This window comes from Triticum aestivum, chromosome 6A (assembly GCF_018294505.1).
Source record: "Triticum aestivum cultivar Chinese Spring chromosome 6A, IWGSC CS RefSeq v2.1, whole genome shotgun sequence".
NCBI classification, from domain to species: Eukaryota; Viridiplantae; Streptophyta; class Magnoliopsida; order Poales; family Poaceae; genus Triticum; species Triticum aestivum.
Window position 1 is genome coordinate 608,081,688 of NC_057809.1, and position 142,822 is coordinate 608,224,509.

Sequence of the window (142,822 nt, forward strand, 5' to 3'; positions counted from 1 at the left end):
CAAAGCTGCAAGAACATGTAAATCAAACTGAGCAAGGAAAATGTGAGAAGGGCAATATTACTACACTTCAAAGAAAAATTGCATAAGCCATTCCCATCCTCTGCCTTTGATAGAGCGGGAGCAGTCTGAAACTTCGGATTCGGCTATCACAATAGCACAACAAAGTTGAGTGATGAAAGCCTACCCACTCACTTGTTGGTCACCAGGTCAAGAGAGCTGGCTGGTTGGCAGGCGGAGCAATGAGTGAAAGCAGAGCACATGAGGAGGAGGCCGCTCGTCATAGCATGCTGCGCAAATCACTTCGGCACATGCCATCACAGGTGACCAGCATGACATGACACGGTCTACAACAGTTGCAGCTGCAATTCCATCCGAATGCGCAATGCAGTCTTGCACCTGTCGTAATAATTGCCTAAAATGATGTTTCAGGTAACACTAATCGCTGGCTGATTGCACATGATTGGGTCATCCTAGGCAATACATATCAAACTGATTGCATCTAGAGAGAGAGAGAGAGAGAGAGAGAGAGGATACAATGCACAGCAATGGCATTAATAATCTGTGTCCTTTCCTTCCCTTCCAGTAGAACTTCGGGATCCTGATTGGCATGGTATTCTACTACTACAGACTAAGCGAATTTTACTCAGATTTTTTTTATGGAAACGGTGCTCAAAATGATATTATCTTAGAGGTAACATGCGTTCGGGCAGGTTCACTCCCGCTTGAACATACCATGGTCATCAATTTGAAACAAAATACAATAGTATAAACCATAGCACTATTGCCTAGCCTGAAACTGATTTGTAATTAAGTAACAAAGAGATCAACCAGTTAGAAGATATAGAGCAGAAAAGATAGTTATGTACACACCATGTTGGCAGCATGAATGTTAATATATACCGCTGGTGAGCACTTGTTAAAAGGTATACATGCACGCACGGAGCTCTTGCTCCTGCCGCCTCCCTCCCTCCCAGCGTTGGCCCGTTATCAGCACTGGCGATGGCACTGTACGTGACGCAGTGTGTCCATCAGAGACGCCCTTACTCAACATCATATACATCGTTTTTGAGTTCCCCTGTTCCCGAACCATAACCGTTCTTCGCTGTAGGGCGACTCTTGGTGGAACTCCAATTGAGGTCTCTATAGTTCTCATCTCAACGGAAAGTAGCTCCTCTGTCAAATCTCCCGCTTCTATATATAACCTTCCTATGACATGAAGAGACGTGCACAAGATCAATTTGACAAATTTTTACTGTGCTAATCGAACCATATGACCTCTTAATGCCATATCCTGCGGCACTACGCAGTGACTGGCATGTCAAAATAGTGGTCATCCCCTGTGCCGCTCGACCCCTACCCCGACACCGCGCCATCCGCCTCCCCTAGCTTGCCCCTACCCCCTCTGTGCTCCCTGGTATTATACCCTGGACCTCCCCTGTGCTCCAGTCGCGCGCCCGAACATCAGCAGAGAACCGCGTGCCCGAGGCTGGGCATTTGTGCCACTGCTCGGTAGCCCGCCTGCTGCCATCGTCGCGTCGCCGCTGTGGCTGCACAGCACTGGTGAGCCACCGATGAGCTCTTCCTCCCCTCTGTAGCCTCTATGGTGCCGTTGTCGCCTCACACCGACACCTCCAAAGGTTGTCCTTATCTCCGCTCGTTGGCCTCAGCTATTAAAGCACTCCCGAGCACGCCTGCAAGCTCCATCGTCCTCCCCTACCCCCCTCTCCAAAATCACACTAGCTCGAGGAATCCAGCTCTAGCGCCGTTCCTCTCCCTCCCCGGCGAAATTGTTGTTGCCGAATTCCACGTCCATGGCGAACTCCCAACACCTCCCTCTTGTTAGCGACCTCCCCACTACAAGCCCAGGGACAGCCCGTCGAGACCAAGTCCCAGCCCACGACTCAACCCTCAGCCACACGCGGCATACATATGTGACAGAGAAGGTCGTTCATGGGGGCCTTGGCTATTCAGAGGTATGGCTTTGCTTGTGGAGGATTATGATGGAAAAAAGGACCTACTTCAGTGGTTTTTGATGGTCTATACATCTGATCTCATATGTATACGCACAAAAGATAAGTTTGTTTCAAAAAACATCTAAGGTAACATACCAAAACCAAAACAAAGGGTTTGTCCCAACTAAAATTGTAGTGATCAGCACATTCAAACAAAAAAACCCAACATTCACACCAAAAAGAAAAGTAAATGGCTATTCTGTTTGCTGAGAAAGTTCAAAATACCAAATTTTGAAATTCAAAAGTTCAAAATACCAAAAGTTGAAATTCTAAAGTTCAAAGCAAAAAGAGAAGAAAAATTGATCCTTCTACTTGTGAACTTCATCAGCCATCAGTCACGCCGTGGGGAGACAGACCAGCGACAACGCCACAAGATACAGCCCTGGGATAGCAAAGCGACAGCCACCCCAGCCGCTTCGAAGAGGCGACCCGCGGCTGACCAGCGGATACCCTAGTCGCTCTAGGAGTCGCCTCGTAATTACAGGAGAAAGAAAATGCTTCAATGGTTGCTCTGTTCCCTTCCTCTGCCTACCTGCCTAGTGCTAGTGGAATCGATCTCTGCAATACGTTGTCCATTGCCTTATGCAACGAGCCAAATAGTACTGACATGGCCGTTTGACTGCCCATCGCGGGACGTAGCCCGGCTCTGGGTGACGATGCTGGGCCTATTACTTGTGAAAGGGAGGGATTCCTGACTTTCTTCTCCAAAAAAGGGAAACCAAGTGTTATAAACATTGTGAGGGTATCTTCAACGAGGAACCCAAAACGGACAAGGTATTTGCCCGCAGACGCGCCTATGGACAGTGATACGGGAGCTGGCTATCCAACCGTCAACATGACCGCATGCATTTCAAAGGGAATTTGAACGAACCAAACGATTTTCATGCAAACACATGGCACTGCTTCATGACTACATCAACAAGAAACTGAGAGCCAATCTCTCAACAACTAACAATTAAGTACATTGAAATCAAATCATAGTGTGAATGTGCACTCAAAACAGGCTTTCGCCCCACTTTTATATATAAAGCACTAACCAAAACCATATCCAAACAAGTTCACAAAGTGCGAAAGATAAAATAACAGATCTACTGGGGCAAAACACAAGACATTCCCAAAAATGAAAACAAAATGCGATACACAACTCCTCAAAGCTGAAAGTGTTTGTACAAATGGCAGACCTACGGATGGTAGCCACAAAATGATCCACGAACCCCCCCCCCCCCCCAACCAACTCGCACTAATCCCTCCTGAACTTCACGCGGTCTATTGAGGAAGGATATGGGATATTGGTTGGGAGATAATGTGGGAGAGGGGTCGCCCATATGGACAAACGAACATCCACCCAAAAAAGGGCATTACATTATTGATTACCAGCTTTCAGTTGTGACTGTGGTAAAGAAACGAGGGTTTCAAAACAAGTGTTTGTTATGACTAACTGTACAAATGGCAGGACTACGGATGGTAGCCACAAAATGATCTACAGACCCCCCCCCCCCCAGCACCACCACCAATTCCCACTAATCCCTCCTGAACTTCATGTAGTCTATCGGGAAAGGATATGGGTGGTTGGTTGGGAGATAATGTGGGAGAGGGGTCACCCATGTGTAAAAACCGGACATCCACCAAGAAAAGGGCATTACATTATTGATTAGCAGCTTTTAGTTGTGACTGTGGTAAAGAAATGAGGCTTTCAAAACAAGTGTTTGTTATGACTAACTGTACAAATGGCGTACCTACGGATGGTAGCCACAAAATGATCTACGGACACCCCCTCCCCCACCAATTCCCACTAATCCCTTCTGAAAATTCATGCAGTCTATCGGGGAAGGATATGGGTTGTAGGTTGGGAGATAACGTGGGAGAGGGGTTCACCCATGTGGGGTGGGAGCACACTCTCGGAAATAGTTGGACGCACACACGGGAGAGATCCTGGTGGGACCCACGTGTGTGTTTCTCTTTTGCAATTTATTCCTATGTCAAGTTTTTCACAATTTTAAAAATTCAATTCTTTTGAGTGTTCATTTTTGGAAGCTCCAAATTCTGAAAGTTGAAGTTTTGATAGTTCAAAATAGCAAAAGTTGAAATTCAAAAGTTCAAATATCAAAAGTTGAAATTCAAAATACGAAAATTTGAAATTCAAAAGTTCAAAATACCAAAAGTTGAAATTCAAAAGTTCAAAATACCAAAAGTTGAAATTTCTAAAGCTTTATTTTTTGAAAGCCGGTACTGCAACTTCTGAAGGTGCCAAAAACCTTTCACTTCTCGACTGTTAGTAATCAATCATACCCTTGTTGGCTGGCACAGGCAAAACTTTCCAAACCCATAACTATGTCCAGGCTGTGGGCTCCATCCAAGAAGCCTTGGTTCGGTTGTACCAGGATCCACTAGTCGATGGAATTGTTGGCAAAGAATTTGTTTCTCCTCATGCTAATCACATGCTCTAGCCGGACGTTGCCTGTGAGGGCACACCATGACCTCGCTAGGGGCGGGGAAGACATGTCGTTGTCACCGGAGGCGAGGAAGAGGGTTCGTGAGGGGTGCGCCGGTGTGTGTGTGTGTGTGTGGGGGGGGGGGGGGGGGGTGGAGGGGGTGGAGTTCGTTTTGACCCCTAGGATTAGACAACATTCGAGCTCTAGTCGCCGCTTGCGGGGAGAAGAATCCTGACTGCCGATCGTGGTGGGTGTGGGGGTAGCTTGCTGGAGAAGAGACGAGCTGGAGGAGGAAGATGAAGCAGAGCCGTTTGATTTCACTACAGTGGCTTAAAATATCGACCGGAAGAAAAGAAGAAATCAGGTAACTAATGAATAGGTGGCTCATTCTTGCCTTTTGTATGTTCATTTGGATCCGTATTGTACAATTTGTTAACAGAACCTCCCTACCTTGATCCCTGAATACTCGGAAATCGTGCGTCCATTCCTCCTTTATCTCAACCGTGGGATGCATGCATGCCGATGGTGCGAAATTCCAGGCTCATCTCGACGACACCAGCACTATATATACGATACGACCGGCACAAGCAAGGGACCCCAAACCCTAGTCAATCCTATCGCGCCGTCTTGTCGAGAAAGGAAGCTGAAGTCCTCAACCTGATCTAATGGCGGAAACATACAACACCGACGTCGTTATGGACGACGGCACCGTGATCCGCACCACCGTGACGTCCTCGTCCCTCGACGTCCAGCGCTTCATCGAGAAGGTGCAGGGGTCCCCGATCCGCGTCGCCGGCCTCGACGCCGAGTGGCGCCCCACCCGCACTAGACGCGCCGAGCAGTACCCAATCGCCGTCCTCCAGCTCTGCGTCGACCGCCGCTGCCTCGTGTACCAGATCATCCACGGCACCGGCATCCCCATCTCGCTGTGCAGCTTCCTCTACCTCTCCGGCTTCACCTTCGTCGGCGTCGGGATCGCCGACGACGCGAAACGCCTGCGTGCTGAGTACAGCCTCGAGGTGTCCAACGCGGTCGACCTGAGGGAGATGGCGGCTTACTCACCGCACCGGCCGCGACCGGAGCTGCGGCAGGCCGGGCTGAAAGACATAGCGCTTGCGGTGATGGGGGTGCGCATCGCGAAGTCACGGGAGGTGACGAGCAACTGGGACGCGCCATTGCTGTCGATGGAGCAGGTCGAGTATGCCAGCATCAACGCCTACGTCTCCTTCGAAATCGGTCGCCTGCTGCTCACTGGTAATTAGTACTCCATTATCTGCCGAGTATACCAGACCATAGTAGCCTGGTTCGCGGGTCGATGGTGCGATCCACGTCCCGGGGTCGATCGACCCCGATCGAGGGTCGGGGACGACGCCGGGTCGAGCTGGATCGATTGCCGGGTCACGACCCCGATCGATGGACGATAAACCAGATTGATATACAGGATTGCCAGAAACATGTACGTGTTTATGGGAAATTGATGCTTACCAGGCAATCGCACTACAACATACTGAACTCTGCCGGCCTACCGGGATCCGCTGCTCGCCTGCCGGAACTCGAGCTGTCCACTGCCGTATGAGGCATCTCCCGTCCCGCACTCCCGCTACCGACTTGGTGCGACCTTGCTTGACTGGTGGAAGAATGGTGGGAGGAGGAACAAGAGAGCGTGGGGCCGTGGAGGCTGGGAGGCTTGGAGCTGGATCCATGCCGGACTGGTGGTTTGAAGATGAACCGATAGAGAGGGGATTTAGGGATAGTTGTGCGACGCTTTGTGGGAAAGTAATAATGGTAGATGAGAAAATCACGCTATGAGGTCTGACGTGTGGCCTGATTTTGTACTTCCTCCGTCACGGTTTAAAAGGCACAGTTAAATTTGCGTGCGTTTCCACAATAGACAAGGTTTAGGGCGCATTGCATTTATTTCTAGTAGCTAATTAGTACTTCGATATACTATTTCTATATGTATGCGTAGTGTGAATGCTATTTTTTAGCCCATCTCATAACCAATAGATAATCATCTAGGTCCCAGAGAATTTCCAAACGCGCCTTCTAAACCGTGACGGAGGTAGTATTCATTTTGTGAAGTATCAGGCGGGATTTTTTTCCTCCTCGCAATACTGGGAAATACATCATTGCAGATCGTAATGATCTTTCTTTCCCTCCATCGTACCAGGGTCATCGACCCGCAACCCCTGGGATCGCGATCCACGTTCCCAATTTTCGTTCCGAAGATGTATACCCCTAGTCGATCCTCGTTCCGGAGGGGTGTCCACCCGCGACCCTTGACCCCGTTCCTCGACCCGGACGACCCGGATTTCTGGCAACTATGTACCAGACTACGTGGGCTATTCAACTGGCATACGAGATCAGACTTGTCAATATCTCAGTTAAGTAGCCGATCCATTATTTTCCAGGAAGATAGCTCAGCCTTAAGCCAACTATATATAAAGAGGAATTTTGTTACTATTATTATTTTTATCATCAGACCTCTATGTAAGCAAGAAGGTATTTTTGGATGATTTAATATAAGCTCTTTTGATCCATTGAGATGCAAACTATTGTTCATTCGTGCCATCTATGTAGGTCATACGTGCTTAGGGCATCACCAATGTTTATAACGTTTATTTCTTGAAAGTTGGCCTTAGGCCGAATTCTTTTCAGTTGCAGATTCAATAGAATATGAGGAACTGCTCAGAGAATGAAGAATCTTAAGGGTCTGATGTCCAACATTTTTGGTTGGTACGGTACGAGTTGTATATTGAAATGTCTTTAATACCCCCAAGTTTACTTGTGTGGTGGTTAGTTGAAATTAATTTCTTGTGGTTTTTGATAACTCTAATTTATGGTGGTTTATGCTATTTACCGCCCCCCCCCCCCCCCCCCCTAGCTATCGATAACCAATCCGATGCAATGAACAAACGTCAAAACACCGCATGAGAGCAATTGATGAATGCAGTGCGAGACTCCATGGAATTGCAGGCCCCTAACTCTAGCAGGACTGGCCCGAATCATCCAAGAAGCCCTTGGTTTTGCTGCACTAGGACCCAAACGAGGAAGCTCCTAGTTGATGCTCAATGCGCCAGTTTGTTGAGCAATCGCGCACAAACGGGCGCTCGTCCGGCTGGCCCATGTAGCACACGATGTGTGAGCGCTTCCTTTGTCTTGTTTTTTCCTCTTTTCCATTGGGTTTTTAATTTTCTTTTGATTTTGAATTCATTGATTTGTCAAAAAGTGAAAATTTTAGAATGAGCTCCAATCCACCAATTGTTTGACTGACTAACTGACAATATAGTAAATAAATTATCATACCAGATGCCTAGCTCGTGGTTACGTTGACAAATTTGGAGTTATGTCATGTCTTCTTAAACTTCTATGGGCACTTGTTGGCCGAATGACCATCGTCACCGCAAGTAAAGCAACCATATTTCTTATCTTTTTCTTGTTCTTCTTACCCTTCTTCTTAAAGTTGGTATTCTGTTGGACCCCATTATTTTCCTAAATTTGTGGGCATTCTTATTTACCATATTGGCGGTAGAAGTGCTCTCAGCTCTTTACCGTGTGAGTCCTTTGCTCTCAAATTCTCTTCAACACTCAGATGACCGACGCAATTATCCACTGAGAATTCACGTCTCTGATGTTTCAGAGAGTGGCAAAGCTCCTCCAAGAAGGAGACGGTTTCGCAATTATGCATCCTACGACAAACTTGTCCGGTAACTCACACTTAAGTTGTTTGAGCTTCTCAATGATGCACTGGACTTGTTCGAGCTTCTTAATGATGCTCTGGACTTCATGAGCATTTTGCAATACAAGATGGTTCTCAAACATCCAGTAATCATGCAATTTCTCCATGGCGAGTGCATCCCATAAGTCCTTGGAAACCCGCATATTTAGATATGTGTCAACTAGTTTGTCTTCGCCCACACTCATAACGGTTCCGACAAAAACGTTGGTGGCCTTTTAAACACCTTGTCCTTTTGGGTAGTAATCGTCCCTTCAGAAGTACCACCAACGACCCATAACACGTTAATCATTTGTGAGCTACAAGGCAGTTTTGGCTCACAACAATGAAGGTGTTTTGGGTCGCTGGTGTAACTCATGAAGGAACAATTACTCCTGTACATGAGAAGGTGTGTTTAAGAAGGCCACCATCATCTTTGTCATAGTCGTTCTGAGTGTAATAAAAGACAAACTAGTTGATACATATCTACATATGCGGTTGCCAAGGACTTGTGGAATGCGCTCAAAGCTATGTTAGGTGCAACTGGTGTTGGAAACGAGATATATGTTATGGAGCAGATCCATGATTACAGTATGGTTGCGAACTGCCCTATGTTGGACCAGGCTCATGAGATACAATGCATCGTTAAGGAACTCGAACTCCTTAAGTGTGAGTTACCGGACAAGTTTGTCGCGGAATACATAATTGTGAAATTGCCTCCCTGGAGGAACTCCGCTACTATAAACCATCAGAAACGTGAATTCTCAGTAGAGGATGTCATCTTTCATCTTGAGTGTTTAACAGAACTTGAGAGCAAACTTCTACCACTAATATGGACAAATGGTACATAAGAATTTCCACAAGTTTAAGAAAAAGATGAGGTCCGATAAAATACCAACTTCAAAAAGAAGGGTAATAAGTACAACAAGAATGATAAGAAATATGTGACGATGGTCACTGGGCCAAAAAGTTACCGCAGAAGTTTAACAAGCTAGTACAGAACTCCAAAGTCTGTCAACTTGATCATGAGCTAGAATGATAATGGGGCATTTTCAGTTGATCAGTCTACCTATTGAAATGTGAGCGTGCTGTTTTTGTGGATGAAATACTGAACCATGGCGATCCTGACCGTTAGATGTTGATCATGTGGCTGCAGAGAAACATCAGTTATCAAAAGGCCCCAGCAGTCCGCCGGGTTAGTTAAAAGACTGGCCTACAGCATGAGGGCATGTACAATGGTTCTATCTTAAGAGTGCCACGTAGGATAAATGATGAAGTGGAGGAGAGAGAAATCGTAAGATAAGGCTTGTCTTCTCTTATTTAAGAGAAGACAAGAGATGATCTCTTAACACAATTTGTCTCACCATGTTTTTAGGAACAACTAATTATTTAAGATAAGGCTAAGAAATGACTCATTGTAGACATGTTTTTTTGTCATCTCTAATTTACATGCAAGACTTAAGATAAGACTATCTTATCAACCATTGTACATGCCCTGAGGACGCTACGGCGCGAGGCATGCTGCAGCATCCACGTCCAGGGACGTCACTTCAAATATTCATCTACATGAGCAAATAGCAAAAAAAAAAAACTACAATTGCAGTCGAAAATTTGCTCCAAAGAATGGTTGAATTTGTAATTGTTAGAATTTTCAAGTTTCAATACAAAAATTTCTCTGACAATATAAAGTTCTATGTGACCGAGTAATACTCCTACACCGTCGAGAGAAAAAAAAATACTCCTACCAGAAGTTCAAAGGAGATCATGTGTTGGATGATAAAGGTGATTCATGTCATTATGCGCAAAAGGCCGTACTGAAAACAAATCACCCACGGCTCAGCAAAGCAAACTAAGCTTTCCCCGAGCATTCATGCCCACATCAAACATCAAGCTTGATAGGAATGATATGATCTGCCGATCAACACAGCAGCACCTCAGACCTTCAGCTACGTTGAGCAACATCTGTTTCAGCTTTCGCGATGGTCGTCGTCTCCACGGACCCTGGCGGTGTTGGCGAGGAACAATGCTACCTACACTCATATGCCTCAGCAAAACAAGGTCAGATAATCACTTGCAGATTGATGTCCCGATAGTATGAGCGTAAGAATATCCGCTGAAACAACTCCTGAAACTCGCAAATCTTAGCCACTTTATTGGACGAATTCAAGGGTTCTAGCGTGATACAAGAAGAACCTAAGGCTAACCAGGAACACTGGCGGCTAAGGGGAAAACCTAATACAAGAGAGATACCCAGGGAGTTCTAGGAATGTGGCTTTATAACCTTGTAACTTGGAGGAAATAGAAGGAAAAGAAAAATGGAGTAGTTGGCTCTCTGAAGGCTTGCCGGAAAGCCAACAGCGACACAGGATGCTCTCGCAGCCGTTAGGTGCTGATCAGACGCCATCTGGGTCTTCATAACTAGCGAAGGGGTACGGAGACAGGAGGAGCGTCAGAGTTGTCTCGTTCAAATTCAAACTTAACTGAATCGACGATGCAGTGTTGAATTCTTCAAAGAACACATACTTGGGTCCTGAGTCCTGACACAGCCTTGCCATCTTAGCGAGTATATGGTTGTGCTATCACCTCCTCCAGCGCAAAAATCATTTATGAGTTGTACCTTCATGATGAAAGATATGCACTGTGAGCATCTGCAATAACATAAATTCATAGGCAGCTAAAAAAAATCCTTTTCAGGTGATACACCCTTTTCAGATAAATGAGGAGACACTAAACAGGTGATACGCTCTATTCAGACAGCTAAAAAACTGTTTTCTTGCAAAGCTAGGGGTGCAGACGTGGGCACGACTGCGCACTGAAATGCGTAGCTGCCAAACTTCTATAATTGCAGAGAGTTTGACCTCACATTTTTAAGCAACAAGGTCCCTTTGTAAATCTAGTCAGAGCCTAATGATGTTCTTCTGAAACCCAAAAGAAAATAAGATGTGTGCTTCTTAATGAGCGGATCTGTCCATGTTTTTAGCTTCTCCAGTTACATGGTCAAACAATAGGTGATGCATGTCCAATGGAAGACCATGGAATTTTCTGCACTACTGATGCTCACGTTTACCTACAATCTCGTATGTATATGCACAAAAGGTTGGTTCATTTCAAAAAAAAAACATCCATGGTAACAATACAAAAACCGAAACAACTAAAATTATATGAGTTTGTTCTGTTCATAAACATACGAGTTTGTTCTGTTCATAAACATATGAGTTTGTTTTGTTCATAAACATATGGAATCCAACTAAAATTGTACTCCCTCCGTCCCATAATGTCAGATGTTTTTTTGACACTACACTAGTATCAAAAAATGTCTTACATTATGGGACGGAGGGAGTAGAAATCAGCACATTCAGACAAGAATACCCAGCAGTCACATCTAAAAGAATGGTTGGTTTATCATCGTCCAGACGATAACAACCACAACCCAGCATTTCAAGCTTCCTAGAAATATCTCTCCTTGACTGCTTCCAAGATTCCCAGAAACTTCCTGTGGGAAAAGGACCACAAATAAAATGCTTGACTGACTCTGCTTTTTCCCAGCGTTTTGTTGTACCTTGCCCAAGATAAACTCATCCGCTTCTTTGCTTCCATATCCCAGTTCCATAGTTCTCTGCAGCAATGAATCCCCTTCCCATACACACAATCATCTGCGTTGTTTGTTGGTCATATTGGTTATCCCCATTCTGTGCACTTTCATCATCCAGCAGCCGCCTTCTTCCCGACAAACCGCTTTCATCATCCAGCAGCCGCCTTCTTCCCGACAAAACGCTTTCTGCTGGAAGCACCATCACCTCCCACGACGGCACTTTTGCCCTGGGATTCTTCCCCCCGTCCAGCTCTGGCACAAAACATTACTACGTCGGCATATGGTACAAGAACATACCCCAAGATAACATTGTGTGGGTTGCCAACCGTGCTATGCCGATCGCTGATCCTTCTTCTGCAACACTCGCCTTCACAAACAGATCCAATCTCGCCTTGTCAGACACCAATGGCCAGCTTTTCTGGACGACAAACATCAGTGCTGCAGGAAATTCATTGTCAGAGGCAACTGGTGGAGAAGCCACGCTTGAGAACAATGGGAATTTTATCCTTTGGTCATCACAAGGCACCATCTTATGGCAAAGCTTCGATTACCCGACCGACACTCTCCTTCCAGGTATGAAGCTCAGGATCACCCACAGGACGCATGCACTACAACGGCTCATCTCTTGGAGAAACCCCCAAGACCCATCCCCGGGCAACTTCTCATATGGTGCAGACCCTGATGAGTTTCTGCAGCGTTTTATATGGAATGGCTCAACACCATACCGGCGAAGTCCGGTATGGAATAAATTTGTGGAAGTCGGGCAGTATATCGAGAGTATCAAGTCCACGATTTACTTTACACTACAACCTATTGATGATGAGGTATACATTTCCTTTGGACTACCAGCACCAAGCGTCTCCTCGTTAGTGCTAATGAAGATGGACTGCTCAGGAAAGATAAAGATACGAACCTGGAATAGCAACATGTCCAAATGGACTGACCTGCAGTCAGAACCTAACCAGGAATGCAACAAATTTGGTTACTGTGGTCCATTTGGTTACTGTGACAACACGCAATCTATTGTAACATGCAAGTGTCTTGATGGCTTTGAGCCAAATAATAAACAAGACTGGACGGCCCGCAGGTTTTCGCAGGGATGCCAACGAATGGAAGCACTAAGATGTGCTCAAGGGGATGGCTTCTTAAATGTGTCAACCATGAAGGTTCCTGATCAGTTCTTGTATGTCAAGAATAGAAGCTTAGATGAATGCATAACAGAATGCACAAGCAACTGCTCCTGCATGGCATATGCTTACGCCAATATGGGCACCAAGGTTATCAATGGGGATGAAACTAGGTGCCTATTATGGATTGGAGATTTGATTGACACAGAGAAGCTCATTGGAGAAGGGGAAAACCTCTACATCCGGGTTAATGGATTCAATGGTACAGTTTCCTGTTTCTGTTTCTGTTTCTCTGCTTGCGCTAGTAGATATAGCCTCTATTTTGCGGGTCCAGTGGAGCTCCAGTAATAACCCCCTTAGTACATGTGTGCATTTTATAGAGCTTCTCCAGCCTTGCCATCTCAACGAGTATATGGTCGAGCTTTCACCTACATTGAAAACAAATCATTTCTTAGTAATACATTTACGATGGAAGAAGTGTGCCGTGAAGTCGTGAACATCTGCAGTAACATAATGAGTAGCATGAGTAGACACTAAACAGGTGATACGCTCTTTACAGATATGTAGTTGCACACGACAGCTAAAAATTATATTTTCCTTGCAAAGCCAGGGGCGCAAATGCGGGCAGGACTGCACACTCAACCACGTAGCTGGCAAATTCTATAATTGCAGGGAACAGGGTTATATACGTTATTCCACCTATAGTGGTTGACCGCACATCCTAATGTAATTTTTAAGAAACAAGCACATGGTCCCTTTGTACATTCGGTCAGGGTCCAATGATGTTTTTCTGAAGCCCAAAAGAACAGAAAATGTGTGTTTCTTTATGAGGTGATATGTCCATGTTTTTAACTTATCCAGTTATAATTCACATGGTCAAACATTAGGTAAAGCAAGTCCAAAGGAAAGATCACGGAATTTCCTGCACCACTGATGTCTGACATAAAGACCCATGATCGCATATGTATACACACAAAAGATAAGTTTCTTTCAAAAAACATCTAAGGTAACATATCAAAACCGACAAGGGGTTTATTCCAAGTAAAATTGTAGTGATCAGCACATTCAAACAACAAAACCAGCAGTCACACCGAAAAGAAAAGTAAATGGCTATTCTGTTTGCTGAGAAAGGTAGTCCATGATAGTCCAGATGATAGCAACCAACCCAACATTTTCAAACTTCCTAGAAACATCTCTCTTTGACTACTTCCAAGATTCCCACTTTCCCAGTAGCTTCCTGTGGAAAAAGGAGCGCAAATAAAATGCTTGACTGGCTCTGCCTCAGTTCTGATGTGCATTGTCCAAGGCAACTCATCCACTTCTTTGCTTCCATACCCCAGTTCTACAGTTCACTACAGCAATGGATCCCCTTCCCCTACACACAATCATCTGGCTTGTTTGTTGGTCATTTTGGTTATTCCCGTTCTGTGCATCATCCGGCAGCCGCCTTCTTCCCGACAAGCCGCTTTCTGTTGGAAGCACCATCACCTCCGATGACGGCACTTTTGCCCTGGGATTCTTCTCCCTGTCCAGCTCCAGCACAAAACATTACTACGTCGGCATATGGTACAAGAACATACCCGAAGGCAACTTTGTGTGGGTTGCCAACCGTGCTATGCCCATAACTGATCCTTCTTCTGCAACACTCGCGTTCACAAGCGGATCCAATCTCGCCTTGTCAGACACCAAAGGTACGCTTCTCTGGACGACAAACATCAGCGCTGCAGGAAATTCATCATCAGAGGCAACTGGTGGAAAAGCCACGCTTGATAACAATGGGAATTTTATCCTTCAGTCATCACATGGCACCATCTTATGGCAAAGCTTCGATTACCCGACCGACACTCTCCTTCCACGTATGAACCTCAGGATCACCCACAAGACGCATGCACTACAACGGCTCATCTCTTGGAGAAGCCCCCAAGACCCGTCCCCAGGCAACTTCTCATATGGTGCAGACCCTGATGAGTTTCGACAGCGTTTTATATGGAATGGCTCAACCCCATACATGCGAGGTTCGATATGGAACAACAATTTGCTAGTTGGACAGTATGTCGAGAGTATCAAGTCCACAATTTACTATACACTGCAAACTATTGATGATGAGGTCTACGCTTCCTTTGGACTGCCGCCACCAAGTGTCTCATTAGTGCAAATGAAGATTGACTACTCAGGCAAGATAAAAACACGAGCTGGAATAGCAACAGGTCCACATGGACTGACCTGTGGTCAGGACCTAACCACGAATGCAACAAATTTGGTTATTGTGGTCCATTTGGTTACTGCTAACTGGAAGCAGTGAATGTTGTACTCGAGACATCATTGATGGCTCTGGCTCTGGCTCTGGCGACTCGCGCCCCCCCCCCCCCCCCCGACGGCGCGGGCTCCGCGGCCGCCCGGCCGTCCCCTCCGCCGCCCTCGCCCTCGCGCCCCGGCCCTCCGCCGGCGCCCGCCTCCCCCTCGCCAGCCTCCTCTGGTTCCCCGGCTCTGCGCTGGGCGGACGTGGCCGAGGCGGAGGATTTGGCGGCTGGCCGCCCCGTCGTTCGTCGGGCTCGGGTTCCCCCCAAGGCGCCGCCGCGGCCGACGCCTGACCTTGCCGGTGGCTCTTCCCCCAGGGGTGGGGGATCAGCCGCCCGTGGGTCGGGCCGCCGCCGCCCCCCCCCCTCGGCCACCCCTCCGGCTCGGCCTCCACACGGCGGTCCCTCGCGAGCTGGGCTCCCCCCCCCGGCGGCGCCGCGCTGGCAGCTGGGGCGTTGCCGGCCGCGCCGACCGGGGTGCCGCCCGTGCCTCCTGGAGGTCTTCGCCCACCGCCGGCCTCCTCCAGGCCCCGCCTCCAAATGCCCCGGCCGGTCCGCCCTCTGCGCCCTCGCCGGCGTGCGCTTCGGCTTCTTCCGGGCGCAATCCTTACCGCCCATTCCTCCCCTCCGGCCGGCCCGCCGGCCCCCTCCCCCTCGGTCGCCCCTCCGGCCCGCCTCCCCCTCGCCGCCCCCGAACGCCCCCGCCGGCGGCCGCCGCGGTGGTGCTAGGGGAAACCCTAGCGCCCCGGCTGGTAACCCCCGGGCGGTCGTTTCGGGCCGCGCTGGTGCTGGGCCGGCCCGCGGACCCGGCTCCTGGGCCCCTTCCTGGGCCGGTGGCGGCTGGAGCGGCCTGTGGGCTGGTGCCTGCGGTGACTCGGGCGGGCCGCCCCGGCAGGCCGGCTGGGCCCCGCCTGGCCCACCACGGCCCCCCACGCCAGTCACTTTGGCTCCCGCTAGGGTTGCCACGCCCTCCACTTCTCCCCACCCCCGCGCCGCCAGCTCTCGCTCCTGCCCCCTCGGTCGCCGCCCCGCTTCCTGACCGCCTCGCCGGCGTCACCGATCCCCCTCCGCCCCCGTTCCCCACCGCGCCTCCCATGCCGCGGGAATGGGGGGACGAGGCGGGTCGCCCCAAACGCCGGGCCGACGACCGCCGTGAACCTCCCCACCCCTCCCCCGATGGCCGCCGGCGCGAAGAGGACCTGCGGCAGCAGCTTTCCTCCCGGCCGGCGCGGCACTCGCCGGCGCGTGAGCCCCGCTCCCCCGCCCGCCCATCGCGCCGCTCCCCGGCTCGTGACGACCGCCGCTCCCGGTCCCCATCGCGCCGCTCCACTCCGCGGGGGGCCCCCCGTGACCGTGACCGCGGCCGGTCCCCGGCTCGGGAGACTCGGCCGCCCCCTCGGCGCCGGTCTCCCTCGCCGGCCCGGCGCCGCGACCGGTCTCCCTCGCCGCCCCGACCGCTCCCCTCCAACGCCGAAGCCGACGCCACCTCCAGCCGCTACCAGCCCCCCCCCCCCGCTCTCAGGCTGCGTTCCCGCCGTCCAATGGTGGTAACGGCAACCGGGGACGCCCCGGATCCAAGAAGAAGAAGAAGAAGGGGCCCCCGCGCCCTCAAGCCACCACCGCCTCCGCTCCTGTGGCTCCTCCCCCGGGTGCCGCCGCCGCGGCCGGGGCTCAGCCGTGCTTCAACTGCGGCCTCTCAGGCCACTTCCAGGTGGCATGCCCCAACCCACCCTCGTGCTACTTGTGCAAGGAGTCCGGGCACCCGCGATTCTCTGCCCGGATCGCCCGGTCTCGGAGGAGCTCATGATCTACGGGCACGACATCGAGGACTTGGCTTTCTTCCACATCGAGGTGCCCGAGCTCGCCCCACCGTCCCCCTCGCTGCTGGCTGTGGTGACGGTGATGGGCGACGCTGTCGCCACCCCGGAGCTGATTGAGGCTGAGCTCAACCACCTGTGCCGTTGCTCGTGGGACTGGCAGGTGACCCCCACGGCCCCCAGCTCCTTCTCTGTGGTGTTCCCAGACGCGATGAGCATGGGCTTCTGCACTCGCAGCAACAACATCACCCTAGCGCTCAACGACATCGTGGTGAACATCGCTGAGCCACAGTGGGATCCCAGAGCCGTCGCCACCCTGGACACGGCTTGGCTCCTCATCTCTGGCCTCCCCGATGTGGCCCGGTCCGAGCGGACCATCCGCAGTATGTCCAAGATCCTGGGCAGGGTGGTGGTGGTGGATGAGCTCTCCCTGCGCAAGGAGGAGGAGGTGCGGGTTAAGGTGAAATGCCTGGACTCCTCCAAACTCCACGTCACGATCCGGGTCTTCTTCAACGATGATGGCTACGACCTCAAGATCCGCCCCGAGCCCCCGTCCCACGTCGGCCGTCCTCGCCTCTCGGCGGGCAGTCTCCTGGGAGGGGGCCCTGCGGCTGATGACGACACCCACCACCGCCGCTCGCGCTCCTCCCGCTTCGATGATCCTGCCGAGGAGGATGAGTCGGAGCACTCTCGCTCCCCGTCTCGGGACTCCCCCAACCCTCCCGCGGGTAGGGGTGGGTCGGGGCCGGGGCGCTCTCGGGTGACGGCTACCGATCTCGCGGTGGCCCTCCGCCTGGCCACCCCTCTGGCTCCCTCCCCATCGGTGTCGGAGTCCTCCGGCGTCATCTCCAGCGTGAGCCTCCTCGTCGCCCCGCCCTCGTCCCCCCGCTCCCCCGACGCCACCTCGGCCCGCCGCCCTGCGACACCAGGGGCCGAGCCCACCCCCGCCGGCTCGGACCCCCTGCTGTCCCCCGCGGCTGGTGATGCTATGGTGCCCGTCGCCCCCCCCCCCCGCTGCTGCTCTGATCTCTCCACCATCAGGAGCAGCGGTGGGGGAGTCCCTGGGGTCACCCGCCCCCCTCCCCGCGTTGGGGCCGGCCTGCCTCACCCCCGCCTCGTCGGCTTCCCCGGCCGCCTTGCTGATGGTGGACGTCGCCTCCCCGGCCTCCGCGCACCCCCCTCCGACGGTGGCGTACACCAGGAGACCCCGGTCCTCCTCCACGCCGGCGACGTCCTCCCGCCGCAGCGCCCGCCTGGAGGCGTCACGGCCGGGCGACTCTCCTGCTCCTTCCGTCGCCGAGCGGGCGGAGCTCCGCGCCGCGGTGCGGAACCTTGAGTCAGGTGTGGATCCCGTCCCTCCCAGTTCTTCTCGTTGCTCCTTTTCTGCTCTCGAGGCCGCTCCCCTTGGCCACCTTGCTAAGGTGGCCAACGACTCGGCCATTGTCTTCAGGGGGGAGGTTGGGCCCCCTTTAGATCAGATTGAGGCCATCAGGGCCCGGGAGATCCTCGACGGCAGGCTGGCCGAGTCTCGTGCCCGCCTGCTTCGGCCTCCAGCTCCGACCCCTCTGGTGGCCGACGGGATCATCCGTGGTCGCACTCGGTCTCGCACGGCCGCCCTTCGCGCGCAAAGCGCCTCTCGTGTCTTGGGGTCAAGCAGCCCCCCGATGGGGGTTTAGATGAGGGCCCTTTTCTGGAACCTCCGCGGCTTCGGCCATGACGGCCGTCGCCGCCAGCTCATCGAGTACATCCGGGACGAACATATTGACATCATTGCCATCCAAGAAACCCTTAGAGTCGAGTTCACCCTACAGGAGCTGGAACATCTGAGCCCCCACCTCTTCGCGTGGCACTGGCTCCCTTCTAGCGGGACCTCAGGCCACTCGGGTGGCATCCTTCTTGGGGTTAAGGATGCCACTTTCGAGGTGGGCGGCATGGATAGAGGGGAGTTTTTCGTTAGCATGGAGATCTTCGAGCGGGCTTTGAACTTCAAATGGGAGGTCATTGCGGTCTACGGTCCGGCTGACCACCGCCGCTCCCCGGCCTTCCTTGCCGAGTTGCAGCTGAAGATCTCCAACTCCCCACATCCTGTTTTGGTGGGGGGCGACTTCAACCTCATCCGTTCGCCGGACGAGAAGAATAATTCCCGGGTTAATTTCCCCCGGATGCAGCTTTTCAACGATTGGATCGCGGAGCTGGGGCTCCGTGAGCTTGACCGGACTGGTGCCAGATTTACTTGGACCAACCGGCAAACTATTCCGACACAATCCGTGCTGGATCGTGTCCTAGTTTCCCCGGAGTGGGAATTGCGATGCCCCCTGGCATCGCTCCGGGCGGTCACCCGGATTGGTTCCGACCATGTCCCCCTTCTCCTCTCCACGGTTGACGAGCGCCCTCCCTCCCCGCCGCGGTTCCGGTTCGAGAGCTTCTGGCTCAACCAGGCGGGCTTCCGGGAGGCCGTCGTCGCCCGCTGGATCTTCGCCAGGTCGGCACCCCATCGCGCCATGTCCGCGGTCGATACTTGGCACTTTTGTGCCAAGTTAGCCCGCCAGTTCATGAAGGGTTGGGGGGCTAATCTTGGCCGGGACCTGAGAGAGCGCAAGAATTCCATCCTTGTGGCGATTCAAGCCTTGGATGCGCGCGCGGACTCGACCGGGCTCTCCTCGGATGAGTGGCTGCTGCGCTACGACCTAGAGGACCAGCTATCCCTCATCTACACGGACGAGGAGGCCTACTGGCGCCTACGGGGCACCCAGAGATGGGTGCTTCAGGGCGACGCAAACACCGCCTACTTCCAGGCGGTTGCGAACGGCCGGCGCCGTCGCAACTCCATCCACTGCCTGTGGGATGGAGATGCGCAGTTAGTGCAGCCCGCGGCCATCCGCCTCCATGTGGATGGCTTCTATAGGGCCTTATTTACCCCCACCCCGCGTGGTGGGGCTAGCCTTGCCCCCGACATTTGGTCGGGGGCGCTTGGAGTCTCGGCTGCAGCCAATGCGGCCTTGGTTGCTCCTTTCAGTGAGGACGAGGTCCTCGCTGCCATTAGGGGGATGAACCCCTCCTCGGCCCCGGGACCTGATGGTTTACCTGTAGCTTTCTTCAAGACGTTCTGGCCTGCCATCAAGCATGAGGTCATGGCTCTCTTTGAGGAATTCTACTCTGGTACCATGGATTTGGGGCGCCTTAACTATGGTGTGGTGACCCTCATCCCCAAGGTCCCGGGTGCCGCCGATATCCGCCAGTTCCGCCCCATCACAGTTATTAATGTGATCTTTAGGATTCTGGCGAAGGGGTACGCCAATAGGGTGACCCTCCTTGCGGACACTATTACCCACCCGAACCAATCCGCCTTCATTCAAGGCCGATTTATCCTGGATGGGGTGTTGGTGTTCCACGAAGTGCTCCACGAGGTTCGTCTGAAGCGCCACAGGGCGGTCTTCCTTAAGCTGGACTTCCACAAAGCCTATGACACGGTCCACTGGCCGTTCCTGAGGGAAGTCCTGCTTCGCAAGGGCTTTGACGATCGGTGGGTGACCCGCGTCATGCAGCTCGTCTCCTGCGGCCGGACTGCGGTGAACATCAACGGCGAGATTGGACCCTTCTTCCCTACCCTTTGTGGGGTTCGGCAGGGGGACCCCTTCTCGCCGTTCTTGTTCAACATGGTTGTCGATGCCCTGGCCGCCATCCTAGTTAAGGCCACGGCTGCGGGGCATATTCGAGGCTTGGTCCCGCACCTTGTTGGAGGGGGAGGGGTGACCCTTCTCCAATACGCGGATGACACCATTATTATGACGGAGGGATCCGCCCTCGAGATTTCCAACCTGAAGTTCCTCCTTCTGTGCTTCCAGCAAATGTCGGGCCTGACCATCAACTTTGACAAGAGCGAAGTGATGGTGCTCGGCTACCCCGATGAGGACGCTCAGTCCATTGCCGATCGGCTTAACTGCCGGCTGGGATCTTTTCCCACGACCTATCTGGGGATCCCCATTAGCGACTCGCGCCTCACCGTGGCGGACCTCCGCCCCACGGTGACCCGTATGCAGCACCGAGTTGAGCCCTGGAAAGGGCGTTGGCTGTCGAAGGCGGCACGTGTGATCCTTATCAACTCGTCGCTTGCCAGCCTTCTGTGGTTCCTCATGAGCTTTTACAGCCTTCATGAAACCCTTCATCAGGAGATCGCCAAGTACCAGGCCAGATTTTTCTGGGCTGGCGAGGCAGGCAGACAGAAATATCACATGGTCAGCTGGCCAGACATCTGCAAACCCAAAGACCAGGGTGGCCTTGGGATTTTGTCCTCTCGGCGCATGAACATCGCCCTCCTCACCCGCTGGCTATGGCGCATTGCCAATGGGGAGGGAGGCCTTTGGTTGACTATCATTCGGAACAAGTACCTGCGTGGCCAGCCTCTGGCGTTCTGCCAGCGCTCGGGCGGTTCCCAGTTTTGGCAGGCAGTCGTCCAGCTGCTTCCAGTCCTGAGGATAGGCACCTCCATCTCGGTGGGCTCTGGCGCCTCGACCTTGTTTTGGCTTGATAGGTGGCTAGGGGACTCCCCCCTGGCCGCCCGGTTCCCCATCCTCTTCGACATTGTAGTTGACCCTCGGGTCTCGGTCGAGGCGGCCCTTATTGACTTAGGGCGCCTCGCGTTTCGTCGTCCTTTTGGCCCTGCCGAGGTGGCTGCTTGGGATGTCCTCCTCCAGGACATCGCCCTGTTGCCTATGGACGTGGCTGACTCTCCGGATGCCATCTCCTGGCGTCTGGATTCCTCAGGCCGCTTCTCCACCAAGTCCCTTTACGCGGCTATTGCCCCATCAGTTGCCCCGGAGCCATTCGGCCTTATCTGGGACATCCGCCTCCCACTTAAGATCCGGATCTTCTTGTGGCAATGGATCCGCGGCCGCCTACCGTCCGGCGTGGAGGTCCTCAAGCGCCATGGGCCTGGGGATGGGATGTGCCCCCTATGTGACACGGCGGAGGATGCCAATCACATCTTCTTCTCCTGTTGCACGGCACAGTTCCTATGGGCGTGTTTTCGCGAAACGGTTGGGGGACAGTGGTGTAATAACAACTTCCCCGACTTGCTTGCGGAAATCCAGGCCTCCCCTTCACGCTACAGACATATTAGATGGTTGTGCGTTGGGGTGCTGGCTTGGACGTTGTGGACGGTTCGCAATAAGCTTGTCATTCAGAAGGTGCCTCTTCGACGTGCGACTGACTCCATCTTCAAAATGTGTGGTTACTTGCAGCTCTGGCGGCCGCTTAGCCGCCCTCCGGACCGGGATGCCATCGACAGACTCCTCTCCGACCTTCGTTCGTTGGCCTTCCGCCTGGCTCCGCCGCTCCCGCCGCCTCCCCCGGAGCCCGACTAGAGGCGTCTCTCTCCCGGCGTGTGTGCCGCTTTTTGTGTGTGTGTTGGGCTTGTTGAGCTGTGCCCTCAGCACTAACCCTTGATGCTTGTTTGTTCCTGGACTGTGTGTGTGTGTGAACCTTGGTGGTGTGAACCTTGTGGATGTTGGCTTTGGCATTGGCTTTATCTATAAAGCGGGGCGTGAGCCTTTTTCGGTAATTTGGTTACTGCGACAACACGCAGCCTATTGTGACATGCAAGTGTCTTGATGGCTTTGAGCCAAACAACAAACAAGACTGGACAGCCAGCAGGTTTTCACAGGGATGTCACCGAATGGAAGCACTTACATGTGGTCAAGGGGATGGCTTCTTAAATATGTCAACCATGAAGGTTCCCAGCCAGTTCTTGTATGTCACGAATAGAAGCTTAGATGAATGCATAGCAGAATGCACCAGCAACTGCTCCTGCACGGCCTTTACTTACACCAATATGAGCACTGATGCTATCAATGGGGTTGAAACTAGGTGCCTATTATGGACCAAAGATTTGATCGACATGGAGAAGCTCGTTGGACAAAGGGGAAACCCTCTATATCCGGGTTAATGCATTGAGTGGTACAGTTTACTGTTTCTGTTTCTCTGCTTGTGCTGTTAGATATACTCCTCTATTTGCGGGCCCAGTGGAGCTCCAGTAATATTCTCTAGAGTTCTATGTACAATGTGAGTACAAGATAGGTTTAAGTTAGTAGTGGCGGGCAAATATTAGAGGGTAAAGACTTAATAATGCCATTATGATAGAACAGTTTGGTGTAACATATATGCAGTGTGTGAATCACTACAATCTTTTTTATACGAAAAGACAATAGCTTATTCAGTTGGAGGGTCCAGATTAGGAGCCACTGGATGCAGCATGAAAATATGAGCATGCGGTGGTTCACAATATTCCAGATCATGTTTATAAAGTTAGTTAGCATGTAAAGCACTTCCATCTGAAACATTTATTAATGAACAGCTTCTAATACATGTTTCAAACATTGAGGTGTCCAGAAACATTTTGCCAGCCGCCAACACAGTTATTCCAGAGTGTATATATATCCAATCTCAGCCAATGTATAGGAAGTGAGCCTAGCTCATATTGGCGGGAGAGTCAGGGGCCGTTCGGAATCACTCCGCTCTGTAACTCTGCCGCGGAGCGGAGTGGCATGCAGTTCAATTTCAGCGAGCGGCGAAAGGGGTGCTCCGCCCGCTCCGCTCTCTGGCGGAGGAGCAGAGGATTCCCGAACACATCTTCAGTGTACAGTCCCACAACCCTGGTTCGAGTCCTATTTCATTGGACTTGAATTTGGTGTACAATCTAATACCACTGTTGATAAATATAAGACGTTGTGGCAGTTCAATTTAAACTGCCAAAACGTCTTATATTTAGGAACAGAGGGTATATTTCCTATTAATAGAAAATGTAGTTGCTCCTACAAGTTCACAGAATCCATGTCTATACATACCTATAGAAGGAAACCTTCGCGTCTGGCATAAGTTGTATATGCCATCTAATTATAGTGTATAAAAAAATAGGGCATGACAACCACTCAATCCAGTTCAACAAAACATGTTGTGCGCGTTTTAATGTTAAGTATCAAGCAGACATTTTGTATGTCCCAAATGTTACCATACTCGTGATGCAATTGTTCATGTGAGAAATAGATTGCTTGAGAATTGAAACAATGTGCATGTAGTTCATACTTGTAAGAAATATTTGGCTTGTGAAACTAACTATTTAGCAAATCTTTAAATTATGTTTTCTTACAGATTGAATTTTGGCAGATAAAAAGCAGAAGAGCGTTGTTTTAAAAATTACACTGCCAGTCGTGTCAAGTTTGCTCATAGTCATATGTGCGTGGCTTGTTTGGATCTGCAACTTGGGAGGTAGAACACAGTTCCATATTTTTCTCGTATATTTCCCCCAAGCATGTTTGCGCAGGGCAATGTTATTCCATATTTCTATGTGCTATGTCCCTTTATTATAATGTCTGCAATCAATGTTCCTGGTAGGCAAACAAAAAAACAAGAAAAATTGGAAGAAGGTGATGTCAGGAACTTCGAGCACTTCTGTTGAACTTCACGATGGAAACTTAAAGTATCCTTTTATAAGCTTCAAAGAAATTGTACTTGCAACAAACAATTTTTCTAACTCCAACATGCTTGGACATGGAGGTTTTGGCAATGTTTACAAGGTAACGTGAAATTTTCTCTTATAGAGCAACATAACAGTGTTTCCCTCTTGTTTGAACTAAAAGTATCAAGTGCTCAGGGGACATTAGAAGATGGTACAAAAATTGCTGTGAAAAGGCTTAGTAAGGGTTCTGGCCAGGGGGTAATGGAGTTCAGAAATGAAGTAATACTCATTGCGAAGTTGCAGCACCAAAACTTGGTTAGACTTCTAGGTTTCTGCATCCATGGAGATGAGAAACTATTGATATATGAATACTTACCTAACAAAAGTCTAGACGCCATGCTTTTTGGTATGTTCTGCTTACATCTTGACAAATTTCAGTACGTAATGAAATCAACCAGAATGGCTAATATTATCCCTCAATTGATGCTATTGGTAGCAGATGCCACAAGAAAATCAATGCTTGATTGGCCGATGAGATTCGAGATAATCAAAGGGGTAGCTAGAGGACTTCTTTATCTTCATCAGGATTCAAGGCTGAAGATAATTCACAGGGATCTCAAAGCAAGCAACATATTATTAGATGCCGAAATGAGCCCTAAGATATCTGATTTTGGTATGGCAAGGATATTTGGTGGCAATCAGCAGCAAGAAAATACCAACCGTGTCGTTGGCACATAGTAAGAGATATACTGCATGAATTATCTTTATGCATTATTCTTGTGCTTGACCAAAATTTTGTTCTGTGTTCAAACAGCGGTTACATGTCCCCTGAATATGTTTTGAAAGGAGTGTTTTCTGTCAAGTCTGATGTATATAGCTTTGGAGTTTTACTACTGGAGATTGTGAGTGGCTCAAAGATCAGTTATGTGCACCTAAAAGCAGACTTCAGCAGCATTATAGCCTATGTAAGTAAAATGACATGTTCGAATTTCTGCAAGTATAGAAAATATATGCATCTTGAAAGGGTAAAGAATGGACGCAGGCATGGAGCTTATGGAAGGATGGGAACACACAGGATTTTGTTGACTCGTCAATTGTGGGGAGCTGCTCACTTAATGAAACTTCACGGTGCATCCATATCGGACTCTTATGTGTTCAAGGCAGCCCAAATGCGCGGCCACTCGTGTCATCAATCGTGTCCTTCCTGGACAATGGAGATATATCACTTCCAACTCCAAAAGAGCCCATGTATTTTGCAGAAGATAACTATGGTACTGACGGAGCAGCAGAAAATACTGCCAAGTCTGCAAATAACATGAGCATTACAGTACTGGAGGGACGCTAGCACCTAGCAGTCTAATTTCTGCATATTTGTATGTACTTTTTACAATTGTATACCGGATAAGAAACTGCATTTGTATTGAAGAAGTAGAAGCTTTGTTTTAATATAGATAATGTATTTCAACTCCTCCTACGGCAAAATGGGAGAGGTCAAAATGTTCTTATTAAAGACCCTTCTCACCAAGAATTTTGGATGCATAAAAGAAGGCAAGTTAAGCAGTTTTTTTTTTGTATCCTTAAAGAAGGATAGTAAGACTCTATATTTCTTAATTTTGGATGCAATTTGTGTCTTGGTTACTATGGAACATTTTTTAAGTACAAGTATGGAAGTAAGAAATAGTCAAAGGTATCGGATATGTCACCTTATTGTATCAAAATATACACAATGCTTACCTGGAAGAAAAGACATCCTGTAGCACTGATCCAGAACGCTTAAAGTATACAATATAACCCTTAACTAAGCAAGTGCCACCGGTCCAGAAATGAGAAACTTATGTAGGAGAATGTGAACCCTTAACAATACCAAGGTTATGTGTCGCCTCTTTTTTGGGTTTCCGATAAATACCACACGCCGCTTGAACGAGACATTGATCAACTAACGTAGTGCCACTCTTTGAAATATGTTGAAATAAGCTTTCAGGGGAGCATTCAAACTTGAAAGGATAAGCTGATTTGTGAAAACTGAAAAATATGCCACTAGCATTTTCACAAACACCTTGTGCCCACTCTAGCTCACTGCTCATGGGCACCAACCGAGGACACCTCGGCTCGAGATCCCGTAACAAAGGCCAAAGGGCATAGGTTGTATGGCTCAATTGGCATGTAGAGCACGCACCTTTGAGAAGCTCTCGCTCCACCCGGACGGCCTCCGCGTCTTGGTCTGCTCCCAGTCCATATTTGCCGCCCGAGCCCGTACTGGCTCCAAATGTGAGGCCGGTAAGTGGGTGGGGGAGGAGGAAGAAGGTTGCGCCAAGCCGCCAATATTTTCTCCTCCTCCTCCTCCACCGGCCGGAGATGCGGCGCTCCGTCCCCCACCGTTCTGCTCCTTCCTTCCTCTCGCGCAGTTTTTTTTTTTTGAGAAGAAGTTATTTTTTTAGGCAATCCTCTGGCGCAGCGCAGCTGGACCAGGGCCCAAGGGCTTTCTTTGGTGATTCGGCTCAGCACGGCCCAACAAACTAGCCAGGGTTATGGGCCTGGCATTCCACGCAGTTCTCAGGATTTCCTCAAAAAAAACGCAGTTCTCAGGAAAACGCAGTTGTTTCTTATTTAAAAAAAAGGGAAAACGCAGTTTTGTACTGCATGCTCACTCGCTCTGTTTCATGCTGCTCAACTGTTTAAAAAGATCCACTAAAAAACTGTTTAAACCTTTATTTTGGAAAAAAAATAGAACAACTGTTTACGCCTTCATTTTTTCTTTTTTAAGATGTACACCCATAGGCATACAGTACTTGTATTCATAATAGTAATGATACAGAGATGAAATATATACATGCAACAGAAAACAAAGGAGGATACAAGCGGTTGTATTGCTACACACCGCCCTTGCCACAACTATCAAGCACCCACGCCCTTCGCCACTGGAGAAGGAGAGCACCAAAAGTTGGTCCACACCCTGTGCTGTTAACGAGCCACGATAGCCGCCAACCCCGGAAGGCTGGATCTAGTCCGATAAGGAACATTGGTCGGAGGAGCCCTCCGAGCCTCTTCGATGCCAGATCTGGGGCCAACTTCAACCCACCCTTCAACAGGAGGTTGGATCTTTCACGTCTTCTGCAAATCCATGACAGTCATTATCGCCGCACTCCAACATAAAAACGTATGTCTAGCATATCTACACATAAAAACGTACTGCCTCCGTCCCAAAATTCTTGTCTTAAATTCGTCTAGATATGAATGTATATAATGCTAAAACATGACTTGATACATCCGTATTTAGACAAATCTAAGACAAGAATTTTAGGACGGAGGGAGTATCACAATTGGCAATTTGGCTTTATTGGCGTACCATTATTCGGTGAATCAATACATTCATGGAGCTCTCGGAATATGTGGTACACAAGTTTACAAATGTGGAACATTACACCTCACGTACGTCAGTTCACTAGCCTCATAAAAACCTTGCGCTGAATGAAAGGACACTAGTGGTGAACACTAAAATCAGCATTCTACCAATCACATAACCACATACAGGAAAACAACGAAACATTATTAAAAACAATGAAACATTATAAAAAACAATGAAACATGGAAGCAACCGTGGAAGCCAATCGACATGCATATAAGAGCAAGGGCAAGGACAATAATAGAGCCAACTGATGGCTATATCTTGTTGCCACATTATCTATAGCCAACATTATATAGTCGAAAATTCCCGGCCAAACAATGTATCAATTACTCCCTATCGCACCGTTTTCAGCTGCCAAACCCCCTGCAAGAGCAACTGGTTCTGAACTGCACATGTCATTGGTAGTCATTTTGTTGTTGGTAACAAAGTTTCATGCGTTATTAGCTAAACATATATATTCATGACAACTTCCTCTTGGATGAGTTGGACTTGGACTTTGTTATGCTTCACCTGTTACTCTCTTAGATGGCTTTATTTGTTCCGGAAAGCAAAGGAAATTTTGCTTGACAGGTTATACAAGCTGGGCGCTTAGTTATGTTTCTTTAGTTGGCTCTGGACAGTCTAGACAAATCTGCCTCCCCTGTAATGTAATATAGGTAGTGTAAATCCTCTGATCATCCCAAAATCAATTAGCAGAGATTTCTTTTCCGCTGGCACAGGTTGGCATATTGATGTGGTACAAGTTCCTGCTGGAGCTGCAAATTTATTCGAGGCGTGAAAAAAGAAGAGTGCCAACCATCGATGAACTAATGGGTGATGAATGTATTCATCATTGGTGCATGCAACAATGAGCTAACTCATGCATATTGTTGGCGCTCCTTCAGTTGGGGGTACAGTCAATAGAATGATGGTGACTCCAACTATGCACGATGGAGGACGACCGAAGATTTTCAACAATGTAACAACGTAAGATGCTCGTGTTGGAGAATTTTCTGGTGTTCCTTTGAGAGAAGATATATCTCTGGCTAAATGTAACAATACGTTGAATCAAGCTGCAGTGATAGGCTTCCAGTCAGATATAAAAGGGCAGAACTCATTTAATTTGCACCATTTTCAGTCAGTCACATTCCAAGCAGAGAACTCGTCAAGAATTTGAATGACACCTGACCCTCCTGGCTGAACTGAGCATACGGCAGGAGTTTCTGAGCATATAAGATGGAAACAAAAAGGTACACAATTTTCTTATCCTACACGGTCATCGCAGTCCACCTTCGCTTCCATTGATTCAGTCATAGTGATAAATTCAGAAAGTAAAGTCTATTACTGGAATGTTTCCCAAAGACCACAATTTGGGTCCAGGCAAGGCGGCAAAGACGCATTCTGAAAAGAGAGAGCCTCAACGACTAGTCAGGAATTTTTCCAGTAAAAAAGAAACAAGTCAAATATTTGAATATCCCAGGGCAAACAAATCAGCATATGCTAGGTGGACAAATAGGCAATTAATTACTCCGTAAACTGAAAGAGAAAAGCATGCGGTCAGATGACAGTACACACATAATTTAGCTAGACTGGAAGGTCCACACCAACCAAGTATTTTTAAGCTATCAATAACTAGAAATCAAAATTACTACTGAATGTGCCTCACAGAGTCATTGCTCTAGCTCCTGCAAGCCTGTGAGCGTTATGATACTACCAGCATTCCTTGACATATCAGATAATTATCTCCAGAAATGAGGATGATCCATGCGCCAGTCGCTCCTTAATCCGGTGCCGGCTAGCTTTCTCCGCCTTGGATCTGTCAAGGTTGGTGGCGTTGCAGTGCCTGCATGGCAATTCACCCTGCAGCTTGATTATCAACAGCCCCACAGCTTGTTCCATGACAAGCCTTACATAGTTTGTCACCTTGTCTTCATCCTCGCACCCCCAGATCACCAGCAACTTCAAGTTCAGGTGCTTCAAATCCTTGGATGGCTCCCACACCACGTTGGTCTTCTCGGCAAAGTTCTCGGGAGTCTCGATACATGAATGTCGAGATAACTTCAAACAAGGACATAGAAAGAAAACAACCCATGTTAATTAAACTTGCCACCAACCCATGAAGGCCAACGTGACAACAATTGCAATTAAATATAAGTTTAGGGCCCTAGATTTTGGAGAAATTTGCATGAATTAAATCCTAGGTAAAGTACGACGGATGAATATGCTTCCGGGGTTCTTATGAAATTACAACTATATTACTCGTATTCTTTCGACCAAGATACTTTGAGTAATAAAGAATTTTCATCAAGAGGCCAGGGCTTTCCTCATTTTCGAAAAAAACATAGGAAGAACTTTTGGAGAACTCTTAACATGAGAAATCGAGCAGTTTTTTGTTGTTGCATGGACATCGTCTCACAGCAAAATTAGAATGTGGCTTGTGTTGTATGCACTACTTTTGGTATTTGTAATAAGTTGGTGAGTGGTTGATCAACTTGCTGGTACGTTTTTAATGCTGAATATCCTTGGAACATATCTAACATATAAACCATGCTAGAGTACCCGCCATTCCAGGGGCACTCCTCGCGCGAGACGTTTTTCACCGCAGGATGAATTCACCACAGTACTTTTTTGGCTGCTGGCAGCTGGTCAACCGTTGGCTTTTTCTCACATTAATGTAAGCTTATAGAGAGGATGACGGGTGGGGCTCGTTGGCTGTGGGGTCATGCGACCCATGTGAGTTTTCTCCAGTTTTTGGTACGCGAGGTGTGCAGCGCGTCCTCGCCAATCGTGGCCTGGGTAAAAGGAACCCTACCGCGGCCGCCTCCCTCTTCTCGCGCTTCCTCCCCAAGCCCCACCTCGCCCCACGCCGCCCATCTCCGCCTCCTCTCTCACGTCCTCCCTGCCGCCATGGCCTAGCCCACCCTCGTCATCAACCTCCCTAAGCCCCCTCTCTCTCTCTCTCGGGGGTGCTGCTGGTCGCAATCTGGACGAAGAAAAGGAGACCCCGGAAGAAGTTAGAGCGTCCTGGTGGTGGCTAGATCGATGCGGCCGACGGCGAGTGCCGGTGAGCGACGGGGAGGCCCCTACCTCTCCGCATCTTCTCCCAGGTTCCCGATCTGGAGCGGGTGGGACGGACGCCGGCGAGGCCAGCCCCCCCCCCCCCCTCACACGCAGGTACTCCCCCTCTCCCCCTTGTGCCCTCTCTCTCTTCTCCGACCCCTCTTTCTTGTTACACACAGGCAGCACACCATATGAATCAAAAGTTAATCACGTGCTTCTTGCCCCTCTCTCTCTCTCTCCCTCTCTTCACATGTACTCTCGTGGATTTAGTCAGATTTGATTTATTCTTGTTTCCTTTCCAGATTTAATTTCATCCTTGTTTCCAAGCTCTTCCTATTCATAATCTATTAAATAATGACTTGTACATACGTATTTTATCATGTCTACTAATAATCTCATCACATTGCAGTTCATACATCAGTTTATTTTATCCTGTTTCCTTCAAGTATGTATTTAGGCTGTTCATTTTCCCTTTTTCAGATGTATGCCATGTATGTGTAGCCATGGTTCTGAAACACCCCCATTCCTTCTCTTCCTATCAATTTTCATTGATTCAGTTATTTGACTAAATGATAATATATGCCCCAGGGTTAATTAGTACCTAAAATGCTACCTTTGGTTTGTGAAAAAGATCTAGAGTGGCTTCTGCAGCTCCTGTTATGTTTCATTGATTCAGTCATGTAGTAGGATAGTTCCACTGGATTTTACTAAATGGTTTTGTAGCTTTACTTAGTGAAAATGCCTCAATTGGTTTCCGCAACATTGCTTGTCTGTTGGCAGCTGGAGCATACTTGGTACATGAGCCTTGCCGTGACTGGTGGTGCAAAGGTGACCTTGACGAGCAGGGCAATGGCCAGACACGAGTAAGACACCAAAGATGACTGGAAGCACTCAAAAAAGTTTACCACGCTGGAGCTATGTCAGGTACCTACTGTTCTTTTGTGTTGTGTGTTTTCTATTTCCCGTCAGAAACTCATTCCATAATCAATTTGCAGGTTGTACGAGGGCAGTTAATGAATATACTTGCGACCCTTTTACTCTCAGGTAAATCACTAATTATTACATGATCTTTCATAGTTGAAGTACCTACCAAAGGTAGTTATTTTATCCTTCTAACACGAGCAATGAACATTTTTTGCCATTAATTATGGTCACATTATTGCTTCTTGGTTAAAAAAATTCAGTAGAGGGTTGTAGCTATTTGGAGTGCAGAATTATTAAGTACAGAGCAAGGATTCCAATTGGTCATACATGAAGTGATACTCTTGCAAGAGCTATGCAATTAAAGTTCATTTAATTATAGTTTCACCACACTATGAAAAGGGTACAACCTACCAATCTTGAGAGCATTAATGTAACAACTTTTTGTAGCTTAGAAATCCAATGGAAACTAATAAGGTAAATATGCTTCTTTCTTGCAGACTTGCAGTTCTGTTTTATTCATTACCCTGCTGCAAGCTCTTGGTCGTATACTGTATATAAGTAAATTGTCTTTGCTTCTTGGTCCAAGGGACAAAATTGCTGAATGATTTTGGCATCTCCTGATTTTCCTTCTCCATGGTTTGCCATGTTCTGTGGTCTGAATTTAGTTTCTTTTTCTTTGTCTATATTCTGTGCAAATTCATGGAACCCACACTGTTTGCAAGTTCAGTTTGCCTTTTTCCTTTAAAGATTTGTACTGCTCTATTTTTTTTAATTGTTGAGGCAACAAAATACCCCTTATGTCATGTATGCTTCTTTGATAGCAGTTTATTAAGTGCTTATACCATAATATCTCTGATATAAGTACTCTAATTATAATAGTAGCAATCTAAATTTATTATTGGCTTGAAAATAAAATATTTGTGAGGATAGAAAGGAAATATCAGCTTCACTCTGCATTTCTTATAGATGTACCTAGGAGAAATGCAGAATTAAGAAGAGCTATTTTCAGAACACCACTATCTATATCTCTATATATATGCGGAACTCAGAACTCTTTTTGAAGATGGATGGATGAACTTGATCCCTGTCCATCTCTGCTTTTTGTCGGTACATGATTGTGCACCTCCTATGCCTACTTAATTGTGTGTTCATTTTGTTAATCAAGAAGCATATGATTTTATAGCTGGGTACGTTGAAAATATATAAAACCTTTCTTCTTTTGGATAATTTGTTTCCCTTTCGCTAATCTTTGTTACTTGCCTACACATCTATGCATACTATTCACTACTGCTACCAATCACATGCTTGTTTGTTCAGATACTTGAATGGTGGAACATGGCCTTTGTTCGATGGCGATTTTCCATTCTTTGTATGTGTTGCATTCTTTTGTCCAAAAGTAGAGATGTACTTTCTTCAAGAAGAAAATGCTAAGTCTTTTACTAGCAAAGATGTCGATCTTGCACATTTAGCTCTCTACGCACAGTCTCACTATCATCTTGTGTAGTTTATTTATAGGGGTTGAATACAGAAATTTAGCCCTCCTATTTTAGAGTATGAATCGGAATCTAAATCAGCAATTGTAAAAATGATCAGTAATTGTGCTTACTTTTCAGACTCTCCTCCTTTTCTCGCTGCTGAACCCCTGCCATCATCATGTCCAGACTGGCTGTCTCCATGGTTGTGGCGCCAAGGTCACCGCATCTTACATCCTGATGCATGTAAGACAATATGATTAAGCTCCCTGTATTTTGTTAATTTTTGGTCTTACTAGCGTATATATTCATTTCTATTTTGTGCTCATGGGGCCTTGATGTATTATGTACAAGGTGTGTTAGGTTGAAGCATGAGGCTGGAAGGGGTCTTGTGCGAGGACTAGCGTTTGCTTTAGTCAAACCAAAATACTTCTAAAATTGCAGCTGCACTTGTTGGTCCGATGTACATGAGAAGCCCCAATTTTGTTGGCAATAGATGCATGGTTTCTCAGTAATTAAAATAACTTAATTTTTTATATGATGTATGGCAGTCATGTGTCTGATGTTCTTCGTGTATCGGATTCCAAGAGTTTTAGGATGGGCGGTACGGTTCCCATGTTTGATGTTTTTTACTTTCGCAAAATTGGTCGATGCTGATGAGAATGGCACCGGTGGTCTTCGACACTTATATTTTTTATGTATATAATGTTCCCAAGTTTATTCTTTTACTCTCTTTGGTTCAATAAGATTAAGATACATACTTTGCCTTGTGCTGAATCTGATGTCATTCAGATTCTAGGATTTTTAGGATGGGTTGCAAGTTTCTCTTGTTGGACGTTTTCTTTGTTTCTTAATTTTTTTGTGATAACATGGGTGATCCTGTTTCTACCTCAAACTTGCCTTTCTATGTTTCAGTTTCAAGAAGACATTATTTGATGTTAGATGGCCATTATGTTCGCTTCATATGGACAGAGGACTAATGGTACTCTTCCATGAAGAGAAGCAAGTGGATCAGTATGTAGTAGCAGGTATCAATGTTTTCTCATACTGATGATTCTGAAGTAATTAGATTGAGAAAATTGCTTTATTCCCCAATTTCTCTCTGAAACCTTTGCCTTGTCCATAGTCATACCTAAATGAGTTACTTTATTTCCTATAGCTCTATTACTTTTTTCCCTAGAACCTGTCTCTTTAGTCTCCTTTACAATACCATGATCAGGAGGCAAGAAATATGTGTGAATGGAATAAGAACTGTATATAGTTATTGATAAGCATCTTCCAGTATCTAACATATAAAGCCTCCTAGAGTACCCGCCATTCAGGAGGCCTTCCCGTGCGCATCATTCCTGTCCGTTCGATCTCCTTTGACTTTGGCTCCTGGTCGTTCGATCATTTGACTGGTGGTAATTTTTGGTCACTGTGTAATTAATTTCTTGGCCTATGACTGGTGGGCTCAGCACTCACATGGATTGGCTGGGTCAGTTGTTCCCTTGTCTGCGAGGGATTAGGCAGCCACTCCGCGCCCGCCCCGTGCTCGACGTGCACATCCTGAGCCCCGCGCCCCCTTGGCTCTCTCCTCTCCCTCCTTGTCTCCAACCCTAAACATTTTCCCTCTCCACCCCACAGCCGCCTCCCCTAGCTCCTCGTCCCCTTCACTCAGTCCATCCCTCATCATCTCGGATCCAGCGGATCTGAGGCGTGCGGGTGCGGAGGCGAGTTTCTCCGGCGGTGGCGGCGGCGGTCACCTGCAGGCAAAGGGCGGTGGCGGCACTCGATTTGATCTGCAGGAAAGATAGAACATGAGGAGAGAGAAGGAAGGAAAGGAGGAACGCCACCATGGGCGAGGAGGGGCAACATGGTCTTCGTGGTGGGAATGGAGGAGCAGAGGAGGATGGAGGTGGGTGGTGGGAGCAGAGTAGCAGGAGTTCCAGGTCCAGGCGATGCTCGTGGAGTGGAGAAGCTCGTCGTCCAGCATCACCATCCCCAATCTAGGTTGCTCCCCACCCCCCTCCTCCCCCCAGTTATTATATCCCAGTTCTCTGATTCTGTGATTTTGATTTCTCAATTTGTGTTTTTTCAGATCTGAGATAGAAAAGAAGAGAAATAATCTTGTGGAATTTCTTATCTGAGATAGAAAAGAAGAGAAAGATCTTGTGGAAGAGCTTGACGAAAAAGAAAGGGGTGAATCATCTCTTTCTCCCAATCATGTTTGTTTCTGCATTTTCATTTTTATGTTATATATGGTTTGCTCAATCCCTATTTGTTGCTCCCCTCCCCCCTCTTCCTCCCCCAGTTATTATATCCCAGTTCTCTGATTCTGTGATTTTGATTTCTCAATTTGTGTTTTTTCAGATCTGAGATAGAAAAGAAGAGAAATAATCTTGTGGAATTTCATATCTGAGAAAAGAAGAGAAAGATTCTTGTGGAAGAGCAGCTTGACAAAAAAGAAAGGGGTGAATCATCTCTTTCTCCCATTCATGTTTGTTTCTGCATTTTCATTTTTATGTTATATATGGTTTGCTCAAACCCTATTTATATTCAACTTCTTCGAACCATCTATTTTTCTTGCACTAGAATATTGCAAAGGGAAAATTTATTTACAAAGCTTGTCATTTTGATCTTGTGTAGGCGGCACAACTGTACACCACCATGAACAGGTTGTTTCATCGCTACAACTCATATAGCAAGCTATGCCAGTATGGCAATATCTGATAGTACGGCTGCTCACGTTTCCAGGGGCAACACTCACATTTCCCCTCCAAAATTCAACATTTTCATATTTTGAGGAGCTTCAGTACGTTTGCTCACCGATGAACTAGAAGTTGTTTTGTGTACTGCATGATTGAGGAAGTGCTATTGCAGATCAAAGGTGAGCCTATTCTATTTTCTTTCTTCAAGCTCAGGTGAAGGTTTATCTCCTCTTCACTAATGTTAAATCTTTATCACCGCATTGATTAGTTGGTAGAAGCATCTGCTGGGAATCAAGTGTTACATGGCTGTGGGTGACAAGGTATGCTAAGGCCATCTGCTTTATTGTGACTTAAGAGACTACAATACTCTAGGGTATCCTAAGGTTTTATTTCAATTATACGATGAGCATGGGTCCCATAACATACTCAAATAGTTAGAAATCTGAAGCACCTCGTAATTTGTTCGCTAGCAGTATGAATCAGAGCTGGGTACTTTTAGCTGTTGTGGGATGAGAATATACATATAATTGTTGGTGCTTTTGTGTTCATTTATACTAAGAAGACTAGGCCCGTCAGGGTATGATTTACCTGGGTTTTTTGGATTTTTTACTGCCTCTAATGATTTACGCGTGTTACCAGGGACGCACGAGAACTACTTACGTGTGAACGTAACGATCTTCTCTGTTCTCTCTAGAGCGTTCATGACCTCCACCTCTTTGACCGCCCACCGCTTTGACCGGGCTATCTCTGTCTCTCCCAAAAATTCTGGTTCAATCCCGTGTCGTGGCTCTACCGATCTATGTGCGTATAAAAAGCCCCCCGTGGCGTGGGTCTCTCCAGTCACGGCTGTGCCCAAACCGCTCCTCACCAATAGACCCATCTCTCCTGATACTGCCCTCCAGCCTCCACCCGAGATACCACGGCGCGCTACGTCGCCGCTCCGGCTGGCCGGCCGAGAGGTGCGTGCAGGCAACAACATGAATCAGGAGAGCTGCATACCATCGCCTCCTCATGGATCTTCCTCGGTTCCGGCTCCCTGGCCTGAAGGCACAGATAAACAGCGGTGGCCTTTGTGTGGTCCAAGGGGGCAAACCTGCAGCTGGTGGCGAATAGCTCGCTGCCCTGCTGCTCTCCATCCTAATCGGCTCCCCTCATCCTTCCCCAGGTTCGCTCCGGCTGCCGGTCCCCTTCATCTACCCCATGGCCGATGTTAAAGAAATAAACACATGATGTGCTGAATAGCTGACATACAGAGGAAATGCTACAGCTTGATGATTGTTGCAGAACTACATCATTTTTAGGTATTTAGTGTTCCTTTTGTGATAGTTTTCTCTCCTATAAAAGTAAAATGAATCATTTTTAATTCTTTGAACAAGGTTGCCAAAAGTAGGGCGCTCAGCCGTTGAGGCATTATCACATTTTTAAGAAGCTTCGCAAAATCTGCTCTTATACTAAAGAAATCTAATGTAGGTTTGTTGGCCTTATTGGGTACTGATATGCTGAACACATGATATTAAATATACAGTGAAGTGGGTATGTTTATACTATCTACACAGGATTGCCATTTTCTTGAACTGTTGTTGGGATTATCATGGATTGGGATGCATTATGATAATAAGATATTAGGTATTGATATATGATCTGTATGTCACACTTGACTTCATCATCCTTTGTTTTCAGATCTATTCTTTAGGCATACACTAATGTGGTAGCTTGGGTCATATTCTGTAGCTAATTTAGTCACCACAATACTCGGGTCCCCCCCCCCCCCCCCCGACTTTCAATATAAAGAACTTCCACTTGCCATTTCACATGATAAACACTACATTCTATTTATTTATGGCCCAAAACTTATTATTTGTGGATAGCCACAACTGAGGTCTTGAGTTTTTGAGTATCATAGAAGAACCACGTTCCTTTCGCAGCGATAGATCAACATTTGACCCTTTTTTAGCTATTATAGGAAGACTAAGATGCACAAAATCAACCATTGTTAGGCCAATGGTCCTTTCCAAATGTGAAATCTTGCATGCGTTATTTATCAATTCCAAAAGGTGATGGTTGTGTTATTACGTTGGAAAAGAGGTACTTGTACAGTTTTGCTACTGATTTTGACCAAGGTTTTTCGGCTCTCATCTCTATATGAATATGCTTTTTTCAGGTTAGTGGTTTAGGAGTTCCTGCCAACACTGGCTTTTGGAATTTATCCTCGCTTCATCAGTTGGGATTTCTGTACAAAACTAAGATAATTTATTTTGGTGCTTGCGATGAGTATTAGATAGAGGGGTGATGCACACATACTTCACCCAGTGTATCTGTTCATGTATGTTGTTAATTGACTAATTAGACAAAAAACCTCTATCTGTATGGTGTTTGTGATGATGCTATCAATTCACCAAACACTAAAATACCGGGTTGTGCTTTTCAAATCTAGCAAATTAATTCTCTATTGCTTCTTGTCCAAACAGAGGTATTAGATCTATTCTGTGCCATGAGTCTTACTGTCAAAAAATTATATAAGCCGCGCTAGATGATTATAGGTAGCTCATATCAAGAACTTTGTTTTAGCAGCACAATTCGGATAAATTTGCACTTTTTCACCAACGAACAAGGTGTTACATACCAGATCAAAGATCGAAGCCAGGCTGAACATTGCGATCCTACAGATCTGCCAAGTGGTTCCTCATGAAATAGATAGTAGTGCCGTGAAAGAACACTACCCAATGCCATCTTCTGAGAAAGCTGGACATGCAAAAATTGACAGTGTTGGACATTTCTCTTTGTAGCAACGAATAAATTCATTGTATTACTGTATAGCCATGGTGGAAATCTTTTTTGGATAACAAGAAACAATTTGCTTCTCATCAGAGATAATATTGCAGTCTATCAGAAAAAATGTTAGCTATTTAATTAAACAGAAAACTCTGTCACTCATAGCAACAGATGATAAACTATCAGACTACCTGATAGAAAAGCAAAATTGCCACATTATTTAGAACATTTCTCTAATTTTGAGATGGCCAACTACTAACATTTTTAGAAATTTGCCATGTGTTAGATAATATGGCGAACTTGTATAAGAAATCAGGGATACACATGGCAACCTTTAACCAATTTGTCCTATAAAAATTTGCCATGCATCGGTCAAGCTCCACATCGGGCATGTATAAATGGAAACAAACAAAGTTTACTAGGATTCGCGATTGGGGATGAGTAAACACTGGAGCACATACACAATAAAAGGATTGCTAAAAAAAATTGCAATCTGCGGGACACTGGATGGCAGATGAAAATAAAAGGAAACAACATAAGATGGGACGAGGAGGCAAACCTTGTAGTGTAGGGGCATCTGGCTGTTCCCAAGGCCCTTGCGCTTGGTGTGGTCGCCGTGATGGCGCCCGTGACGCTCCGGCCCAGCGCGCACACGAACGAGTCGCTACCGCCGCCTGAGGATATGGTGGTTGTTCCCAGCGAGGAGCAACAGCAGCTCCCGCCAAGGCGCCAGCTAACCAACCGGATGTGCTCGCTCGGCCCGAAATTTCCAATTACAGAGCCCAGGATAGCGACTTGGCTCGTCGTGCACCCCGGCCTCGCTCGCCCCGGAGCGTGGTCACCGATTCGTCACCTCGCCAGTACAAGGACCCAGAGGGCGACCACATGCTCCTCTGTGAGTTCAAGAACAAGGCGGCTCTGATATTCTTCGACGAGGACCTCCTTGCACAGGTGCGCGCTGTCGGCCGCTGATGCCGAGCAGCCTACACGCGCCTAGCCCTGCCGCGGCACGTCGAATCGAGACCAGCCATGGCTGCCACTGGTCCTCCGCGGCCGCCGTTGTCGCTTTGAGTGGAAGGTGGACGAGCTGCGCGTAGCTTGAGCAGGTCGGGCTTTGGGGGATGCGTGCTGCCGTCGGACGCCGGAAGCAGCTGTCCCACGCCGCAAGACCCGCCATGGCCGCCGCGAGCAGATCGGTGTCGCTGCCACATCTCCTCTGACTCTCAGTCACTGGAATGGATAAGAGACGGGTAGGGGTTGGGCGAGTGGGTGAGGGGAGCTGCATAGAAAACGGTTGTCCGTGTGGTTTGTTGTAACTTGTAAAGTCGCGAACGTTTTCACACTTTCACGGGCTAATGTGTCAACAAGCAAGCATCAAACTTTGTGAGTGATCAGACGACCGTAGACTACCTATGCATGTACGGAGTACCAACTTTTTTTAGTGCTCCAACTAGATATACATTTTTCTTGTATAAACTACTTCCTCCATTTTCAAATATTTGTCTTTCTAGACATTTTAACAAGTGACTACATACAAAGCAAAATGAGTGAATCTACACTCTAAAATATTTCTACGTATATTCGTATGTTGCCACCCATTTGAAATCGAACATATAAACCTGCCTACACTACCCGCCATTCCAGAGCAACCGTGTGCGCTGAGCTTGTTGGACCGAACGATTCTTTTCCTTTAGCGAGGTTTTTGGCTGCTGGCAGCCGGTAAACCATTGGTTGTTCTCCACGTTCATGGCTGTATGTAGACATATTGGCCGCTACATCCCTCAGCCCATGGCTTCCAGCGCATCCCCTCCCTGCCCCCACCTCTCCTCCTCTCCTCGCTTCCTCCCAGATTCATCTTTGATGGTGGCGGCGGCACTCGATTCGATCTGCAGGAAGGAAAAGGAGGTGCGACGGTGGATGAGAGAGGGTCACCGGCCGACGTTGATCTGCGTCGGCGGCGCGACCTAGAGGTTTGTGGCGGGTCGATCCGCTGGATCGGGGCTGTCATCCCCGTGGATGAGGATGCACATGGTGCTACGTGGCGGGTGTGTTCGATGACGTGGAGGCGCTGTGGTGTGGCGTACAACGTCAAGGGGGAGGTGTGCAGAGGAGTTCCGCGGCGGTGACACCATGGATACGGCGTCAATGGAGAGGTGTGCAGGGGGGTTCCGCGGCGCCGCCGCCATGGATCCGCATCCTGGTCGTGACCTTTGCCCCCACGCATGCTGGCCGGCCCACATCGCCCCTGGATGGCATGGAGGCCGTCCATGACACCGCCGATGTGCCGCTCTTGGATGCCGAGGCCGGCACTGCCCCAAAGACATCGACGACGCCACCGAGGCGCAGCAGATCATATCAAGGCTGATGTAATGTGCTTCCAAGATCAATATTTTGTCTTGCTTTCCTTGAATGTAATACCACTGTCTTCATACTGTTTTTAAGAATCTTTTACGTGGGGTTTTATACATTTTCCTATTGCTTTTTATGGAGATGTTGTTTGGAATTTAGGCTTTTATTGGGTTGTGAGTTGATATGAAGTCCTATGACATGTTTCAAAGAATTAGTTCTACATACAGTATAGTGAAAGTTCATGTGTAATGTAGAGTCTGAGCATGAACTGATGTTTGCAGTAGGGAAGTTTGTTGGCCGCATCTCATGGTTCTTTTCAAGGTGCCTTTCGTTTCAAGGTCACCACAAAGCAGCGCCTGGTTCTCATCGTGCATTGCCTTTAGATGAACCATCGACAGCAACTAAGGTCGTATCTAAATATCATCTAGCATTCTAAGGACTACTAATCAAGCTCTGTAATAGGATGAAACCTTCCTCTGTTTTTCGGCCATGCTATCTCTGCTGCTTTTGAACAGCTACCACCTATACTTTACTTATATAACCTTTGCTGTTGTTCCTCATGAAACTATTAATATGCATAATGCCACCCTTATCAATAATTATCTGTTTTTACTACTTTCTGTGTTCCAAACATCGAGTACTCACCAGCAACAACAAATATGCTAAGCAAGGAAGAGGCATGCCCTAACTGGCAGCGTCCACCTTCCAACCAAGCGATATAGCACTATCATTTAGCATAGACTATTCCAGGAGAAACAGTAATCATGAACAGAGACAGTAACCAGCAGTAAGTACTCATTATTTCGATCTATGACTGAGTTTTCCTATCACCACTCTTGCAATACTTGGCTTGTTGCCGGCCTTTGCGCCATTTGGCGCAACGGGTCATCTAGTTATTGTAAAAATGTAGAGTAAGTCATGTACTCCCTCCGTCCCATAATATAAGATGTTGCTGAGCACGCTCAGTTCCAGATAGAAAACTAGTTATGTGTTTGACATTGCCATTTTGTGGTGTATAACAACTAGTTAAAGTTAAAGAGCATGAATTTTGCAGTATGATGAGGGTTATGCATACTTGTGCTTCTATCAAGTTAATGATACGTACTAACATGGATGGGTGCAAACTTTCTAGCTGGACAGAAGCTTTGCTGTTACAGTGAAGACTATTTAATATATAAACATATTAGTAACATTGTAACATAATCTCTCAGCTCAACTAATGTTGCAGAAGCCAACTCACCAAGAACGGCCTCTGATAATTTATATGGCTCAATTAGTTAGGTGTGACTACAGTATATCATCAACTGGGTTCCAATTGTACACTCTGGTAGACATTCACTCTCATTCAATGGATTGATTTCTAAGCAGATTCGAAGGGTTGCTGTTGCAACTTTTAAGACACTGGACTGAACAGGCATGTGGAGCTAATATAACTGCTTCTATAGACTGAACTAGATAAATTAATAGGAGTTCTCTGTTTAGTTCTAGTTTCAGAGGTAAAGTAACATTTCATCTGAAAATACGCCACCAATCTAAACATGACAAAAGAAGCCAAGAGAAAAAGGCTAAGTACGGGCACTTAGGCCTTTTCCACTGATGTAATCAAGACAGCAACGGCACTCGGTATATGTAGAAGAGTTTTATCCAGAAGACATGGCAGGTTTACCTGAATCATACTGTGAGGAACTCCAGCAAAACGGCCATTGTACTGCTCAATTCGGTTCATGATAGGAGCGATTTCTGGTTCATCACGCAGCAGGGTACCAGCAGAGTTATAGGGCTATGATAAACAGCGCAACTGGATGGTCAAAGGACAGATCCATGTAGACAGACACCCACGATGCAGTGCTCTATCTGTATACAAACAATACCATGTGACAAATGTCAGCTGAGGGGACTTATGTTCATAAAGAGTCCAGCAGAAAAATGTTCACCGGCAGTCTAACTAAACATCAACCCAGACACAACGCGAAGTCTAGCATCCAATCGAAATTAACCAAAGCAAGCATATAAGCATGTGAGGTTGAGCATTCATTTTTTACATAAAAGCATTCAGAGTTGGGCAGATGAAACGAGGCAGATCCAGTACCGGCAATTGACATGGTCGTGGACTCAAACACTGCACGAATCAATGCACTAACTTATATGGACAAGCATGTGAAGTTCCACAAGCGCACATGGCCTGTACATATAACAGAATGTCCATGAGCGATTAAATAAGCCACATGAAAATTTATGAACAAATGCGATCCGAAAATAGAACCTTGATAATATTTCATTATTACAGATGCACGCCACGATGAAATGCATGTCCCCGAACAAACTGGCATCAAATCGTCCCCAAAACCAACGAAATAGAACAAGGCAGCTAAGCAACTATCGGAACTAAGCATCAATTCATGTCAAATCAGCTCATTACAAGCCATGGAGCGCTAGTAGAGCAGAGCCACCGCCTATCCGTAGTTCCGTACCTGCGTCCACCAAACTCTGTGAAACATTTCAACTAACCCCAACCCGAACGCAGGCCCCACATAGTGACGAAGCTAGCTGCAACGTCACGGAGCAATTACCGTGACTGCCAAAGCCTAACCGGAACGGCCCAGGAGGGGTGCCAAGCCCAATGTGCGCGTCATCAGCCGGGAGTGGAGGCAGTGAGTGGTACTTAACAGCTGCGAGTGCTATGTGGTGGGTATCGATAGATCACCGGACAGAACGGACCGTCTTTGGGTGTGTATCTTCTCTCCCACCTCCCGGCTCCTTCTCCCGATCCCCTTTTCTTGCTGAAACCCTAGCTTGTATCTGTACCCAATCGAGAGACCTAAGCACCATAGGTCGAGAGATCCACCGTAGACTCGTGTCATTTGGTACTCATTTGGAATATCCTACACAAAGGGTAGATAACCACTTGTCAGTCTGCAGTAAACCCATGCCCGTTGCCAGGAACAATCTCGGAAGCTAGAGAGTCAGCTATGCCATGGCTGCAGTGCTAGATGAACATAGTTATTAGTTTTACACTTCTCAAAATGAGCTTATCAGTACCCTGGACATTCGCTGAAGAAAGCAAGTGGTAGTTCTAGTGCCATATGCGTCAGCAAAACAAGGTCAGATGATAACTTGCAGATCGATGTCCCAGTCAGTTGAGCATAAGAATATCTGCTGTAACTACCTTTGAGTTGCTACAGTGTTACTCCCTCCGTCCGAAAATACTTGTCATCAAAATGGATAAAAAGAGATGTATTTAGAACTAAATATGATTGTGCTTTCATCTAGATACATCCCCTTTTATCCATTTTGATGACAAGTATTTTCGGACGGAGGGAGTACCCATGTGTGCAATTTATACAGAGTTGCTACAGCCTTGCCATCTTAGCAAGTATATGATTGTGCTTTCACCTCCTCCAGTGCAAAAAACATTTCTGTTATAAATTTATGATAGAAGAAATGCACTGTGAGCAAATCGGCAATAACATAAACGCATAGCGAGCTAAACATCCTTTTCAGGTGATATGCTCTTTTCAGACAGTTGTTCTTGCAAAGCTAGGGGCGCAAACGAGGGCATGACTGCACATTTAAATGCATAACTGGCAAGCTTCTATAATTGCAAAGACCAGAACGAATATGTGAGTCCACCCACAGAGTTTGACCTCACATTTTTAAGAAACAAACACAAGGTCCCTTTGTACATCCAGTCAGGGTCTAATGATGTTAACCCAAAAGAAAAGAAATTGTGTCCTGCTTAATGAGCTGATCTGTCCCTGTTTTTAACCTGTCCAGTTAGAGTTTACATGGTCAAACATGCAAGTCCAATGGGAAGACCATGGAATTTCCTGCACCACTGATGTTAACATTTAAGTGTAATCTCATATGTGTACGGTCAAAAGATAGGTTCGTTTCAAAAAAAACATCTAAGCATACATACCAAAACCAGAACAAGGGGTTTGTTCTAATCATAAACATATGTAATCCAACTAAAATAGTACCAGCAGCCAGCACATTCAAACAAGAAAACCCAGCAGTCACACCTAAAAGAAAAAGTAAATGTCTATTATAATTTGCTGAGAAAGGCTAGTCCGACATAGTCCAGATGATAACAACCACAACCCAACATTTTCAAACTTCCTAAATATCTCTTCTTGACTCCTTCCAAGGTTCCCACTTCCCCATTAGTTCCCTGTGGGAAAAGCACCGCAAATAAATGCTTCACTGGCTCTGCCTCTCCCAGGAGTTCTGATTTGCATTGTCCAAAGATAACTCATCCATTGCTTTGCTTCCATTATCTCAGTTCCATAGTTCGCTACAGCAATGGATCCCCTTCCCATACACACAATCATCTGCCTTGTTTGTTGGTCATTTGGTTTATTGCCATTTTATGTATCATCCAGTAGCCGCCTTCTTCCCAACAAGCCGCTTTCCGCTGGTAGCACCATCACCTCCGACGATGGCACTTTTGCCCTGGGATTTTTCTCCCTGTCCAGCTCCAGCACAAAATATTACTACGTCGGCATATGGTACAGGAACATACCCGAAGACAACATTGTGTGGGTTGCCAACCGTGCTATGCCGATAACTGATCCTTCTTCTGCAACACTCGCCTTCACAAGCGGATCCGATCTCGCCTTGTCAGACACCAGTGGCCAGCTTCTCTGGACGACAAACATCAGCGCTGCAAGGAATTCATCGTCAGAGGCAACTGGTGGAGAAGCCACGCTTGATAACAATGGGAATTTTATTCTTCGGTCATCACATGGCACCATCTTATGGCAAAGCTTCGATTACCCGACCGACACTCTCCTTCCAGGTATGAACCTCAGGATCACCCACAAGACGCATGCACTACAACAGCTCATCTCTTGGAGAAACCCCCAAGACCCATCCCCGGGCAACTTCTCATATGGTGCAGACCCTGATGAGTTTCGGCAGCGTATTACATGGAATGGCTCAGCACCATACCGGCGAAGTCTGGTATGGAATAACAATTTGGTAGTAGGGAAGTATGTTGAGAGTATCAAGTCCACAATTTACTATACACTGCAAACTATTGGTGATGAGATCTACGCTTCCTTTGGACTACCAGTACCTAGTGTCTCACTAGTGCTAATGAAGATTGACTACTCAGGCAAGATAAAGACACAAATCTGGAATAGCAACAGCTCCAAATGGACTGACCAGTATTCAGGACCTAACCAGGAATGCAACAAATTTGGTTACTGTGGTCCATTTGGTTACTGTGACAACACACAGCCTATTGTGACATGCAAGTGTCTTGATGGCTTTGAGCCAAACAACAAACAAGACTGGACGACCCGCAGGTTTTCACAGGGATGCCACCGGATGGAAGCACTAAGATGTGGTCAAGGGGATGGCTTCTTAAATATGTCAACCATGAAGATTCCCGACCAGTTCTTGTATGTCAAGAATAAAAGCTTAGATGAATGCATAGCAGAATGCACAAGCAACTGCTCGTGTACGGCATATACTTACACCACTATGAGAACTAATGCTATCGATGAGGATGATACTAGGTGCCTATTATGGATAGGAGATTTGATTGACACGGAGAAGTTCATTGGACAAGGGGAAAACCTCTATATCCGAGTTAGTGGATTGAGTGGTAAATTTTACTGTTTCTGTTTCTCTGCTTGCTTTATTAGATATACTCCTCTATTTGTGTGCCCAGTGGAGCTCCAACAATAACCTCCTTAGTTCTATGTTCAATGTGAGTACAAGAAAGGTTTAACTCAGTAGTGACGGAGAAATATTAGAGGGTGAACTTGATAATGCCATTATGATGGAACTGTTTGGTGGAACATATATGCAGTCTGTAAATCACTACAATCTTTTTTTATATGAAAAGATAATAGCTTATCCAATTAGAGGGTGCTGATTAGGAGCCACTGGATGCAGAATGAAAATACGAGCATGCAGGGGTTGGCAATATCCCAGATCATGTAAAGCATTTCTATCTGAATAATTATCAAGGAACAGACTCTAATACATGTTTCAGACACCTGAGGTGTCCGCAAAGATTTGGCCAGCCACCAACACAGTTGGTCCAAAGTCTATAATTCAATATATATCTGATCTCAGTCAATGCATAGGAAGTGAGCCTAACTCACATGGGCGGAAGAGTGAATGTCAATCATAGCACCCTGGTTCGAGCCATATTTCATTGAACTTGAATTTGAGTTACTGTCTATTTCCTATTGATAGAAAATGTAGTTGCTCCTACAAGTTCGTACAATCCATGTCAATATACAAGATATACCTATAGAAGGAAACCTTCAAGTTCAGGCATAAGTCATTTATGCCATCCGATTATGGCCCTGTTTGGTTCGGCTGTGGATTTCTAAAAGCAGCTGTGAAAAATCTGTTGTGGGAAAACAGCTGTGGAAAATCTGATGTGAAAAAGATGTAGCTCATTTGGCAAACCAGCTGATACAGCTTTTTCAGATTTTGGCCCGCAGCGGAATCAAATTTTGGAAAGCACGTCCTGAGCTGCTTCAGCTTTTGGTTCAGATTTTGGCAGCGGATTTCTAAAATCGGATTCTGTTGGGTTCGCCCTTTGGTTCAGATTCTGCTGCGCGGCAGCGGAATCTGTCGATAAAAACTGAACCAAACAGGGCCTATATTACATAAAAAACTTGGGCGTGACAACCATTCCATCCAGTTCAACAAAACATGTTTTGCCGGATTTTAGTTTGAAGTATCAAGGAAGGGGAGCCTTGGCGCAGTGGTAAAGCTGCTGCCTTGTGACCAAGAGGTCACGGGTTCAAGTCCTGGAAACAGCCTCTTACAGAAATGTAGGGAAAGGCTGCGTACTATAGACCCAAAGTGGTCGGACCCTTCCCCGGACCCTGCGCAAGCGGGAGCTACATGCACCGGGCTGCCCTAGTTTGAAGTATCAAGCCGAAGTTTTGTATTTCCCAAATGTTACCATACTCGTGATGCAATTGTTCATGTGAGAAATAGATTGCTTGAGAGTCGAGACTATGTGCATGTAGCTCATACTTGTAAGAAATATTTGGTTTGTGAAACTAACTATTTAGCAAATGTGTAATCGTGATTGCTTACAGACTGAGTTTTGGCAGATAAAAACCGGAAGAGCAATGTTTTAAAAATTACACTGCCAGTCGTTTCAAGTTTGCTCATAATCATATGCGTGTGCCTTGCTTGGATCTGCAGCTTTGGAGGTAAAACACAGTGCCATACATTCTCGGTGTATTTCCCTCAAGCATGTTTGCGAAGGCCAATGCTATTCCATATTTCTATGTGATATGTTCCTCTACTATAACGTTTGCATCAATGTTCCTGACAGGCAAACAAAGAAACAAGAAAATTTGGAAGAAGCTGATGTCAGTAACTTCAAGCACTTCTACTGAACTTCGTGATGGAAACTTAAAGTATCCTTTTATTAACTTCAAAGAAATTGTACTTGCAACAAACAATTTCTCTAACTCCAACATGCTTGGACATGGAGGTTTTGGCAATGTTTACAAGGTAACGTGGAATTTTCTCTTATAGAGCAACATAACTGTATTTCCGTCTTGTTTGACTTAAAAGTATGCAAGTGTCCAGGCGACATTAGAAGATGGTACAGAATTTGCTGTGAAAAGGCTTAGTAAGGGTTCTGGACAGGGGGAACTGGAGTTCAGAAATGAAGTAATACTCATTGCGAAGTTGCAGCACAAAAACTTGGTTAGACTTCTCGGTTTCTGCATCCACGGAGATGAGAAACTATTGATATATGAATACTTACCTAACAAAAGTCTGGACGCCATGCTTTTTGGTATGTTCTGCTTACGTCTTGCCAAATTTCAGTAAGTAATGAAATCAACCAAAATAACTGATTATCCCTCAATTGATGCTACTGGTAGCAGATGCCACAAGAAAATCAATGCTTGATTGGCCAATAAGATTCGAGATAACCAAAGGGGTAGCTAGAGGACTTCTTTATCTTCATCAAGATTCAAGATTGAAGATAATTCACAGGGATCTCAAAGCAAGCAACATATTATTAGATGCCGAAATGAGCCCTAAGATATCTGACTTTGGTATGGCAAGGATATTTGGCGGCAATCAGCAGCAAGAAAATACCAACCGCGTAGTTGGCACATAGTAAGTGGTATACTGCATCAATCATGTTTATGCATTGTTCCTGTGCTTGACTAAAATTATGTTCTGTGTTCAAACAGTGGTTACATGCCGCCTGAATATGTTTTGAAAGGAGTGTTTTCTGTCAAGTCTGACGTATATAGCTTTGGAGTTTTACTACTGGAGATTGTGAGTGGCTCAAAGATCAGCTCGGTGCACCTAAAAGCAGACTTCTCCAGCATTATAGCCTATGTAAGTAAAATGGCATGTTCAAATTTCTGCAAGTACAGTAAATATATGCATCTTGAAAGGGATAAGAATGGATGCAGGCATGGAGCTTATGGAAGAATGGGAACACAAAGGATTTTGTTGACTCGTCAATTGTGGACAGCTGTTCACTTAATGAAACTATACGGTGCGTCCATATCGGTCTCTTGTGTGTTCAAGGCAGCCCAAATGCGCGGCCTCTCGTGTCGTCAATCATGTCCTTTCTGGAGAATGGAGATATATCACTTCCACCTCCAAAAGAGCCTATGTATTTTGCAGAAGATAACCATGGTGCTGATGGAGCAGCAGAAAATACTGTGAATTCTAGAAATAACATGAGCATTACAGCACTAGAGGGACGCTAGTGCCTAGCAGTGCCGTGTGTACTTTGTACAACTGTATACTGGATAAGAAACTGGTATATGTCTTGAAGAGCAAGAAGCTTTGTTTTAATATAAATAATGTATCTCGACCCCAGGAGCCCACGGAAAATGGGAGAGGTCTCAGTGTTCTCATTAAAGACCCTTCTCAGCAAGAATTTTGGATGCATAAAAGAAAGCAAGTTAACCAACCAATTGAAATTTTGTACACTTGCAGAAAAGGATAGTTGAATTGTATATTTTGACATTTTGCATCCAGTATGTCTGTTAGTCAGAGCACCATAGAGGTTCCTTTCAAGGGATAAAAGACAACTGGTGATTTGTGGAAAACTGAAAAACATGCCAGTGGCTGGTTTCTTCTTCCAGGCATTACCGCAAACACCTTCTACCCACAACTCTAAGCTCACTGCTCACGGGCAACATTCATCTACGACAACCTCAACGCGAGATTTCTTCCATTAATTCGCATCAAATAGGGTGCAAGAAACAACTAGAGAGTCGTATGGCTTAGAGCACGCACCTTTGAGAAGCTCTCGCTCCACCCGGACGGACGGCCTCGCCCGCTAAGCCGTCGGCGTGGCGTGGCGGCGCGTCTTGGCCTGCTCCCGTCCATATCTGCCGCCTGAGCCCGTACTGGCTGCCAAATGTGAGGCCGGGAGGAGGAAGAAGGTTGCGCCACCATCATTTGCTCCCCCTCCTCCTCCCGCCGGAGATGCGGCGTCTCCGCCCCCGCCGCTCTGCTCCCGTCGACCAGAGATTTTTTTTTTTTTTGAGACAATCCCGTCGACCAGAGATGAGGGCGCAGCTGGACCTTTCGGCTTTCTTTGGTGATGATTCGGCACAGCCCAGCCCAGCCCAGCCAGGGTTATGGGCCTGGCACTCCACGCAGTTCTCTATCTGTTTAAACCATTTTTTCTCAAAAAAAAGTTAAACCATTTTTGTTTTCAGAAACAGCACAAATGTTTACACCTTTTTTTTTCTTAGATCAGCCTTGCAAAACAATACCTGTTTCTACAACAACAACAACAAAACCGTAAGACAGTTCGCATTTTTATTTTATTTTGGACAACGCTAACGCCCACACGTGTGGTGGGAGCCAAACCCGCCCACACGCCCTATAACACACAGACTGCGCCAGGTCACCGCATGCATGCGTGTGAGAATTTTTTTGGATTTTCAGTTTTTAAAATATTTTATCTCTTAAATGAAAAATCTGATTGAAGATCCGTTTTCGCCATTAAATCCCTCGTGACGAGATCTTCGAAACTATATCTCATATCAATATATTTTGACGATTTTTTTTATTAAAAGTTGCCATTTCTATTGCACATGAATTGCCATGATGTTTACTTGAAGTTGCCATGATATGTTTCAGTTATTTTCTTCTACATTTAAAAGTAAATTTAACATATTATAAAACGGGGAATTAAGAAATTAGACTTGTAATGAACCATAAACTAAAATTGTCATGATACATGCACTTAAAATTGCCATGGTTCATACAAAAAATAATTTTCATGGTCAAAGTACTGAAATTGCCATAATAAAAAAACTAAAATTGCCATGCTCTACAATCTAAAATTGCCACATGGCAACTTTAGTTTAAGCACTATGACAACTACAGTGTAAACATCATGGCAACTTTGGAGAATTTTTTTTTCGTCGAAACATATCAACATTGGGTCTAGTTTTGAAGATCACATCGAGGCGGATTTAATGGTGAAAACAGATTTTTAATTTGATTTTTTAATTAGGAGATAAAACATTTTTAAGCCGAAAACCAAAAAGATCTCTGCTGATGTCATATGTTCATACGTGACAAAATGAGTGGTGATGGAGGCGTGTGGGCGATGTGCATGATGCCACACGTATGGACGTTAGGTTTTTCGTTTATTTTTTGTGGGGAGGTTGGCATTTTTCTTTAACACACTGGGATGGTAATACAGACCAGATCCCCTGATGTTGGTAGTGCACGTAGCAGGTAATGCCAGAGTGTCGCGTCCATTTCTGTGTTGACTTCATTGTATGTAGTCTATAGTCATACAGTACATGAGTTAAAAAGTGCATATGCATACAGAGTTTTACATTTAATAATATTCCTATACCACATAAAGAGAAGCTTGCTCTCATGATCTTGAAGCAAGTAATGGCTTGAAGGACGAAGGAAGCTCGCACACCAACATGATCACTTTAGGCAGCTCGGCATTATTCTTACCGGTTAACTCCAAGGGCTCCCTTCTTCTCTGGAGCTGAGCGCTTCTTCTTCCTGCTCTTTGAGTTGTCATCATCGTCGTCATGGTCAGAGTCGTGGTCCGAGTGGGAATCATGGCCAGACTCTGAATCAGAATCGTGGTCGGTGTCGGATCGCCCCGACTAAGATGTACTCACCCGTTGCGCTTTCCATCTAGAGTGTAGGCAATTAACCGCTCCTGCCAGGGTTACCCGTGCACATACTACATAGCCATTCTTCCTCTTCTTGCTTCTTTGGCCAAATATGTTCTCTGCTCCAGTGATACCCAGGCGTGCAACTTGTACAGGGTTGCTCCAGCCTTGCCATCTCAACGAGTATATATGGTCGTGCCTTCCCCTCCTCCTATCCAGTGGAAAAATCATTTCTGAGTAATACATTTGCGATGGAAGAAGTGCACTGTGAACATCTGCAATAGCCTGATGACTAGCATAAGACACTGAATACTTTTCAGATACATAGTTGCACATGGCAGCTAAAATTTTCGTTTTTCTTGCAAAGCTTAGGGACGCAAACTCGGGCACGACTACACACTCGAACGCGTGGCTGGCCAACTTCCATACCTGCAGAGACCAGCTGGGATAAATGTGTGACTCCACCCAGAGTGTTGCACAAGACTGCTAAGAAATCCCTCTTTCTTGCGAAGCTAGGGGCGCAAATTCGGGCACGACTGCACACTTAAATGCATAGCTCGCAAACTTCTATAGTTGCAAAGACCAGAGTAAATATGTGAGTCCACCCACAGAGTTTGACCTCACATTTTTAAGAAACAAGCACAAGGTCCCTTTGTACATCCAGTCAGGGTCTAATGATGTTCTTCTGAAACCCAAAAGAAAAAAAAAATGTGTCCTTAATCTTAACAACCTATCCAGTTATAGTTTACATGGTCAAACATGCAAGTCCAATGGGAAGACCATGGAATTTCCTGCACCACTGATGTTAACATTTAACTGCAATCTCATATGCATTACGGTCAAAAGATAGGTTCGTTTCACACACAACAGACATCTAAGCTTACATACCAAAACCAGAACAAGGGGTTTGCTCTGTTCATAAACATATGTAATCCAACTAAAATAGTACCAGCAACCAGCACATTCAAACAAGAAAACCAAGCAGTCACGCTTCAAAGAAAAAGTAAATGTCTATTCTAATTTGCTGAGAAGGCTAGTCCGACATAGTCCAGATGATAACAACCACAACCCAACATTTTCAAACTTCCTAGTAAATATATATCCTTGACTACTTCCAAGGTTCCCACTTTCCCAGTAACTTCCTGTAAGAAAAGGGCCACAAATAATATGCTTGACTGACTCTGCCTCTCCCAGGAGTTCTGATTTGCATTGTCCAAGGGCAACTCATCCACTGCTTTGCTTTCATTATCCCAGTTCCATAGTTCGCTACAGCAATGGATCCCCCTCCCATACACACAATCATCTGCCTTGTTTGTTGGTCATTTTGGTTATTCCCATTCTGTGCATCATCCGGCAGCCGCCTTCTTCCCGACAAGCCGCTTTCTGCTGGAAGCACCATCACCTCCGACGACGGCACTTTCGCCCTGGGATTCTTCTCCCCGTCCAGCTCCGGCACAAAACATTACTACGTCGGAATATGGTACAAGAACATACCCAAAGACAATGTTGTGTGGGTTGCCAACCGTGCTATGCCGATCGCTGATCCTTCTTCTGCAACACTGGCCTTCACAAACGGATCCAATCTGGCCCTGTCAGACACCAACGGCCAGCTTCTCTGGATGACTAATATCAGCGCCGCAGGAAATTCATCGTCAGAGGCAACTGGTGGAGGAGCCACGCTTGATAACAATGGGAATTTTATCCTTCGGTCATCACAGGGCATCATCTTATGGCAAAGCTTCGATTACCCGACCGACACTCTCCTTCCAGGTATGAACCTCAGGATCACCCACAAGACGCATGCACTACAACGGCTCGTCTCTTGGAGAAACACCCAAGACCCATCCCCGGGCAACTTCTCATATGGTGCACACCCTGATGAGTTTCTGCGGCGTTTTTCATGGAATGGTTCGACACCATACTGGCGAAGTCCAGCGTGGAATAACTATTTGTTAGTAGGGCGGTACGTCGAGAGTGTCAAGTCCACAATTCACTTCACACTGAATACTATTGATGATGAGGTGTACATTTCCTTTGGACTACCAGAACCAAGTGTCTCCTTAGTGCTACTGAAGATGGACTACTCAGGCAAGATGAAGTTACGAACCTGGAATAGCAACATGTCCAAATGGACTGACCTGCGATCAGAACCTAAACAGGAATGCAACAAATTTGGTTACTGTGGTCCATTTGGTTACTGCGACAACACGCAGCCTATTGTGACATGCAAATGTATTGATGGCTTTGAGCCAAACAACAAGCAAGACTGGACGGCACACAGGTTTTCGCAGGGATGCCACCGGATGGAAGCACTAAGATGTGGTCAACAGGATGGCTTCTTAAATTTGCCAAGCATGAAGGTTCCCCATGAGTCCTTGCATGTCAAGAATATAAGCTTAGATGAATGCATAGCAGAATGCACCAGCAACTGCTCCTGCACAGCGTATGCTTTCGCCAATACGAGCACCAAGGATATCAATGGGGATGAAACTAGGTGCCTATTATGGAACGGAGATTTGATTGACACAGAGAAGCTCATTGGACAAGGGCAAAACCTCTATATCCGGGTTCATGGATTGAGTGGTACAGTTTACTGTCTCTGTTTCTCTGCTTGCGTTGGTAGATATACCCTCTATTTTATGGGAACAGTGGAGCTCCAGTAATATCTCCCTTAGTACCATTTACAATGTCAGTACAAGTAAGGTTTAAATTAGTAGTGGCGGGCAAATATTAGAGGGTAAAGAGTTGATAATGTCAATATGATGGAACAGTTTGGCGCAGCATATATGCTGTCTGTGAATCACTACAATATTTTTAATATGAAAACATAACAGTTTATCCAATTGGAGGGTGCAGATTAGCAGCAACTGGATTCGGAATGAAAATATGAGCATGCAGGAGTTAGCAAGAAGTATTTGGCTTGTGAAACTAACTATTTATAAAATCTTCAAATCATAATTGCTTACAGACTAAATTTTGGCAGATAAAAAGCGGAAGAGCACTGTCTTAAAAATTACACTGCCAATCGTGTCAACCTTGCTCATAATCATATGGGTGTGCCTTGTTTGGATCTGCTATTTGGGAGGTAGAACACAGTTCCATACTTTTCTCCGTGTATTTCCCTTGAGCATGATTGTGCAGGCCAAGGCTATTCCATATTTCTATGTGCTATGTTCCTTTATTATAATGTTTGCATCAATGTTCCTGATAGGCAAACAAAGAAACAAGAATATTTGGAAGAAGCTGATGTCAGGAACTTCGAGCACTTCATTTGAACTTTGCGACGGAAACTTAAAGTATCCTTCTATTAGCTTCAAAGAAATTGTACTTGCAACAAACAATTTCTCTAACTCCAACAAGCTTGGACATGGAGGTTTTGGCAGTGTTTACAAGGTAACGTGAATTTTTATCTTATCGACGAACATAACTGTATTTCCATCTTGTTTGACCTAAAAATGGATGTGTCCAGGGAATGTTAGAAGATGGTACAGAAATTGCTGTGAAAAGGCTTAGTAAGGGTTCTGGCCAGGGGGTACCGGAGTTCAGAAATGAAGTAATACTCATTGCGAAGTTGCAGCATAAAAACTTGGTTAGACTTCTCGGCTTCTGCATCCATGGAGATGAGAAACTATTAATATATGAATACTTACCTAACAGAAGTCTGGATGCCATGCTTTTCGGTATGTTCTGCTTACGTATTGCCAATTTCAGTAAGTCATGAAATCAACCAGAATAACTGATGCCATCCCTCAATTGATGCTATTGGTAGCAGATGCCACAAGAAAATCAATGCTTAATTGGCCAACAAGATTCGAGATAATCAAAGGTGTAGCTAGAGGACTTCTTTATCTTCATCAAGATTCAAGGTTGAAGATAATTCACAGGGATCTCAAAGCAAGCAACATATTATTAGATGCCGAAATAAGCCCTAAGATATCTGATTTTGGTATAGCAAGGATATTTGGTGGCGATCAGCAGCAAGAAAATACCAACCGCGTTGTTGGCACATAGTGAGTGATATACTGCATGAGTGATCTTTATACATCTCAAAAAAAAAAGAGTGATCTTTATACATTATTCTTGTGCTTGACCAAAATTATGTTATGTGCTCCTAACTGGGACATGCTTCAAACAGCGGTTACATGTCACCTGAATATGCTTTGAACGGAGTGTTCTCTGTCAAGTCTGATGTATACAGCTTTGGAGTTTTACTACTAGAGATTGTGAGTGGCTCAAAGACCAGCTCTGTGCACCTAAAAGCAGACTTCCCCAGCATTATAGCCTCTGTAAGTACAATGACATGTTCGAATTTCTGCAAGTATAGTAAATATGTGCATCTTTGAAGGGATGAGATATGATGAATGCAGGCATGGAGCTTATGGAAGGATGGGAACATAAAGGATTTTGTTGACTCATCAATTGTGGAGAGTTGTTCACCTGATGAAACTATACGGTGCATCCATATTGGACTTTTGTGTGTTCAGGACAGCCCAAATGTGCGGCCACTCGTGTCATCAATCATGTCCTTTCTGGAGAATGGAGATATATCACTTCCACCTCCAAAAGAGTCTGTGTATTTTTCTGAAAACAACAATGGAAATGATGGAGCAGCAGAAAATACTGTAAATTCTGCAAATAACATGAGCATTACAGTAGTAGAGGGACGCTAGTACTTAGCAGTCTAATCTCTGTATATGCCGTGGGTACTTTTTACAACTGTATACTGGATAAGAAACTGGTAGTTTTGCCTTGAAGAACAAGAAGCTTTGTTTTAATATAGATAATGTATTTCAAGTCCGGCAGCTCCAGCAAATGGAGAGATCTAAATGTTCGTATTAAAGACCATTCTCATCAAGAACTTCAGATGCATAAAAGAAGGCAAGTTAACCAGCTAAATTTTGTATGCTTAAAAAACAGGTAGTATAGCTGTATAAGTGTATAACCAAATTTCATTATACTTAAAGAACGGGTACCACGCACGGCCTCCCGGTCTACCATACGATTTGTTATATGAACTAACAATTATCTACTATCTAACTCCAAGCCGATTGTTTCTTAATCTAGGCCAATTGTCATTTCGACTGAGTAGAATGTATATTGTAGTAGTAAATCCTGTATTACTTATTTACAGCAGCAGTAGGCAGCTGGTGTGAACATGTGGCTGCAAGATTCAAGATAAGCTGCCTGGACAGGATGAGATAAGCTGCCAGGATAGAATATGTCAGGATAAAATTTAATGATAGGCTTGACTGTCAAGTTATGCAAGTTTTTGCACAGCTTAAGTCGGTAGTACACCCTATAAAAGGGCATGTATCCCATCGTTGTAAAATAAGACAGATCAAGCAATCCATTTGAGCTTCACAAAACTAGTACTCACCGTGTGCTCCTCTCTCTCAAGTGTGCGCGTCCGTGAGCCAGCTCCCCGAGAACTCATAGTCTAGCCCCAGAGCACTCCAGCTTCAAGTAGTACAGTATAATACAGGAGCACTTCAGCTCACACTGCTCGTGTATCCTCTGTTCGTGTGTGTACTAGTGCTTCACTGGTGTGTGTGCTACTCGGGCCAGATATTCTGTCCCCCTTAGACTAGAATTACTAGTCTGTCATTTGGGCTAACATATAGTATTATCTTAATTTTGCATGCAATGTGTCTCTTACTCCTAGTTACTATGGAGTTTTTTATAAGCACAAGCATGGAAGTAAAAAATAGTCAGAGTTATCAGGTAGGTCACTTCATTGTGTCAGGCTAAACAATGTTTGTGAAATCCGACAGAAATCATGTAGAAAAGCAACTTCAAATCACATTAGAAAATATACACAACGCTTAACTAGAAAGAAAAAAAGGCATCCTGTCGCATTGATTGAAAGTGCGTAAAGTATACTGTAATACTGTATAACCCTTAACTAAACTAGTGCCATCTGACCAGCAATAAGAAACTTATGTAGGAGAACGTGAACCCTGAACAACACCAAGATTATGCGTGGGTTAAGCACTCCGCCATCCCTCCTGTCCCCATGCTTCAGTGTGCAACACATTTGTTAACAGAAATATGAGAGAGACAGTGTGTCAGACTAAGGGATTGAAAATTGAAAAACAGGTCAGCAGCTGGCATATGGGTTCCACTAATCCACATCACAAACACCTTGTGTCCATTCACAATTAGAGCACGCACCTCTGAAGCTCTCGCTCGCTCCCGCGCCACGCCGTCCGTCGGCGTGGCGTCGCGCCTTAGCCTGCTGTGCTCGGCGTGGCGTGGCTCCTGTGCTGGCGGAAATGTGGCCCAGAAGGAAGGGGGAGGAGGAAGAAGGTGCGGCATTTTGTCCTCCTCCCGCCGGAGATGCGGCGTCTCCGCCCCCGCCGTTCTGCTCCTGTCGACCAGACCAGCTCGTTCCCCTCGCGCACCTGGACCTTTCGGCTTTCTTTGGTGATTCGGCCCAGCCCAGCCCGCGTTATGGGCCTGGCATTCATTCACGCGGTTCTCAAACAGGGGGAAGAAAACGCAGCTTTGTACTGCCTGCTTTCATCTAAACAAAAAGTATGGAGGTCAATACTGGATGGACGAGATACACTCTCTCAAGGACTTATAAGGAGAATTAGAGACGGAAATACTACACGAATCTGGGAGCACAACTGGTTACCCCGTCAACATAACATGTGTCCTATAGTGAGCAGAATACACAGTCCGCCGCAGTTCGTTGGGAAACTGCTCCTTCCCAGCGCAGAATGGAATCGTGACATGATATCAAGCGTCTTCGTGCAGACTGATGCAGTAGCTATTCTGTCTATTCCTGCTTGTACGAGACATATACAAGACTTTTGGTCCTGGGTACACGAGAAAAACGGAGTGTTCTCAGTGCGTTCTGCATACCGGATGTCGGTCACCACAAAACTGCGACGAGAAGCCTGGCTAGAAGGCAGAGCAGACCCATCCAATACCGAAGGCGAGCAGAAAGCTTGGTCAAAGTTGTGGAAGATAGATGTCCCTTCAAAGATAAAAATCTTCCTCTGGAGACTAGCCCAGCAGTCTATCCCAACTTCAGACCTTCTCCATCACCGTAATATGTCTACGGTGACGACATGCGGACTATGCGGCAGCGAGGACTCTTGGCAACATTCCCTTCTACACTGCCATGCTGCTCGGTGTGTGTGGGCACTGCAGAACCCCGACTTGGTCGAGGCAATTAACGGCATCAGGGAGCCTGATGCTAAACGCTGGGTCTTTGCGGCCATGGATACAATCCCTTCCAATGAATTCACTCAAGTTCTGGTCACTCTTTGGGCCATCTGGTATGCAAGAAGGCAAGCTTTGCACGAGAATATTTTTCAAAGTCCCCAAGCCACACATGTTTTCATCATGAAATACTTGCATGAGTTGGAGGCGTGCAAGCCAAAACAGAAAGCTGCTCCGCTACATGCAGCTCCAAACAGGTCACGCCCAGCTTGGATTCCTCCTCCGCACGGGGTGGCAAAGATTAGAGTGGACGGAGCTGTGTCAAGGGCAGCTGTTGAAGGCTCCATCAGCGCGGTCTGCAGGGACTCGCAGGGACACTACTTAGGCTCCTCAGCTATGAAGATCCCGGGGATGAATGACCCAGCGACGCTTGAAGCTTTGGCATGTCGGGAGGCGATGGCGCTGGCCCTGGATCTTGGACTCACGCATGTGGAAATAGCATGTGATAACAAGGGGGTGGTTGGAGACATCAATCAAAGAATAGGAGGAAATTATGTTGCGGTAGTAAAGGAGATAAACCCCACCTTGAATCAGTTTTATCAGTGTACTTTCATTTTCGAGGGTAGAGGGATAAATTTAGAGGCACATAGCCTTGCCAAACATGTTTTTGGGTTGGGTTTTGGACGCCATGTATGGCTACTGAACCCATCAAATTTGAGATGTATGCCTATGAACATTATTGAGCAATAAAAAAAGTATGTTTGGACGCAAAAAAAATCTAAACAAAAAGTACTGCATGCTCGATTCTCAAAAAAAAAATGCACTACATGCTCAGTCGAGACGTCTCTGGTGACTTCGTCAATCTTGAAATGATATGCCGGCTCAGTCTCTCGGAGATGCTCATAATAGGGTATGCGTGTGTGTTCATAGGGATGAGTGTATGCGAGTATATATGAGCATCTGCGTCTGTACCATGTTCTAAAAAATGTACTGTATGCTCACTCGCTTTGTTTCATGCTGCTCCATCTGTTTAAACCTACCCCTAAAAAAACTGTTTAAACTTTTTTTTTAAACAGCACATCTATTTAGAGCCTTTTTTGTTAGACCAGCCTTGACAAAACACTCCCTGTTTCTAATCTAAAATAAAAAAAAGTGTAACATGGTTGACATTTTTCTTTATTGGCGTTTTCCTTTAACACGGTTGCCACTACAGTACAACTCCCTGATGTTGGTCGTGCACATAGTAGGCATTGCCTTCATTTCTAAATGCAAGACCTTTGATCGAACTGCCAAAACATCTTATATTCAGAAACAGAGAGTTTAATACCGTGTGATGCGCTTATTTGTATGCGGACTTCATTGTCTGTAGGCTATAGCCAGATACATAACTTTAAAGTGCATGCGCGTACAGAGTTTTATGGCTAATACATGTTTAAAGATAAGCTCGCTCTCATGATCTTGAAGCAAGTAATGACTTGAAGGGCGATGGAAGCTCGCACGCCCATATATATTGTCACTTTAGGCAGCTTGTCGTTCTTCTTACCGGTTACCTCCCAGGACTCCCTTCTTCTCTGGAGCTGAGGGCTTCTTCTTCCTGCCCTTTGAGTTAGCGTCATCACCATCACAGTCAGAGCCCGAGTCACAGTCGTGGTCCGAGTGGGATCGGCCATTGTCGTCATCATCGTCGCCACCATCATCATTATCATCATCGCCACCATCATCATCGTCGTCGTCATCGTCGTCGCCATCATCATCATCATCACCACCACCACCACCACCACCACCATCATCGTCGTCGTCGTCGCCGCCATCATCATCATCATCACCACCACCACCACCACCATCATCATCGTCGTCGTCGTCGTCATGGTGGTGGTGGTGGATCTTCTTTTTGTTACTCCGGTGAGGGCTAGGCTTCTGGCCTTGCTCCTCCGCTGATGCCAAGTCCACTAGATCGCCAACAACAAGCTGAGGCTTGGCCACCGCTTTCTCCTCCTGTTTGCAGCAGTGCGCCGGCAGGGTGGACCCGCTCTTAGTCCCCGCCTGGTCCGTCTGCATGGCCGTAAGCGACTTCGTGGCGGCGGAGGCAAACAGAAAGGTGACGGCGAGCAACAAGGTGGCCAGGCAGGTGGTGGCGCGCCCCATTTGTGTGTTCGGTGAGTGTGAGCTCACGCGCGTTGGCAATATCTAACATACACCGTGATGTGCATGAATCCTTGTGGCATCGAGTGCAAGGTATATATATATGTTTGTTGGCTTGGGAATGTGTAGGACATTATGGAGTTGAAAGCTAAGCTCTATAGTGCGTTGGTTTGGTTTTCATTGGAAGGGTGAGTCACACCTCGGGTGGTACATTATCTCCCTTTTTTAACATCATGCGTACATTATCTCCTCATTGTTTTTATCCTCCACGAAATATCTCCTTGTTTGTGTTGAGCTAAGATTTAGTGCGCCGAGACTAGGAAGGAACTTGTGCACTCACCCGTTGCGATTTTCCACCATGATGCTCATATAGTATAAACTGTGATTTTTTTTATAAAGGGCCTTTTTTCATTCAAATGTTATATCGAATGACACAACTGCGACGGGTGAATATGTGGCCTTTACATAACCAAATGCACATAGCCAACAAGTCATAGAAAAAGCATAAGGGATGGGGGGAGGGTTGTGCCGTGAGACATGCGCAGAGCGCCGCCGGCCGCAGGTGGTGGTGCCAAGCAGAGGGGCAGAGCAGGCAGGCGGTTGTATGGGAGGAAGGGGGTGAGGTTGAAGATGAATAGTGCCCTGATGTGTTTTTGGCCGTTGGATCAAGATCAAGTGGTCCTGGGAAAAGTGACCGACGCAAAAGACATTTTCAGCTGCTTAATCAGTACACGCTCCCTTTTTTTAAACCAGACTTGAGAAAACACCACTTGTTTCTACAAAAAAAACCTAACACAGTTGACATTTCCTTTATTGACGTATTTTTCTTCGGCCAATCAATACATTCACGGAACTCTACGGATATGTGATACACAAGTTTACAAAAGTGAAACACAAGGAGAGAACATTACATTACACCACGCTGCAGCTCACTAGCCTCAGGAGAAAATCGCACTGATTAAAAGGACTAGCGAGCACTAAAATCAACCTTCTACCAACCACATAACCGCATAGGGGAAAAAACAGTCGCATAACTGCTTTACATCCTAGCAATCTTTGAGCGCGATCAGCTGGTCGACGACGCCGGGGTCAGCGAGAGTGCTTATGTCGCCGAGCTCGTCCAGCTGCTTCGCGGCAATTTTGCGCAGGATCCTGCGCATGATCTTGCCGCTGCGGGTCTTGGGGAGCCCCGGCGCCCAGTGGATCCTGTCTGGAGCTGCAAACGCCCCGATCTGACACGCAGGAAAAAAACCCGCATGAATGACAGGCAGCAAACAGCATTGAAGGAGCTCAGTTGCCCATGTTTTAATTCTTTGCTATGTCTTCCTAGCCAGCATAAGATTGACAGTAGCTAATCTGGAGCATGTTTCATCTGGCTAACAAAGAGTGTTAACTAATTTGCCTGAACTACAGGCCTCGTTATAGTAGCTGGTGAATTGGGAACATTCGCAATCTATCAGAACTCACTTTGTTCTACACAATTTTGGCATGCTGAATAGACAAATTTTAAGCATGGGATCGCATACTTCCATGTAAAGGCGGAGTTTTATTTTCTGATAGTGTAACTCGCTTTAGAACGGAAGATGTGAAACATCCAAAAGTATCACGAAAATACCTGAGTGCGGACTTTTGCTATGAGGCTCTTTCGTAGTTCTTCACTGTAAGGAACGCCATCCACCAAAGTTACAAAAGCATATATTCCCTGACCTTTGACCTGAAGTACTTCTTTTATTAGAAATTTGAAGCAGATAATATGACAATAAGAACTGTATATGATGGGATAGAAAATATAACAGAAGTGCAGGGAAGGTTAGATTATCGGTGGGCCATACCTCATGCTCAACACCAACAACAGCGGCCTCTGCACACTGTGGATGCGAAACCAAAGCAGACTCAACCTCTGCTGTGCCAATTCGATGCCCACTGCATATTCAAATGTGCAAGATAACTCAGTTCTAGCATAACAATTTTCAACAGCCACATACTGAACTTAAACTCTAGCAAATAGCAAACAAACCAAATAAGCAGCTTACCTAACGTTGATAACATCATCTACTCTTCCAGTAAGCCAGTGGTAACCATCTTTGTCCCTGACATGAAAATATTATTTGCTGCGCTGTTAGAGAGGTAATCTATATTGCGTAAAACTGAAATACGCTTGGATCTCATGCCCTGTTGATGGAAATAACTCAACAAGTTACCTGCTGCAACCATCACCAGTAAAATAGTAGCCAGCAAATGGCTTGAAGTATGTGGTCTCATATCTGTCATGATCTCCATAGAGGGTCCGGAAAGCCCCAGGCCATGATTTTTTAATGCAAAGATATCCGCTACATTCTCCTTCAATCTCCTGTCCTTTCTCATCAACAATGACCGGCTGTAAACCGTACAAATAGTAATGAGTATTAGATAAAATGCATGGCTGTATTCTGTATTTCACAGATAGATTGCGTTTACCTGCACACCAAAGAAAGGAAATGTTGCAGAACCCGGTTTCTGAGGCCAGGCACCAGGTAAAGGAGTCATCTGCAGAGAGCATTTACAACAGTTTAAATATTAATTTCAAGATCAGTCACTTTATCGCCCCATGAAAAAGAAATTGAGAAGAAGTGTCAGCTTTTAAGAGGCACTTACCATGAAGCCACCAGTTTCAGTCTGCCACCAAGTATCTGATATGGGGCACTTTGAATCCCCAACAACATTGTAGAACCATCTAAAATGAAGTAAAACACGCATGAGAACAACCTCTTATAAGTGTCCCTGGATAGTATTACTCTTTAACACTTGATAAATTATCCATGTACCTCCATGCACTAGGATTAATTGGCTCACCAACGCTTCCCAGGACTCGGAGAGATTTTCGAGAGTAGCGTGTAACATACTGCAAAAGCATATCAGGCAATAAGTAAAAAAAAGCAACATCCACACCAAACATACATATAAAAAAGGTTTACAGAGTGGCCACTATGAATGTTTTTTATGCTATCCAAATCATATTACAGCCAGTGTGTTTTATTTCCAGTGTGTCATATTTGTAGTCTCCTGGTTGGATTCTTTCCAACCATCATTGGCAATAAATAGCTCGCTGTAGTTGTTCCGTAAAAAAATTCATGGAATCCGATAGTTAAGAGCTCAATCTTGGAGAACAAGTGTTTATCGATTAATCACTAAATCTAATAGTTTTGCACAGTAGAAACGGCTCGAGAATCTTCTGATTGTTAAGTCATATGAGCTTCTTAGCAACTTAAGTAACTACATATGTAATAAGCAGTGAGTGAACTATTGGTATGTTATGTTAGGTTGACTGGGTTGTCAGATGCAGATATATCGAAATAAAAGCAGACAAGCTCCAAAGCACACGCTTCCAACAACCAACGGACAGTTCAATTCATGTTCACTAGAACCAGCTGTCCGGCAAATGTTGAGATTTAGTAAACAGTAAAAATCAAGAGAATATTGAACTTGATGGTTGATTTGCAATCATTTAAGATTTTAATTAGATGACTTAGAATAGTGAATAGTTCTTCCCTCCATTCAAGACAACCAGATTGACAGACTTGAGCATAGTAGGGGTCTTAAACACAATGCCATCCAGCATCAATGGCTTGTTCACATTACTGGGAGCTGGCTTAAAGAACATCATGCATACCTCATCACCATCGCGCATGAGTGAACGGACGAGTGTTGGTGCGGTATAAAATATTGACACCTTGTACTTGTCCACAATGTCCCAGCACCGACCAGCATTAGGGTAGTTCGGAGTCTACATGTACATGATTCAATGGCATATTTAGGCATAGTACAACTAAAATCAAGCCCCACAAAAATTATCGAAGCAAACAAATTGAGTTTTAAGAAATACATACAACAAGTACAATTTCTTAAACATAAAAGTCTAGTGGATTGTGTTATGAATTGTCAAACAAAAGGACACATCAAACATAATGACAACCCCGAAAAATAAAACCACTGAATTTTCTTTCATTCATCAAATTTGTATTGAGCTGACATAACTTCACAATATCCTAACTAGAAAAGCTTTTAGAAATATATACCCCTTCAAAAACAAGAACTGCAGCTCCATTCAGGAGTGGGCCATATGTCACATAGCTATGTCCAGTAATCCAACCACAGTCTGCAGTGCACCTGATGCCAACAAACAACGGAAGGTATAAGGGAAAACAGCAATTTCTATTAGTAGTTCCCCAAACAAAGGACATGCTTTATATTCATACAAGTCAAAAACAAAATCTTCTGTTTACCAGTATATGTCTGTTGGCTTGTAATCAAATGCATACTTAAATGTTGTTGCAGTATACACCATATAGCCCCCAGAAGTATGCATAACACCCTTCAAATTTATTAACAGAGATTAATACTCGGGTAACTTGACAACAGGATAATCTAGTGTAGCTTAATACCTTTGGTTTTCCAGTGCTGCCACTCGTGTACAAAAGAAACAATGGATCCTCCGCATCCACCCATTCCACATCACACTTGGTAGGAAAGTTGGTCACAACATCCTGAAAGTTATGTCCAAGGAACAATGGTTAATTGATATTTGCTGTTATCTGAGGATGCAGGCCTGCCCTGAAATACAGGATGCATATTGGAATGTTGACAAGTTGCTGTTGAAGGGGAAAAAATGCACCTGCCACCAAACATCCCTTCCTGCTTGCCATTTTGTGTCTTGCCTCTTCATTACTGACTGGTTTTCGTATGTCAAACAAATACCTGCTCAGCACAACAGTAGTGACTAGTCAAAATCAGCAAACCACATATTGACAGCATTCAGTTATATATGGATCTGCCAATGATCTGTAAGTCATCATAAATACTGATCCCATTGTCCACCACTGACAATATATGGATCTGAACCTAATTTTCACAACACAACATTAAACCCCGTGATGGCAAGCGTGAGTGCTGCCACGGAAGCCCAACAACAGCTCAAATTGTCTATGCAATATAAAAGTCGATCCTAGTACATACCTACAGAGAATCCATTCTTCTCACTTTCCACCAGAGCAGCATCCACTATGTCTTTGAGAAGAATGGGCTTGGGCCCCCTTTTCACGGCATTACAAGTGAGCACAAGCTTAGGCTTGCAATCAACGATCCTTTGGGCCAGCGAATCCGCAGAGAAGCCAGCAAACACAACCTGAAGGGAAATTTGGGGTGCATCGCATCATAAACGGGAACAGGACCAACCAGGATAACAAATGGAGCTTGCAGTGCAGTGCTTACCGAATGGACAGCACCGATACGCGCACATGCAAGCATGGCAATGGGAAGCTCCAGCAGCATCGGTAAGTAGATGATCACAGCATCCCCCTTGCCGACACCAACACTTTTCAAGTAATTTGCAAGCTAGCAGAAAGCATAAAACAAAACAAATTCAGATTCAGCACCTTCCCCAAACCTCTAATACTAAGAGCATTTACATCCCTTGGTACATTTACTGTCCATTCACAAAACAACCAGATATAGGCATATGCATAATTACCTGGCAAACCTTCTCCACGAGCTCAGAATAGGTGAGCTTCCCATCCTGGCCGGGCTCATTGCCCTCCCAGTACAGTGCAATCTTGTCCCCATTCCCAGCCTCGACGTTGCGGTCGACGGCATTGTAGCATATGTTGGTTTTGCCCCCTTTGAACCACTGGACAACACCAAAGAACCAACACATGATTCGCAATCACCAGAAATGCTAAATTCAGACAACAGCCATCACCAGAAGACACCTACACTGATGTGGACGGGGCCCTTGCTGACGTCGAGGTTTTCGGAGCAGACCTCGCTGGGGTTCCACTTCTCCTTCCAGTAGAAGGCGTCGGCGATCTCTGACCAGAACCCGGCCGGGTCCTTGATGGACCTCTCGTACATCTCCTTGTACTGAAACACACACCAAGTGAGATCACAACTTTAAGGCATCACAATCATCAGACCGAAACGCAGCAAGAAAGGAAATGAAGCACTAAAATCAAGACGAATGCATCCTAGCACTGTTGCTATCTCTGTGTACGATCTGTCGGTAGAACATAAAATCAGCAATGTCCCTGTCCGACTGACTTTTAGCGAGCACCGGGCTTGTCTTGATCATGATCAGGACAAGACATTTTTGTGCTGAACTAAAGCAAGCGCCGCGGTTGATTGACAGCAAGCGAGCCATATGGAGCGAGCGATCGAGGAGCAGAGTGGGTGCGTGCGTGCGTATATATGTATGTACCTGCTGGGGGGAGGAGACGAGTGCGGTGGCGGAGAACTCGGCGCTGGGGAAGACGAGTTCGTGCTCCTCGTCGGCGAGCGACTCGCCCAGGACGACGGCGCTGATCCCGGAGATGGACCCGGCGCCGGAGGGCCGCTCGGACATGGACTCGACGTGCCGGAGCTTGTCCGGGGTCCCTCCCGCCTGCTGGCCCGCGGTAGCGGCGCCCATGGCTGGCCCAGGCGGCGGCGACGGCGGCGGGGAGGCGGAGGAGGGGGCGGGGCGGGGGCGGGTGGGAGGTGCAGTGAGATCCAGATCCGGGCGGGGGACGGGGGGCGGCAGCAGCGATGGGTGTATAAATAAACGATCTTTGAGCGAGGGCGAGAGCGATCTCTCGGTGATCTCCGAGCGCGAGCGGCGACTGGCCGCCCACCACCCTCCCTTCTCCGACTCCTCCCCCGCCTCTGCTGGCTGCTGGCTACCGGCCAAGTCGTGTGTTGACTTCCCTACTCTCCACTGCCAGCCACGGAGGGGATAGCGACCGGCGCAACCGCGACTGGTAAAATATTGGCAGGTACGGGGTGGCGACGCGCGGCTGGACGGGCCGGCGGCTTAGCTAAGCCGCCGGTCAGCGGCAGCGGCGGCACCCGCTCCACGTGAACCCGGAGCCGCGGCGGGTGGCGCGGGGCGAGATCGTGCGGGTTGGTGAGATGGGCGGCTTGCGTTGGGCTGGGTTGCAACTGCGCGCGACCACGACATGACGGCTTCAGGCGTGTTTGGAATTGATTCAGCAACTCCACAAGAAAAATCCTTTTCAGGCCGTGATGTGACTTGCCACCGAATAATTGGTCATTTCTTCCTTGATATTGTGATATTGGTTCATGAATCAATCCCCTCGCCTCGCCGCCAGTGGCGGATCCAGGAATGGAAATTTACCGGGGCAACCAACGGCGGCGAAGCTTGGGGGCGCTACGCCGTTGGTCGTCGGGGTAAGGGGACCATCCTCCTTCATCGTCGAGACTCGAAATGGAAAGTTATCTGGATGACCAACAACGACGGAGCTTGATGATGTTGCATACTGGCCGGTAGGTAAGGGGTTTACCCTGCTCTGTCGTTGGAGATCCGGGGCGGCCGGGATCATCATTGCTCTCACTTATCATGCTCCGCCTAAACCGTTGGATATGAAATTCAAAATGTGCCATTGAAAAAAAAGTGTCGTTGGTCTGAAAAACGCACGCTTTCACTTATTTAAATTTGAAAAGTTGTGGAATGATTGCACATAATAACGGCAGAGAAATGTGACATGGCCCACTTGTGAGTTGTGCAACGACCACACGACGAGCGCTCGTTGTTCCTTTGTTTAGCTGGGGCTTATTTGATTAAAATGATTTTCGTGAAAATTATAGAGGACTTTGAAAATTCTAGCTATGTTGGTCTTTTGGTTTGTAGGATCAAATATATATTTTTCGCTTGTTCTGTAGGATTAAAAAATTCCCTACGGATTCCTTTTAAATACAATTCATAAGAAATGTAGCTTCCACTCAAACGCCTTGAAAATATCACTTGGTTTTTCCATCCCAATACTAAGTTTTTGATGGAAATTTTGTTTATAATTCAGCGTTACACCTTTTTTAATACGAAAAACATTAAAAAGCAAGGTAAGTAAACAAATAAGTATGATGTTTTTTTTATATAGAGGTTTGGTTTGTTCGATGTGACGGCAACGCACGCAACAACAATAACATGGGAGCAGAAGTACCAACAACAATGCCAAGGCTGTGACCCTCTTATTAAATCGGACTAACCATACAATGTTCGGTGAGATGTAGCTACCGCTCTGTTTGTAAGCGTCTCTTTCATGTACTCAACAGCCTAATGATAAGATAATAATGTCATCAGACCATTAACGTATACAAAAAGGTTGCGAGTGTAGTCCAAGCATTGATCGGATCTACCTAACGGTCCCACAGTTTTGTTTTTTTAAAGTAAGTTTATAAACCTACCATTACTTTTTTATAAACTGTAAAAGAAGCACACTAATTTCGTACAACAATATTTTCCTTAAGAAGGACACAACTATTTATGTAACGCTGTAAAAAGGCTCAAGACAAGTCTGTCTTTAAATTAAGAAAGGCGTCAATTGGCCATGAATTATAGTGACCAACAATTTACCAAAGAGAGAAAACAGCTGATACATAATGCTTACAAATAGCATGTTCTTTGACAAAACAAACACCAAAAACAGAAATAAATCGTAACTTGCAAAGTAGATGCAATCGCCCACCACGACAACAACAACTGAAATACTGTACTTTTAGTAGTATGGCTTCACATGAGTCATTTAGCAGTGCAATTTCCTCGCCGAGGAATGACCAACGGATTGAGGACGAGGATTGGAGTTGAGACGTGGAGATAAGAAAGAAGAACATGAGGAAGTGAGTGACATTTCTTCTCGTTAATTCATCAAAAAGTTTAACAGTTGTTTGTTTGAGCTTAAATTTCTTCTCGTTAATTCATCAAAAAGTTTAACAGTTGTTTGTTTGAGCTTACAAACGGACACGCACTATCTACTCCCAAACTTGAATGCTTCCTGATGTAAAAAAAATAGTAACAAAGAAATCTGATCTTTTATGGCAATGCTATTTTTGAAAGCATTTTTCATTATGAAATACTATTTTTTGCCATGACTTCCACGTATCTCATTTCATAATGAAAAATTCCAAGAACTCAGAACATTTGTCAAAGTTGACTAAAAAAGGTACTTTTTGAATTTATTTTCATTTTTTTGAATGTTCCTGTTCATCCCAAGCTCATTTGAGGTCGGGAGTTGAAGAGGACTTCGCTTACAATTGCGCTCCCACACTACTCGGAAGCTCAAATAGACTTGGCACATTATGGCCCACCGCCCAAGGCCAATGGAAGGCAACGGCATAGTTTTTTCAATGGAAATCACCCACCAGGGCTATGTCTCGCCCTTACCGATTCCTAATAGGAATCGTCTAAGGGCGGACGACTACGTGCTGGCCCATTAGCTGTTTAATTCGATGCCTTCACTTGTTCGTGTCGGGTCGCTGTTGTCGATCGGTTTAGTCCGGTTTTCCTTCTCATTTCCGATTGTTTTTTCTTTGGTTTATCTTTTTGTTCATTATGTTTCGATTTTATTTGTTGTTCCAACGGTTTTATTTGGTTTGTTTTCTTCTTTATACTTTGGTTTTCTTTCTTGGAATTTTCGGTATCTTTTATTTTTCTTTTTGTTTCTTTGTTTTTTTTTTCAACACATGCCTACTGTTTCATACATATCATACATTTTTCGTGTAATTGTAAAACATTTTTTATACACGTTTAATATTTGCAAATACATGTTAAACAGTTTTTTGAACGATAAAACCCATTTTTTGAACTATGCCAACATTTTTGTACATTGTACAAACATTTTTTGAGATTGTCACGAACACTTTTTTTGAAACTTTTTGAATATTTTTTAAATGTAACATAAATTTTTTAATGTTCAAAACATATTTGTTGAATTACACGATTTTTTGCATTTGTATTTAAAGAAATGTCACATAAATTTATTTTGAAATGTGCAATATTTTATAATTGTTGCAACATTTTATGTACATATGCCAACTGGTATACATAACTAACATTTTCTATGTTTTACATTCATAGTCATACATTTTTCATATACAACAGGAACATTTTTCTATACACATTTAACATTTTTCAGATGCAATACTGTCATTTTCAAAATTTTATGTGAAGTGTTGTATATTTATATTTAAAATATTTCGAAATATGAACGAAAGTAAAAAAATAGAAATGTGAAGAAAAAAAATGTGCATGACATCAGCGAGCCGTTCCTGTAAGGCTCGCAGAGGGAGGCACATCTATATCTATATCTATATCTATATCTATACCTACTATTAAAGGGAATAGATATTCTTGGTTTGGTTTAGTTCTTTACATTTGGTTTACACACGTTAAGCGATCTGGGCGAGTTACTTGTATGTTGATGGGCCTTTTATGGGCTTTCATAGAGAGACCATGAAAAATAATTAGGTCAAAAAAATCAACATTGTAGGAATTGAACACAAGACCTCCTGTCGATCTTTTAGATGTAACAACCAAAGACTTTTGCACCTTTCATATTTACTAATCCCAACTCACTCTAAATATATGAATGGCAGTCATCATTTTTATTTATTTTTTTGCGAGAAAATGAGTTAATATTAAAACGGCCAAATTACTGAAAGGTCCACACAGAAAAGAAAATTACAACCAAGCCCCTCTGCAACCTGACTACGCCGGCGCCGTAGACAAGCCGGTGACGCGCCGTTCGCCGCTGCTCGTTGACGCCTTGGATCGAAGCAGCCCCTGGGCGAAACGGGAAGTCTCCGATCAACGGTCCCTGAGGACCTACACCCATGGCCGTCGTTGTCGTCGCACCGCTAAACATCGCCTTCCTTCTCCAGATCTTCAATCGCCGGAATCGCCATCCCTCAATCTCCGGCATGGGGGAGCCGTGCACGGCCTCTCCACCGAGCAGCGAGCACGAAGAAAGGAGCTGGTCCACCGCGGAGCTCCACTGGAACTTCGCCGTCGAAGGGGAGACAAACACCTACAAAAAGCCGATCCAGTCACACCGTCGCCTCCACGACGCCACCGGTTGGCTCCCTAGGCACTCCTACACTATGTACACGCTGCAAATCGGGCCTCCCCCGTCCTCCCGCCGCCGGAGCGTCTGGCGGAGGCCGAGGGAGCCGCCGATTCGGCAACGGCGAGGTGGAGAGCCCGGGGTTCGCACAAATCGCCCTTCGTTCCTGTAGATGGAGAAGGGTGAGGTCCAAGGCTCATGTTTAGGGTGAGCTAATTAAGCGAATGAGCTAATAAAGGAAGGATTGTGGGCTTAAATATAATATTTAAACGAATGTGGCTAATTAAAGAAAGGATTATGGGTAAATCGGTGGAATAACTATTAGAAAGATTGTGGTATTAATAAATTCTACATGAAGGATTTGAGGTAAAATGGTAGGATAATTAAAAGGAATGATCTATAGGCCTTAATGTGTTAGGGCTACTAAATTAGAAAAGGAAGGATTTGATTCCCGACTAAAATGGATGAGGACTTCATGGTAATTAATGAAAGGATCATACTTAAATGCCATTAAAAAGGATTGTATTTAAATGAAATCAGTGAGACATTATGTCCCGCAAAGAAAATATGAACACGACTAAATTGTGATGTATTTTTTTATGTTCATTTTGTAGAAGGACAATATTGCATTACAATATATTCTTCATAATGAATCCGATGTTGTGAGACATTATGTTTGTGCAAAACATTAATTTTTCCGTTGCAACACACGGACATAGGTGCTAGTAGCCACCTACGCAACGATTTCTTCATGGCCAGCATGCACGCTCGCTCTGGATCGAGGAGGCTTCTCTTGTGTGCTGGGTCCGGCGATGACAGTGGCGACGTCTGCCTTTTATCCAGCCCGCTGTTCCATGGAAGGAGATCGCGAGGAAATCGGTAACACTTTATGCATCCAGTTTCTATTTCTCCAGTGACACTTTATGCATCCGCGGACGCGGGCAGCGACCGATCACCTCCTATTTCTCCGTGTTCGTGGCCGTGCTCCTCAAATGTCGGCCCTCCCAGACCCATGCAATTCGTGCAACTACCTAGATGACACAACAACGTAGACCAACATACTACATAATACTCCGTATAGCACAATCCGAACCCCAAAGAGCAAGTTATTGTACAATTGAACCCAAAAGAGCAAGTTCATCACCGGACAGATAAACTAGATACATTAAATAAACTAGATAAAGGTAGAGGGTCGTCGGACATCACCATTTCCTCGCCAGCCCCTTTCCCTTGTGGTCTCATCCGGGACTCCAAACAATATTCGGTCACCAAATCACATAACTCATATAATATAATATCATCATCGAACGTTAAGCGTGCGGACCCTACGGGTTTGAGAACTATGTAGACATGACCGAGACACCTCTCCGGTCAATAACCAATAGCGGAACCTGAATGCTCATATTGGTTCCTACATATTCTACGAAGATCTTTATCGGTCCTACCGCAATGACAACATATGTTATTCCCGTTGTCATCGGTATGTTACTTGCCCGAGATTCGATCGTCGGTATCTTCATACCTAGTTCAATCTCGTTACCGGCAAGTCTCTTTACTCGTTCCGTAATGCATCATCCCGCAACTAACTCATTAGTCACATTGCTTGCAAGGCTTATCCTGATGTGTATTACCGAGAGGGCACGTAGACACCTCTCCGATACGATAAATCTTAATCTCGATCTATGCGAACACAATAAACACCTTCAGATATACATGTAGAGCATCTTTACAATCACCCAGTTACGTTGTGACATTTGATATCACACAAGGTATTCCTCCGGTATCCGGGAGTTGCATAATCTCGTAGTCAAAGGAACATGTATAAGTCATGAAGAAAGCAATATCGATAAAACTTAACGATCATTATGCTAAGCTAACAGATGGGTCTTGTTCATCACATCATTCTCCTAATGATGTGATCTAGTTCATCAAATAACAGCACATGTCTATGGTTAGGAAACTTAACCATCTTTGATTAACGAGCTAGTCTAGTAGAGGCATACTAGGGACACTGTGTTTTGTCTATGTATCCACACATGTATCAAGTTTCTGGTTAATACAATTCTAGCATGAATAATAAACATTCATCATGATGTAGGGAAATATAAATAACAACTTTATTATTGCTGCAAAAAAACTAAACCAGTGCCGCAAACCTGTCCTACGTTCTCATGAAGCATCTGCAGCCACGATTGCCAAATGTGACACTCTATGCGTCCATAGACAACAACCGGTCATCGTGCTCCTCAAATATTTGCCCTACAAATCTATACAATCCATGCAACTACGTGTATCAACATTCATATGTAGCATAATAATGCGAGCACAATTGAACCGAACAGTGCAAGTTCATCACGCGACAAATAAAGTAGATACATTAAATAAACCAGACAGCTAGATAAAGGGAGAGGTACGCCGGACATCACCATTTCCTTGCCGGCCCTTCCCCTTGCGGTCACCAGAGCAACGGCAATAATAGTTCTCCACATAGGCGTTGTCGGTGGTAGTGCTAGTCGTGCCATTGTCGGACGTCAACGGAATGATGCCCGTAAAACAACGGGCGGCGCGGGCCTCATCCTTCGCTAGGCTGGCCGCTTCGCCTTCTCCTTTTGCGGCGCACTCGGACTCTTCGATGCCGAGCCGGAGCGCCTTCGTGTTCTTGTGACGGAGGCACCTCACGCCCGTCTCTGCGGTGATCAGCGACCGGCGAAGGACCTCGTGCAGAAGCTGCTCCTTCAGATCGACCAGTGTGGACATTGCATAGGTGCGATAAGACCTCACGCACCTGTCCGAGAGGAACTGACCTCTGCCGCCCTCTGTGCGGCCCGCTGCCTCTCACGGCGTGCGACTTTTGCTTTCGATTCCGGAGTCTCGACTGCTGGCTCGGCGCAACAACGAGAACCCAGTGCTGCCCGAGAGGAGCTAGGGCTAGAGGGGTAGGCGAGGGGCATGGCCAGCGACGGGTCTGCAACGGCGGGTTAGCGCAGTCAAACTTGTGTTGCGTCGCCGAGCTACCAGGGACGACGCAAAGCTCAAGCTCCTGCCCTTGTCCATCTGCGACCGCTAAAGGGCATTGCAGAGCGTGAGCTCTTTGTTGTTTGGTGCCTCGCTGTCAGAGTCCTCCTCCTTGAAGAGCCCGTCTTAGTCGATGGGATCAGACTCGTCGCCGGATGGCACTGCCGGATTGGATGTCCGATCTAGCCATGGTGGAGAGGAGGGGATGGGACGGGAAGGGGAGGGGATGAGACATGCAGTGGAAACGGAGCGAAGCGATTTTGCTGGGATTGCGGAACAAAGTGATTTTGGAGCGAAGCAACTTTGCTCACAAATCTCTGCAGTCCAGGCTGGTACGAACAATTTTGGTGCCGCCGTTGGATGACAAAAATATGTCTAGACACTGTTCAGTCCGGAAATTTGCGCGTGGTTTGATGATCCGTGTTGGAGTTACCCTTATTTTGCTAACTTTCAGCTACTTTATTCATTTCTCGTTGATTATGCGAGTGCACCTTGATCATTATTGATATCCTGTTGATCCATGTGTTATTTGAGAGAGAGAGGAAGAGAGAGAGAGAGAGAGAGAGAATTGGAGCAGAGTTATGAGCATATCATTTCAGATATAGTTCTAAGATTCGTCATTAATCTGCTTAGTCATCTCGCTTTATTACATTGGTATCACGACCGCAAACATATCGTACCAGTCACAGTTCAATTATTGTACTGTTTGAGTTCTTCAATAGGACGACACTTGTTTCGAACCGGTAGCGGTGATGGATCCTAGGAGCGACCAATACTAGCAAGTCAAGTTGGCGTACCTCAGGGTACCAAAAGACTCTACTCTTCTGGAACCCGTCCATGTCGTTTAGGCAGAGGTTGTCGACGATGTTGGGGTACCCCCTTCAGCTTAAGAGTGTAAAAGTGTGGAATTTCACCCCTAGCTATGACTCCTGGTTTGGGAAGCTTGATGGTCATGTGTGACGCCAATAATTTCCTTGCCCATTTCTATTGAATCTGTTTTTATTGTTCCTTTTGTTTTCATTTTTGTTGAATTCAACACTACCAATTATTATCTTCTTTATCCTTTAAATCCAGTTCATCTAATGATACACCATCATACCATCTTATTAAATAGTGAAGTATCCGCTTGCTAAGTATGATTTCTCATACTCACCCTTACTTCCTCTATTTTCTTATGTAGTCATCGACTTGCATAAGAATGCGCAAGACTTCCAATAATAGGCTTGACTAGTGGGTGGGAAGCGACTAGTGAATATAATGTGTTTATTCAGCTATTGTAGATGCAAAGAAATTCATAAAGTAAACATATAAGCTTTTATGATCCCTTGATTTATGTCTGCTTAATCTCACCTTGCATGACTATAGGCCACCTGATGTATAGGCACGCAGCAGCTCTCTTGCCTAGGCCTGGTATCCGGCGTGACAACCGCCGACGTGCTGAATTACATTAACACATTTCACTTATTTGTAACCTCGATTGAAAAAGAATCATGTTAAAACATAAATCAAGAGAAAAAAAAGTACGAAAAGTTGATAAAAAGAGATATGTAAAAGAAAAAAGAAACATACTAACGTCATTCGATTGTGACTTAACCAAGTCTCTAGCCGCATCCCCGTACCGTAACTATACTACTATAAATCCCAGTATTACCCACCACAAGAATTACATTATTATTGGTGTGCACGAGGGTGATACACCTCTACGGCACAAGATAAATTTCTCTTAGGAAAAAAAGATGAACACTTCAAAATCCACTCATCTCATCTCTGACATCCGCTGTCACATTACTCTGCTTGCTTGGCCATCATTCCTCATACAATCTTTCTGTATGGAATTGGCTCCCGATGGCAGAAAATGTACCCTAAACCGAGCGAGAAACCTCCTCAAGATGATCTCGCCGCCGGCGAAACCTTCAACCTCTAGTACATGATGAGAGACCTGCCAGGCAGGACAGCTGACAGATCGGCGGCAGATCCCACAGCGAGTCGCAGGGGTCGTTCCCGATGTCGAACCCGTCGTCCTGCTCCTGCTGGACGACCCCGCTCATGGCGGCGCCGGGCGACGCGGAGTCTTGATCTTGCTTCTCCGGCCTCGCCCCGTCCGCGATCACCCGGCACTCGGCCACGTTGCGTCGGGCGGCGAGCGTCGGGACGGCGGGGCTCAGCGTTGCAGGCCATGGCTGATGCTCGAGGTGTTGATGGAGCTGTTCGCTGCCGTGGCTGATCCACTGGTGGTAAGTCATGTGGTTAGAGAGGCTGGTGGGAGTCGGGGTGTGGTGGGCGGCGGCTCCACTGGCGCTCATGGCGAAGCTGATGGTCGAGCTGGTGCTGCTGGTGTTGTTACCGGCGCTGCCATTACTAGCTGCCGTGGCGAGTCTGATGGTAACAGCGGGCTGCTGGGACGGCGCCCGCGGCGGCGGTGGCGAGGCGCTCTTCTTGAGCTTCTTGTGGGTGAGCAGGGTGCGGATCCTGGACGCCAGCGGCGAGTCCGGCGGCGAGGAGGCGGCGGCGGGGGCGGCGGTGGCGAAGTTGGTCCGCGTGTTGGAGCCCCGGAGGAGGCATGCGGCCTCGTCGTAGGCGCGCGCGGCCTCCTCGGCGGTCTCGAAGGTGCCGAGCCACACCCGTATCTTGTGCGTGGTGTCCTTGATCTCCGCCACCCACCTCCCCGACGGCCGCTGTCTCACCCCGACGAACTTGCACTTGCTGCTACCCCTCCCCTTCGCCGCCGCCGCCGCCGCCTTGCCCACCGCCGCCTCGTACTGGCATTGCTGCTGCTGCTGCTGCTGCTGCTGGAACTGGAGCTCCATTGATTAATATAATTATCTCTCTCTCGAGCTGGTGTAGTCTGGTCTGAACTTTGGGTGGAGGAGGCTGTGCATGAATTTAAGGGAGGGGAGGCGCTGGGGCGAGGTCGTGGAGGGCTTGTCATGGCGCGCATGTCTGTAATGGCGAGATCTTTGTTAGTGGGGTAGCGGGAGGCTGAGTTTTCTAGGGGCGCTAGACGGCAAATCCCGTAGGTTATCTCGATGTTTGATGTGGTCGTACGTCGTGGCTGGCATGTTTGTCCTCTCCCCAGGTTGACGACAGCGCCCTTTGTTTTCAGGCCGGGCGACGCGCGCTACGTGTCCATCCGGGCTTCGATCGCGCGCCATGTCCTCGCCGAGGAAGGGGCGACCGACGGATTATTAAGGACGACGAGCGACGTGGGGCGGATGAAGAAGAAGATGTGACGAGGAGGAGGAGGGAGGGAGGGAGGGGGTCACGTTTTCCGTCGAATTGATTCATTATTTCTTGTGTGTTAGAGCCCGCGCACTACTTCTGAGTAGTGATGACCAACGAGTTTTGTTTATTGATGCTTCTTTTGGGGACGCCATTTGTCAGGTGTGTTGATGATTGGCAGTTGCAATCAGTTGCAGTCTTCGCCGTGCTCAAATATGAATTTGGCTGGTCATTGTCATGTATATACAAAATTCAACATGCATCTGCCCGCTTCGTTAGTGGTTCTTCGTCCGTGCATTTCAAATGGTAAACCACTCGGCCGGTAGACCTATGACCTAGCCGGCGTTCTCTTCGTCTGCAACATGGCACGCATAAGGGAAACAAAAACCATGTTTAAACTTTTCTTTTAGGAAGGTCAAACACCATATATTAAGTAGCATAGACCCTTAGAAATATCAGTCTTGGCATATCTCAGTTATGTCTCAGTACATGCTATATTTGTCAGATCTTACATTGAGATATGTGTAAAAAAATCAGTTTTTTCTTTTTTTCTTTTTTACATGTCATCTTATTATTATTTTTTGCGGGGACATGTCATGTTATTTGACTAAGGCTTGGTTAAATTTCAGTCGACTGAGACCTAGCCACACCCAATATCAGTCTTGTTAAATATCATTGTAGAAAATATATCATTGTTAGAAAATGAGAAATACACCCAATTTTTTGGGATGTCAAATTCTTCTTCCTTCTGCATCCACCGGCGTCGCGTCGTGAGCAAAGCTCGTATCCGCCTCTCAGCCTTTGATGCAACGGAGCAAACTTGTTTAAATCCGAAAACTTGTAGAAGCAGCGACAAAAAAGTTGTCAAGGTAGACCGGAAGATGGAGGCGGCTGCGGTATGCATAGTAAAGACTCCCAAGACCACGCGCACCAACCAAATCCGGACGAATCCACGAAAGACTAAAATCATGAAGATCCACTGGAGACACACCTCCACCGACGCTAAGCGCACCGACAAAATGAGAATAGGAGAGGACACTATTCCTACATTGGAATGACACCTCCACCTTCCCACCCCAATCAAGACACTAAGGGCATCTCCAGCCGTTCGGCCCCCCAGGGCGCCTAAATAGAGCGGCATGGGGGTGTGCCGGCGCTAGTTCGGCCCCTGGGGGCGACCTAGCTCCCAGTCACGCCCCCAAGCGCCGGCCCCAAGATGCGGGAAATTTGAACTAGGTCGTTCCCGCTCATAAAAGACGCCACAAATCCGGCGATCGGACGTAGTCTGGCGTTACAAAAACAGAGCGCCGCACGCCGCAAGTTCGCGTGCGCAACGAATCACTCGGCGGGGTCGGCTCCAGGCGTTGGCGGAGTCGGCGTGCGCGGGCTCGGCGGTGTCGGAGCTGCTTCGGTGCTGGGCTGTGTCGGCGTGGCTTCGGTACTGCTGGGCGGCGATGTAGAGGCGTCGTTCGGGCTTGGCGTCCGTGTGGCCGTGGGCGCGGGAGCTGGCATCGTCGCCGTTGCCGTCGGCATCTGGTTCAGGATGAGGCCGCGCTCCGCCATGTACCACGCCCTGAGCTGCTCGTCGTTGCTCTGGAGCATGTCCGCACCGCCCATCAGAAAAGCCATGGGCGACGACGATCCCCATGGAGATCCGACGCCTTGCTGTCCCCAGGGCGCGTACTGGGCGTGGCTGACGACGGGTGGGTTCATCATCCCCGCGTGGTCGACCGATGAGGAGGACGCCGCCGCGAGCGCCGCTTTGTCGCGGGCCTTCTTGGCGATGGCCCTGTTCCGCCGATTGGCGGTGACTGCGTCGCGTCGCTGAACTTCCACCCTCCACTCGGCGTTCGACATGCCCGGTGGCTTCAATGGCGGCGCCCCTCGGCTTCCTCTGCTTCGGCTGGGCCACGGTGCCAGTCGTGATTGCCGCCGCGTGCGGCATGGCGTACTTCTTCGGCGGCATGGCGGCGACTCGAAGGCGGGCGGGAGGAGGGTTTGGCGGGAGGAAGGGAGGAAATGGTGGGAGGAAGGCGAGCAAGCGGGAGGGATGCGAGGGAAAAGCGTCAAGAAACGACGGGAAAAGGCCCTCGGGTCGCCGCCAGGGCGGACCCACGCGCCTTTTTCGCTTGTGCCGGCTCCCCAAGCACCCCCCAGGGCGTCGGGTTCGGCCTGGGTCCGCCGGCACCAGTTTTGGCCCGAGCCGGCGAAAAACGGTCTTCTGGGGGCGCGACTGGGCCCTTTTTTTGGCGCCGGCACGGCAAAAACGCCTGGGGAAGGCCTGTTGGGGGCGCGGCTGGAGATGCTCTAAGACTACATGGCAAAGCTAGGCTGAGTCGCTGCTAAAGGTCGTTGGCATGCTAAGAGCATCTCCAACAGGGGCTCAAAAATTCCTCAGACAGTAAAAACAATCATTTTTGTGCTCCGGAGACAGAAAACAGCACTCCTGCAGACGCTGTAAAATAGAGCGTGCACAAAAAGTTTTGGCGCATGGGTGTGCGCGCAGCCTGCTGCGCTGCAATTTTGGGGGTGCCGGATTATGCGCGCGGACACGCTCATAAGCTGCTTTATCCACAAAGGTGTTCAAATAAACGAGTACAAAATATGTAACCATGAATTTGTGAAACTTGTGTTTTTCTCTCTCATGTGTTAACACACAATCTAAGCCAAACAACAACAACAACAACAAAAACAACAACAACAACAACAACAACAACAAAATATTGAGTGATTGACAAAAAAACTACCATTTTAGGGGTTTGCGTCCCACAGAACTACCACTTTAAAAAAAGTGACCGAAAACTACCAAAATTTTCTAATTTTATGACTAAAACTACCACTTTCAGATAATGACCAATTTAAACTATTTAAACGTGTTTATGACAGGCGGGGCCATCTGTCAGCGGACTCAGCGCGACGTGGCGTCAAAGTCAACTTCACAGGAGAGGCGGACGACGAGCGCCCGCGCGTGGAAGCTCGTCGGCGGGAACCTAGCGGGTGCGGTTACGTAGGGAAGGGCTCGAGGTCGGGCGCGAGCGTCCTTCAACACGACCTTCACTGTGGACGTGGACGGCGGCGACTCTGACGCCGCGTCGTTCGTGGTGCTCCTTGACAGCTTCCCGTCGGTCAACATCGGGAACGAGAAGTACGGTCCTCGCCGCAACACTAGCAACTCGGTCGTGCTCGCTGCATCCATGCCGAACGCCACCAACGGCCTCGCCAATGTTGAGGTCGGCTCGGTGAGCTCGTACGGGCCGCGGCCGCCGCCGGGCGTCGGCCTGAACATCACCATCACGCCCAACCGATCATCGCCCGCCGACACCAGCCAGCTCGCCGTGCGGATCGAGTACGACGCCCCCACGCACCGCCTCTCAGTCTACGCCCACGACACGGCCGCCGACTACCCGCCCGTCAACGACAGAACCACCCTCCTCCTCGACGCGCCACTCGACCTGGCCGACTGCCTGCCCGCCAAGGCCGCACCGGTGGGGTTCTACGACTCCACGGTCCCACGCCGGCATCCGGCAGGGGCGGCTACGTCGGGGCCGGTGCGAGGAAGCGGCTGCGTGGGGGCGCGACGCCGGGCCCTCCCTGCTGAGCCCGGTGGAGGGCGACAGGTTCAGCTGCTGCGCGTGGGCTCGACGCCGGGCCCTCCCTGTTGAGCCCGGTGGACGGCGGCGGAGGTGGCGCGCCGGTGCAGACAAGGTGTTTGGGAAAATGCCACAGAGAGGAGGAAGAAGGAGGAGGTTGACGCTGACACGTGGGCCTCGCCTGTCATAAACACGTTTACATCGTCTAAACTGGTCTTTATCTGAAAGTGGTAGTTTTTAGTCATAAAATTATAAAATTTTGGTACTACCTCCGTCCGGGATTTTAAGGCCGTAGAGCAACGAAGCGCTGTCCGGTTTTCTAAGGCCTGTTGCTGTTCCCTACGTATCTGTCGATAGTATTAATTGGAGAGGCTGCATCCTGATTGGGCATGGGACACGCATGCGGTGGGGAGCTGTGGCTGCATGCATGCAGGCTAGCGGATTGGCAAGGCGATTAATCATCCTAGCAAGTTAACTGGCCAGATTTAAAGCTAAAAACTGCTTACGAGGTGCCTTGGTCTGGGAGATTTGGTCTTTAGGCCCAATATACCCGGACGGAGGTAGTAGTTTTCGGTCACTTTTTTAAGTGATAGTTCTGTGGGACGCAAACCTCTAAAATGGTATTTTTTGTCAATCACTCAAAAATACTCTACTAAATACTGAAGCTGCCAAAAGCCCTTGGTTTTTCCAAAACTGCAAATTACTATAGTACTCCTTCTGTCTAGGTGTATAAGTCACCTTACAAAGACAAAATAATCCCAGAACACTTAGGCGTGATACATTAATTCTCACCTCGTTTTTTGTTTCTTGACATAAGTAAAGGAATCAACCAATAAGAGATGTGGGACGTGTATATGCTTTCAATGACTTGAGACTACCACACACGACATGCAGTGCTCAGTTCATTGCATGCAATGCAATTAATTAACAAATAAGCATTAAATTCTCTCGTTTTCCCCTTTGTCTTGGTCACGGTGCACAACCTACTCCCTCCTTCCATCTATATAGGGCCTAATGCGTTTCTCGAGGCTAACTTTGACAAAATATTAGAGCAATAATATATGTCATGCAACTTACACAAAGCATACCGTCAAATTCGTATGTGAAAGGAGCTTTCAATGATATAATTTTCATATTATGCATGTCATGTACTATTAATCTTATTAATAGTCAAAGACGGTCTTGAAAAATGCATTAGGCCTTATATAAATGGAAGGAGGGAGTAAGATGACTTATGCACCTAGACGAAGGGAGTACTCATGGTCAGTTTATATATTGTGGTATTTCATGGCTGCATGTTATGATATTGTGGTTTTCACATATTTTTGTTTTAAAAATATTCTGTCACCAAACATAAACTAGAAGTATCAAACAAAAGAAGTTCTTCAATATATAAGATATAAGTGTAAATGTTTCATTTAATTTTATTTATGTTTGGGCTCGAATAATGAGGGTTAACTGCAAACAAACAAATGACATACTCCCTGCGTCCTTGAAAAATTGTACTTTCAACTTTGTTGAAGGGTCAAACTATCTCAAATTTTGACCAAGTTTGTGCAAAAATATATCAATGTTTGTGAAACCAAATAGGTATATGACAAAAATATATTTTATCATGAATCTAGTGCTACTTATTTGATGCCATATGTTGGTCCATTATTGTACTATAAAATGCGGTCAAATATAAAAAAGTTTGACTTTTCAACAAAGTTGAAAGTACACTCTTTTAAGGATGAAGGGAGTACATACTAGATCAGCTTTATTATAATTAAAGAAGTTACTTAGAGAACACAAGCACTTGTTGCATTGTGAGGGGGTGTTTGGTTCAGAAGTCCTAAGACTTTTTCTAGTCCCAGGGACTAATCAAAAAAGACTCTCCAGTAGAGTCTTTTTCTAGTCCCTGTAGAAAAAGTCTCTCCCATTTGATTCCTAGAGACTTTTTAGAGACTTTTTCTTATCTCTAGGACTAAAAAGTCTCTGAACCAAACATCCCCTGAGTGAGTGCAGCAATCAGAGCCACTGGACTACCCTCACCCTCAAGAAAATGTGTGTATCAGCTGCCCCGGTTTCCCCAATTTCTCTAGTGTAACTGATGCTGAGAAATCATCGTTGGCCTCGAGATTCTTGAGCTGAAAAATGGTAAATGTAGCCAGCACAGACTTCAACTTGCTGTTGAGTTGGGTGCTGGCAGCCGAGTCTGAGTGCACGACGTTGATCCAACAGAAGCTTCGACCACTTGGTAGGGGGCACAGAAACTGCCTTGTTGAGATGTGGTCTATTGGCCCAACGAGGAACTCCCGGATGGGAAGCCACTTGGTACCGTTCATGGGGAGGGAGAAGAGCATGATTGCATCAACATTATCGTTGCTCTTGGTTTTTGTACAGGCGGCAAACATGCGATCGCAGAGGGGTGTTGGCTGCCCGATGAAAGGCAGGTTACTGCCGTCGACAAGTTCCCATGTTTTCTTGGCGACATGGAAGACGTAGGTGCCCTCCTCTTGTTGCAGGGAGAGGAAGATGCGTCCATCTACGGCGGCGTAGGACCCGACGCATACCTCCGGCGGGTTACGGAACTCGACCGGGGTGAGTCTGCAGGGGAAGAAAGGCAGTGGCGGTAGTTCCTCCCAGTAGGCAAAGCACTCCTCGGTGGCGTAGGGGTTAATGGAGGGGATGCCATCCTCGAAGCTTATGACCTCGAACCATGGCACGAAGTCCGTAGAGCATGCCCCCGTGCGAGATCAGGACGGGCTCGTGCTTGGGAGACAGGACTGGCGGGCCCTGGATCACCTCCGACGTGCTGGCGTCGTAGGTGATGGTTCTCTTGCCGCCGACGCCGACGATCCAGTCGCCGCGGTGCGTCGAAGAATTCACGGCGACGAAGGACATGCCCGGCGCGCCGAAGGGTACCCCGGCGTGGCTCGGCGGCTTGATTACCTCGCACTTGTTCTCGGTCTGGTGCTCCACCACCAGGTACAGACCATTAGGTGGTACTGGTGCGATCTTGTCAGCGGGACGGTGTGGCTCTCGCTCTTCTGATCTTTTTGGTCTCTTTCTCCGCCCCTGCTCTGCTGCTCCTCGTCACGATCTGGTCTCCATGTTCTCCTCCTCCGTCGCCATGGGAGGAAGTTAGTTAGCTAGGGTTTCGCTCACAAACAGGGGCGGTGGCGGTTTTCTCTGCGATCGATTGGATGCGGTCCTCCCACAGAAGGGGATATATATCAACTTGTGGTTGGATGATAAGAGAGACTGGTATTTTCAACCCATCAGAGTTTAAATCCTGGTGCTCGCATTTATTTCTGAATTTATTTCAGGATTTCTGGCGATGAGCATTCAGTGGGAGGAGACGTTCCCGTCGATGTCAAGGTGCCTACGTTGACTTCATAAATTTTAAGATGATATGCCGGCTCAGTCTTTCGAAGATGCTCATAGAGATAGTGTGTGCGTGTGTGCGTTCATAGAGATGAGTGTATAGACGTGTATATAAACGCATGTGTCTATACTGATGTTAAAAAAAAAACTTCTCCGTCGGGAAGTGGAGGGATGGGAGAAGAGACCGAGAGAGAGAGACGGACCAGAATCTAGCGTCAAGGGCGGTGCGACCGAAAATCACGTGATTCGCACTAAAGCAAACCGAAAGAAAACAGGCGGTAAACCATTGGACGTAGCCACCGTGTCAAACTACCGTACGTGTCAGTTTTATACTTTTTGAATCAGAACGTGTTGTCAATATATCTGGTTCATAACGTGCCGATATATAGGCGCCGGCCCGCCAGCCCAAATTCGGGCCCGGCGCACATGTACGTCTGATTAAAGCCCATTGACCGTCAGATTTAAGACCCTTTTCATTCCTACCACACCGTTTCTTTCTAGGCGACTGATAGGCGCCGGTACGCCGACTCAAATTCGGGTCGGTCGCACCCTATACGTCCAATTAAAGTCCCTTGACCGTTAGATTCGAGACCCTTTTTGTCCTTATCATGCCGTTTCTTTTTTTTCCCCTGCAAATCATGCATGCACGCACAGCGGGCACGAGCGCTATGGACAAGCGATGTGACCCGCCAGATCTCCATCGCTCGCCGGATTTCCACCGCTTGCCACCTCTCTTCGCAGCTCCAATTCACTGTCATCGCACGCCTTCCTCGTCTCGTCGTCGTTCCAGCACCACCACCTGCCGGATGCAGATCTGTCAAACGTCGGTTCCAGCAACTCATGTTGCCCACCATAGCACGGTTCGCCCCCTCTGGATCACCACCACCGTCGACCTGCACCACCGGATTCGAGCGAAAAAACACATCTCAACAAAAAAAAACTCCAATGAGTTGCAGCAAACCCAAAATCGGTTCCAGCAAAAAAAATTAGTAGTTTCCAGCAAAATGACCTAAACAACTAGCAAACTCAGTAATATGAGATATAACTTCAAAACAATATAAACGAGAATAGAAAAACATTATGCAAAATGGACGTATCAGGCCCGGGGCTATTATTCCCATCTACTCTCGTAGAATAAACTCCCAGTGGCACTTCATACACTCCATTGTAATCCCTCGCATCAGGTATACCGGCCATGAATAACAATACCAAGCAGTATGGAGGGTATTACTCCTCACCGGAGGACCAAACCTGGGTAAAACCCCTGTGTGACCCCTGACCTAAGACTACCAACCGCGCTAGCTAGTTATCCTACCGATGGTACTGACAGGATTGTGCACCATCAATTGGTAATCACGCTTTAACGTATTTTCTAAAAAGAAAATTGTTTATACTTGAATGTTTACAATTAAAAAGGTAAAAATAAAATGCAAAATGTATAAAAAAATGAAGAAAAAACAGAGAAAGGTGAAAAATTAAGAAATAATAAATGGAGAAAACAAAAGGAATTATTATAGTTTTCCACAAAAAATTTAGAACATAAAAATAAACAATAAAAATAAGAATAAAATATCAAGCACCACACAAAAGGCAGTACCACAAAAAATCTATATATGTTTTTTAAAACTCTTGCACTATTAAAATGTTTATATTTCTTTAAAAATGGAATGAATACAAACATAAAAGTGAAAAATAGTTAAACCAGAAAATATATAATAAAAAGGATAACTGAATAAGGAAAACTAAATATGGGAGAAAATAGGAAAGATAAAAAATAAGTTTAAAATGGGAAAGCAAAAAATGAACTGAAAAAAGAAAAAAATAAGTACCATCAAAAATTGGAAACCAGTACCTCAAAAAATGAACCGATAATTATATAGAAAACCCCTTTAAAAAAATACAAAGAAGCAGTTGGAGTGTGAACCACTAATTGGTCGACTCAAGAGGGTGCCCACGGGCGATTTGGTATATAGAAAGAAGTTTGGTGGATCACTTCCTTAAGAGAAAAACTCTGTCTTGCGGTAGTACTTCCATGAGAGGATTCCTTATTTAGCGTTTCCTTAAATGGAGTTTCCTATTTGTGAACAATATTTCATTTCTATTTGATACTCACTATAATTTTTGTTCTTAGTATGACACTCCAATCATTTTTCACCACTAACTGTGTTATGGTGCCTTGAAAAGACAATGTTTCACCTGGTACACCTATGTGAGACATCTTTGCTTCATATTTATCTCAGTAGGCGGGTCCCTTTTCCATCATTTGTATCTCAGTACGTGGGTCCCATTTCTCACCAAACAAATAATAGAACTGGAGGAAAAATATACATCGCCAAGGATAAATAAATCATGAATGTGGTAGTTTTTCTCTTGTTTTCCTTTCAGTTTCTTTGTTCTTTTTCTACTTATTTTCCTTTTGTTTCTTACTTAAAAATATAAAAACTTTGTTTACCAATATATGGAAAAAAATTATAGCATCTAATGCACTTTCCTTTTCAAAAATATTTATGATTGTTCTCAAGGTATACAAAATCTAGGATTTAATAAGAAAAAAAGGGAAATAGAGAAAATATTATGTGCCTGTTTAATGGGCCGTGCCCGCGGCCAGCATATTAGTGTTCCCTGTGGGCGAGGTGAGCTTCATGCTTGCTGAAGACGGTATATAGACGCTCCCACTAGGAGGAAAAACTGTTTCTTGCTGCCCCTACAGGCTTTGTGGTCGTGCTCTCCACAATTTGTTTTTTTTAGCACACTCTCCACAATTTGTGTGGGGCGCGCGCGCACTCAGGATCGAGGAGGATACGTACGTATGTGCCGTTGCTGAATCTAACGACATGGCGACGTCTGCCTTTCGGCCGCTTGGAATTATCTGCCGATGTGATGTGATGCAACAACTGATCAAAGACAACGGCCAATCATATGACGCGGGGCTCAACTGTAGCCTCTCCCAGTCCATAAAACAATTCCCGCTTCCTTCTCCTGTTGGTTACCACTCCTACATCCCAAGCAGGCAAGCACTAGTGCTGCATGCTAACTGTACACTAACTAACAACCTGTGCCGTTTCGCGGAAGCAGATCGAGGAAACTGATGAACAACATGAGCTTGGTTGGTTCGTTGGTTGGCAGGTTGTTTGTTTACACTTCTCGCCAGAATGCTGAGCACGATGGATTGACCCCAGCTAGCTATCAGCTACTAATATCTTCTCGGAGCTTTATTCTATTGGATGACAACTTTCGAATTAAGTACTTAGGTTTTCTGATTACGTATATGATCTACCTGCCTGCTTATACACTATACCTGCCTGCTTATACACACGGTAGCTAAGCATGTCACCGATGAGGAGGGTTTGACTCTCTCACGTTATTACGTACTCCTCCCTTCTCCCCATGCGTTTACTCAGCTGTGATGATAGTCCCTTGCTTGCTGCATGCTCGTACCATTTTTATTCTTTAATTTTTTTCCCTCCTGCGTGCGTGCATCCGATTCTCATGCTGACGCCTCCTCGTACCTTGCCACTTTCATAGTCTACTCAACTGCCTTTCTTTTCTTTTATTTTACTTTTTGCAGAAAGTTGTGACCTTAATCTGTGTTGCAAGTATAGGAATATACCTATGCGCTTGTATGTTCACTTTTCGTCCATCACATCAACTACTAACCCAAAGAAGAAAAAGCAACATCCATCCTTAACGCCACCCATGTTCAGTGATGGACCATTTCAGAATTTCTTGGGCAACCTGTCGATTTAAAAAGAAAAGGAGGGGTACCGCCGTGAATGGCGGCGTATCCACATTGTTAGGCATGAGATCATACTGGATTAAAAACTACCCCATCGTCTCTTAATATAGTGCGTTATTACATATAACATACTTACATATTGAATATAATAATGTCTTATATTATGAGACGTGTATATTGAATTAATAACATCTTATATTATATAAGACCGAGGGAGTACAATATTTACAAGCAAGCGGCCGGTGGCCTCATTTGATTCCACATGCTTGTAGCTTTCACTTCACTGGGGAGTTTTCCTTGGAAGGCTTGGAGAGGGAGGGATTGAGAAAGTATCCTTACGAGCTCGAGCTCAAATGAACAGTAAAATCAAAAAAAAAATAAGTGCTTCCAATTTTTTTGTGATAAAATTTGACAAATGTTTTAAGTGTTTTTTCATCATCAGATCACATTCGTGGAAGACGCGGCAAAAAAAAAAAACAGTGCTCGAAAATGCTTTCGAAAGTAGCATTTTCGGAGCATTGATTTTTTTGTCACGCTTTCCACGAATGTGATCTCATGATGAAAATTTGCAAGCACTTATTAGAACATTTATCAAAGTTTACCACAAAAGAATTTAGTTTTTTGTTTTACTATTCATCCAAGTTCATTTGAGCTCGAGCTCAGCACGTCCGAGGGATTGCCGCTATGTTTCCATTACACTATTGGGGGGGGGGCATACATGGCTGGTCCTGTCATTTTAGTGGTCCTGAGAAAAATAAGAATGCAGGCCCTTAGACTACTTATGGTGGGAGTAATATAAGTAGTAACATGCATGTCACATAAGCAGAAGAAAGTGACGTGTCATGTAATTAAAGAGAAGAGAGATAAATAAAGTAGCATTATTTGCTACCATCACATACCGCTTTCTAATGAAAAATGACTCTACAAACTAATAAATAAAGGTCTCTATGTTATCATACTTATGACACTACCCACTATGTCATCCATTAGTAACATAGACTAGTAACTTATGCATGTTATCTAAGTTACTCCTCACTATGACTAGCCTCAATATAACCAGTTAATACGACTAATGCGAAATGACACATATACTCCGAATAATCTTATTGTAACGCCCTCGATGCGGCTATATCTCCTACGTGTCGAAGCACGACTTAGAGGCATAACCGCATTGAAAGCAATGTCGCAAGTAAGGTAATCTTCACAACAACCCATGTAAATAGATAAAAAGGGGAAAGGTACATAGTTGGCTTACACTCGCCACGTCACACAAAATACATAAATAGCATTACAATTATCCAATACACTCATGGTCCGACTATGGTACCAAAATAAAAGATCAACCCCAACAAGCGACATGGTCCCGATCGCCCAAACTGGGCACCACTACTGATCATCAGGGAAAGACACATAGAAACGGCGTGAGTCTTCGTAGAACTCCCACTTGAGCTCAAGCGCATCATCTGGAACGGAGTCATCGGGCCCTGCATCTGGTTTGGAAGTAATCTGTGAGCCACGGGGACTCAGCAATCTCGCACCCTCGGGATCAAGACTATTTAAGCTTATAGGTAAGACAATGTAATATGTGGAGCTGCAGCAAGTGACTAGCATATTTGGTGGCTAACCTGTTCGCAAAATAGAGCGAGAAGAGAAGGCAAAGCACGAACGAAGAACTAAAGAACAACCTACGGCAAACATTACTCCAACACCGTGTTCACTTCCCGGACTCCGCCGAGAAGAGACCATCACGGTAACACACGCAGTTGATTCATTTTAATTAAGTTAAGGTTCAAGTTATCTACAACCGGACATTAACAAATTCCCATCTGCCCATAACCGCAGGCACGACTTTCGAAAGTTCAAATCCCTGCAGGGGAGTCCCAACTTAGCCCATCACAAGCTCTCACGGTCAACGAAGGATAATCCTTCTTCCGAGACAATCCGATCAGACTCGGCATCCCGGTTCTACAAGACAACTTCGACAATGGTAAAACAAGTCCAGCAACACCGCCCGAATGTGCCGACAAATCCCGATAGGAGCTGCACATATCTCGTCCTCAGGGCACACTCAGATAGGTCAAGCTACGAGTAAAACCAACCCTCGAGTTTCCCCGAGGTGGCCCCGCAGGCTGCCTAGTTCGGACCAACACTCAGAGGAGCACTGGCCCGGGGAGGGGGGGGGTTTAAATAAAGATGACCCTCGGGCTCCGGAAACCCAAGGGAAAAAGAGGCTAGGTGGCAAATGGTAAAAGCAAGGTTGGGCATTGCTGGAGGAGTTTTATTCAAGGCGAACTGTCAAGCGGTTCCCATTATCACCCAACCGCGTAAGGAACGCAAAATCCGGGAATATAACACCGATATGACGGAAACTAGGGCGGCAAGAGTGGAACAAAACACTAGGCAAAAGGCCGAGCCTTCCACCCTTTACCAAGTATATAGATGCATTAAGATAACAAGATAATATAATGATATCCCAACAAATAAACAATGTTCCAACAAGGAACGGTCTCCAATCTTCACCTGCAACTAGCAACACTATAAGAGGGGCTGAGCAAAGCGGTAACATAGCCAATCAACGGTTTGCTAGGACATGGTGGGTTAGAGGTTTGACATGGCAATTTGGGAGGCATGATAAGCAAGTGGTAGGCATCGTAGCATAGGCATAGCAAAAGAGCGAGCATCTAGCAAGCAAAGATAGAAGTGATTTCGAGGGTATGATCATCTTGCCTGCAAAGTTGTCAGAGTTGACTTGATCCTCGTAAGCAAACTCAACGGGCTCCTCGTTAGCGAACTCGTCTCCCGGCTCTACCCAAACAAGACAAACAAGCAAAAGGAACACAATTAACCACGTGCAAAGCTCAAACAACACGATGCAAACATGGTATGCTATGCGGGATGCGATATGTGATGCATATGCAAGATTTGACAAGGAATGATTGAACCTGGCCTCAACTTGGAAATCCAAGAGTACCACTGGAAAGGTGAGGTGATTTCGATTGAAATCGATATAAAGATCACCGGAATCGGATGCACTGTTTGGAAATGGCAAGCAAAACAAATATGGCACCGGTCTGCGATAAACAGCAAGTAGCCATCTAAATGCATCAAGATAAATATGCTACAACACTCAAACAAGACAACAAAATACATGGCAGGGATCCACTCATGATGCTTGACAAAAGATGAACACTGAGCTACGGCCAATTCATCCGTTAACAGGTTCAAACAAGCATGGCAAAAGTGCAATTGATAAACAGGTTTCAGACTTAGTGAAATTAACACAAGTCTAGAATTTCAGATCAGGTAGCACACTTTGGAGCATGAAAACTATATGCTATAGGAACTTAACATGGCAAATCAAGGCATGACATGAAGCTACTCAAAGAGCTTAACAAAAGTCGCTTAGTGACCTTGAGCCAAAAGGGATCAGAAAATAAAATTGCAAGCATGTGAACATGGCAAAAACATAAACAGATTACAGACTTAGTGAAAAACTGGAGCATGCAAATCTGTTAACGAGTAGGCATGTTTACGAGCTCGATGCACTCACTACATAGCATGGAATGACAAACTAAGTATACGCCCAACAAGGATACATATTATAGAAGCTATACATGGCAAGAACAATAACATAGCATGCACGGATCAACAACAACATCCTCGGCAAAATCGCTAACGAGTCAACAATCTGCCAGGATTCACGAAATAGCAAAAGTAGAGCTCGATTGACTCAAGCTAGGTTGCCCGTAATTGCAAACAAAGACATGGATGGATATAGCACCACAATGTTAACAAAGCATCCTTACTGATCATCCTCAAAAGAGGCACGGATCACTAGGAAACAATATGAACATATGGCATATTGATAAAAACAGATCAAGGACTTAGAGAAATTCGAAGTCCCTGAAATCAGCATTAACGAATGCACTACTTTGCAAGTTTGTGCTAGTCACCACACATATCACAAAAATACATGGTAAGCACTTCTGTAAAAATGGCATGGCATATGATAAAACTCATGTAGAGCTCAGGAGCATATCATGCACACATTAATCATGGAAAAAATGACAAATAGCTATTTGATGCAGCAGATCTGACATTTATCTCATATAGCCCTTTTCCAACAGCATTTCGGGTATCAATATGATCTAAAATGAAAATGATGCAATAGATGAAATGATGTACTCTCTGAGGTGAACATTTTGATATGCTACACGCACAAAACGGAGCTACGGATGTGGAGTTACGACCTGATGAAGATGGCAAAATAATTAGGGTTAGGGACGAAAAGTCAACCCCGAGATTTCGGATCTGAGATCCAGATCGCACGCGTCTCGAGGATGGCCGGAGTTCCTGTAGCAGTGCGGATTTCGAGGATGGCCGGCCGGAGTCCGAGGCCACCGGAGAAGCTCGTGGCCGGACTTGCACCGGAGCGGCGAGAGGCGGCGAGGCGGTGCGCCTCGGCGATGGTGCGGCGGATGGCGGTCGCTGGAGCGGAGGGAGATGGGCGGCGCCGGCGGATGAAGGTGGTGCTGCGCGCTCGCTGGTGAGAAGAGGCGGCGGCCGGCAAGAGCGAAGGCGGGCGGCGCTCGGGAGGGCGCGCCTGCCGAGCGAGGCGGCAACGAGCTGGGCCGTGGGGGCCTGGCTCGGGCTTCCCGGGCCGGCGGCGCGCAGGGTCTGGCGGGGACACGTGGCAGGCGCGGGTTGGTGCAGAGGCGGCGGCGGACGCGTCCGGTCCGCTCCGGACGTGTCCGGCGGCGAGGTGGAGCTGATTTTTAGGGTTAGGGTTGAAGGGGATCCGGGAATGAAAAGGAGGGGTCTATATATAGGCATAGGAGGAGCTAGGAGAGTCCAAATGAGGTACGGTTTTTGGCCACGCGATCGTGATCGAACGCTCTAGATGATGGAGAGGGTTTTGGTGGATTTTGGGCCAAATTGGAAGGGTGTTGGGCTGCAACACACACGAGGCCTTCTCGGTCCCTCGGTTAACCGTTGGAGTATCAAACGAAGTCCAAATGGTACGAAACTTGACAGGCGGTCTACCGGTAGTAAACCAAGGCCGCATGGCAAGTCTTGGTCCAATACGGAAATGTTTAACCCCCACACACGAAAAGAGGTAGAAAGGACCATCGGAGGAGATAGGAGCGCCGGAATGCAAAACGGACAACGGGGAAAATGCTCGGATGCATGAGACGAACACGTATGCAAATTTAATGCACATGATGACATGATATGAGATGTATGACAACGACAACAACACACGGAGACAAAAAACCCGAACCCAAGGAAATAAAATAACTTAGCGCCGGAAACGGCAAGAGTTGCAGTACACATAAGATAAATTACATCCGGGGTGTTACACTTATCGTACTGCATAAAACTCATATTTGATTGATTAAATTAATGGTCAAATTTGAAATAATACGACGATTTCTAACAAGTCCCGACGAAGGGAGTACAAGTGTGGTGATTTCATTAGATGGGTCACACCCCGAGACCGGGCCTAGGCGATGTTGGGGAACGTAGTAATTTCAAAAAAATTCCTACGCACACGCAAGATCATGGTGATGCATAGCAACGAGGGAAGAGTGTGATTTACGTACCCTTGTAGACCGACAGCGGAAGCGTTAGCACAACGCGGTTGATGTAGTCGTACGTCTTCACGGCCCGACCGATCAAGCACCGAAACTACGGCACCTCTGAGTTCTAGCACACGTTCAGCTCGATGACGATCCCCGGACTCCGGTCCAGCAAAGTGTCGGGGAAGAGTTCCGTCAGCACGACGGCGTGGTGATGATCTTGATGTACTACCGTCGCAGGGCTTCGCCTAAGCACCGCTACAATATTATCGAGGATTATGGTGGAAGGGGGCACCGCACACGGCTAAGAATATGATCACGTGGATCAACTTGTCTGTCTAGGGGTGCCCCCTGCCCCCGTATATAAAGGATCAAGGGGAGGAGGCCGGCCGGCCCCTATGGCGCTCCAAGGAGGAGTCCTCCTCCTAGTAGGAGTAGGACTCCTACTAGGAGGGGAAAGAAGTGGGGAGGAAGAAGGAAAGGGGGGCGCCGCCCCCCCTCTCCTAGTCCAATTTGGACCAGGGGGAGGAGGCGTGCGGCCCACCTTTGGCTGCCCCTCTCTCTCTCTCCACTAAGGCCCATATGGCCCATTACTTCTCCCGGGGGAGGGGGGGTCCGGTAACCCTCCGGCTCTCCGGTTTTCTCCGAAATCACCCGGAACACTTCCGGTGTCCGAATATAGCCGTCCAATATATCAATCTTTATGTCTCGACCATTTCGAGACTCCTCGTCATGTCCGTGATCACATCCGGGACTCCGAACTAACTTCGGTACATCAAAACTCATAAACTCATAATATAACTGTCATCGAAACCTTAAGCGTGCGGACCCTACGGGTTCGAGAACAATGTAGACATGACCGAGACACGTCTCCGGTCAATAACCAATAGCGGAACCTGGATGCTCATATTGGCTCCTACATATTCTACGAAGATCTTTATCGGTCAGACCGCACAACAACATACGTTGTTCCCTTTGTCATCGGTATGTTACTTGCCCGAGATTCGATCGTCGGTATCTCAATACCTAGTTCAATCTCGTTACCGGCAAGTCTCTTTACTCGTTTCATAATACATCATCTTGCAACTAACTCATTAGTTGTAATGCTTGCAAGGCTTATGTGATGTGCATTACCGAGAGGGCCCAGAGATACCTCTCCGACAATCGGAGTGACAAATCCTAATCTCGAAATACGCCAACCCAACATTCACCTTTGGAGACACCTATAGAGCTCCTTTATAATCACCCAGTTACGTTGTGACGTTTGGTAGCACACAAAGTGTTCCTCCGGTAAACGGGAGTTGCATAATCTCATAGTCATAGGAATATGTATAAGTCATGAAGAAAGCAATATCAACATACTAAACGATCGGGTGCTAAGCTAATGGAATGGGTCATGTCAATCACATCATTCTCCTAATGATGTGATCCCATTAATCAAATGACAACACATGTCTATGATTAGGAAACATAACCATCTTCGATTAACGAGCTAGTCAAGTAGAGGCATACTAGTGACGTTTGGTTTGTCTATGTATTCACACAAGTATTATGCTTCCGGATAATACAATTCTAGCATGAATAATATTTATCATGATATAAGGAAATAAAATAATAACATTATTATTGCCTCTAGGGCATATTTCCTTCAGGCGAGACAGCCGCCCCGTGCCTATAAACCAGGAGGCCTATAGTGAAGAAAGGCGTAATTAAGTAGTCATAAACCAACACTAGATCATAAAGCTCATATATTCAGTTTACAAATTTCTCCACATTTATGAATAGCTCGATAAATTATTCTCTAGTCACTTCCCAGACACTTGCCCATCCTATGATAAATGATGATGTCTTCTGGACGTATTTATGTTAATACACCTGATGTAAAAAAAATGAGAAAGCAACCGTAAGTATGACAAGTCATACTTAGCAAGCAGATCATACACAATCCAATAAATTGCAGAATAAAAATGCTTTAAGTAATTAATTAATACATTCTAAAGTTTTTAGTTAAGCTCTTAAAATCATGGTCCCACACATGAAGGTAAGCTTCCCAAACCAGAGGGTATGTTGCATGTAGGTTGCCAAGTATTGGGGGCTGGGGCACCTAATTCATCTCATTTCCAAGCAAACAGTTTAGCCTTGCCCATTGTTAGATGCTTTATCAATATCTATAAAATGAAATGGAGAACAGGAGCTCCTTTAATCCAAAGCAAAGGCATCGGATCTTGGACACCAGCTCGTGGATTGACGATCGATCCTAGCCCAGAAATCCATGTGTCCCAATATGACATCTTAATTTCAACTGAAATCACCCAACACTTTTTGGCTTGCTAGTGTAACTACTTCTATTGCCTCCGATCAAGGGTGTCTAATTCTTTTGTTGCTGGATCTGATGATGGGGAGGGGATGTTTGACTTTTTATGTTCTTCATTGATTGCTATAAGAGATTTACTTTCAGTACCAAGTACAAATATTGCAAACATTGTCAACTTGTTGTTGTAACCACTAACTTACATTAAGGGTCATGTCGAATGGTCAACCTGCACTCTGGAATCAGAGTAATTTGCTACCTAATGGTACACTAGAAGTCGTGTAAAAAATATTTAGTAGATCATACGTTTTAAGGGCCTCACCGAACTGCAAGAATTTTAAAATGCAGGAATAAAGAATCAAGTTGAAAAGATATACATCAGGCTGACAATAGGGATTACCCAGGCGGGTATTGGACTCCCATCCCCGTCCCCGTGACAGCCTTCCCATGCCCGTCCCCATCCCCATACCCGTTTGTGGGGATAAAAACATTCACATCCCCATCCTCCTCGGGTTTTTTATCCCCGTGAGGAAACCCATAGACGTAATCAACAACAATCTTCGATAGCATTTCAGTAGAAAAAATGGCATTTCAAAACAATAAATAATATGTGGCTAGGTTAGGGTTTTCTTAGGGATTTTTGGCCAAAGCGGTGTGATGGGTGAAATTTTGGGCTGGTAAGGACGGGAATTACATGGGGTCTACTAATTTTAGAGACGACATCTAAGGCCTTCACGGGTAAGGCGGGTAACGGGCGCGGATAATGTTATCCCATCCCCATCGATGTCTTGTGCGCTGGGTAATGTACTTGGCCCACCAGCTTCCCCATGGGCATTAAAACTGACACATCCCCATCCCCTGATAGAGTAATTACCCATGGGGACGCGGGTAATGGTTAACCGCCAGCTCGAGATATACACCACCGAATCATGTAGGCACTCAAAACACAAGAATTCTATGGTATGTGTCTTTGGATGAAACAAACATAGTGATTATGGAGGATTTATGAGAGAAGGTAGAGAGGAATATGTTGGGGAACGCAGTATTTCAAAACAATTCCTACGATCATGGAAAATCTATCTAGGAGATGCATAGAAACGAGAGGGAAGAGTATGTCTACGTACCCTCGTAGACCGAAAGCGAAAGCATTAAGAAACGCGGTTGATGTAGTCGAACGTCTTCGCGATCCAACCGATCAAGTACCGAACACACAACACCTCCGCGATCCGCACACGTTCAGCTCGGTGACGTCTCTCGTACTCTTGATCCAGTTGAGGTCGAGGGAGAGTTTCGTCAGCATGACGGCGTGTTGATGGTGATGATGAAGTTACCGACGCAGGGCTTCGCCTAAGCACTACGACGATATGACCGAGATGTGTATCTGTGGAGGAGGGCACTGCACATGGCTAAAACAATTGTCAACTTGTGTGTCTTTGGGGTGCCCCCCTCCCCCGTATATAAAGGAGGGGGGGAGGGGGCGGCCAGCCTCATGGTGCGCCCTAAGGGGGGATTCCTACTCTTAGGCCTCATTTGGTTGTTGGGTAGAAAAAAACAAGGCAACAAACCCCTATGGGGTTTTTTCCTGTGCTCATGGTTTCCCTCCCACCACGTGGGAGATCTTCCCACTGCCCAGGTTCCCAAATGGCCACAAGGGGGAGGGAAGGAGGGGGAGGGAAGGAAAACCCTCAAATTAACACATATCACAAGCGACTTTGCTACACAGATAACAACATATCTGTACATACAAAATTTCAGACCCTTCATACAAAATTCTACCGATAACAATGGACCACATAAGAATTCCACAAATAATTCTAAAAAAACAAATACATAAAATCTCAGAATTCATATAAACAAATACATAAAACCATCAGTTCACAAGGGTTCAGATATCAGTCAGTCCACATCTCATTGAGATCAACCGTTGGCCTAAATCGTTTTCATGTGCTATCATCATTCAAATTTGTTCACGACAAAAGAAAATTGAATTATCACTTGCCATGTTCAAGGCAGAGATACTTTCAAATTAGATGAACTGCAAGGAGGCTATCACTAGCCCTACTCAAGTCGTTTCTCCACTCTGCATGGACATCAGGTACCGCATCTTGATGTTGACTGAACTACACAAAATATTAAGTTAGCACCAGTTCAGTCTATTTTTAAGTATAAATGGATTAAGATGAAATAGTATGAACCAAATGCATGATCTGCTGAGTGCCTGAGTGTAAACAAAGGCATGATGAAACCAAAGCCAATGAAGAGAAATCAACAGCTGATCTGCTCGAAATAGATGTATAACAAACAAAAAGATATGTGATTCTACTATACACCTTTATTTGCACATTTGCAACCATTTCTACTCATGCTTTGCTATAAACAGCCGTATATCCATCTATCTGGAAGTGAACAAACAAGACAAAAGTAAGCTACATATGTCTCCTATACCTTCCAGCTACAGCTCCACCTTCCTGGAACTATAGGTAGAAAACTAAAATGAACTATTAAATTGCTCTTGCCTATCTTGGAGGTACAGCTATACACCTTAGGAAGGAAACACATCATCTCACCTCTACCTTTACTCTTTGGTTCATCTAGTAAGAACCAGCAGCAAAAGATTTATCATGTACACGGCAGCAGAACTCAGAACATAAACATCACCAATCACATCTCTTCTTGGCTAGCTGTTCAATTCATACCAACCAATAAATTTAAGCTTTCCCATACCTTTCTTGCTTTCTTCTCAATGACCGATTAAAGATAACAAGATCAAACTCATATAGTGAGTTGAAAAGCCTACAACAGGCAGCAGTGCTCGTTACTATCTATTGTATTATTAGAATGAACGGACTAGATTTAACTAGCAAACAAGAATGGTACAGATTTAAAGAAGCTAATATAGATTTGTATGTAGGAGTCAAAACATTTTTTACCTAGGCCAGATTGGAATCGAGAAGGCACTCAAGTACATCCAAAAAGAGCACGTACAAGTAAACATTTGACGGCAGCCAACCTTGATGGACAAAAAAGGTAACTGGGGCAGTCCCGTTCTCACATGTTCTTAAGGCAAGGGTGGTGGCGTGAATTCATGTCGCAAATAAATATTTGACAGCGGCCAAACTAGATGGGCAAAAAAAAAGAATCCGGAGCAGTCCAGTTCCTACACGTTCTTAAGGCAAGAGTGGTGTGGCGTTGATTCATGTAAATTAAAAAAAACAGTGGCGCTGTTTTGCTAGTTTCTATCTAAAATATATGCAGAATAGTTGCCCACAAATGTCACCTTCTCACAAGAGCTTGATTCATACAACTAATTGATCTGCTTGTATCTAAATCTAATCAGTAATCAGTGTTCTGTACCTCATATAACATATGAAAAATCTGATATCAACAATGAAAATACTATGGACAGATACATAGCTATGAAATTGGACCAACTAACCCAATCTGGTGCATACAAGTCCAAAGTTTTACCAAATGTATGAGCCACTATATGCATCAAGCTTCAGACTACTTTTCACAATTCGATGGGCAGCATAGCATGCCACATAGAAAGAAATATAGCTGTCACACATGAAAATACAACTCATATGGAACTGGTGGTTCAAGAACTACACAAGAAAAATACAAGCTCATATGGAACCAGTGGTTCAAGATCAGGGATGGCGAAGCCATGAACTGAAAAGAAAAATATTGGGGAAGGAGGAGGGGGCAAACCCTTGATCAGATGAGATAGTAACGTCCGCGGAACCATTGCCGCCGCCGTCGCCGGAGGGGATCGGAACTTGGAGGCGGAGGGGAGATCCGGGGAAGGAGAACGGTGACGGCCGCGGTCCGTCGCCGTCGCTGGAGGGGCGGAGCTTGGATCCTCAGCACCGGAGGGAGGGGGTCGGGAGCGTCGCTTCTTGTCGCTGGCGGAGGAGCTCGGAGGCGGTGGGGGGCGCTGGATCTTGGTCGACGGCGCTGCCGTTCGCTCGTCTCGCTCGAGCCGTGGAGTTCCTCCCTGAGCTCTGGGGTCATGGGTTTCCTCCCCGTGGAAAGGACGTGGGTCGGGCAGGGTTACCCCGAGATGGATGCGGTCCAAATGACCAACTCGGTTTCCCTGGGCCAACTCGGCCCGTGGTTCTCCAGCCCGGGGAAACTGTGGGGGTCCCCCCGGGAAACCATGCAACCAAACGAGGCCCTACTAGGAGTAGGTTACCCCCTTTCCTAGTCCTAATAGGAGGGGGAGGAAGGGGAAGAGGAGAAGAAGGAAAGGGGTGAAGGGAATATGCCCTAGAGGCAATAATAAAGTTATTATTTATTTCCTTATATCATGATAAATGTTTATTATTCATGCTAGAATTGTATTATCCGGAACCATAATACTTGTGTGAATACATAGACAAACTAAACGTCACTAGTGTGCCTCTACTTGACTAGTTCGTTAATCAAAGATGGTTATGTTTCCTAACCATGGACATGTGTTGTCATTTGATTAACGGGATCACATCATTAGGAGAATGATGTGATTGACATGACCCATTCCATTAGCTTAGCACCCGATCTTTTAGTATGTTGCTATTGCTTTCTTCACGACTTATACATGTTCCTATGACTATGAGATTATGCAACTCCCGTTTGCCGGAGGAACACTTTGTGTGCTACCAAACGTCACAACGTAACTGGGTGATTATAAAGGAGCTCTATAGGTGTCTCCAAAGGTACATGTTGGGTTGGCATATTTCGAGATTAGGATTTGTCACTTCGATTGTCGGAGAGGTATCTCTGGTCCCTCTCGGTAATGCACATCACATAAGCCTTGCAAGCATTGCAACTAATGAGTTAGTTGCGAGATGATGTATTACGAAACGAGTAAAGAGACTTGCCGGTAGCACCTGGGTATTTGATATTGGTTCTGTTGCTAATATTTGTAACTCGAAACAGGGACTACGGATTAAGCGAAGATTGGCTAAGGACGAGGTGACGATGCGCGTGGGAAATGGTTCCAAAGTCGATGTGATCGCGGTCGGCACGCTACCTCTACATCTACCTTCGGGATTAGTATTAGACCTAAATAATTGTTATTTGGTGCCAGCGTTAAGCATGAACATTATATCTTGATCTTGTTTGATGCGAGACGGTTATTCATTTAAATCAGAGAATAATGGTTGTTCTATTTATATGAGTAATATCTTTTATGGTCATGCACCCTTGAAGAGTGGTCTATTCTTATTAAATCTCGATAGTAGTGACACACATATTCATAATGTTGAAGCCAAAAGATACAGAGTTGATAATGATAGTGCAACTTATTTGTGGCACTGCCGTTTAGGTCATATCGGTGTAAAGCGCATGAAGAAACTCCATACTGATGGACTTTTGGAACCACTTGATTATGAGTCACTTGGTACTTGCGAACCATGCCTTATGGGCAAGATGACCAAAACATCGTTCTCCGGTACTATGGAGAGAGCAAAAAATTTGTTGGAAATCATACATACTGATGTATGTGGCCCGATGAATGTTGAGGCTCGTGGCGGATATCGTTATTTTCTCACCTTCATAGATGACTTAAGCAGATATGGGTATATCTACTTAATGAACATAAATCTGAAACATTTGAAAAGTTCAAAGAATTTCAGAGTGAAGTTGAAAATCATCGTAACAAGAAAATAAAATTCCTACGATCTGATCGTGGAGGAGAATATTTGAGTTACGAGTTTGGTGTACATTTGAAACAATGCGGAATAGTTTCGCAACTCACGCCACCCGGAACACCACAGCGTAATGGTGTGTCCGAATGTCGTAATCGTACTTTACTAGATATGGTGCGATCTATGATGTCTCTTACAGATTTACCGCTATCATTTTGGGGTTATGCTTTAGAGACGGCCGCATTCACGTTAAATAGGGCACCATCAAAATCCGTTGAGACAACGCCTTATGAACTGTGGTTTGGCAAGAAACCAAAGTTGTCGTTTCTGAAAGTTTGGGGCTGCGATGCTTATGTGAAAAAGCTTCAACCTGATAAGCTCGAACCCAAATCGGAGAAATGTGTCTTCATAGGATACCCAAAGGAGACTGTTGGGTACACCTTCTATCACAGATCCGAAGGCAAGACATTCGTAGCTAAGAATGGATCCTTTCTAGAGAAGGAGTTTCTCTCGAAAGAAGTGAGTGGGAGGAAAGTAGAACTTGATGAGGTAACTGTACCTGCTCCCTTATTGGAAAGTAGTACATCACAGAAACCGGTTTCTGTGACACCTACACCAATTAGTGAGGAAGCTAATGATAATGATCATGAAACTTCAGATCAAGTTACTACCGAACCTCGTAGATCAACCAGAGTAAGATCCGCACCAGAGTGGTACGGTAATATTGTTCTGGAAGTCATGCTACTAGATCATGATGAACCTACGAACTATGAAGAAGCGATGGTCAGCCCAGATTCCGCAAAATGGCTAGAAGCCATGAAATCTGAGATGGGATCCATGTATGAGAACAAAGTATGGACTTTGGTTGACTTGCCCGTTGATCGGCAAGCAATTGATAATAAATGGATCTTTAAGAAGAAGACTGGCACTGACGGTAATGTTACTGTCTACAAAGCTTGACTTGTCGCAAAAGGTTTTCGACAAGTTCAAGGGATTGACTACGATGAGACCTTCTCACCCGTAGCGATGCTTAAGTCTGTCCGAATCATGTTAGCAATTGCCGCATTTTATGATTATGAAATTTGGCAGATGGATGTCAAAACTGCATTCCTGAATGGATTTCTGGAAGAAGAGTTGTATATGATGCAACCAAAATGTTTTGTCGATCCAAAGGGAGCTAACAAAGTGTGCAAGCTCCAGCGATCCATTTATGGACTGGTGCAAGCCTCTCGGAGTTGGAATAAACGCTTTGATAATGTGATCAAAGCATTTGGTTTTGTACAGACTTTTTGAGAAGCCTGTATTTACAAGAAGGTGAGTGGGAGCTCTGTAGCATTTCTGATATTATATGTAGATGACATATTACTAATCGGAAATGATATAGAATTTCTGGATAGCATAAAGGGATACTTGAATAAGAGTTTTTCAATGAAAGACCTCGGTGAAGCTGCTTACATATTAGGCATAAAGATCTATAGAGATAGATCAAGACGCTTAATTGGACTTTCACAAAGCACATACCTTGACAAGATTTTGAAGAAGTTCAAAATGGATCAAGCAAAGAAAGGGTTCTTGCCTGTGTTACAAGGTGTGAAGTTGAGTCAGACTCAATGCCCGACCACTGTAGAAGATAGAGAGAAAATGAAAGATGTTCCCTATGCTTCAGCCATAGGCTCTATCATGTATGCAATGCTGTGTACCAGACCTGATGTGTGCCTTGCTATAAGTTTAGCAGGGAGGTACCAAAGTAATCCAGGAGTGGATCACTGGACAGCGGTCAAGAACATCCTGAAATACCTGAAAAGGACTAAGGATATGTTTCTCATATATGGAGGTGACAAAGAGCTCACCGTAAGAGGTTACGTTGATGCAAGCTTTGACACTGATCCGGACGATTCTAAATCGCAAACCGGATACGTGTTTACTTTAAACGGTGGAGCTGTCAGTTGGTGCAGTTCTAAACAAAGCGTCGTAGCGGGATCTACATGTGAAGCGGAGTACATAGCTGCTTCGGAAGCAGCGAACGAAGGAGTCTGGATGAAGGAGTTCATATCCGATCTAGGTGTCATACCTAGTGCATCGGGTCCAATGAAAATCTTTTGTGACAATACTGGTGCAATTGCCTTGGCAAAGGAATCCAGATTTCACAAGAGGACCAAACACATCAAGAGACGCTTCAATTCCGTCCGGGGTCTAGTCCAGGTGGGAGACATAGATATTTGCAAGATACATACGGATCTGAATGTTGCAGACCCGTTGACTAAGCCTCTTCCACGAGCAAAACATGATCAGCACCAAGGCTCCATGGGTGTTAGAATCATTACTGTGTAATCTAGATTATTGACTCTAGTGCAAGTGGGAGACTGAAGGAAATACGCCCTAGAGGCAATAATAAAGTTATTATTTATTTCCTTATATCATGATAAATGTTTATTATTCATGCTAGAATTGTATTATCCGGAAACATAATACTTGTGTGAATACATAGACAAACTAAACGTCACTAGTGTGCCTCTACTTGACTAGCTCGTTAATCAAAGATGGTTATGTTTCCTAACCATAGACATGTGTTGTCGTTTGATTACCGGGATCACATCATTAGGAGAATGATGTGATTGACATGACCCATTCCATTAGCTTAGCACCCGATCGTTTAGTATGTTGCTATTGCTTTCTTCATGACTTATACATGTTCCTATGACTATGAGATTATGCAACTCCCATTTGCCGGAGGAACACTATGTGTGCTACCAAACATCACAACGTAACTGGGTGATTATAAAGGAGCTCTACAGGTGTCTCCAAAGGTACATGTTGGGTTGGCGTATTTCGAGATTAGGATTTGTCACTCTGATTGTCGGAGAGGTATCTCTGGGCCCTCTCGGTAATGCACATCACATAAGCCTTGCAAGCATTGCAACTAATGAGTTAGTTGCGAGATGATGTATTACGAAACGAGTAAAGAGACTTGCCGGTAACGAGATTGAACTAGGCATTGAGATACCGACGATCGAATCTCGGGCAAGTAACATACCGATGACAAAGGGAACAACGTATGTTGTTATGCGGTCTGACCGATAAAGATCTTCGTAGAATATGTAGGAGCCAATATGAGCATCCAGGTTCCTCTATTGGCTATTGACCGGAGACGTGTCTCGGTCATGTCTACATTGTTCTCGAACCCGTAGGGTCCGCACGCTTAATGTTACGATGACAGTTTCATTATGAGTTTATATATTTTGATGTACCGAAATTTGTTCGGAGTCCCAGATGTGATCACGGACATGACGAGGAGTCTCGAAATGGTTGAGACATAAAGCTTGATATATTGGAAGCCTATGTTTGGACATCGGAAGTGTTCCAGGTGAAATCGACATTTTACCGGAGTACCGGGAGGTTACCAGAACCGCCCCCGGTAATCTAATGGGCCTTAATGGGCCTAGTGGAGGAAGAGGAGAGGAGGCCTAGGGGCTGCCGCGCCCCCCTTCCCCCCCAAGTCCGAATTGGACAAGGAGGGGGGCGGCGCCCCCCCTTTCCTTTCTTCCCTCTCCTCCTTCCCCCCAAGTCCTAATCCAACTAGGGAAAGGGGGGAGTCCTACTCCCGGTAGGAGTAGGACTCCTCCTGCGTGCCTCCTCCTAGGGCCGGCCGCACCCCCCCTTGCTCCTTTATATACGGGGGCAGGGGGCACCTCCAGACACACAAGTTGATCTTCAAGATCGTTCTCTTAGCCGTGTGCGGTGCCCCCTCCACCATAGTCCTCGATAATATTGTAGTGGTGCTTAGGCGAAGCCCTGCGACAGTAGAACATCAAGATCGTCACCATGCCGTCGTGCTGACGGAACTCTTCCCCGACACTTTGCTGGATCGGAGTCCGGGGATCGTCATCGAGCTGAACGTGTGCTAGAACTCGGAGGTGCCGTAGTTTTGGTGCTTGATCGATCGGGCCGTGAAGACGTACGTCTACATCAACCGTGTTGTCATAACGCTTCCGCTATTGGTCTACGAGGGTACGTAGATTACACTCTCCCCTCTCGTTGCTATGCATCACCATGATCTTGCGTGTTCGTAGGAAAATTTTGAAATTACTATGTTCCCAAACAAGGGGGGCCGTCCCCCTCCCAATTCGGATTGGGCTTGGGGGGCGCCCCCACCTCTTGGCCTCCTCCTCTCTCTTCCACTAAAGCCCATGTAGGCCCATTAAGCCCCCGGGGGGTTCCGGTAACCCCTCGGTACTCCGGTATATGCCCGAACTCATCCGAAACCATTCTGGTGTCCAAACATAACCTTTAAATATATCAATCTTCATGTCTCGACCATTTCGAGACTCCTCGTCATGTCTGTGATCACATTCGGGACTCCAAACTACCTTCGGTACATTAAAACACATAAACTAATAATACCGATCGTCATCGAATGTTAAGCGTGCGGACCCTACAGGTTCGAGAACTATGTAGACATGACCAAAACACGTCTCCGGTCAATAACCAATAGCGGAACCTGGATGCTCATATTGGTTCCTACGTATTCTATGAAGATCTTTATCGGTCAAACCGCATAACAACATATGTTGTTCCCTTTGTCATCGGTATGTTACTTGCTCGAGATTCGATCGTCGGTATCATCATACCTAGTTCAATCTCGTTATCAGCAAGTCTCTTTACTCATTCCTTAATGCAACATCCTGTAACTAACTCATTAGTCACATTGCTTGCAAGGCTTATAGTGATGTGCATTACCGAGAGGGCCTAGAGATACCTCTTCAACAATCGGAGTGACAAATCCTAATCTCGATCTATGCCAACTCAACAAACACCATCGGAGACACCTGTAGAGCATCTTTATAATCACCTAGTTACGTTGTGATGTTTGATAGCACACTAAGTGTTCCTCTGGTATTTGGGAGTTGCATAATCTCATAGTCATAGGAACATGTATAAGTTATGGAGAAATCAATAGCAACAAACTAAACGATCATAGTGTTAAGCTAATGGATGGGTCAAGTCAATCACATTATTCTCTAATGATGTGATCTCGTTCATCAAATGACAACTCATGTCTATGGCTAGGAAACTTAACCATCTTTGATTAACGAGCTAGTCAAGTAGAGGCATACTAGTGACACTCTGTTTGTCTATGTATTCACAAATGTACTAAGTTTCCGGTTAATACAATTCTAGCATGAATAAGAAACATTTATCATGATATAAGGAAATATAAATAACAACTTTATTATTGCCTCTAGGGCATATTCCCTTCAGTCTCTCACTTGCACTAGAGTGAATAATCTAGATTACATTGTAATGATTCTAACACCCATGGAGTCTTGGTGTTGATCATGTTTTGCTTGTGAGAGAGGCTTAGTCAACGGGTCTGCAACATACAGATTTGTATGTATCTTGCAAATCTCTATGTATCCCTCCTTGACTTGATCGCGGATGGAATTGAAGCGTCTCTTGATGTGCTTAGTTCTCTTGTGAAATCTAGATTCCTTTGCCAATGCAATTGCACCATTATTGTCACAAAAGATTTTCATTGGACCCGATGCACTAGGCATGACACCTAGATCGGATATGAACTCTTTCATTTGTTGCTTCTGAAGCAGCTATGTATTCCGCTTCACACGTAGATCCCGCCACGACACTTTGCTTAGAACTGCACCAACTGATAGCTCCACCATTCAATAAAAAAGATGTATCTGGTTTGTGATTTAGAGTCATCCAGATCAGTGTCAAAGCTTGCATCGACATAACCGTTTACGACGAGCTCTTTGTCATCTCCATAAACGAGAAACATATCCTTAGTCCTTTTCAGGTATTTCGGGATATTCTTGACCGTTGTCCAGCGATCCACTCCTGGATTACTTTGGTACCTCCCTGCTAAACTTATAGCAAGGCACACATCAGGTCTGGTACACAGCATTGCATAGATGATAGAACATATGGCTGAAGCATAGGGAATGACTTTCATTTTCTCTCTATCTTCTGCAGTGGTCGGGCATTGAGTCTGACTCGACTTCACACCTTGTAACACATGCAAGAATCCTTTCTTTGCTTGATCCATTTTGAACTTCTTCAAAACTTTATCAAGGTATGTGCTTTGTGAAACTCCAATTAAGCGTCTTGATCTATCTCTATAGATCTTGATGCCCAATATATAAGCAGCTTCACCGAGGTCTTTCATTGAAAAAATCTTATTCAAGTATCCTTTTATGCTATTCAGAAATTCAGTATCATTTCCAATCAACAATATGTCATCCACATATAATATTAGAAATGCTACAGATCTCCCACTCACTTTCTTGTAAATACAGACTTCTCCAAAAGTCCGTATAAAACCATATGCTTTGATCACACTATCAAAGCGTATATCCCAACTCCGAGATGCTTGCACCAGTCCACAAATGGATAGCTGGAGCTTACACACTTTGTTAGCACCTTTTGGATCGACAAAACCTTCTGGTTGCATCATATACAACTCTTCTTGAAGATATCCATTAAGGAATGCAATTTTGACATCCATTTGCCAAATTTCATAATCATAAAATGCGGCAATTGCTAACATGATTTGGACGGACTTAAGCATCGCTACTGGTGAGAAAGTCTCATCGTAGTCAACTCCTTGAACTTGTCAAAAACCTTTCGCAACAAGTCGAGCTTTGTAGACAGTAATATTACCATCAACGTAATTCTTCTTCTTGAAGATCCATTTATTCTCTATGGCTTGCTGATCATCGGGCAAGTCAACCAAAGTCCACACTTTGTTCTCATACATGGACCCCATCTCAGATTTCATGGCCTCAAGCCATTTTGCGGAATCTGGGCTCATCATTGCTTCCTCATAGTCCGTAGGTTCGTCATGGTCAAGTAACATGACCTCCAGAACAGGATTACCGTACCACTCTGGTGTGGATCTTACTCTAGTTGACCTGCGAGGTTTGGTAGTAACTTGATCAGAAGTTTCATGATCATCATCATCAGCTTCCTCACTAATTGGTGTACGAATCACTGAAACTAATTTCTGTGATGGAGTACTTTCCAATAAGGGAGCAGGTATAATTACCTCATCAAGTTCTACTTTCCTCCCACTCACTTCTTTCGTGCCAAACTCCTTCTCTAGAAAGGATCCATTCTTAGCAACGAATATCTTGCCTTCATATCTGTAATAGAAGGTGTACCCAACAGCCTCCTTTGGGTATCCTATGAAGACACATTTCTCCGATTTGGGTTTGAGCTTATCAGGTTGAAGCTTTTTCACATAAGCATCGTAGCCCCAAACTTGAAGAAACGACAACTTGGGTTTCTTGCCAAACCACAGTTCATAAGGTGCCGTCTCAACGGATTTCGATGGTGCCCTATTTAACGTGAATGCAGTCGTCTCTAAAGCATAACCCCAAAACGATAGCGGTAAATCAGTAAGAGACATCATAGATCGCACCATATCTAATAAAGTGCGGTTACGAAGTTTGGACACACCATTACGCTATGGTGTTCCAGGTGGCGTGAGTTGCGAAACTATTCCGCATTTTTCAAATAAAGACCAAACTCATAACTCAAATATTCACCTCCACGATTAGATCGTAGAAACTTAATTTTCTTGTTACGATGATTTTCCACTTCACTCTAAAATTCTTTGAACTTTTCAAATGTTTCAGACTTATGTTTCATCAAGTAGATATACCCATATATGCTTAAATCATCTGTGAAGGTCTGAAAATAACAATACACGCCATGAGCATCAACGCTCATCGGATCACATACATCAATATGTATTATTTCCAATAAGTCTGTGGCTTGTTCCATTGTTCTGGAGAATGGAGTCTTAATCATCTTGCCCATGAGGCATGGTTCGCAAGCATCAAGTGATTCCAAAAGCCCATCAGCATGGAGTTTCTTCATGCGCTTTACACCAATATGACCTAAATGGCAGTGCCACAAATAAGTTGCACTATCATTATTAAACTTATATCTTTTGGCTTCAATACTATGAATATGTGTATCACTACTATCAAGATTTAGTAAAAATAGACCACTCATCAAGGGTGCATGACCATAAAAGATATTACTTATATAAATAGAACAATCATTATTCTTTGATTTAAATGAATAACCATCTCGCATCAAACAAAATCCAGATATAATGTTCATGCTTAACGCTGGCACCAAATGACAATTATTTAGGTCTAAAACTAATCCCGAAGGTAGATGTAGAGGTAGCGTGCCGACGGCGATCACATCGACTTTGGAACCAATTCCCACGAGCATCGTCACCTCATCCTTAGCCAATCTTCGCTTAATCCATAGCCCCTGTTTTGAGTTGCAAATATTAGCAACAGAACCAGTATCAAATACCCAGGCGCTACTGCGAGCATTAGTAAGGTACACATCAATAACATGTATATCAAATATACCTTTCACTTTGCCATCCTTCTCATCCGCCAAATACTTGGGGCAATTCCGCTTCTAGTGACCAGTCCCTTTGCAGTAGAAGCACTCAGTCTCAGGCTTAGGTCCAGAGTTGGGCTTCTTCACTGGAGCAGCAACTTGCTTGTTGTTGTTCTTGAAGTTCCCCTTCTTCCCTTTGCCCTTTTTCTTGAAACTTGTGGTCTTGTTGACCATCAACACTTGATGCTCCTTCTTGATTTCTACCTCGGCAGCCTTTAGCATCGCGAAGAGCTCGGGAATTGTCTTATCCATCCCTTGCATATTATAGCTCATCACGAAGCTTTTGTAGCTTGGTGGCAGTGATTGAAGAACTCTGTCAATGACACTATCAACCGGAAGATTAACTCCCAGCTGAGTCAAGTGATTGTGGTACCCAGACATTCTGAGTATGTGTTCACTGACAAAACTATTCTCCTCCATCTTGCAGTTGTAGAACTTATTGGAGACTTCATATCTCTCAATCCGGGCATTTGCTTGAAATATTAACTTCAACTCAACATCTCATATGCTCCATGATGTTCAAAACATCGGTGAAGTGTCGGTTCTAAGCCGTAAAGCATGGCACACTAAACTATCGAGTAGTCATCAGCTTTGCTCTGCTAGGTGTTCGTAACATCTAGAGTTGCTCCCGCATCAGCTTTGGCACCAAGCGGTGCTTCCAGGACGTAATTCTTTTGTGCAGCAATAAGGATAATCCTCAAATTATGGACCCAATCCGTGTAGTTACTACCATCATCTTTCAACTTAGCTTTCTCTAGGAACGCATTAAAATTCAACGAAACAATAGCATAGGCCATTTATCTACAACAACATAGACATGCAAAATACTATCAGGTACTAAGTTCATGATAAATTAAAATTCAATTAATCATATTACTTAAGAACTCCCACTTAGATAGACATCCCTCTAATCATCTAAGTGATCACGTGATCCATATCAACTAAACCATGTCCGATCATCACGTGAGATGGAGTAGTTTTCAATGGTGAACATCGCTATGTTAATCATATCTACTATATGATTCACGCTCGACCTTTCGGTCTCAGTGTTCCGAGGCCATATCTGCATATGCTAGGCTCGTCAAGTTTAACCCGAGTATTCTGCTTGTGCAAAACTGGCTTGCACCTGTTGTATGTGAACGTAGAGCTTATCACACCCGATCATCACATGGTGTCTCGGCACGACGAACTGTAGCGACGGTGCATACTCAGGGAGAACACTTATACCTTGAAATTTAGTGAGAGATCATCTTATAATGCTACCGCTGTACTAAGCAAAACAAGATGCATAAAGGATAAACATCACATGCAATCAATATAAGTGATATGATATGGCCATCATCATCTTGTGCCTTTGATCTCCATCTCCAAAGCACCGTCATGATCACCATTGTCACCGGCTTGACACCTTGATCTCCATCGTAGCATCGTTGTCGTTGTTGGAGTTGTGTCGAATATAGTGTACGAGATAGGTTACAGTTGGACTTGTAGTTGTATTGTGTTTAGATAGGATATGGAGCCGTGTCCTAGTAGGACACTTGTATCCTAGGCCTCTCATATATAGCGGGGGTAGACACACGATGTAACCTATGTCAACGTAATAGCACCGGAACGCAGGGGAAGCCGGCGGCATGTGCCAGTGTCCAGGGCAACCGGGTGCGGTATTATATCGGTATCACGGGGAGGAGCGCCCGTAGTCAGGCCTCGGGGATGTAGCCATGATGGGTGAACCTAGTTAACAAATCTCGGTGTCGTGCTAGTGTGATTGCTTGGTCCTCGGTGATGATCGACGGTATGCCTCGGACTTATTCTAACAAGTGGTATCATGAGCAAGGTTACGAGGAGGCTGCGGATTGTTGATCTGGAGGAAGAATCGAGTCGAGATGCAGCCGGCTGCGGTGTGGTTCTCGACGAGATTGGGAACGAAGCAATCGGAAGCTGGCGAAGTTCATGACGGGATTGGAACGCAGCAGTTGCAGCAGGCGTCGGATGCGGAAGGCTCGCGTGCGCGTTGCGGCAGCAAGGGACGTGCGGCGAGCGTACAGGCGCGGGAGGCGGCGTGTGCGTAGACACGTGTGGCAGGCAACGCAGTTGAAGCCAAAGTGCGCGCGGTCTGGGCTGGCCCAACGGGACTAGCTGGTCCGTAGGCGTTTTGTGCTGGTGGACCAGGCGCGGAAGGAGCTGGCAAGCTCTACGTGTAAGGTGTCCGATGCATGTTTCGATTGATACTCCAGGAGATTTTGTTTTGGAAACAAAAGAAGACAAAAGGGAGACCGAGTCTCCACGTGACACGGAGGTAGGAGATCAATTTGGCGATGGAAATATCCATCACGTTGGCATCCATCGGATTTAGCAGGAGGCATTGACAAGGCAAAGCAACAGTAGCATCGGGATTGAGCCAATAGCACGTCACGTGAAGGCCTGGTTGAATTGCAACTAGTACATGGAAGCATACCACGTCCGGTTCTGTTTGCGTATTTGGGCATCACGTGCAAAGCTGGGCTAATTTTTCGCAGGGTCAGCCGTACAAAGAACTATGGCGCCAACGGGTACCGGGTTTGAGGTGGAGAAGTTCACGGAACTGAAAACCTTGGGTTATGGCAGACAAAGATGAATGATTTGTTGGCGCAATAGAGATGCTTGAAGGCGTTGCAGGAAGTGATGTCAACTAAGATGGAATTATCAGGTGATGGATGGAAATTCGCGGAAGACGATTTGGAAGCCTCGAGTGTGTCGTTGCAGTCGAACAAGTTCAGCTGGGTCGGACTAGATAGTCTGACGGATCGACGTGAGTCGGTTGGAACATAAGATGGTGTGGGATCGGCGACAGCGACATAGGAGCGTGATGCTGATGGTGACCGACTTCTGTGCGTGGAAACACGTGGCGCAGCCTCAAGGGCTTGTGTGGCTTCGACAAGACTATGGCGCGGGATTGATTCAAGGTGGTGTATACACGGAGCTTCAAGTCGATGGGACGCAGGGGTGGGCTAATCATCTACCATGGAGTCATGTTGAAGGTGGAGCTGAATTGAGGGGCTACGGCGTAAGGATCTAGAGAATCGAAGCCTATTCAGCGGGAAAAAGCGAGTGACATGTAGTTCGGACCGGAGCCCAGTGGTCTGATGGAAGCGTGAAACTCGTCATCGGTCGGTGATGATCGGTGGTACTCTGCAGTGGGGGTTGAGTAGTGTGGTTTCACGACCCTTGAGACTCGACCGAGACAGCGGAGGCTCGACGCAGTAATAGCGGCGAGGCGTGCGGTTAGCACGGGGGACATGGAGACGGGCCAGGGCTCTGGTGGTCATACATGTGGTGAGACAACTGCGAATTTGACTCGGGATGACTACAAGCAATGGTGAAATTCCTTCAAGTTTCAGACATGGCGGTCAAGGAAGAGCGGTGATGTTGAGTTCAGGTAACTCTTATGTGTGACACCCAATATGTGAGTTGTTCACTTTCACGCTGGTCAGTGATCGGTGTGTGATGGCGTTGACGGATACTCTGGAAGTTGGGAGCATGGACTAAAGTGACAAGGAACTTAATTTTGCTCAAGTGTTGACTGTGGTCAAGAAAAGAAGGGACTACAAGTTGCAGGTGGAGTCATATGGAGTCTTTGGAGTAGCAGCGATACTCATGGGATAAACTCAAGTCCAATGTACATGAAAGTTTGACGCATTGACAAATCCAGGATGGTGGAGAATATTCGCCAAGGTGGAGTTTGTTGGAGTTGTGTCGAATATAGTGTACGAGATAGGTTACAGTTGGACTTGTAGTTGTATTGTGTTTAGATAGGATATGGAGTCGTGTCCTAGTAGGACACTTGTATCCTAGGCCTCTCATATATAGCGGGGGTAGACACACGATGTAACCTATGCCAACATAATAGCACCAGAACGCAGGGGAAGCCGGCGGCATGTGCCGGTGTCCAGGGCAACCGGGTGCGGTATTATATCGGTGTCACGGGGAGGAGTGCCCGTAGTCAGGCCCCGGGGATGTAGCCATGATGGGTGAACCTCGTTAACAAATCTCGGTGTCGTGCTAGTGTGATTGCTTGGTCCTCGGTGATGATCGACGGTATGCCTCGGACTTATTCTAACAGTCGTCTCGCCAACTATTGCTTCTACGACTATCGCTACCGCTTAGTGATAAAGTAAAGCAATTACATGGTGATTGCATTTCATACAGTAAAGCGACAACCATATGGCTCCCGCCAGTTGCCGATAACTGTGTTACAAAACATGATCATCTCATACAACAATTTATATAATCACGTCTTGACCATATCACATCACAACATGCCCTGCAAAAACAAGTTAGACGTCCTCTACTTTGTTGTTGCAAGTTTTACGTGGTTACTACGTGCTTAGCAAGAACTGTTCTTACCTACGCATCAAAAACCACAATGCGGTATAGTGATTGCTTTTTGATCTTCAGAAAGAACCCTGTTCATTGAATCAGATTCAACTAAAGTTGGAGAAACTGACACCCGCCAGCCACCTGTGTGCAAAGCACGTCGGTAGAACCAGTCTCATGAACGCGGTCATGTAATGTCGGTCCGGGCCGCTTCATCCAATAATACCGCCGAATCAAGAAACAACTAGTGACGGCAAGAATATGTATATACCCACGCCCACAACTCCTTTGTGTTCTACTCATGCATATAACATCTACACATAGACCTACCTCGGATGCCACTATTGGGGAACGCAGTATTTCAAAAAAATCCTACGATCACGCAAGATCTATCTAGGAGATGAATAGCAACAAGAGGGGAGAGTATGTCTACGTACCCTCGTAGACCGAAAGCGAAAGTGTTAAGAAACGCGGTTGATGTAGTCGAACATCTTAGCGGTCCAACCAATCAAGTACCGAACGCACGGCACCTCCGCGATCTGCACACGTTCAGCTCGGTGACGTCCCTCTGTACTCTTGATCCAGTTGAGGCCGAGGGAGAGTTTCGTCCGCACGACGGCATGTTGACGGTGATGATGAAGTTACCGGCGCAGGGCTTCGCCTAAGCACTATGACGATATGACCGAGGTGTGTATCTGTGGAGGGGGCACCGCACACGGCTAAAACAATTGTCAACTTGTGTGTCTTTGGGGTGCCCCCTCCCTCGTATATAAAGGAGGGGAGGAGGGGGTCGACCGGCCTCATGGTGCGCCCCAAGGGGGGATTCCTACTCCTACTAGGAGTAGGTTTCCCCCATTTCCTAGTTCCAACAGGAGGGGAAGGAAGGGGAAGAGGAGAAGAAGGAAAGGGGGCCCAGCCCCCTCCCAATTTAGATTGGGCTTGGGGGGGCACCCCCACCTCTTGGCCGCCTCCTCTCTCTTCCACTAAAGCCCATGTAGGCCCATTAAGCCCCCGAGGGGTTCCAGTAACTAATGACCCACAAGTATAGGGGATCTATCGTAGTCCTTTTGATAAGTAAGAGTGTCGAACCCAACGAGGAGTAGAAGGAAATGATAAGCGGTTTCTAGCAAGGTATTCTCTGCAAGTACTGAAATAAGTGGTAACAGATAGTTTTGTGATAGGATAATTTGTAGCGAGCAACAAGTAACAAAAGTAAATAAAGTGCAGCAAGGTGGACCAATCCTTTTTGTAGCAAAGGACAAGCCTAGACAAACTCTTATATAGAGAAAAGCGCTCCCGAGGACACATGGGAATATCGTCGAGCTAGTTTTCATCACGATCATATGATTCGTGTTCGGTACTTTGATAATTTGGTATGTGGGTGGACCGGTGCTTGGGTGTTGTCCTTACTGGGACAAGCATCCCACTTATGATTAACCTCTATTGCAAGCATCCGCAACTACAACAAAAGTATTAAGGTAAACCTAACCATAGCATGAAACATATGGATCCAAATCAGCCCCTTACGAAGCAATGCATAAACTAGGGTTTAAGCTTCTGTCACTCTAGCAACCCATCATCTACTTATTACTTCCCGATGCCTTCCTCTAGGCCCAAATAATGGTGAAGTGTTATGTAGTCGACGTTCACATAACACCACTAGAGGAGAGACAACATACATCTCATCAAAATATCGAACGAATACCAAATTCACATGACTACTAATAGCAAGACTTCTCCCATGTCCTCAGGAACAAACGTAACTACTCACAAAGCATATTCATGTTCATGATCAGAGGGGTATTAATATGCATATAGGATCTAGACATATGATCCTCTACCAAATAAACCAACTAGCATCAACTACAAGGAGTAATTAACACTACTAGCAACCCATATGTACCAATCCAGACTTGAAGACAAGAATTGGATACAAGAGATGAACTAGGGTTTTGAGAAGAGATGGTGCTGGTGAAGATGTTGATGGAGATTTCCCTCTCCCGATGAGAGGAGCGTTGGTGATGACGATGGCAATGATTTCCCCCTTCCGGAGGGAAGTTTCCCCGGCAGAATAGCTCCGCCAGAGCCCTAGACTGGTTCCGCCAAGGTTCCGCCTCGTGGCGGCGGAGTTTCGTCCGAGAAGATGGCTTATGATTTTTTCCTTGTCAAAAGACTTCATATAGCAGAAGATGGACATCGGAGGGCCACCAGGGGGCCCACGAGATAGGGGGCGCGCCCAGGGGGTAGGGCGCGCCCCCACCCTCGTGGGTAGGGTGTGGCCCCCCTAGTGAACTTCTTGCGCTCAATATTTTTTATATATTCTGGACACGTCTTCCGTGAAGTTTCAGGACTTTTGGAGCTGTGCAGAATAGGTCTCCAATATTTGCTCCTTTTTCCAGCCTAGAATCCCAGCTACCGACATTCTCCCTCTTTATGTAAACCTTGTAAAATAAGAGAGAATAGGCACAATTATTGTGACATAATGTGTAATAACAGCCCATAATGCAATAAATATCGATATAAAAGCATGATGCAAAATGGACGTATCAACTCCCCCAAGCTTAGACCTCGCTTTTCCTCAAGCGAAAGCCGAAAACGAAAAATATGTCCACATGTTTAGAGATAAAGGTGTCGATAAAAATAAAATACGGACATGAGGGCATCATGATCATTCTTAGAACAACAACTTATATAATTCTTGTCATATGATTTCTTATGCTAAAGTAATAATTCAATCACAATTTCACGTATGAATCGTAAACTTCATTGAAAACTAACAAACTATAATCTCAGTTATTGGAGCAATTGCAATTTATCATAACATAGGAAAGAGTCAATATATAAGAGCTTTTCAGCAAGTCCACATACTCAACTATCATTTAGTCTTTCACAATTGCTGATGATACGTCTCCAACGTAACTATAATTTTTGATTGCTCCATGCTATATTATTTACTGTTTTGAATGTTTATGAGCTTTATAATACACTTTTAAATCATTTTTTGGGACTAACCTATTAACCCAGAGCCCAGTGCCAGTTTTTGTTTTTACCCTGTTTTAGGGTTTCGAAGAAAAGGAAAATCAAACGGAGTCCAATTGACCTGAAACTTCACGGAACTCATTTTTGGAAGGAAAGAAGCCCAGAAGACTTGGAGTGCACGTCGGGGGATCTGCGAGGAAGTCACGAGGCAGGGGGCGCGCCCACCCCCCTGGGCGCGCCCTCCACCCTCGTGGGCCCCTCGTGGCCCCCCTGACATACTTCTTCCACCTATATATCTCCATATACCCTAAAAACATCCGTGAGCATAATAGATCGGGAATTCCGCCGCTAGAAGCCTCCGTAGCCACCAAAAGCCAATCTAGACCCGTTCCGGCACCCTGCCGGAGGGGGAATCCCTCTCCGGTGGCCATCTTCATCATCCCGGTGCTCTCCATGACGAGGAGGGAGTAGTTCTCCCTCGGGGCTGAGGGTATGTACCAGTAGCTATGTGTTTGATCTCTCTCTCTCTCTCGTGTTCTTGATTTGGCACGATATTGATGTATCGCGAGCTTTGCTATTATAGTTGGATCCTATGTTTCTCCTCCCCCTCTTCCCTCTTGTAATGAATTGAGTTTCCCCTTTGAAGTAATTGAAGGAAATATGCCCTAGAGGCAATAATAATGTTATTATTTTATTTCCTTATATCATGATAAATGTTTATTATTCATGCTAGAATTGTATTATCCGGAAACATAATACTTGTGTGAATACATAGACAAACCAAACGTCACTAGTATGCCTCTACTTGACAAGCTCGTTAATCGAAGATGGTTATGTTTCCTAACCATAGACATGTGTTGTCATTTGATTAATGGGATCACATCATTAGGAGAATGATGTGATTGACATGACCCATTCCATTAGCTTAGCACCCGATCGTTTAGTATGTTGCTATTGCTTTCTTCATGACTTATACATGTTCCTATGACTATGAGATTATGCAACTCCCGTTTACCGGAGGAACACTTTGTGTGCTACCAAACGTCACAACGTAACTGGGTGATTATAAAGGAGCTCTACAGGTGTCTCCAAAGGTGAATGTTGGGTTGGCGTATTTCGAGATTAGAATTTGTCACTCCGATTGTCGGAGAGGTATCTCTGGGCCCTCTCGGTAATGCACATCACATAAGCCTTGCAAGCATTACAACTAATGAGTTAGTTGCAAGATGATGTATTATGAAACGAGTAAAGAGACTTGCCGGTAACGAGATTGAACTAGGTATTGAGATACCGACGATCGAATCTCGGGCAAGTAACATACCGATGACAAAGGGAACAACGTATGTTGTTATGCGGTCTGACCGATAAAGATCTTCGTAGAATATGTAGGAGCCAATATGAGCATCCAGGTTCCGCTATTGGTTATTGACCGGAGACGTGTCTCGGTCATGTCTACATTGTTCTCGAACCCGTAGGGTCCGCACGCTTAAGGTTTCGATGACAGTTATATTATGAGTTTACGAGTTTTGATATACCTAAGTTAGTTCGGAGTCCCGGATATGATCACGGACAAGACGAGGAGTCTTGAAATGGTCGAGACATAAAGATTGATATATTGGACGGCTATATTCGGACACCGGAAGTGTTCCGGGTGATTTCGGAGAAAACTGGAGAGCCGGAGGGTTACCGGAACCCCCTCAGGAGAAGTAATGGGCCATATGGGCCTTAGTGGAGAGAGAGAGGGGCAGCCAAAGGTGGGTCGCACGCCTCCTCCCCCCCTGGTCCGAATTGGAATAGGAGAGGGGGGGCGGCGCCCCCCTTTCCTTCTTCCTCCCCACTTCTTTCCCCCTCCTAGTAGGAGTCCTACTCCTACTAGGAGGAGGACTCCTCCTTGGCACGCCATAGGGGCCGGCCGGCCTCCTCCCCTTGATCCTTTATATACGGGGGCAGGGGCACCCCTAGACACACAAGTTGATCCACGTGATCATATTCTTAGCCATGTGCGTTGCCCCCTTCCACCATAATCCTCGATAATATTGTAGCGGTGCTTAGGCGAAGCCCTGCGACGGTAGTACATCAAGATCGTCACCACGCCGTCGTGCTGACGGAACTCTTCTCCGACACTTTGCTGGATCGAAGTCCGGGGATCGTCATCGAGCTGAACGTGTGCTAGAACTCGGAGGTGCCGTAGTTTCGATGCTTGATCGGTCGGGCCGTGAAGTCGTACGACTACATCAACCGCGTTGTGCTAACGCTTCCGCTGTCGGTCTACAAGGGTACGTAGATCACACTCTTCCCTCATTGCTATGCATTACCAAGATCTTGTGTGTGCGTAGGAACTTTTTTGAAATTACTACATTCCCCAAGAGTGGTATCAGAGCCTAGGTTTTATGTGTCGATGTTATATGCACGAGTAGAACACAAGTGAGTTGTGGGCGATATAAGTCATACTGCTTACCAGCATGTCATACTTTGGTTCGGCGGTATTGTTGGATGAAGCGGCCCGGACCGACATTACGCATACGCTTACGCGAGACCGGTTCTCCCGACGTGCTCTGCACAAAGGTGGCTAGCGGGTGACAGTTTCTCCAACTTTAGTTGAACCGAGTGTGGCTACGCCCGGTCCTTGCGAAGGTTAAAATAGCACCAACTTGACAAACTATCGTTGTGGTTTTGATGCGTAGGTAAGATTGGTTCTTGCTTAAGCCCGTAGCAGCCACGTAAAACTTGCAACAACAAAGTAGAGGACGTCTAACTTGTTTTTGCAGGGCATGTTGTGATGTGATATGGTCAAGACATGATGCTGAATTTTATTGTATGAGATGATCATGTTTTGTAACCAAGTTATCGGCAACTGGCAGGAGCCATATGGTTGTCGCTTTATTGTATGCAATGCAATTGCGCTGTAATGCTTTACTTTATCACTAAACGGTAGCGATAGTCGTGGAAGCATAAAATTGGCGAGACGACAATGATGCTACGATGGTGATCAAGGTGTCGCGCCGGTGACGATGGTGATCACGACGGTGCTTCGAAGATGGAGATCACAAGCACAAGATGATGATGGCCATATCATATCACTTATATTGATTGCATGTGATGTTTATCTTTTATGCATCTTATCTTGCTTTGATTGACGGTAGCATTTTAAGATGATCTCTCACTAATTATCAAGAAGTGTTCTCCTTGAGTATGCACTGTTGCGAAAGTTCTTCGTGCTGAGATACTACGTGATGATCGGGTGTGATAGGCTCTATGTTCAAATACAACGGGTGCAAAACAGTTGCACACGCAGAATACTCAGGTTATACTTGACGAGCCAAGCATATACAGATATGGCCTCGGAACACAGAGACCGAAATGTCGATCGTGAATCATATAGTAGATATGATCAACATAGCGATGTTCACCAATGAAACTGCTCCATCTCACGTGATGATCGGACATGGTTTAGTTGATTTGGATCACGTAATCACTTAGAGGATTAGAGGGATGTCTGTCTAAGTGGGAGTTCTTTAGTAATATGATTAATTGAACCTAAATTTATCATGAACTTAGTACCTGATAGTATCTTGCTTGTTTATGTTTGATTGTAGATAGATGGCCCGTGTTGTTGTTCCGTTGAATTTTAATGCGTTCCTTGAGAAAGCAAAGTTGAAAGATGATGGTTGCAATTACACGGACTAGGTCCGTAACTTGAGGATTATCCTCATTGCTGCACAGAAGAATTACGTCCTGGAAGCACCGCTGGGTGCCAGGCCTGCTGCTAGAGCAACACGAGATGTTATGAACGTCTGGCAGAGCAAAGCTGATGACTACTCAATAGTTCAATGTGCCATGCTTTACGGCTTAGAATTGGAACTTCAATGACGTTTTGAACGTCATGGAGCATATGAAATGTTCCAGGAGTTGAAGTTAATATTTCAAGCAAATGCCCGGATTGAGAGATATGAAGTCTCCAATAAGTTCTATAGCTGCAAGATGGAGGAGAACAGTTCTGTCAGTGAGCATATACTCAAAATGTCTGGGTATAATAATCACTTGATTCAATTGGGAGTTAATCTTCCAGATGATTGCGTCATTGACAGAATTCTCCAATCACTACCACCAAGCTACAAGAGCTTCGTGATGAACTATGATATGCAAGGGATGAATAAGACTATTCCCAAGCTCTTCGCAATGCTGAAAGTTGCGGAGGTAGAAATCAAGAAGGAGCATCAAGTGTTGATGGTCAACAAGACCACTAGTTTCAAGAAAAAGGGCAAAGGGAAGAAGAAGGGGAACTTCAAAAAGAACAGCAAGAAAGTTGCTACTCAAGAGAAGAAACCCAAACCTGGAACTAAGCATGAAACAGAGTGCTTCTACTGCAAGCAGACTGGTCACTGGAAGCGGAACTGCCCCAAGTATTTAGCGGATAAGAAGGATGGCAAGGTGAACAAAGGTATATGTGATATACATGTTATTCATGTGTACCTTACTAATGCTCGCAGTAGCACCTGGGTATTTGATACTTGTTCTGTTGCTAATATTTGCAACTTGAAATAGGGACTACGGATTAAGCGAAGATTGGCTAAGGACGAGGTGACGATGCGCGTGGGAAATGGTTCCAAAGTCGATGTGATCGCAGTCGGCACGCTACCTCTACATCTACCTTCGGGATTAGTATTAGACCTAAATAATTGTTATTTGGTGCCAGCGTTAAGCATGAACATTATATCTGGATCTTGTTTGATGCGAGACGGTTATTCATTTAAATCAGAGAATAATGGTTGTTCTATTTATATGAGTAATATCTTTTATGGTCATGCACCCTTAAAGAGTGGTCTATTCTTATTAAATCTCGATAGTAGTGACACACATATTCATAGTGTTGAAGCCAAAAGATGCAGAGTTGATAATGATAGTGCAACTTATTTGTGGCACTGCCGTTTGGGTCATATCGGTGTAAAGCGCATGAAGAAACTCCATACTGATGGGCTTTTGGAACCACTTGATTATGAATCACTTGGTACTTGTGAACTGTGCCTTATGGGTAAGATGACAAAAACACCGTTCTCCGGTACTATGGAGAGAGCAACAGATTTGTTGGAAATCATACATACAGATGTATGTGGACCGATGAATGTTGAGGCTCGTGGCGGATATCGTTATTTTCTCACCTTCACAGATGACTTAAGCAGATATGGGTATATCTACTTAATGAAACATAAGTCTGAAACATTTGAGAAGTTCAAAGAATTTCAGAGTGAAGTTGAAAATCATCGTAACAAGAAAATAAAATTCCTACGATCTGATCGTGGAGGAGAATATTTGAGTTACGAGTTTGGTGTACATTTGAAACAATGTGGAATAGTTTCGCAACTCACGCCACCCGGAACACCACGGCGTAATGGTGTGTCCGAACGTCGTAATTGTACTTTACTAGATATGGTGTGATCTATGATGTCTCTTACTGATTTACCGCTATCGTTTTGGGGATATGCTCTAGAGACGGCCGCATTCACGTTAAATAGGGCACCATCAAAATCCGTTGAGACGACGCCTTATGAACTGTGGTTTGGCAAGAAACCAAAGTTGTCGTTTCTGAAAGTTTGGGGCTGCGATGCTTATGTGAAAAAGCTTCAACCTGATAAGCTCGAACCTAAATCGGAGAAATGTGTCTTCATAGGATATCCAAAGGAAACTATTGGATACACCTTCTATCATAGATCCGAAGGCAAGACTTTGTTGCTAAATTCAGAAATTTTCTGGAGAAGGAGTTTCTCTTGAAAAAAGTAAGTGGGAGGAAAGTAGAACTTGACGAGGTAACTGTACCTGCTCCCTTATTGGAAAGTAGTACATCACAGAAACCTGTTTCTGTGACACCTACAACAATTAGTGAGGAAGCTAATGATTATGATCATGAAACTTCAGAACAAGATACTACTGAACCTCGTAGATCAACCAGAGTAAGATCCACGCCAGAGTGGTACGGTAATCCTGTTCTGGAAGTCATGCTACTAGATCATGATGAACCTACGAACTATGAAGAAGCGATGGTGAGCCCAGATTCCGCAAAATGGCTTGAAGCCATGAAATCCGAGATGGGATCCATGTATGAGAACAAAGTATGGACTTTGGTTGACTTGCCCAATGATCGGCAAGCAATTGAAAATAAATGGATCTTCAAGAAGAAGATGACGCTGACGGTAATATTACTGTCTACAAAGCTCGACTGGTCGCAAAAGGTTTTGGCAAGTTCAAGGGATTGACTACGATGAGACCTTCTCACCCGTAGCGATGCTTAAGTCTGTCCGAATCATGTTAGCAATTGCCGCATTTTATGATTATGAAATTTGGCAAATGGATGTCAAAACTGCATTCCTGAATGGATTTCTGCAAGAAGAGTTGTATATGATGCAACTGGAAGGTTTTGTCGATCCAAAAGGAGCTAACAAAGTGTGCAAGCTCCAGCGATCCATTTATGGACTGGTGCAAGCCTCTCGGAGTTGGAATAAACGCTTTGATAGTGTGATCAAAGCATTTGGTTTTATACAGACTTTTGGAGAAGCTTGTATTTACAAGAAAGTGAGTGGGAGCTCTGTTGCATTTCTGATATTATATGTAGATGACATATTACTAATCGGAAATGATATAGAATTTCTGGATAGCATAAAAGGATACTTGAATAAAAGTTTTTCAATGAAAGACCTCGGTGAAGCTGCCTACATATTGGGCATCAAGATCGATAGAGACAGATCGAGACGCTTAATTGGACTTTCACAAAGCACATACCTTGACAAAGTTTTGAAAAAGTTCAAAATGGATCAAGCAAAGAAAGGATTCTTGCCTGTGTTACAAGGTGTGAAATTGAGTAAGACTCAAAGTCCGACCAATGCAGAAGATAGAGAGAAAATGAAAGATGTTCCCTATGCTTCAGCCATAGGCTCTATCATTTATGCAATGCTGTGTACCAGACCTGATGGGTGTCTTGCTATAAGTCTAGCAGGGAGGTACCAAAGTAATCCAGGAGTGGATCACTAGACAGCGGTCAAGAACATCCTGAAATACCTGAAAAGGACTAAGGATATGTTTCTCGTATATGGAGGTGACAAAGAGCTCATCGTAAATGGTTACATTGATGCAAGCTTTGACACTGATCTGGACGATTCTAAATCGCAAACCGGATATGTGTTTACATTAAACGGTGGAGCTGTTAGTTGGTGCAGTTCTAAACAAAGCGTTGTGGCGGGATCTACATGTGAAGCGGAGTACATAACTGCTTCGGAAGCAGCAAACGAAGGAGTCTGGATGAAGGAGTTCATATCCGATCTAGGTGTCATACCTAGTGCATCGGGTCCAATGAAAATCTTTTGTGACAATACTGGTGCAATTGCCTTGGCAAAGGAATCCAGATTTCACAAGAGGACCAAGCACATCAAGAGACGCTTCAATTCCATCTGGGATCTAGTCCAGGTGGGAGACATAGAGATTTGCAAGATACATATGGATCTGAATGTAGCAGACCGGTTGACTAAGCCTCTTCCACGAGCAAAACATGATCAGCACCAAAGCTCCATGGGTGTCGGTGTACTAGAGTAGGGGTACCCTAGTATCCCGAACTTGTGCACGGGCAGTCGCAGCATCCCGCGGCAAGGCTTGCCGGGTGACCGCCAAGGTCCTCCGTGGTTCCTTTGGAGCCATTCAAGGACAAAGTATCCAAGCCAAGGAGACAAGACCCCGGCAAGAGGAGCTTGCCGGGAAGGCCAACCAAGGCATCTCAAGGAACTTGCCGCGGGGCGCCACGCGTCCCGGCAAGGCCCGGTGAGCGACAAGCTCCCGGACGCGACAAGACAACGACCGCGGCAAGGCGCTTGCCGCGGCAAGCCACCACTCTGTGCCCGCGCTCCAGCACATCCACCAACGTGTCGCTCTGGGACCCTTCCAGGCGTACGTGGCGGGAGGCTGTGCAGCCAGCGGTGCGCGGTGGCAAGCGGCGCTGACAAGATTGCCATCGTGGCGAGCGGTGGCGTCCCTGACGGTCCCTTTTGCACTATTTAGGCGACGCAGACGGGCATTTAATGCCCTGGTCCCCTGCCGTCAGGGTTAGGTATGATACACTGTAGCAGGTAGCTGTACCAACCGCAACACCTTTCCATTTTTACCCTTGTCTACGTTGCCACCTGTCGGTGACCCCTTGAGCATATAAAAGGAGGCCCATGCGCAACGTAGGAGGGGGGAGGAAGAGAACACTCACGCTCGGTCTCGTTAGCTGCTGGGGTGTACTGTAGCACTCCGCGCTCCCGAGCAAGAACTCAATACAAACCACAAAGCAGGAGTAGGGTTTTACGCATCCGTGCGGCCCGAACCTGGGTAAACTGCTCGTGTGCTTCGCCTCGATCCGCTCTTCGTGCGACCCTCGCCCCCGCCGAACCGAAAGGGACTCGGTCCGCCGGTCCCATAGGTGCTCGTGGATTAGTCCCCCGACATCTTTGGCGCGCCAGGTAGGGGGGTCGAGGTTGTGTGAACCAGATCCGGCGTTCACACGAGCTAGATCTTCATCATCTTCATCGACATGCCGCCGAAGAAGAAGGCTTCGGAGGCGGCTGCTCCGTCCGCGCCGAACCCACCACCGCCGGAGCAAACGGCTGATGGGGCAGACGCCGGCGGAAGAACGGGCGTCGACGAGGGAGCTCACGGTGCTGCCAGGTCCAAGGACAAGGCTGCGCTGCCCATCGGCGGCGTAGCCGGCTCCCACAACGACCGGGCGCACTCCAAGACCTCGGCGTCCGTACATGCACCGCGCCCATCTCAGGAGGCGCGGGACCGGCAGCGTCATGGTACTCACGGTACCATGCGTTTGCTGGACCAAGATCGAGCTGGTGGATCTCGGAGTGCTCAAGACCAGCATGCACGCCAACATGCTGGCACGAGCGAGGCACGGTCGCCTGGACGGGATACTGCTCCTTCTAACATAGTTAGAAGTCCGAGCATATCCCGCTCCTCGCACCGTTCGCCACCGCCACCCGCCACTACAGCAGAAGCTTTGGCGCGAGCTCAACTGCTCCTGGACTACCCTCCAACGGCAGACAAGATCGACGACTGGAGGGCCACCATTCAGAGTCTCATCGGCTTCGCCAACGGCGACACTCAACGGCAGCCGAGCACGTCGCAGCCGCGGCAAGTCAGCCAGGCACGAGCCGGTGGCGACAAGACCGGTGGGGGTGCAACCACTGTGCACTCTCCGCCCCGAAGGCCAAGATCGCCGACTCGCCGGATCCACCTCGACAGCGACTCCACCGCGTCATCAGATCCACGAGCTCGTCGCGATCAGCGCCAAGTTCTTCACGAACGACAGCAAGAAGACGCTCGTACTCGCATCGAGCGCCGAAGAGAAGCGCGACGTCAATCGGACCAGCGCGCTGGGCCCTCTGTCGACATGCATGCGCCAGGGGAACCAGGCGACTTGCCGTACGCGGTAGGTTGCCCTGCGTTTACTCGTGAGCTGCGGCAAGTCCAGTGGCCCAGCACGAAGAATTTCAAGCCAGACGTACCAGAGAAGTACGACGGCAAGTCGCATCCGTCGGAGTTCCTCAGCATCTACACCATCGCGGTGCAGGCTGCCGGGGGGCGGGACGACAAGATCCTTGCCAACTACTTCCCGCTGGTGCTCAAGCCCAACGTCAGGTCCTGGCTCATGCACTTGCCGGACAACTCCATATCCTCCTGGGCAGACCTATGCCATCAGTTTGTCGGCGCCTTTACAGGCGGCCACAAACCTCATGGCCAAGAGAGTGACCTTCATCTGCTCGCCCAGAAGGAAGGAGAGCCCCTGCGCAAGTACATTCAGAGATTCAGCCGTGTACAGCACAACATCCCAGATGTCCACCCTGCCGCGGTCATCAGCGCGTTCCATCAGAACGTGCGTAACCGCAGGATGCGGGAGGAGATGGCGATGTGCAAGATCAGAGACGTCAGTGAGCTGTATGCCCTGGCCGACAAGTGTGCACGTGCTGAGGAAGGGAGGAAACTCCCCGGAGAGAATACAGGAGCAGGAGGATCTGACAGCGAGGATGCTGCCCCGGCAAAGAAAAACCGGCGGCGGAACAACAGGAAGAAGAAAGGCAAAGATGTGCTAGTCATTGAGCAGTCCGGCAACGAAGGTGGCGCCAAGAAAGCCAAAGCTGGTAGCTCCGGCAAGGAGATTGCCGCATGCACCAACTGCCAGACTGTGGCGGTCGCCGACAAGCAGGACGGCACCGACAAGCAGTACTGCAAGATCCACCGCACCAAGGGCCATGACCTCCAGAGCTGCAAGAAGGTCGAGCAGCTTGTCCAGCAGCAAAAGGCTGAATACGAGCGACGCGACAAGGAGAGGGCCCAAGGAGGCGCTGGAGAATCCGGCAAGAAGCGCGCCGGCCGGGGAGGACGCCGCGGCAAGGCCAAGCAGCGGCAAGGAGACAGACCTCCCCGCGGCCGCGACAAGGATGAAGATGACGACGACGACGAAGACATGGATGGTGTCGAGACCAGTGAGCAGGAGTTCCAGAAAGCCACAGAGGTCTTGTGCGTTGACGGCGGTGCTTCTCTGCATACTTCGCACCGCCAACTCAAGCAGTGGGTGCGGGAAGTCAATGCGGCGGAACCACCTGTCGAGTCACGCAAGCTTCTGAAATGGTCCAGCACGCCTATCATCTTTGATATTGAGGACCACCCTGATCGCACAACTGCGGTCGGGTGCTTGCCGATGTTGGTTTCACCAACTATCCGCAACCTCAAGGTCACTAAGATGCTAGTTGACGGCGGGGCCGGCTTGAACCTGATCTCCTCCGCTGTACTCCAGAAACTCCAGATCCCTGACAGCGAGCTTGAAGAGACCGGCACATTCCAAGGAATCAACCCGGGAAGGAGCAAGCCGAAGGGGAAGGTCACGTTGCCAGTAACATTTGGCAGCGAGGTGAACTTCAGGACTGAGAGGGTCACTTTTGACGTTGCCGATTTTCCATTGCCTTACAATGGGATACTCGGCCGTCCAGCACTCGCCAAGTTCATGGCAGCCTCTCACTACGCATACAACATGCTGAAGATGCCAGGCCCGATAAGCGTCATCTCTGTCCCTGGCGACAAGAAGGATGCTCTTATCTGCGCCGACAAGATCTACCGGGAAGCGGCAGCCGCAACAGATCGCAAGTCACCTGCCGTTGAAGCTCCCGGGGGGAAGAAGAAGACCAAGTCCGGCAAGAGTTCTGATGCCCACTCCGGCAAGCGCACCTCTTCGGAGTGCTGCGCTGCCGTCGAGGACGCACCATCGAGCTCCACCGGCAAGTGTAAGAAGACAATGGCAGCTCCGCCAGAGACCAAGAAGGTGTCCGCCAAGGAGGACGGCACTGGTGGTACCTTCACCATCAGTGCCACTCTCGACCCTAAATAGGAAAGCGCGCTCATTGCTTTCCTGCGGGCGAACGTCGACGTGTTTGCGTGGCAACCGTCTGACATCCCCGGTGTACCCAGGAAAGTAATTGAGCACCATCTTGCCGTTTGTCCTCATGCGCGGCCCGTCAAGCAGAAGGTCAGGAAGCAAGCAGTGGAGCGCCAAGAATTCATCGCAGAAGAGATCAAGAAGTTGGAAGCAGCAGGCCTTGTCAGAGGAGTGCTCCATCCTACGTGGTTGGCCAATCCTGTAGTCGTGCGCAAGGCGAACGGGAAATGGAGACTTTGTATCGACTTTACCGATGTTAACAAAGCTTGTCCCAAAGACCCATTTCCTTTGCCGCGCATTGACCAGATTGTTGACTCCACGGCCGGATGTGACTTGCTTTCATTTCTTGACGCATACTCAGGATACCATCAGATCTTCATGGCAGAAGAGGATGAGGAGAAGACCGCATTCATCACTCCATGTGGCACGTACTGTTTCATACGGATGCCTTTCGGTTTAAAAAATGCTGGTTCAACATTTGCAAGGGTAGTCCATGTCGCTCTTGAGCCACAAATACACAGAAATGTGGAAGCCTACATGGATGACATAGTGGTCAAGAGCAAGGACAAGGCAACTCTGATTCAAGATTTAGACGAGACCTTTGCAAATCTGCGCAAGATCAGCCTCAAGCTCAACCCCGAGAAGTGTGTGTTTGGAGTCCCCTCCGGCAAGCTTCTCGGGTTCTTCGTGTCTCAGCGGGGAATCGAAGCCAATCCCGACAAGATCAAGGCCATTGAGCAGATTGAAGCACCAAAGCGCGTCAAGGATGTACAAAGACTTGCCGGTTGCGTGGCTGCTCTCAGCAGGTTTATCTCTAGGTCTGCTGAGCGCGCCCTGCCGTTTTTCAAAATATTGAAAAAGGCAGGTCCAATGAAATGGACTCCGGAAGCGGAGGCTGCGCTGCAAGACTTGAAGAGATACCTGTCCTCCACTCCAACACTTGTCGCACCTAAGCCACAAGAGAAGTTGCTGCTGTATATAGCGGCAACCAATCAAGTGGTTAGTGCTGCGTTAGTAGCAGAGAGGGAGGCAGATGACGAGCCAGCAACCACGGCAGGCGCATCCAGCGACAAGCAGGGGGCTTCCCCGACAAGCTCTGGTCCCGACAAGGATGGATCTGCGCAGACGCGCGAGGAGATACAGAAGAGAATGGTACAGCGCCCAGTTTACTTTGTCAGTTCCCTTCTGCAGGGGGCTAGGTCAAGGTACTCTGGCGTGCAGAAATTGCTTTTCGGCCTTCTCATGGCCTCGAGAAAGCTGCGCCATTACTTCCAAGCACATGAGATCACAGTTGTCACTCGTTTTCCGCTGAAGAGGATACTACAGAATCCAGAAGCGACAGGCAGGATTGTTGAGTGGGCACTGGAACTGTCAAGCTTTGGCCTCAAGTTTGAGAGTACTTCAACTATCCAAAGCAGAGCATTGGCAGAATTCATAGCAGAATGGACGCCAACACCAGATGAAGAAATTCCAGAAACGAGCATCCCCGTCGAGGAAGCAAGCAAAGAGTGGCTGATGTACTTTGATGGTGCCTTTTCGCTGCAAGGCGCCGGCGCTGGCGTGCTGCTTGTCGCACCCACCGGAGAGCACCTCAAGTACGTAGTCCAGATGCACTTTCCCAAGGAGCAAGCAACAAACAATACTGCAGAGTATGAAGGCTTGCTTGCCGGTCTCAGGATCGCGGGAGACCTTGGGATCAAGAAGCTCATTGTCAGGGGTGACTCGCAGCTTGTCGTCCGCCAAGTGAACAAGAGCTATCAGAGTCCGTTGATGGAAGCCTACGTCGACGAAGTGAGAAAGCTAGAAGAGCACTTTGACGGCCTACAGATGGAGCATGTTCCAAGAGCTCAGAACGCCATTGCCGATGGCCTATCAAAGTGCACCGCACTTAAGTTACCTGTGGAACCAGGGATCTTTGTGCTCAAGCTGACTCAACCGTCCGTAACGCCATCAACTGGACAGAGCAAGAATAGGAAGTTGATTTCTGGTGACTATTTTCTGGCAGAGCTTCCCGAAGCCGCCGCCAAGAAGGTCCCCAAGATCAACGCCAAGAGCGCTGAGGAGCAGTCTGCTCCGGCAAGCCCTAGGGTTTGTTCCGTTGAAGCAGAAGCTCCCGACAAGTTTTGCTCCGGCAAGCTTGCCGGGGAACGTCAAGCTCCGGCAGAGCCGCAGGTTCTCGCCGTAGAAGCGGATGTTCCTGCAGCAGCAGATTTGCCTTTAGCCTTGTTGTCGAGCCACAAGCTCCAGCATGGACACAGCAGATTGTCCGTTTCCTTCAGACAGGAGAACTTCCCGAAGAGCAAGAAGAAGCGGAAAGAGTAGCCCGGCAGGCAAGTATGTACCAGTTTGTCGACAACACACTGTACAGAAGAAGACTCGACGGTGTGAAATTGAAGTGTATTCACCGGGAAGACGGACAAAAGCTGTTGGCAGAGATACATGGAGGCATATGTGGTCACCACATTGGCGCAAGAGCACTTGCCGGCAAAGCATTCCGGCAAGGTTTCTTTTGGCCGACAGCCCTCCAGGATGCAACTGCACAAGTAACCAAGTGTGAGGCGTGCCAGTTCCATTCCAAGAAGATACACCAACCAGCTCAAGCTCTCCAGACGATCCCTTTATCCTGGCCATTTTCGGTCTGGGGGCTCGACATCCTCGGCCCCTTTCCCCGAGCAGTCGGGGGCTTTGAGTACTTGTACATTGCAATCGACAAGTTCACAAAGTGGCCGGAAGTGGAAGCAGTGAGGAAGGTGACAGCACAGTCAGCAGTCAAGTTCTTCAGGTCGATTGTTTGCCGCTTCGGGATCCCTAACAGGATAATCACCGATAACGGTACGCAATTCATGAGCCGCACCTTCATGCAGTACATCCAAGATCTTGGCGCCAAGGTCTGCTTCGCTTCTGTTGCTCACCCGAGAAGCAACGGTCAAGCGGAGAGGGCAAATGCTGAAGTGCTGCGTGGGCTCAAGACCAGGACTTTCGACAGGCTGCACAAGTGCGGAAGAAACTAGATCGAGGAGCTGCCGGTGGTTCTTTGGTCGATCAGGACGACGCCAAATCGAGCCACTGGCCAGACACCTTTTGCTCTAGTCTATGGAGCAGAGGCAGTTCTCCCCACGGAACTCGTATACGGGTCACCTCGAGTGCTCGCTTATGATGAGCTTGAGCAAGAGTAGCTGCGACAAGATGACGCGCTACTCCTTGAGGAAGACCGTCTTCAGGCTGCTGTACGAGCTGCTCGCTACCAGCAAGCTTTGCGCCGCTACCATAGCCGCAAAGTTAACGCCAGAAGTCTCGAGGAAGGCGACCTTGTTCTTCGGCGTCTTCAGTCCGCCAAGAATTCCAACAAGTTGACGCCGAAGTGGGAAGGCCCTTACCGGGTGAAACGAGTCACTAGGCCTGGCGCTGTCCGCCTTGAGACCGAAGATAGCATTCCGGTGAGCAATTCCTGGAACATTGAGCATCTTCGTAAGTTTTACCCGTAAGGAGCGGTTGCCGGAACCTGTTCCGGCAACCACCTTTTGTACAAGTCTTGCCGCTGTTGCATGTAATCCTTTGTACAAAGCCGGGCGCAGACCCCGTGCATAAGTAAAGCTCATATGCTCCGCACATCTTGTCAATTTCATGCTTTCTATTTTTTGCATATGTGATCTGACACTTTGTGCAGCACCTACTCCCCGGTAAGCAATAACGAGCCGTAAGGCTCCATATCTTTATTTTCTCCTCTTTCTTTTTTCTCAAGGAAAGGAAGGTTCCCTCGCCCACAAGTTTGCCGGGGGGAAAGGAGAAGATAATAGTATGGACCAGGCGTCGTTCAAGAAAGTTTCGCCTTACCAGGAAGCAAACAACAGAAAAGCTAAGTTGCCAAAGTTTGAGCAATCAGATTTTTTAAATTTTTAAGTTATCTCCCTTGAATGACCGCACTTTGTATGGAAAACTTGTGCGCGGAGGAACCAACTCGTAGCTAGTTGCGCCCTTACTTTGTTTCGAGTCCGCTCAACAACTTAAGTGAGCTGCGACTAGTTGCGAACCTGCAGCTCTGAGTTGCTGTGGGCGTCCTTCTCCCGCTCACGCTTGAGCGCGGCAAGCTCTTCACCACTCGCCTTGAGATCGTCCTCCAGCTGCGCCACCTTCGTCTCCAGCTCCTCCTTGGCGGCCTCGGCAACTGCGGCAGCATCCTCTGCTTGCTTAAGGGCTCCGCCGAATTTTTGCTCACGCGCGGCAAGCTCCTCCTCGTGGCTGTCGAGGTTAACTTTCCGCTGCACCAGCTCGCCCTCCTGCGCAGACAGCTTCTCAGCGGCAAGCCGTTGTTGCTCTTCAACTTCGGTCTTCTCGAGGAAGAAGGCCTTCTGCTCTTCGGCGAGTTGCTCCCGCTCCTCTGCCAGGGACCGGAGAGCTTCCTGGTTGAGACCCCGGAGCTCCTCCGCGCGCTTCTCGATGTCCTCTCCCGCCTTCGCGACAAGCGCCTCGCGGGATTCCAGCTTGGCTTGCCGCGCGCGGTAGAGCGACAACAGCTTCCGCAGCAGCCGCTCCTCCTCAGGCTCGCCGCTGCTGCTTCTCGGCGCATCAACTAGCGTCAGCCCAGCGGAGGCGGGCACCTCTCCATCAAAGCTCTCTCCCTCGACCGGCGCCCTGGAGCTTGATGCCCAGGGGAGTTTGATGAAGATGCCATCGCCGGCCTTCAAGTAGACGTCTGGCTGGGGCTCTTCGGAGCCTGGCGCTGCGGCAACGGCGGACGGGTCGGCGATCGACGTAGCGCCTGGCGCTCCTACGGCCTCAGGGCCGTCAGTGCGATCGCCAGACCCCTCGCCAGCTGCTGCGGCGGCAGCTTTGGCGGCCTCGTCGCCGGCGGGATCATCAGCGCCGGCTGCTTCTTCAGTGGCAGCGGCGTCGACGGCAGCAACCTCGGTCTCCATCAGCTCCGCAGCAGATGGGTCTGATGGCCGGAAAAGTGAGAAAAGTCAAGCAAATACCCAAAAAGAAGAAGAACCCAAGGGAAGCTTTGAAGAGAAGATTACCTGTACTGGGTTCGGCAGTCGTAGTCTCCGCCGCCGAGGGGACGCTGGTGCTGTCCCTTGCCGGAGAACTCTCCCTTGCCGGAGGACTCTCCCTTGGCATTTCGGGGGCGGCCTCCGGGCGCTCCTGGTGGGGCTGCTCTGCTCCTACACAAACCAACAGTCAGATGTCAGCAAAGAAAGAGTATCCATACGCGCCTAACAGCGGAAAGAGAACCATATACTTACGCTGGGGGCTGCTCTGGAGAACAGTTGCCGGGTCCGGCAAGGTTGTCTCGGACGCACCCCCTGCTGTCGCGGTGGGTTCGTCCTCGATGACAATCACCGGGACCTTGGCTCTCTTCGCTGCTCTCTGGGCCAGAGTCCTAAAAAGGAATAAGTTCAGAGTAAAGCAAATGAGATACAAGACAAAACAGCAAGAATTGAAGAACTACAAGTACAACAAGAGAATCTTACTCTTCTTCTTCCTCGTCAGAGCTGAACGCGGAGAACTCGAAGTCCGGCTCACGTCCGGCGCGAGGAGGCGGAGGAGTAGTTTCCCTTGGCCGCTTGGCGGGAACAGTGGCGATGGTCTGAGACGACCCCGCTCCGGCTGCCGCCGCGGCGTGAGAAGCGGCAGGAGCAGAAGCGGTAGTCCGGGTGGATCCCGCTCCAGTTGCCGCAGCAGCGTGAGGTGCTCCCGCGGCAACAGTGCTTGCCGCGGTGGAGCATGTCACGCGGCGCGGCGACTGTTGACTCGCCCGCCGCCCCGCTACGTCCCCGGCCTTGCGGAGACGCCTTCTTGGTGGGGATGGAGGCTCTGCTTGCGGCGAGCTGCCTGAAGATGAGGAGGAAGAGGAGTTGATCTCCAGTGAGCCGCTCGTATCCTCGGCGGGCTCGCTCGACTCGACGTCATGCCCGGCAAGCTCTTTCTCGCCGACGAGCTCCTCTCGCTCGGCACGGCTTGCCGCCTCTGCTACCTCTGCCTCCTCCATGGTGAATCCAAATTCGCCTGCGGCTGCGGCTGCCGCCTCCTCTTCCAGCCTAATGGCGATGCGTGTCATCTCCACATCGGTGGTGTCGCGGATGAGGCTATTCTTTTTGTCGGAGCGGACCGGCACTTCTACCAAGCCGTCAAAGAACTCCTGCACGACGTCGTCTGCAGGCTCTTGCCAAGTTGGGACAATTCCATGCGAATCGCACAGTGGCATCATTGCACGGATGCGGTCGAGCGCGGAGTTGTTGCACAGCGGAACGACACCCTTCGGCAACCTGAACACTTCGGGATGTTGAGGGTCGTACTTGAACAGCTCCTGGAGCATCGCGTTAAGCTCCAGAACAGTGAAGTTGAAGTTGAGGCCCGGACGCAGCCTCATGATATCCGCCGCATTCTTGAATTCCCAGGCGGGTCTCCTCCGTTCCTGCAGGGGGGCGATGCGGCGGCGAAGAAAATCTGCGCCAACAGCGCCTACAGTGAGCCCGGCAAGCCTGAGGCGTTGGATCCGGGTGACGGCAATCTTCAGCCTATCGTCTTCCGGGGCCACGTCACTCCAATCGCTGTCGCGTGCTACTGGGACTTGGCGCCGGGCGGTAAACGGCTGCGGGTTCTCCTCGATAATCCAGCACCAGTCTGCTCTCCATTCCTCCCACTTTCCGCGGAACTCTCCCTCCAGATAAGTGTCCTTCTTGCCGGCCCTCGAGATCCAGGCGATTCCGCCGGATAAAGGCTCTCCTCTCTCTACTCGGGGCATAAAGAAGTGGCGAAAAAGGGCTACATTGGGATAGACTCCGACAAAGTTTTTGCAGAGATGTGCGAAAACTGCCATGGTCAGAACAGCATTGGGGGTGAAGTCAAGGAGGCGGAACCCGTAGGTGTTCATAATATCGCAGAAAAACTCAGAGAAAGGCGGGCAGAGCCCGCAGTAGAAGAACAAGGCGAAGAAAGGATATCCATTTGGAGCCATTTTCCAAGCGGCGGCTGGAAGTACCTTCATGCGCGGATGCGCTCGCGTCTCCGTCGACCAGAAGAGGTAGTAATTCTCCCTCAGCTCCCTAAGCTTGCTCCTCACTTGAGTTGAAGCTGCCTCCGCTCCCTGCCATCATACGGACTGATTCACTTTATCTTGACATACGCTACGCATATATTTGCTAGAGATATCAATCGAAATAGGAGCTTTCTGAAAATAGAAACGCGGCGAGCTTGGGGGGGGGGAGATTGCCCGCTCCTTTCGCAGCGCCGCAAGCCGCTGCGCCTCGGTCGACTTCACAACCTTCCCTTTGTCGGCTCTTGGAGCCATGGCGGAAGTGGTGGAGGAGGTCGACAGTGTTGGTGGTGCTGGTGGCGATGGGGGGCGGGGCGCTGCTCTCTTTCAGCTTTGGGAAGACGAGGGAGCGGCGGAGGTTTCCGAGATTGGAGTAGCAACCGGCGAATGGGCGAACTACCCCTGTTTCCCATGCTTATAAGGAGGGAGGGGGCGGACGTTCCGCCTTTCCGAATAAAGAAACGACCCACGATCCCTCCCACGATGCCGCATTCAACGCGTGCCGTTCGGGGAGGGCGCGGTGGATACGGGGAGAGATACGGCGTAACCCAGGCCGCGCGTGCCCGTGCCCTGTTTTGGGCCTGGCCCAACAGCGCTCGGCACCGTGTATGGCCCAGGCCCGGGGGCTCCTGTCGGTGTACTAGAGTAGGGGTACCCTAGTATCCCGAACTTGTGCACGGGCAGTCGCAGCATCCTGCGGCAAGGCTTGTCGGGTGACCGCCAAGGTCCTTCGTGGTTCCTTTGGAGCCATTCAAGGACAAAGTATCCAAGCCAAGGAGACAAGACCCCGGCAAGAGGAGCTTGCCGGGAAGGCCAACCAAGGCATCTCAAGGAACTTGCCGCGGGGCGCCACGCGTCCTGGCAAGGCCCGGTGAGCGACAAGCTCCCGGACGCGACAAGACAACGACCGCGGCAAGGCGCTTGCCGCGGCAAGCCACAACTCTGTGCCCGCGCTCCAGCACATCCACCAACGTGTCGCTCTGGGACCCTTCCAGGCGTACGTGGCGGGAGGCTGTGCAGCCAGCGGTGCGCGGTGGCAAGCGGCGCTGACAAGATTGCCATCATGGCGAGTGGTGGCATCCCTGACGGTCCCTTTTGCACTATTTAGGCGACGCAGACGGGCATTTAATGCCCTGGTCCCCTGCCGTCAGGGTTAGGTATGATACACTGTAGCAGGTAGCTGTACCAAAGCAACACCTTTCCATTTTTACCCTTGTCTACGTTGCCACTTGTCGGTGACCCCTTGAGCATATAAAAGGAGGCCCATGCGCAACATAGGAGGGGGAGGAAGAGAACACTCACGCTCGGTCTCGTTAGCTGCTGGGGTGTACAGTAGCACTCCGCGCTCCCGAGCAAGAACTCAATACAAACCACAAAGCAGGAGTAGGGTTTTACGCATCCATGCGGCCCGAACCTGGGTAAACTGCTCGTGTGCTTCGCCTCGATCCGCTCTTCGTGTGACCCTCGCCCCCGCCGAACCGAAAGGGACTCGGTCCGCCGGTCCCATAGGTGCTCGTGGATTAGTCCCCCGACAATGGGTGTTAGAATCATTACTGTGTAATCTAGATTATTGACTCTAGTGCAAGTGGGAGACTGAAGGAAATATGCCCTAGAGGCAATAATAATGTTATTATTTTATTTCCTTATATCATGATAAATGTTTATTATTCATGCTAGAATTGTATTATCCGGAAACATAATACTTGTGTGAATACATAGACAAACCAAACGTCACTAGTATGCCTCTACTTGACTAGCTCGTTAATCGAAGATGGTTATGTTTCCTAACCATAGACATGTGTTGTCATTGGATTAACGGGATCACATCATTAGGAGAATGATGTGATTGACATGACCCATTCCATTAGCTTAGCACCCGATCGTTTAGTATGTTGCTATTGCTTTCTTCATGACTTATACATGTTCCTCTGACTATGAGATTATGCAACTCCCGTTTACCGGAGGAACACTTTGTGTGCTACCAAACGTCACAACGTAACTGGGTGATTATAAAGGAGCTCTACATGTGTCTCCAAAGGTGAATGTTGGGTTGGCGTATTTCGAGATTAGGATTTGTCACTCCGATTGTCAGAGAGGTATCTCTGGGCCCTCTCGGTAATACACATCACATAAGCCTTGCAAGCATTACAACTAATGAGTTAGTTGCAAGATGATGTATTACGAAAGGAGTAAAGAGACTTGCCGGTAACGAGATTGAACTAGGTATTGAGATACCGACGATCGAATCTCGGGCAAGTAACATACCGATGACAAAGGGAACAACGTATGTTGTTATGCGGTCTGACCATAAAGATCTTCGTAGAATATGTAGGAGCCAATATGAGCATCCAGGTTCCGCTATTGGTTATTGACCGGAGACGTGTCTCGGTCATGTCTACATTGTTCTCGAACCCGTAGGGTCCGCACGCTTAAGGTTTCGATGACAGTTATATTATGAGTTTATGAGTTTTGATATACCGAAGTTAGTTCGGAGTCCCGGATGTGATCACGTACATGATGAGGAGTCTCGAAATGGTCAAGACATAAAGATTGATATATTGGACGGCTATATTCGGACACCGGAAGTGTTCCAGGTGATTTCGGAGAAAACCGGAGAGCCAGAGGGTTACCGGACCCCCCCCCGGAGAAGTAATGGGCCATATGGGCCTTAGTGGAGAGAGAGAGGGGCAGCCAAAGGTGGGCCGCACGCCTCCTCCCCCCTGGTCCGAATTGGACTAGGAGAGGAGGGGCGGCGCCCCCCTTTCCTTCTCCCTCCCCACTTCTTTCCCCCTCCTAGTAGGAGTCCTACTCCTACTAGGACTCCTCCTTGGCGCGCCATAGGGGCCGGCCGGCCTCCTTCCCTTGATCCTTTATATACGGGGGCAGGGGGCACCCCTAGACACACAAGTTGATCCACGTGATCATATTCTTAGCCGTGTGCGGTGCCCCCTTCCACCATAATCCTCGATAATGTTGTAGCGGTGCTTAGGCGAAGCCCTGCGACGGTAGTACATCAAGATCGTCACCACGCCGTCGTGCTGACGGAACTCTTCCCCGACACTTTGCTGGATCGGAGTCCGGGGATCGTCATTGAGCTGAACGTGTGCTAGAACTCGGAGGTGCCGTAGTTTTGGTGCTTGATCGGTCGGGCCGTGAAGACGTACGACTACATCAACCGCGTTGTGCTAACGCTTCCGCTATCGGTCTACAAGGGTACGTAGATCACACTCTTCCCTCGTTGCTATGCATCACCATGATCTTGCGTGTGCGTAGGAAATTTTTTGAAATTACTATGTTCCCCAACAGTAATCTTATCGGATTGAGTCTTTAAAGATTTGAGAACACTTGATGTATGTCTTGCCGTGCGTATCTGTGGTGACAATGGGATACCACATGATTCACTTGATGTATGTTTTGGTGATCAACTTGCGGGTTCCGCCCATGAACCTATGCATAGGGGTTGGCACACGTTTTCGTCGTGATTCTCCGGTAGAACTTTGGGGTACTCTTTGAGGTCCTTTGTGTTGGTTGAATAGATGAATCTGAGATTGTGTGACGCATATCGTATAATCATACCCACGGATACTTGAGGTGACATTGGAGTATCTAGGTGACATTAGGGTTTTGGTTGATTTGTGTCTTAAGGTGTTATTCTAGTACGAACTCTAGGGCTGTTTGTGACAATTATAGGAATAGCCCAACGGATTGATTGGAAAGAATAACTTTGAGGTGGTTTCGTACCCTACCATAATCTCTTCGTTCGTTCTCCACTATTAGTGACTTTGGAGTGACTCTTTGTTGCATGTTGAGGGATAGTTATGTGATCCAATTATGTTATTATTGTTGAGGGAACTTGCACTAGCAAAAGTATGAACCCTAGGCCTTGTTTCAACGCATTGCAATACCGTTTACGCTCACTTTTATCATTAGTTACCTTGCTGTTTTTATATTTTCAGATTACAAAAACTATTATCTCTTCGCCGAACTAGTGCACCTATACAATTTACCATTGTATTGGGTGTGTTGGGGACACAAGAGACTCTTTGTTATTTGGTTGCAGGGTTGCTTGAGAGAGACCATCTTCATCCTACGCCTCCTACGGATTGATAAACCTTAGGTCATCCACTTGAGGGAAATTTGCTACTGTCCTACAAACCTCTGCACTTGGAGGCCCAACAACGTCTACAAGAAGAAGGTTGTGTAGTAGACAACAAGCTCTTTTCTGGCGTCGTTTCCGGGGAGGTGAGTGCTTGAAGGTATATCTTTAGATCTTGCAATAGAGTCTTTTAGTTTCTTGTTTTATCACTAGTATAGTTTATAAAAGAAAACTATAAAAAATGGAATTGAGTTTGTCTCATACGCTTCACCTTTTTAATATCTTTCGTGAGTATGATGGCAAGGATAATTGTGCCCAAGTGCTAGAAGAAGACACCTATTAAATATTTGGCACTAAATATTTGAATGATGAGCATGATTGCAATGTTGTTAGTATGAATTCCTTGAATATCCATGATGCTAATGATATGCAAAGCCACAAGCTTGGGGAAGCTATGTTTGATGAAGATGATATTTTTTGTCCCCCAAGTTTTGATGAGCAAATTTATTATGATGAAAGCATGCCTCCTATCTATGATGATTATTGTGATGACATGTATGCTTTGAACAATAATGATAACCATGAAACTTGTCATCTTGATCTTAATTTTCAATCACATGATAGTTATTTTTTTGAGTTTGCTCCCACTATTATTCATGAGAAGAATTTTGCTTATGTGGAGAGTAATAAAAATTCTATACTTGTAGATCATGAAAAGAATGCTTTAGGTGCTGGTTATATTGTTGAATTAATTCATGATGCTACTGAAAATTATTATGAGGGAGGAATATATGCTTGTAGGAATTGCAATAATATCAAGTTTCCTCTCTATGTGCTTAAAATTTTGAAATTTTGCTTGCTTTACCTTCCTATGCAAGTTGATTCTTGTTCCTGTAAGTTGTTTGCTCACAAAATCCCTATGCATAGGAAGTATGTTAGACTTAAATGTGCTAGTTATATTCTTCATGATGCTCTCTTTATGTTTCAATTCTTATCTTTTATGTGAGCATCATTGAAATCATCATGCCTAGCTAGGGGCATTAAACGATAGCGCTTGTTGGGAGGCAACCCAATTTTATTTTAGTTCCTTGATTTTTGTTCCTGTTTAGTAATAAATAATTCATCTAGCCTCTGTTTAGATGTGTTTTTATGTGTTTAATTAGTGTTTGTGCCAAGTAGAACCGTTGGGAAGACTTGGGGAAAGTCTTGTTGATCATGCTGTAAAAAACAGAAACTTTAGTGCTCACGAGAATTGCTGCCATCTTTATTTGGAAAGTGATATTTAGTTAATTATTTTTGCATATTATTAATAGAAAAATTACTCAGGTCCACCAATTTATTTGAGAATTTTATATGTTCCAGAAGTGGTCGAAACCTACAGATTACTACAGACTGTTCTGTTTTTGACAGATTCTGTTTTCATTGTGTTGTTTGCTTATTTTGATGAATCTATGGCTAGTAAAATAGTTTATAAACCATAGAGAAGTTGGAATACAGTAGGTTTAACACCAATATAAATAAATAATGAGTTCATTACAGTACCTTGAAGTGGTGATTTACTTTCTTATACTAACGGAGCTTACGAGTTTACTATTAAGTTTTGTGTTGTGAAGTT

General features: G+C 46.7%; 8 protein-coding genes and 2 long non-coding RNA genes across 21 annotated transcripts; 6 read left to right on the top strand and 4 right to left on the bottom strand.

Moving 5' to 3' along the window:
* Window positions 1-5,057: 5,057 nt before the first annotated feature.
* LOC123131346 (Werner Syndrome-like exonuclease) lies at window positions 5,058-6,800 on the top strand. Its single transcript, XM_044551039.1, has one exon. The coding sequence runs from the start codon at window positions 5,110-5,112 to the stop codon at window positions 5,704-5,706; it is 597 nt and encodes a 198-aa protein (XP_044406974.1). The 5' UTR covers window positions 5,058-5,109; the 3' UTR covers window positions 5,707-6,800.
* A 3,150-nt stretch (window positions 6,801-9,950) lies between these two features.
* LOC123128981 (uncharacterized) lies at window positions 9,951-26,887 on the bottom strand. Of its 2 annotated transcripts, XR_006463551.1 has the most exons (3): window positions 26,622-26,887; window positions 13,113-13,306; window positions 9,951-10,776 (listed from the first exon to the last, which is right to left on the bottom strand). It is a non-coding gene; the product is annotated as an uncharacterized lncRNA (long non-coding RNA). The 2 variants fall into 2 exon arrangements; XR_006463550.1 differs by lacking the exon at window positions 9,951-10,776 and having other exon boundaries at window positions 12,862-13,306.
* Window positions 11,686-25,971, top strand: LOC123128979 (G-type lectin S-receptor-like serine/threonine-protein kinase B120). Its single transcript, XM_044549104.1, has 7 exons — window positions 11,686-13,140; window positions 24,154-24,255; window positions 24,382-24,563; window positions 24,641-24,851; window positions 24,945-25,182; window positions 25,260-25,410; window positions 25,488-25,971. Exons 1-7 carry the CDS (start codon window positions 11,784-11,786, stop codon window positions 25,788-25,790), a joined length of 2,544 nt encoding a protein of 847 aa, XP_044405039.1. The 5' UTR covers window positions 11,686-11,783; the 3' UTR covers window positions 25,791-25,971.
* A 2,458-nt stretch (window positions 26,888-29,345) lies between the features above and the next one.
* On the bottom strand, window positions 29,346-50,622 carry LOC123128983 (uncharacterized). 7 transcript variants are annotated; one of them, XR_006463552.1, is made up of 5 exons: window positions 50,356-50,622; window positions 43,187-43,979; window positions 42,764-42,951; window positions 33,421-33,523; window positions 29,346-29,888 (listed from the first exon to the last, which is right to left on the bottom strand). XR_006463552.1 is itself a non-coding variant. In XM_044549106.1 (3 exons), exons 2-3 carry the CDS (start codon window positions 42,821-42,823, stop codon window positions 29,562-29,564), a joined length of 387 nt encoding a protein of 128 aa, XP_044405041.1. In that variant the 5' UTR covers window positions 42,824-42,951; window positions 50,356-50,622; the 3' UTR covers window positions 29,346-29,561. The 7 variants fall into 7 exon arrangements, 1 of the variants encoding a protein (XP_044405041.1); XR_006463557.1 differs by lacking the exon at window positions 43,187-43,979; XR_006463555.1 differs by lacking the exons at window positions 42,764-42,951; window positions 43,187-43,979; window positions 50,356-50,622 and adding exons at window positions 38,600-38,718; window positions 39,308-40,523.
* Window positions 30,656-38,425, top strand: LOC123128985 (uncharacterized). Of its 5 annotated transcripts, none has more exons than XR_006463561.1 (11): window positions 30,656-31,004; window positions 31,671-31,814; window positions 31,886-31,934; window positions 33,428-33,532; window positions 34,202-35,278; window positions 35,367-35,467; window positions 35,639-35,765; window positions 35,915-35,943; window positions 36,023-36,155; window positions 36,245-36,296; window positions 38,138-38,425. It is a non-coding gene; the product is annotated as an uncharacterized lncRNA (long non-coding RNA). The 5 variants fall into 5 exon arrangements; XR_006463559.1 differs by having other exon boundaries at window positions 35,639-35,739; XR_006463560.1 differs by having other exon boundaries at window positions 34,202-34,314; window positions 34,913-35,278; window positions 35,639-35,739; window positions 35,915-36,155.
* Window positions 45,400-50,331, top strand: LOC123128984 (G-type lectin S-receptor-like serine/threonine-protein kinase B120). The gene is made up of 6 exons (XM_044549108.1): window positions 45,400-46,708; window positions 48,413-48,594; window positions 48,673-48,883; window positions 48,975-49,212; window positions 49,290-49,440; window positions 49,518-50,331. The coding sequence occupies exons 1-6, from the start codon at window positions 45,400-45,402 to the stop codon at window positions 49,818-49,820; spliced, it is 2,394 nt and encodes a 797-aa protein (XP_044405043.1). The 3' UTR covers window positions 49,821-50,331.
* Window positions 50,623-53,484: 2,862 nt separating the features above from the next.
* LOC123128982 (G-type lectin S-receptor-like serine/threonine-protein kinase B120) lies at window positions 53,485-56,979 on the top strand. Its single transcript, XM_044549105.1, has 6 exons — window positions 53,485-54,800; window positions 55,429-55,610; window positions 55,687-55,897; window positions 55,990-56,227; window positions 56,353-56,503; window positions 56,585-56,979. The coding sequence occupies exons 1-6, from the start codon at window positions 53,492-53,494 to the stop codon at window positions 56,885-56,887; spliced, it is 2,394 nt and encodes a 797-aa protein (XP_044405040.1). The 5' UTR covers window positions 53,485-53,491; the 3' UTR covers window positions 56,888-56,979.
* Window positions 56,980-62,319: 5,340 nt separating this feature from the next.
* LOC123128986 (acetyl-coenzyme A synthetase, chloroplastic/glyoxysomal) lies at window positions 62,320-68,489 on the bottom strand. The gene is made up of 18 exons (XM_044549109.1): window positions 67,759-68,489; window positions 67,278-67,424; window positions 67,036-67,191; window positions 66,777-66,899; window positions 66,522-66,690; window positions 66,181-66,263; window positions 65,951-66,052; window positions 65,792-65,880; window positions 65,585-65,675; window positions 65,179-65,292; window positions 64,334-64,410; window positions 64,164-64,242; window positions 63,987-64,055; window positions 63,731-63,906; window positions 63,563-63,619; window positions 63,362-63,452; window positions 63,145-63,243; window positions 62,320-62,761 (listed from the first exon to the last, which is right to left on the bottom strand). The coding sequence occupies exons 1-18, from the start codon at window positions 67,966-67,968 to the stop codon at window positions 62,576-62,578; spliced, it is 2,118 nt and encodes a 705-aa protein (XP_044405044.1). The 5' UTR covers window positions 67,969-68,489; the 3' UTR covers window positions 62,320-62,575.
* Window positions 68,490-77,106: 8,617 nt separating this feature from the next.
* LOC123131347 (ethylene-responsive transcription factor ERN1-like) lies at window positions 77,107-78,216 on the bottom strand. The gene has a single exon (XM_044551040.1). The coding sequence runs from the start codon at window positions 78,214-78,216 to the stop codon at window positions 77,323-77,325; it is 894 nt and encodes a 297-aa protein (XP_044406975.1). The 3' UTR covers window positions 77,107-77,322.
* Window positions 78,217-80,499: 2,283 nt separating this feature from the next.
* On the top strand, window positions 80,500-82,428 carry LOC123129802 (uncharacterized). Its single transcript, XM_044549822.1, has 2 exons — window positions 80,500-80,661; window positions 81,640-82,428. The coding sequence occupies exons 1-2, from the start codon at window positions 80,500-80,502 to the stop codon at window positions 82,288-82,290; spliced, it is 813 nt and encodes a 270-aa protein (XP_044405757.1). The 3' UTR covers window positions 82,291-82,428.
* Window positions 82,429-142,822: the final 60,394 nt, after the last annotated feature.

Excerpts from the sequence above, each read along its gene's own strand:
- LOC123131346 (XM_044551039.1), top strand. The coding sequence starts at position 5,110 with ATGGCGGAAACATACAACACCGACGTCGTTATGGACGACGGCACCGTG.
- LOC123128983 (XM_044549106.1), bottom strand. The coding sequence starts at position 42,823 with ATGAACCGAATTGAGCAGTACAATGGCCGTTTTGCTGGAGTTCCTCAC. Across the intron at positions 29,889-42,763 it reads TTCCTCACAGTATGATTCAG|TTATCTCGACATTCATGTAT; the intron begins GTAAACCTGCCA and ends CCTTGTTTGAAG.
- LOC123129802 (XM_044549822.1), top strand. The coding sequence starts at position 80,500 with ATGGCGGCGCCCCTCGGCTTCCTCTGCTTCGGCTGGGCCACGGTGCCA. Across the intron at positions 80,662-81,639 it reads GAGGAAATGGTGGGAGGAAG|GGAAGGGCTCGAGGTCGGGC; the intron begins GCGAGCAAGCGG and ends GCGGTTACGTAG.
- LOC123128979 (XM_044549104.1), top strand. The coding sequence starts at position 11,784 with ATGAATCCCCTTCCCATACACACAATCATCTGCGTTGTTTGTTGGTCA. Across the intron at positions 24,852-24,944 it reads TCTAGACGCCATGCTTTTTG|ATGCCACAAGAAAATCAATG; the intron begins GTATGTTCTGCT and ends TATTGGTAGCAG. Across the intron at positions 25,411-25,487 it reads TCAGCAGCATTATAGCCTAT|GCATGGAGCTTATGGAAGGA; the intron begins GTAAGTAAAATG and ends GAATGGACGCAG.
- LOC123128986 (XM_044549109.1), bottom strand. The coding sequence starts at position 67,968 with ATGGGCGCCGCTACCGCGGGCCAGCAGGCGGGAGGGACCCCGGACAAG. Across the intron at positions 67,425-67,758 it reads TCGTCTCCTCCCCCCAGCAG|TACAAGGAGATGTACGAGAG; the intron begins GTACATACATAT and ends TGTGTGTTTCAG. Across the intron at positions 63,620-63,730 it reads ACTGGTGATGGTTGCAGCAG|GGACAAAGATGGTTACCACT; the intron begins GTAACTTGTTGA and ends TTTTCATGTCAG.
- LOC123128982 (XM_044549105.1), top strand. The coding sequence starts at position 53,492 with ATGGATCCCCCTCCCATACACACAATCATCTGCCTTGTTTGTTGGTCA. Across the intron at positions 54,801-55,428 it reads CCGGGTTCATGGATTGAGTG|GCAAACAAAGAAACAAGAAT; the intron begins GTACAGTTTACT and ends TGTTCCTGATAG. Across the intron at positions 55,898-55,989 it reads TCTGGATGCCATGCTTTTCG|ATGCCACAAGAAAATCAATG; the intron begins GTATGTTCTGCT and ends TATTGGTAGCAG.
- LOC123128984 (XM_044549108.1), top strand. The coding sequence starts at position 45,400 with ATGGATCCCCTTCCCATACACACAATCATCTGCCTTGTTTGTTGGTCA. Across the intron at positions 46,709-48,412 it reads CCGAGTTAGTGGATTGAGTG|GCAAACAAAGAAACAAGAAA; the intron begins GTAAATTTTACT and ends TGTTCCTGACAG. Across the intron at positions 49,213-49,289 it reads AACCGCGTAGTTGGCACATA|TGGTTACATGCCGCCTGAAT; the intron begins GTAAGTGGTATA and ends GTGTTCAAACAG.
- LOC123131347 (XM_044551040.1), bottom strand. The coding sequence starts at position 78,216 with ATGGAGCTCCAGTTCCAGCAGCAGCAGCAGCAGCAGCAGCAATGCCAG.